Source organism: Brachycentrus maculatus, unplaced genomic scaffold (genome assembly GCF_059751285.1).
Source record: "Brachycentrus maculatus isolate JH-2025_06_01 unplaced genomic scaffold, ASM5975128v1 h1tg000537l, whole genome shotgun sequence".
In the NCBI taxonomy this organism is placed as follows: domain Eukaryota; kingdom Metazoa; phylum Arthropoda; class Insecta; order Trichoptera; family Brachycentridae; genus Brachycentrus; species Brachycentrus maculatus.
The window spans coordinates 599,055-705,000 of NW_028281283.1; the positions used below are offsets into that span (position 1 = coordinate 599,055).

Consider the following 105,946-nt stretch of genomic DNA (forward strand, 5'->3'; position numbering starts at 1 on the left):
TATAAGAATAAAACACCTGTATAATCTCGCTTTCGGATTTATTTATAAAAACACTACCAGTTACCGAAAATTACAGATGTTCTCATTAACAGGCGAAAATACAAACTGTTTGTATTTTCATCCGTTGATGAGAACATCCGCAGTTCTCGAAACTCGCCGTGTTTACATAAATAAACTTAAAGGTGGTGGTTTCAATTTTTTTATATTTTTATGAGCAGAGTAGCCAGTAAATATTTTTGTACTGGGAAAAAATATTTATCTAGCGATCCCACTCACCGATAGAATTTCAAGTACAAATGTGTTTGTGAGCCTTTAAAATTCAACCGTGGACGACGCTATAAAACAACAAGGATGGTGTGAATTTATCGGAAATAGTTATTTCCCGTGTTTTTGGTGTCTTTGTAGATATTTTTTTTTACCGTTTATCGATGGGTTAATCACTTCAATGCGGAAAAAACCACCCTAAAAAAACCGCACATAGGTCAGCTAAATACAGCAGTAAATGAAGACATTGTTAGTGTTGTAGAAGGAGTATTAATGCTAGATGAACAAATAGCTATTCGTCAGATTATTGGTAAGGTAGGCAAGGCGTTGGAATGCAGCGAATTCGTGAAATTCTGCGCTAGCATTGGTGTGAACAAGGTTTTAGATCGACGGGTTTTAACAAGGTTTTAGATCGACCTCAGACGTTGGGTTGGAAAGCTGCATGTTTGATCGTTACTGCAGTTAGACATTGTAAGATCACACATGAGACACAAAACTAAATAAACTTAGCTAAACTAAGTTTTGTGTGATTTGCGTTGAGAATTATAGTCACACCCACCTCATTCACCTGACCTGGTACAAAGTAACTACTAACGTTTTCACGAAACAAACTCAAAAAACATCTCAAAAAACCTCGTCGCGACTTTTTAAAAAAATCTTATTTTATGAAATCAATGAAGTAAAACAGGCTCTAGAAGCTTGGATAAGGGTTACCTTATAATCATTTTATAAAGAAGGCCTTAAAAAGTTTGTTTCGCGCCGGGATAAGTGCATTCAATTGAATGGAAATTCTGTTGAGATAATACTATGAATAGAAGTAAAAAATCATTTTAATGCAGCAAAATAATAAGATGAAATCTATTTTTTTGAAACACTCTTTCTATCTGTTTTAAAATGGTACGTTTTATTGTTTTTACGATGGAAATGTGATATCGCCATAGCAAAGCACGCTCTTTGACGTTATTAACGCCCATGAAAAAAGGGTAATTTTCTCTCCATCAATGGCAATTTGAAAATTTACTTGAAAGTAACGAAGCTGCTGTATAAGATTTGCTTTCGCTCTTTAAACTGAATTACACCTATTTTCATCTAGAATGGTAGCGATTCGTCGTCCGCTGTTTTCTCGGCAATATAATTATCTCCTACTGCCTTCTAAACCAATTACAACTTCAAAAGTGAGCGTCTCTTATATTAACTTCGTAAGAAGCTCTCGCTCTTGTATCGGTGGGTCTAGACGCCATTATCAAACTAACCATATTTTACAAATGTGTCGCAAATTGATGTTTGACTGTCAAATACGCCACATCAAAATGAAAAGCTTAAGTCAACCTTATATTCATTTGTTAACACACCGCTCACTCCTTTCAAGAACGTCATAAATCAAAAATCGTAAATTTTCAGTTGTATGTGTTTTCGAAATGCCCAGAAAATGTACTATATCCCAGCAAAAGAGGCATATTCTTAACTTAATATTTACCAGCTACAGAGCAGAAAGTGTTGTTTTTTGAATTTCGAAGAAAAGGTAGTGTTAATTTTTTTTAAAATATACTATATATTTTTCAAATGGAGAAAAATCTTTCAGGTTTTACACAAAAAAATCTGTTGCACAGTAAAAAGTTCAATAAGTGGCTTGATATTTATTTTTAATACATTGTATTATATTTTTAAACTTTAAAAACGTTTTACTGAAAAATCAAGTTTTTTGATTTATGACGTTCTTGAAAGGAGTGAGCGATATGATTGTAATATATTACATACATACAACTATTTAACTATTTTCAACTAAAGTTTAAAATACCTATCGCCTATAATATCTATAATACTAATAATAATAAAATGTAAAAATATTGAAAATTATTGGTTTTTCTCAGACCATTTTGATCGGAATAGGGACACTCGTGGCTAGAGGTTAGATAAACGTTACCCAAATATTTAACAATAAGTCCAAAAATTAATAAATATTAATTTCAATGAGTTTATTTTAAATTTCAAAGTATTGTGAAATCGGTCGGAAAAATACTCGTTTTATGTATACGATGGTGGTGTTAGTTCATGCTACGCTTCGATTGAATTATTTTATCTTATGGAAGTTATATAAAAAAAACTTATTTTCAAATGACTCCGTGAATATGGTGATCAAATGTTTTTCTGTCTTTGGAGTAAAACAACAGGTACCTTTTTTTTAAATAACAGTATTTTACCCATAGTAAATTAAATTCCATATCTGCCTTACTTACTTATGAACTTCTATTTTTTAGACCATAAACTACCCAAATTTACTATGTTTAAATTAGTACTTAAAAATGTGTTATAAATTACTCTAGAATTAAGAAAACATGGTATTTGTGAAGTACTTAGTAGTAAAACCTATTTAGTAAAATATTCAATAATTATCATTGCAATCTACACACACGTAAACACACACGCACACAAATTTTTCTCTAGTTTTACTCTACACACACGAGTTTTACTCTAGTTTTGATTTGCGTAACCTTAATTTGATCATTATTAGTGTTCATAATCAGGATTAAAGGAGTACAGAATAATTTTCGAAGGTATTGAGTTCGCTAAGACCCTGCCTAAGTTTTGTTTGAGGGTAGTTAGTGGGTCGGTTATCTGCCTGGCCTTATGGATGTCGAGAAGTTTCACTATAATATCTTCACGTCGATCTCCCCGCCAGAGTCGTTAAGTAATCTCGGAGCCTAACTCTAGTTCCCTTAGATGCGAACTACCCTGTGAAATGGTCAATGGGATATCTTCGGTTCGGGCCAACAAAGCCAAACACTGATCACGGTTTAAACTACCTCGTGTTTACACTAATACACGGAGAATTTATTTATCCCCTTAACAACTCATACAGGTCTTAATGGCTCACTCCCCGGGGACCGGGTCGAGCTAAGTACCAGCTAGTACGAGTTGCCACGAGCTAAAACTTTGTCTGGTTGTGTCTCGCCACCAGGGTTTAGTACCGGCGGATCAACCACCTTTTGCTGAAATCCTTCCGTATAAATTCTTGACATACATACATTATAGCACATTAATGGCTCGCACTTCTAGAAATCCTTGGAAGCATCTAAAATGTTTGCCAAAACTTTGGAATGAAGTTGAAGTAAATGTTCTCTAGAGCAAACGAACGTGGATTCAAATGGATTGAATTATGTTTCGTACCTTTGAGGATTTAGAAATAGAAACTTTATTTACAATAATTAATTACTTTAATATTTACCGCGAAGAACTTTGAGAATCAATTTTCTAATTGAATTTCTTGCCTCGGATTCAACAGAAAAAATAGGGTTAACAAAAATTTGTTTTATGTCAAGTAGTTTCAGCTAAGTTCTTGTAGAAGCATTGCTTTAAACACCTCCCAATATTTTTTTTTTGTGCAGATCATGAAAAGTTTTTTTTTTGTTTTTGTATGTTGTCGTGAACAAATAAAATGCGACGAATTACAAAAAAAAGTATTTACAATATAATAGTTTTTTTGGGAAACAAAAAAAAATGTCGACACTTTTATCGATAAAAGTATTACGGAATTTATTTAAGTAAATAGTGCTTTATTTACGGAAAGGGTGTTTATTCTTCGAAAATATTTATTGGAAAACGATATCTTATTTCTGCTTGGTTTCGTTTCGATGTGCTGATATTGCGTTAGAAGATATCAAGTTTAATCGCTCTTGGCACACAACTAAGTATTGTTGAACTTAATAAATGTTTGTTCGTTACATTATCAAAATATATAACTAACTATACTTCATCCCACTTAAAAAAAAAACAAAAAACCGAAAAATATTAAAAATTTGATATTTTGAACGAAAACATTGTAAACGAATTCAAATATGAATAATTTTTAACTGATTTACCAAGATTGATCACGGATTTTCCCATAGTTAATATATATTCTAGGTTTGCGTGATGTATGTCAAATTAATATTGATACTTTTCACACCTTTAAATTGATAAATTAAACCTCAGTAGTATTTTTTTCATAAATTACTTTGTAAAATAAAATAAAAATATATGGATTCTGTATAACTGTTAATTGTATTCACGGAACCCGGCCGCTATATTGACGAAATAGAATGAAAACCCGAAACGTCAACCTTCGTCAAAATTATCCAGAAGGACAGAGCGCGTGAGTTGAGGGTGTGATGCTGTAATCTCCGACCGCTTTCTACGCACCCCTCTTTCAAATCCGGACACTTCCTGTTACTTGAAAACCACTAAAACAGTGCCTCGAAATGATGACCCCCGTCATCCTTAGGGTGAATTCCCAGTGGGCACTTGAGAGCCTATGTTGTTTTATATTTTTGAGAGTTAAATTATATATATATATATATATATATATATATATATATATATATATATATATATATACATATATATATATATATATATATATATATATATATATATATATATATATATATATATATATATATATATATATATATATATAAATAAATATAAATTTTGTAAATAAAACAAAAATGCTTATTTGTATTAACATCCCTTTTTTATATGAATGAATATGGTTCGTCTCTTAATATTTTCTGTAAGAATATCAATGAAAATATTTTTATATTAGAATAACGTAAAAAAAGAGCTGATATTATTTAATGTCTCTTAAATATAATTGAATATACATTTCCACCATCAATTGTATTTGAAATGATTTAGAAAAAAACTGTTATAACAATAAAACGTTTCTTATTAATTGGATTTTAATTAAATTGTTCACTGAATAGTGTAAAATTATCATGTGTGTGTTAAAAAAATTATGATCACCAATTTTTCTCACATTAAATTATCTTTAAATATTGAATCCACATGAGTTTGTGAGTTCTTAACGTGTTCAATAATGAGAAATTTAAATGTACGCTTTTTCCTCTGAACAACTTAGACATCCGATGTGCATGCGGATTTATTATAATACGCTTCATATGAGAACTACGCTTACGCTTCTTATTTGTAAATTTTCCGTGCGTAATTTTTCCTGTTGGTATTTATGACAGATCACAGAAATTATTAAACATAACAGGAACAATTATAACATCAGATTTACGATATTCGAAATATCGGTGTACATTATTATTACGTATCGTGTCCACGAGCAATAATCAGATTCGATTATTGGATTTGCTCCATCAATAGCAAACTGGATTGTCAACGCCTGCAGTGATATTTACCGTATTTATTCCTCGGTGATGCCAAATCTCCCTATAGAAAACGTCACCGAGATGGCAGTCCGATAAGCATTGATAGTTAAAGCATTTCTCATGCCACTTGATGCCAAATTGTTATAACATCCATAAAAACGTTTCTGCTTTAAAATTATTGAATTTTGAGATTCTTTTTTACGTGTAATATATAAAATATTCGTTAAGTTAAAAGGGAAATCTTTTGATCTTCGTGATTTAGTATTTTATTTGATATGCTTGCGTTTTTGTGCGGAGTCGGCGTTTTATAACACCTTTCTTGCACGCCATTTAGATAACAAAACCCATACAAGGAACACCTTTTTAATATTTAAGCCACTTGTGGATTTTTTCACGTGATAAGGAAGATAAGGTTTACATAATGTTTTTTTAACGCATGACTTATATGCAGCGGTTTTACTCAGCAAAGAAAATTGGGCATCCAACAAAATATTTGGAAATAAAGATTTGGCAGATACTTTGTGGTAAAATCTATCATATTTTAATTGAAGTTTCTCTTAGTAAAAACAACTTTTCTTAAAATCTATTGTGACACGTGTTTCGATGCGTTCCGCATCATTTTCAAACACCGTATGTGAAGCGAAGTCTTAAGTTGTGTCCTTGGGACGTTGAAGGTTAAAGAGGGGGTAGGAGCTATTTCTTATTTTCATTTATTAATTTATTTTTTTATTTTTTATCAGTGGGAACGTACACAATAGGGGCTTTAGTCATTGACATATCGTTGATTCTTCGTTTATTATTATTAATATTTTTATCAATTTCTATTGTTCCAAAATGTTGCAGTTTATGAATTTTTGTATTAATATTTTTTTAGGATTTCAACGTAATTGTTGTTATATTTCTGATCATTACCTATTAAATGTTACAATAGATTAAAAGAAATTGCGGTATTTACTAAGTTAAACTGAAGTTAGAAAAATACAATTTCAATTAGGTGATTAGACGAATAACATATACAACACAGTTTTTCATGATTTTCTTTTCGACATTTTTTTCCTCTTTGAATTCTGTCTACTGTACTCTAAAACTTTTTTACACTCACCAGTTTATACTCGTATATCCATAATTTGTAATTCATTTGTTATTTATCGTATTATAAATTTGTGCAACATAATCTTAGTAACTGTGTCAATATTTCATTTTATCTGCTCTAGAGCAACAATGTATATAAAACGCTAATGACCTTGTCGAAGAAAATTATTATATAACATAAGGCTTTATAACGACACTCCAGTCTACAAATACTGGTTCGATCCAGATGTGATAATGAATAGTAAATACACAAACACTTTTTTTTACTGTTTTGTAAAAAAAATGTTGCGCAATAACTTGTTTTAGCTATTATCTTTTGCGCTTTTTGTACACAAAGTATACAATTACTTACAATATGTTTAATTGAATACAATTCTCAATTACAGCATTAGAACACAATGTACAAGTATTTCGTTACATCTCCATGAAGTCAATCTATGCAAAAAAGAAAATGAATGATAAAACAAGGTAATGTGACTAAAGTTTTTTTTATTATCAAAAACTTGCGTAAAAGATTTTACTTGTAATGTAAGGCTAAAATTATGCTAGAACATACATTTTTTTGTTGCTAAAAACGGTTTTAGTGACACGCTTTATTTTGGACAAGCTGTATCCGGCCACGTATTCCTGTGGCTCAATATATTTCTTTTATGTTTTATGTCACGTATTTAAATATCTTTCTTTTTACAATACTTGTTAAGAAAAAAAAAATCCAAAATCTATGAAACAATGTAATCGACAACATTCAAAATGCTTTTGAGAGCAGCTGTCAATAGTATCACTTGAGTTGCTGTTTGGTTCTACAGATAGCGCTGCCATTACGGTAAAAAAATATTTTTTACTTGTCACGGGTAAATTCGCCGCCAGAAATATATTTAAAAAAAACACGGGTATTTGAATGCAACCTTGTGAAAATCTCAAAGAAAACTGTGAATAACTTTAGGAAATTAATGTTTTTTGACAAACGAACACTTAATAACATATTTACTTACTTTAGACTTGAAAAAATAAAAATCTTGTCGCGATCATTGAATTTGTTGAATTGCTTTTTTCCATGTTGTTGATCCTTCCTCTTTCCGGTTTCACTTGATTTGCGCATTTCATTAATACGTTATTTAAATATGTGCAATGCGTGGGGGCGTGCGCTGTGCGTGAGGCGAGCTCGTTGATTGCATTATTATATATGGGACAATGTTTTGAATTCTGCCTCTGCCGATTCTAATTTCATGTAATTGTAGCCTGATGAACGCACGCAAATATTCATTGTCACAATATTGTAACGCACCCGTAACGCCATGATGTTTATCGACATCACTGCGCTGTGTTGATTTGATTCATAACGTTTCCATTGTTCATTGGGAATCCAAATATTCTTTTACATCAATTTAGGTTTCATTTTTAAATTGCACTTTTTAAAAACTGATTTCAACTAAAGTAATGAATATTAAAGCCCAATATACAATAAATCGCAACTTTCCTTTAAACACAGGTTACATTTGACGTAATTTAATTTTTAGCTTGAATTTCCGCTTTTGTATAAAAAAAAGGTTATCTTCGAAATAAATATATGGTTTTGAAAAGAAGAGTTTTTGAGAGATAAAGAATTAAAAAAAAATTTTACAATATGCATTCTAAAAAAAGTCAAAATCCAAAAAACATTTTTTTTTAAAACGTTCGCAGAGATACGTCCGGCTGCTCGCCCAGCCAATCGCATAGAGAATCATCCATATTGCGATTTCCCCCATAAATGTAAATAAGATTTTTACTTCATTCAAATCTTTGTACGTACAAATACTGGATTTGACTTCCAAGGAACCTTTGCTTTTGCATCGGTACTTTCTGGTAAGCATGAAAAATAATGTCCGGTAAGTGTTTCTAATTTTGGGTGGTTACTTTCCTTGATATGGCGTATAAGTATTAGTGTCAAAACGTTGGCAATTTCTTGTCGAATTTCAGCTTTTTTATTCGCAAAAAAGAGTCTGTGGTCGATTGACGTAATCTTTTTCAGATGGCCTTACAAAAAGTCTAATGTTGTCAAATCGGGCTATCTGGGTGAGCATATAATATCGACGAATTCCGACATGACGCGTCCACGAAACATTGTAGTCAAATGGTCGTATGACAATTTAAGCATTCCGGTTTCCAATTTTGGCAAACGTCGCTCCTTAAAAAAGAGCATGCATCTACTTTCGCAAAAACATTATAGAATTTAGAACTATTATTAATATGTTAAATATTTAAAGCGTTTACTTTGTGATTTGTCATTTTTACTTATTTGTTTTTTTACAAAAATCATAGAAATGTTAGTATATAACCACATACTGAGATTTTTGCCTACCGGTTTCGAGACGTATCCGTCACTTCGTTAGGACAATCACTGCACCAGCTTGCAAACAATACTACACGCCACTACCATTGCACTATTCATATACTTATAACAACACAAAATATTGATCACATGCATTTTGGTCGACCCAGCAAACAAACGAATAATCCAACAAATAAATTCCAAAAACTTGTAAAAAAATTGTATTATTTTTTTATGTTCACTTTATTATGGCTCATCCTATATTAATGACACACGATGAGTTTTACCTGTAAACAAAATATATACAAACACATTTGCAATAGTTATTCGCATACGAACGATTATGTATGTACTAAGCATAACGATTACACAATTATGAAACTTGTTTTAAAAAAACTTTTATACTATCTACATGTAAATGTATTCGCATACATATTTTAATATGATGAAATTAATTTAGGGTTATCTTATTTTCTTAAACCCCGCCATGATATAATGCTATTTTTTTTTTCCTCTAGATTTTTTTTCGGGGAAATTTCGGGACCCAAAGTTGGGAAGGCACGAATTTATGTTTAGTATTCATAATTTTACTCTAGACTTTCACGACTTCTTAAGGGAAATTTTCGCTTGCGGAGGGAAAGAATCCACGCTTTTCTGTTTCAGATTTTCATGAAATCGAAAATTTAAGAATTTATTTTATTTTATCATTAACAACTCACGTGAAAATTTAATTAAAAATTTTGATGAATTCGCTGGGAGTCGTCGGGACACCACCGTCAATAACGGTGACATGCTCCGATGTATTAAGAGGATTGGCAGTCTTCATTATATTGATAAAGGTTTCGGTTGACCTAATATACATTTATGCTGAAAATTATCAGCTACCTCAGTTTTTCGAATCACAAAAATGATCACATAGGTATAATTTTCATGTTTTTGTTTGGCTAATATTTTTTAATTTTAATTTTTAATATTTTGATTATATTCTTCTTTGACCCCCATCCTTACCTCAATGGTGATGAACCATTGGATCTGACCAACGATATTGATAAATTGATCTTCAAGTATACGATTCCAAGATAATAAGTCGTGCTGACGACATTAAGATATATAACAATTAATTCAAATATTTCAGTTAATATTTTCAAGGTTTCTAGACCTTTTAAAGCATTTTTTTACATTTTTATGGAAACGTTATCGAAAATACGAAATCATTAATAGTACTTAAAGAATATTTCAATTTTAATATTCAATGTTTGAAAGAGTGTTGCAAAGTGAGATGAATTAAGTAGACAATATACAATCAAATCGTTTAGTCGAAAATAATTTTCACCTCGTGTAACAGATTTCACTTAAAACAATTTTTATGAATTCACCTACAGCGACAGCGGTGTGATATTAGTGCATTCGATACCTCATCCTATTCACGTCTTTGTTCCGGTTGAAATGAACAAATCGGTAAGCAACGTACTCAAACCACGGTCAAAATTGTGAATCGTTTCCATCGCTGATAACATAAACGAACGGCTTCAAAACGATTCTTTTGCTGAAGAGTGTGTTTTTTGTCGTATCGCCAGACTTTACTCGGAAGAAACCGGCAGGCATTCCACGTATGCTTATACTATTTGCGTTGCCAATTTTCTACAGTCGCGCCACCTGCTCTCGACCAATCGCAGGCAGGTATTTCGTGACGTCGTTAGTTACACCGTAGCAAACGTGAACGTACGTCAGCCTTGCCAATGAATGGGTCTGAGGTCTGAGGTATCACTCGAGATGTAGAAGTATCATAATTTTTCCGTTAAAACTATTATTCCGTCGAAAGCGCCATCTGTTGGCGGTCTTTAGTTTCAAATGTATGTTTTATTTTGTAAACATATTTTTTGCAAATGTTAGTTGATTACATTGATTGTGTTTCAGGTATTAGAATTGTTTATAATACACGACCTTGCTTTTTTAATGATAAAGCAAACAGGTCAACATTTTTTTATACATAATTGAACAAGACTCTTTTACCTGTTAAATTTTAAATAAGATGCCATGTATCTTTATTGTGATTCAATATTTTAAGGAGAAAATAAATTTAAATAAATATTCCATCCTTACATTTTTATAAATTTTTTAATACTTTTAGATTTATATTCATGTTAATAAGATAATTCCGTCTGACCTAAATTTACTGTAGAAACTAAAATTGTGTCATCAAAGTATTTTCTCACGCCTCTTGATAATAAATTATTTTCATTTATTGATTTGGCAGTTATTTTGTGTTATTAAAATTTTCTTGGTAAATGCAACATTTTCTTTAAATCTATCATAACACGTGTTTCGATCCATTCAGTATCATGTGCGGTGTGTGATGATGATGAATGGATCGAAACACGTATCACTGTAAATTTAAAGAATAAGTGGTATTTACTACGTAAATTTTAAACTGAAAATTTGTTTTAAAGGAAATAATTTAAAATTTAGAGAAAATTTGTAGGTGATAAGAAATTTTGATTAACCTTATCAAAAGTAAGTACCTACGTAATGTTTCATTAGACATCACACGATGCGTTAAACGATCTCCTGTTATCTTAATGCCGTACTACTTGTGACGGCACTTCAGATGTGCCAGGCGGGATAAAAGTACATTTATGGGAATTTATCGAGCATTTATCCATGGGTTTAAATCCATGAATGTTTCCGATTTATGTGATGGATTGTAGCTTATGAAATGTTTTATATGTAAAGAAATAAATAAAACATTTTATTTTTTATAAATTCAGAACTTCTTCAAACAAAATATTTACCACCCACTACTATTTTATCCCAACACATCAAAATATATGTATTACATTTTGAACAATTTCTATATATTTCCAGTCTATGAACACTTTGAAGTCAATGAACATAGTTCTGCCTAATGGGTAATCGTTCCTTTATCGGTTTCCTATCGTATTTGTATTCGGTATTCGTTTTTTTTCTGTTTTTATTTCTCTCCAGCTAAAATTTTGAATTGTCAAATATATCGGAATCTATTCACTGATTTGCGTAGAGTGATCGAACTTAAAAACCGATTTAGGTAACAACATTTTGTGAAGAAGTAGTTATTTTATTCGGTTTTTTGGAATCGATCGCCCATTACTGAATGAAGTCTTCTTACTTGGTTATGTTTTAGATCGGTTAGCCCATTGTGACAGGATTGGTAATTTGTATTTTAAAAATAAAGATAAACGTCTTAGACTTTTATTAAACACATTTTTCAGAAACACAATATTGTAATTTAATTTGATCACCACTCTTGTTTAAAAATGTAATTATCTTGGTTCGTAAGCATTCATATGAGTCACCTATAAATAATATTATGGAGTTTTACTAACGAAATCTATTATTACAGAGAATGCAAATGTGGCATTTATACAAGCTAGAATATAGCGAGCTTGTTTTTAAAATAATAAGGTGTATCAAATAAACCAACCTTGAATTTTTTAACGTGATCCCACGTTATATTAGTCAACAGGCCGATAGACACACCTTCAGATAAGGCGTACTTATTTTGGTTCAATGGATTAACGACTTCGAATACATGATACGATAATAGGGTATTTTCGCTAACAAGGAACATCGATTTATCACAGGTACTTAACCCTACAATTCTCGAAATCAATCTTGTGATTTTTAGAATATCGTGGTTGAAGTTTGATGGTAAATAAAAAAATATTGAAAAATCTACAATCGCACTCATTTATTTTACTGTACCAAATTATATTACAGATTTGGGCGTCCCAATTTATGTTCATGTTGTTAGTATTAGGAGTCGGCGGAATCACTTGAGAGTTATTTTTTATGGCTAAGGAATTCTATTACTTGCTCATTTTGCCGATAGCTTTTGTAAGGGTTATTATGTCGTACGTCGTTACCATTACTTGCCGACGTGATGTTTCGGCTCACATTTCAGCGCCTGTCATTCTGAAAAATCAAAATGGTGTCAACGTAAATGACTGCAAACAATTTATTTACATATTTATATATCTTTTTACCAAACTTTGAGGTGAAGTAAACAAACCTCCAAAATTCACACGGCTTATGAATAATATAACATTCAATGAAATGAGTTTAAATACAAACTCTGTGTATGTTTAAACCTGTGGATAAAAGCATCTATAGATTCTGAAACTAGTCGTAACAATAAAGTACTCAAGTTGTTTGAAACAAGTGTTTTATTTATAATTGAATTATCTTACTACAATGTGAATTCCGAAACAATGAATCTAATAAAATGATTTTCAATTTTGTGATGTGATTTCTTAATAGATTCCATTCTATCCATTCTTGCATTGCATTTTATATAATAAAACAACATCTCTATAGTTTTTTTCTCCTTATAAAATAAAAGTGGAATAAAATAGATGGTTATTTTCCCCAATTTTCCCCAATTCATTCACAGTGAAGCGCCATTGAGGTATTTTTTTACGAAAATGGCGCTATATAAGTTATCCAATTTTATTATTATTATTATTACTGTTTTGTTGAGTAAAGGAAAGCATCGATTAAAGTAAAATTAGAAATAATAAATGTAAACACTCATACTCATATATATACACACATAATGTATCTAATTTATTGACAACGAGGGCCTCTTCATTAAAATTGACATGTTACAAGTGTACGGAGTAAATATGCAAATAAATTGATCATTGATTTTCTGATGCATTATATTTGTAACTTGAACTAAATCGAATATTGGTACTTCGAACTTGGAAGTACTAAGCCCGCCTTCCGAGAAATAAAAAGGCTGATTGTATTGATAGTCAATTTAAAAGTTGAATTGTTTTCAATTGATATGACCTCCGATGTTTTATTGTTCTCTTCAGAATGGAAACGTCCAGTAATTATTATACTGACATCTTTAAATATATATATATATATATATATATATATATATATATATATATATATATATATATATATATATATATATATATATATATATATATATATATATATATATATATATATATATATATATATATATATATATATATATATATATATATATATATATATATATATATATATATATATATATATATATATATATATATATATATATATATATATATATATATATATATATATATATATATATATATATATATATATATATATATATATATATATATATATATATATATATATATATATATATATATATATATATATATATATATATATATATATATATATATATATATATATATATATGTATATATATATATATATATATATATATATATATATATATATATATATATATATATATATATATATATATATATATATATATATTTTTATATATTTATATATAAATATATATATATATATATATATATATATATATATATATATATATATATATATGTATATATATATATATATATATATATATATATATATATATATATATACATATATATATATACATATATATATATATATATATATATATATATATATATATATATATATATATATATATATATATATATATATATATATATATATATATATATATATATATATATATATATATATATATATATATATATATATATATATATATATATATATATATATATATATATATATATATATATATATATATATATATATATATATATATATATATATATATATATATATATATATATATATATACATATATATAATTAAATAGGTCTTTCTCGACCTATTTAACTATTTCATTCCATATTTCTAATTTACTTAAAATATGAAAGGAGAAAGGAAAAATCTAATTTTATTTTGGATAAATAATAATTTCTTTTATTAAAGACGAAATACATAACAAATATAATATAAATTTTCACGAAAAATGGTAATGGTTGGTTTGTGAAATAAGCATTATTACGACTCGAAATTATGAATGGCGTTGTACAAAGTTTCTTGTAAAATTTTGCTTCAAACGGGTTTCCTTTGGGAGTGACTGGTAATATTTATAACTTATTCAAAAGTTATCTCATTGAAAAAATATCCGCCTTTATCAGTTTATTTTATTTTTGGTTACGTTTTTTATACGCAAATGGGGTAAAAAACCACCGCCTTTATTATATAGTTTAAATGTAAAAAGGCAGGCGCCGTGGCGTAGTCGGGTAGATGCTCGACTGCGAAACTGGGGTTGCGGGTTCGATTCCCGCCAATTGCAAAATGAATAAAAAAAAGTCATTTTCAATTGGTCTGGGTGTTTGTAATGTATTTTTCACATAAACCTTCCCTTTCCTAACTATCTTACCTGCACACAAGCCACTTAAATAGAAGCTTCGCGGATTGTTCCTTTAAAAAAAAACATAATGTATAAGTATATATTGATATAAAATCGCTTAAACAGTGCGGGTGTAAATTGTACAACTCGAATTAAGCTTACACTAAGATGTTCTCTACGTTATCAATAAAAAAATATTTATCTTAAAGCACCAAAAAATCAAGTCAGTATGTTATCACAGAGAAATAAATATCCTGAAATGAATTTTTATATATTGTAAACATTAATGGAGACGGTAGTGAATTAATGGATTTCGGTAAGCAATTTTTATAATGGTACTCGTAACACACTTCTGGATGTAAATCAAATTGTGGATGTAATTTTGGCTGAAATAGTATTATTGGAGGTGAATAAGCGAAACCATTGAACCATTTCAATGCAATCCAGATGAATAATGCTTTCCGTTATTCTGCTATAAATACTAATATTCAATACAGGTAAATAGGTCAAATGGTAATGTTAATAAAGATATTCATACATACAATATAATATACTCCTATAAATCCCGTCGGGAATGGCATATGTAGTAGGGGTAGTTCAGGAAATCATTAGAAATAAATAAAAACAGTAGACCGAAAAATCTTTACACCGAACTTATTCCCAACTCCCAGAACGATTAGGCAATAGGATTACGCCACTTGATTTCTGATAAAATGTTTTTTTGTATCATTTATTTTGTACGTATTTGGAAGTTTTCTGAAATTAACTAATTAACTTACCAGAACGCCACTTCCCCGGTAGGCAGAGAGCATATAACGCCATACTACTCTGTCTTTGCAAACATTATTCGCCTAATATTTATGCCCGCATTCATGCGTCTATATATACCCGCCGATTATTCCAACTCGTGACCTGACCACTTAAAAGTATTTGAAATACTTAAAAGAAGAGTTAAAAATGCTGAAAAAACATTATTTATGGATTTAAGTTGTAATCGCAGGCATTGCTTATTTTCTCTTTTTATACATATATAAAAATACATTTATGTAAAACATAATAATGGTCATAAAAAGAGTGTTTTTATGTTAAAATTTATCATAAAGTTTTTTTTTAATCTTTAGAATATATGAACAGATTATGAGCCAAACGATCGCCATGGATATTCCTCGAAAGACATATACTTATATGAAGATCAAAACATTAATTGATGCTACAGAATGTAACATTATTCGAAGGCATGGCTTACGTGACGTTGTTCATGAAAAAAGGGACCTACAACCTGAGGACGAGGAGAGCTAAACCCAACAGTCTACACAGACGATAAGTTGGGATAGACCCAGGAAAAAAAAAATGATCCTTGAAATATAAGAATATATTATTTGTTTTTATCGAATTTGTGATTGCTTTTTAATTCGATTCGTTTCACTTTTTTACCAGCTGAATTAATGTTAAATTTGTAGTTTTCACGATTAAGATTCCAGAATTCATTCGTACTCGTTTACCTTATAAAATTTTATTCATTTCTGCGCTCCGTGCGCGAATTTAATTCAGCCCATACGGAAATATATTTATAAATGTTTTGCTATTTGCAATGTAAGTATTTATTTGTCGTAACTTTTTATTTAATTTTTTTTTACTTAGTGTTTATACTCAATACCAAAAGTTATTCGAATTGAACTCAGTATGTATGTACATACGAGTATATTGAAAATCTTTAAAAATATACTTTAAAAAAATTAAATACGTTTTATTTCATCATTTTATAATTCACAATTGAATTTAAAATAGCAACCACTGTTCATTAAATAAATGGATGTATGGTTTCTGATATTAATCTTTAGGGCATTTGTGAGGTTGCATTACGAATTTCATTTTATTTAATATGTTGTCCTTTTCTTTGCAAAAGTTGATTGTTTTTATTTAAAACAATATTGTTTTTTGTTTCTAGGACTTTTCCTGGAAACCTCAAAATTAATAAAAAACATAATATTACGAGAGGATTTTCTTTCTTTGTTTTATTTCCCTTTTAAAAGTCTCAAGTTTTTAAATTGCGCTTGTTTGTTAAGAGACATCCCTAAACGCTTAGCTCTAAGAACTCTCATTTTCCGAGGAGACTTAAGACCATGACAGGAAAGTGGAATTTGAAAGGAGATAATCATTTTACTTTTCACAAAATGCTTTTTTTCCAATTTTTTATGGTCATTAATGGGCAATAAGTGAAAAACGTCAAGTAAGAAAAATATTGATGATTTATAAAATGTTGTTATTTTTAAGCCTGTTAACCTTTAGTCACGTAGAAACATCTAAATATTTTAGATGTTTGATGTATATGTAATGTAATCCTAGACTTTACCATACTTTCATGTACTCAACGATTAAGTCAATGCGATGTGGTATCCAATGTAGCATCGAAGAAGGAAATGTAATAATCACAACCAGTAGTTTTAAATTTAAAAACTGTTTATAGATTCATATTTAAATGATCAGCAAAGAAAAAAGGGATGATTTATCAGTTTTACAAAAAATGGACATTACGAAAAAAATATACAGATTTTTTAGAATTATTAAAACAAAATTAAAAATTGCTAAACGTAATTACGTTTATACATAATTTCTCGAAAAACTGGTAAGTATAATTAATTTTAATTTACATTGCTGAAATCAAATACTGATTTTAACAGTGTACCATTAAAAGTGTAAATTGTAAATCAGTGTAAATTGCATTTGATTTTTTATGAAAAACACATAAAAACACCGATATTCAGAAGGACGCCATTTATACGCTGAAATGCAGATTAAGTACTATTACACGAGTATTATGGCTTGAACCGTACCGTATTTCAGTAAAATGTATGCACGCATTTGTTTGCACTCGGCATATAAAGCACAAGGTGCATTTTCCTGATAAACACGCAATTGAAATCCTAATATATGCTATTCACCGTAATCGTGCAGTGTGTTGACAGGGTTGGTGTCTTCCCCAGAGAAGGCTTTTACTCGGCAGTTGATGAAACTTTCCTACATGTGCACTGAAACACGTTTAACGCGGAATTGTTGTGACGCTTTCTCTCACATAGCAGAATAATATGATACTTAGTTTCAAGTACTAATTCACACTCGTAAAAGTTACACACACATAAAAGAATACTTATATTATTTATTGATTCGGCATTAACTTTGTGGACATGATTATTTTATTAAAATTAAACACTTCTGGTACAAAAGATTTGTACCAGCAGATGAAAACATCTGTCGTTTTCGAAACTAGTCGTAAATAAAAATGAAACTCATTAAAGTGGTATATATTTAAGTGTTAAATTTTAATAAAAGAATACATATTTTAATAAAATAATAAGTTTCATACACGCAAATAATACTATTTTTCTAACATCTCAACATAGATGAAGAAGAATATGGAAGTCTAGGCATTTACGGGGCTTACTTAAGTGATCACTTTGCACACGTGTAACATTCACAAATTCTACCCATGATTGACAACCACACTACTCAAACTCTTGGTAGTCCTGTATATATGATTTAATTTCGAAACATTGTACTTGAATCACTAGAATTTTCACTAGATAGGTACATTTATTGGTGAAATGAAGAAACTTTTTTTATTGAGCAGAAATTCTTTTATTTGCATGTAAGGTCCTGGATTATAATCACAAACATATGAGAAACGCCAGAAAATATCTTTTTTATTTTATTATTTTAACTTATAATTTAACCAGATAATTCATTTAAAATATTTTGATTACATCTAAATATTATTCAATATGTTTAATTACTCCTTTAATTAGAGATAATCCTGAATTGTGAACAATTATTTGGACGCATTTAAAATGTTGTTACTATAAACTAATTGTTATTTTCATTTTTTTATTATTATTTTAGCTTATTATTTGACCGGATAATTTATTTGCAACTACTAAGTATCTAAGACAAACTCAAAATGCTGCAAATAATAATACACATACTTATATAGAAGTTTACACTCACAAAAAATACTCGTAAATTAACATAACAACATACACGAAAATAATATTTAATGTTTTCTTTCCGTTTGTTTTCCCAAACTTTTACCTAATAGGCTTAGCCATCTTTGCTTTTACTTTCCACACCCCTCATATATTTGGGCGCTGAGAGTAACGAGGGGCTTAGTAACGAATTACCGTTAATGCTTATCTCTTTGTAGAACCTCCCTTACATTGGAGAAATGGGGGCCGTAAAGGAAATTATATTATGAAAATCGGGAAATGCAATCGAGATAATACATATTTATTTAACGCTTTCAGGCGAACGTATTTTTAGCAGGAATATAAAATAATGGTATTTGCGTAAGGTTTTATTTTTCTATTCTTTTTTGAGTATTTAACTTGGTTTCAAAAGTTTTTGTTTTTATGATTTAAATTCATTTTCTTAACATTTCTACTTACAATCTTAAAATTAAAAATGTAGTTCTCTCCAGTAAAGAGACTGAGATGTTGTGATTGGAGAGGGACTTGTTATTTATATATGTTGGTAAAACAATTTAATTTTTATTTATTTATTTTTCTTTTTTTCTTTTTTTCTTTCTTAGAATAACATATGTATATGGAATTCGTTAGTTTTTTTTTCAGCATTTTACTGTCTTACATTTTTTATGTCTGTAGGAAGGTTGTTGAAGTACTTACTTCCCAAATATTTAAAGTTTAAAGATGTAAAATACATCTTGATTTTTTATGCTTAAACCTTTTTCAAAAACTATTACTGACGATAAATGAAACATTTTTTAATTAAGATAAAGATTTTGGTACAAATTTTATAAAATTTGTACCAAAATCTTTATCTTTAAATTTGAAAATTAAAAAAAAACCTAATTTTAAGGATTTTAGAAAAGAGATTTTAGAAAAGGATTTTAAAATTTTATGGATTTTAGAAATAAAATTAAGTTTAATTTTAAAAAGTTTTTGGTTTGATAAACAATATATAAGAAATTGACAATTATTACGTAAAATGCATTGTTATTATTTCTCTCTTCTACTCCATCTGCTCTTTACCTTGTATTTACCATATAGCGCATAGGGCACTGCATCGTATCGACACAATATGATCTTAATTCGTTAATTGTATGAAGGCAAGGTGATCAGTTCTGCGCTTCTTTTAGCAGTTTTTTTTAAAGCAATAACACTCAAAGTTTCTAATTTTAAAGGCTTGTCTCCAGGTAGGATAGTAAGGATAGGGAAGGTAAATATGAAAAATACATAACAAACACCCAGAAGAAATAAAAATAAATCTTTCTTGAATTTATTACGCACTTGGCAGGAATAGAACTCGTGACGCTAGTTTCGAAGTCGAGCTTCTGTTGATGGAGTGTATGAATGGTAAGATGCCCAAAAGAAAGAGAAAATCTTTCGTATCCCCCTGCGAATCGAATCTGTTACCTCCAGTACGGTAGACAAACGCGCCTACTCCTATATTACGTAGCCGAATATTCTTTATTATTTTATCCTGTTTTCCTGCAATATACTTTTTTTGTGACGTATATATAAACCAACGTTTAAAAATCTGTTGAAAAATATTTTTCGCAGTTCTTTCATTAATTTGGAGAGCGATATCATTCCATTATCACACATTTTAAATTTGGAATGTTATTTGAAATGCTCTTCCACATCCGGCGTACCGGTGGGAAATCCTCTAGCAGGAAATGTAATGCCCGCCCCGCTAATGTCAGTATCCTCGCGCAACCTTTCAGCTTCAAATTGAATGAGTTTCCCTCCCCCCTCCCCTCTCCCCCTGAACCCCTCAAGGATATTCTAATATTGCGAAAAAGGAAGATGTTTTATTTATCTTCCGCCAGTTGTATGTAATCTTGATACGGATTCTACTTAAGGGGCATCGCAGCGTTGTATATATATATATATATATATATATATATATATATATATATATATATATATATATATATATATATATATATATATATATATATATATATATATATATATATGTATATATACATATATATATATATATATATATATATATATATATATATATATATATATATATATATATTTATATATATATATATATATATATATATATATATATATATATATATATATATATATATATATATATATATATATATATATATATATTTATATATATATATATATATATATATATATATATATATATATATATATATATATATATAAATATATAAATATATATATATATATATATATATATATATATATATATATATATATATATATATATATATATATATAAATATATAAATATATATATATATATATATATATATATATATATATATATATATATATATATATATATATATATATATATGTACATAAGTAGTTTGTCAAGTTTGAGAAAAAAAATATTTAAATTTATTTAGATTATAGTTCAAGCTGAATATGCACTTCCCCTCAACATCCGCTTGTAATGGTTTATAACGATCGCGTTGGATCGACGGGGTGTTAATTTAATCATTAATTACTGGCAGAGTGAGCAGTTCTGCGCTCCAGATATGGATGTGGGATATATTTGAAGGAATTCAGACGGTAAACAAGCTCAGGATGAAGGAAATTTCTGCAATGAGAGAAGAAATGGAGAGTGAAAGGTAGGATGGGAAAGGAGTAAGCAGTAATGGTTAAAACATTGAGGCTTCAAATTCGTTTAATTTGAAATATGATATATAGGAATCTTTTGAAATAATAAAGTGTGTAAAATATCGAATTTGATGAAATCTTGCTGAAATATTCATTTACTATGAATTTGGCAAAAACCCAGAGATTAAACCATTATTATCATTATTTAAAAAAAGGTTTAAACCGCAAAACCTCTACTTTTATACTTTTAGAGGCTCGTATACAGGTAGGATTGTAAGCATAGGTAGGATAGTGAAATGTGAAAAAGGCATCACAAACACCCAGACAAATTGATAATAAATCTTTCTTGAATTTATTTTGCATTTGGCGGGAATCGAACCCGCAACGCTGATTTTGCAGTCGAGCCTTTACCCAACCACGCCACGGCGCCTGCCTAAATATTGCAATTGCTGTGTGATGCTTTATGAACACCACCATTAAGTCTATTATCTGAGTCCTCGTTTATGCTAAAAGTTTTATCCTTTTATCTCACACTGCGCGTTTAACACCATTTAAAACAAGCACAGAAAAAAACCTTTATCATTTCTGTTTTCCGAGTATATCCTTCATTATGCAGTCGCTGCGGCAAGCGAATATGATTTTTATGAAATATTCCCCTTTGGTTCGTCGATATAATATTCATGTTTGGGTGCCGAACTTGCGCGGAATCCTCTACCGGGAAGCTGGAATATTCGACAGTGATGAATTTCCAGATCTAGCCGAGCGATTTTCCACAGTGTTGACCTAATTCAATGATTGAGGGGAAGATATAAACGCCCTTCAGGTGCGAATCATGAATTCATCAGGATTCGGGGGAAGTAGGATTGATAACAGAGATTTGATTACTACGATATCATTATTACTTGTCATATGATATATGTTTGACTTGTGTACGAATATTTGGTTGAGTTATGAGTCTGACTTTGTAAGAAGTTGGACTTATACAAAGAAGGAAAAGAAGGAACATTTTTCTTTACTTTAATTTATGTTTATATTTTTAATTTTTAAGTTTTTCTCTTTTTAAAAATAATTTTTAATAATTATTACACGAAACAATTATTTTAAGTGTGCAGGTATTTAACGTAATTTTTCTTTGCTTTTATTCATATTTATATATTTAATTTCTTACAAGATTTTATTCCCTGTTTGACAAATGACAAAAAACACATTTTTGTCATCAATACACTAAACAAATTTTTAACGTTTGCAGATTTTTAATAGCACCCAAGTTATGTAACCCAATACAAAGTATTCTTTTAGCTTGTTAACTATTACTGAATGAATATATTTCCCCCAATTTATGTTCGCGTTTTCCGTGAACTGTAACGTAAGTATCGTGCACTTTACACACATGTTATACAGTAAACTGTATTCTATACAGCATAACGGTGGTTCGTAAAGTGTGTGTCGCAGATTTCCTGAAATATCTAATCATAATTTATGTTTATTATTTGAGGATCCGTCCCATACCAAACAACACATTCAATTAAGAATGTTTTTTTTTGTATACATGGACATCTTATTCTAGCCGATTTCCGCACCTATTGCTCATAAAGCATGCACAGTTGATAAATGTGTTATCCATAATGCAGCTTATAAAAATTCAAAATGATTACTAATTCATGTGATTTACACTTTGTACGTCACATAGATATGCACGAGGTCAAGTTATGATTTCTTTTTAAAAAAATATGAAAATATCAGTCCTACGATATTTTCAATGTTTTAAAAAAAAACACAATGAAATTAAACTTTTTAGTTAATTTAATGTTAAACTACGAAACTCTCATCAAAAGGTGAGAATATAAACTTTGTTCTGTTTTTGCAAAGTTTATACCAAATCAATAAATAGTATTTTTTAACCGTAAGATTAACCCTATTTGCTTTTTAGGCATAAAAATTATTACGGTATGGTTCTACATTTTGAGAAGCGCTGCCGAATTGCATTACCTTCCATATCCGAAATGGATGGATAGTCATTTCATGCCATTACAGCATTGGAGAATATCATTTTGTTGAAGAGTTCCGGTAAAATTGCATAAAGTACCTACACGATATATATTCAGTATAAATACCTATTACACTCTGAGCATATTACAAAACGAGCATACAAGCCTTACAGATTTCTTAAATTTGGCTTCATTTTTATGGAAATGAAACTGGTCTTGGAAAATGTTTTTTCCTGGTTTTAGGGTATTTGTTATGTAAAGAAAGCTCTGTATTCTTTCCTCATCTGTCTGGAGACGACATTTGTTTCCCACGAATCACAAGTATAAAAAAATAATATTTTTCCACACATTACTAAGTACTTTACGATTGGAAACGTCGAGATATTTTTAGATGTTTTTCTCGTCAAATTACAAATGCTTTTTTTTATCAGTCTTTCGGAGAACACCGGAGAAGTCATATGTCTGTTCAAGCCCGATTTTTCAAATAATGTATGTAGAGTATTTAGTTTTTTTTTAAACTCTTAACCTTTGATTAACTTTTTGATTTTCATAACCATATAATTATTATTTCATAACCATAACCATATAATTAGTTTCTTAAGAAAAAAATCAATTACGTAAAATGTTACCTGGATTAAGAGAAAATTAAGTTGCGACTTTACGAATAATGGGCCTTAATGCTATCACAATAAATTTACTTTTATTATGTACATTGCGTGTTTTCTGTTTCTTAGAAGTCATTAAAAATAATAAATCTAATTTACCGAGCCTCCTCTCGGAATTTTTTTTATCATTTTACCAAGACTGGTGTAGTAGGCACATCAAAGGCGTTCAATATTTTTTTTTCAGTGAAAACGTTCATATATTTGTGAAAAAAATGTAGATACGTAATTGGAATTGTTAGAATTTGACATACAGGCAACCTTCTTTGTAAATCTTCTCATTATTTTTGACATACAAACGTACATATTTGTCTTACTTATATGATGTGTACCATAAATAAGACAAATGATTTTCTTAATATATCAACAAAAATACCATAAAAAACAATGCGGTTAAACATAAAAATAACGTTTTATTAATTTTTATATATTTCATAAAATATGCACTACAAGTATCACTAAAAAATAAAAATAAATCAGAAATGTTTTAGCTGATAAGCTAGATAATTTAGAACGTACATACTTACACTGTTAACTTTTAAATACTTTATTATTGTATTAAATTTTTACAAAGGTCGGTTGAGATGGTTTGGACATGTGGAACGGATCGGTGAGGAAAGAACAGTAAAACGAATTTATAAGGCGTTTCTTGTTTTAATAGGGGCAGATGAATACTGCGGAAAACTTGACATGATCAATTATTTCAAATATTTGAATGTGGTCAGGTCGGTACTCTCAAGTCGGGGGGATAATTGGCGAGTATATATGAGGAGATGTATGAATGTGGAAGAGGCGAAGATTGTTTGCAAAGACAGTTCGGTGTGGCGTTCTCTTCTCTCTGCCTACCCTTGATGGGAAGCTGCGTGATGGTTGGTTATTTTTTTTAGTTAAAGCTCTCATTTTTTTGTAACTTTAAGAAAATGTTTTTATTGCAATTTCATTTTCTTCGTGATTATTGGAATATCTAAACCTCCTTTTCTATCACTTTACATACTTCAAAAATACGGGGTTCAATTTGAAACTAGTTTTGAGTTTGTTTTCAGTCACTGGTACTTTTGTTTTTTTCATGCCTGAAATTCTACCACTAAATAAGCTGTTAAAAACATATATTTTACGTATTTTTAAAAAAATGTATTTTTTTTTACTCGACGTATAATTGAAAAACAATGGAGTTTATGATTTTTTAATTTCTTGTTTTAAAAGAAACCATTGTGTCTATTACCTCGTGTCTACCATTATCGACACAGTCAGCCAACATGATACAATTCATTTAAAAATAACATGATTTTTTTTCTTCATATTTTTACTCGTTTTACGTTATAATGTTTTACTTGCCTGCTTTGATATCACCTTGTCTTATATTGCATCAAGCGAGCAAGCTATCGTGTCGACCGGTTGGAATTTATCTATGTGAAGAAAATATCGTTTAATCTCGTTTGAGAGTGTTAAATCTAGATTCCTTTTCCATCCTCTTGTGTCAGGATAGAGACTTTTCCTCTAAAAGTAGTCTGGAAATAATGTCGATAAAATTTATTTTTGCTCAGTCATTTGTTCAAGCTTTATCGAACAAGCATTTCCATAAACTTGCATCAGTTTTAATAAAACATATAATTTCAGTGTGAGTTAAATCAGTTTCAATTTATTTTATATCTACATGTTGATATTTTTATCTTCTGATACAGATTTTATCAACAACAACAATTTTTTTTATAGATTCCGCATTTATTGTGGTAATATTTCTCCATTTTTGACACGTATTTCGATGCATTCAGCATTATTATTCAACACATATACAATAGATTGTAAATACTAATTTTTGTTAATTTTTTAGTACAGCAATATAACGCTTTTATATAGCTTTTCATATAGCGATTTTTCATATTTATTTGTTTAAAGTAATTGATTTTGGTCGTTATTTCGTATGAGAATATTCATTTTAAAAATACAAATAGTATTTCTTTAAAACATTGTCCTTATTGTCCTTCGTTTTCTTTAAACACTACTTTATGCCTACCGATTTCGGTATATTAATGTTTTTTATGAATATGGAGATACACGCAATAATAAACATAAAATTAAATTATTAATAATATCCCCGTATTCACACGTCAAGTATTCGTAAGATTTTCAATTTAGCATCGTCGTGTCAGCAAAGGCTAAGCTTTCCCCATGCCAACTATAACGGTGTGGAGTGTCGGTATCTTGGGAAATCATCAAGTGAATTTTTCCTCAACCAATTACTCTAAATATTCTTGGTATAACATTCCAACTCTGGAAAACTTCCCAACGTCACTGTAACTTGCACAAGTAAAAAAGTAAGAAAAATGCAGTTAAAAGAGTCTGCATCATTTAAAGATCGTATAATGTAATAATGAATGTGTTTACCCGAAAGTCCGTTCTTTAGAATATATAATATAAGTATAATTTTGATTTAAATAAAATGGTGATGTACTTATAATAATGTCCTTAATAATTTTTCTATTATCTAGGAAATTTTCGATATACGTTCTGCTATTATTTCCTCGATATATTCAATTTAATATGATTTTCAAAAAAATAAATTTCTGATCGATGCATGAAGAGAAGTGGGTCCAAATTGCGACATGTTCATACTAAGTTTCATAACGATTATATACAAAATTAAACAAAATTTGTATAATCAATCTTAACCTTATGGATGCCAATTCAGAGTAATCCTAACCGTTAACAATGGTGCATAGGGCATCGTTTTGCATCAATTTTTTTTTATCATGATCGTTAATTATATAAAGGCACGGTGAATGTTCTTTCGTTCTACATAGATCCTTTGTAGGAAAGTGAATAATATTTGTAAGGATACAGATAACTTGAAAAAAGGAGCTAAGTGTAAAATGGTTGAGAAATAGCAGGTTGATGAGGAAGAATAGTAGTAATCGTATCTTATGAAAAGTGAAATTAGATATAATAAAGGAATATTATTTCAACATTAAAAAATATTTATTATTTTTATTTACTAACTTCATTGTAATTGAATCTCATTATCAATTTTCTATTTTTATTTTTTTATTTCTATTCATTCGATGAAATCTAGATGGGTCGTATAATAAAACCATTTTCATCAGAAAATATTTCGACAATAGCTTTTATAGAGTAATGATCCTACCTTTTCTGAGGGTGAAACCATTCCATGCCTTTCGAGTTGTTGGGGAGGAATTTTAAGTAAAATGAAAAAAGTATTTAAAAAAAATCCTCATCTTGTTTCATTCAAGATGAGTGGACCCTGTCGCCTTTTGTTATTTAAATCGTTTTGTAAAGAAATTGCCCAAAATATTTTGTAATAAAAAGTTTCACAGCATTTTTTGACATCGCACGATGCTATCAAATGAGTCGGAAAGTGGAAAAAAACTTTTGTCTGAGCTACGAAAAATAATATCGTGTCCCTTTATTGAATCATGGCCGATATTAAAATTTTCAAATGATATTTGAATCAAGTGGAGTAATTACTTTTTCAATGAGTAACAAAAAAGTTTTTTCGCAAAACATTTTGTGAATACCGATTTTATCAATTTACAGCATTTATATCTACCATTTCATTTGAAATTAACGTTTTTTCTCTTTTAACTATTCCTATTACTTTTCTTTTTTTAATATTCAAATTCCTTGAAGTGGAACATGAGATAGATTTAAGAATATAAATAAAGTCGTAAAAAATGAAAAAAAGGTATCATAATGAAGAATATGAGAAGTTCATGATTGCATTGAAAAATATAAATAATAAACCAGCAAATATAAGTTTATTCCATTTTTGTTTTATTTGACCAGTGATCGGGTTTCTTCATTTTCAAACAAAAATAAATGTGAAAAAAACTATATATTTGTTGCTGTATAATATAATATGCGTCAAGATAATAAAATATGCTAAAATTTATGTTAATACTCGTATATGATATTAAACGTAGACGTGTATAAAACAAATGCTTTCATGGGAAATCCGTTTCATCAGGATTCTTTTATTTTTGTATATTCCGGTAAATATATGAATTCCGGTTTATATGAGTAACGTTTTCTAATCGACTTACACTAACCCTCGAATCCCGATAAACTCGTTTCGGGAAATGTATTATACACACTGTTGAATTTTTTCATGTTTACGCAAATATTCATTTCGGAACTTAAGCACTCGTGCAGAAATCATCTCAGTCTAAAAAAGATCATGACCATAAAAGCTTTGTGCTTTGAATCTTGAAACAATAGCGATCGTCGCTTTCGTTAAACTTAATGATAGAAATGCTGTTTTAAAAATATATAGTATGTTAGCTTATTGAACATGGTTTATAGTGTGCGTTTATTATCAGCAGTAGTTTAACAATTAATTAAGAATAAATTTCATTCCATCAAATTAAATATTTCTGTGCGTTTTATTGAAAGAAAAAAAAACAACACAACTACTCGAACTGACTAGAAAATTTAAGAACGCCAGATACACACTACTTTCTATATTATTTTTCTTTGCATCAATAAACCTGCCAGTTATTTGAATACTCAAAACAACATTGATTTTTACCTGCAGGGATTTCAACTCATAATATTAAAACCTGTGATTTCTGGCACTTACTTATTGAACGTCTGATTCATATACAAAAACGTAGTTTTTTATTTTTTATTTTGTTAATTTTTCTAAAAATATATAAGTACCCGTGAATAATAAAATTTGTCATGTTTTCAACAGTTTAAAACGTTTTTAAGCCTTACAACTCAAGTCATACTTCTCGGATAAAAGCGGCGAATTCGTTTTGCCTGAAAAAAGAGCCGCGGCCATGATTCAGCTGGGACACTATGCCGGATGCTTGTCAAATATAAGAGCAATGTTTTGCAAACAATCGCGCAGATTAAAAAGTAATCCGTCCGTTTTAGTTTCCCGTGATGCATTAAAAAAAGGTTTATGTAGGTCGTCGAAACAAAATGTTAAAATTTGTTTTCGTAAATATACATACGAGTATTTAAATACTGTTTTCCCTCTTTTGTGTATGTGATGTGGCGATTCATTTTCCTGTTCGTTAAGTTGATTTTGTTCATGAAAAATAATAATAGGAATTTCAATAACATTAATTGTACTGGAGTTCTTTAAAAAAAAATTCTGCTGTTTTTCACTATTCATTTTTATTGTTGAACTGAAAGTAGTTGTCCTATTTTTTTCTAACCCTCGTCCTTATCTTACCGTACATAGAGCACTTCATTGTTTATAAGCAGTGTCATCTTGATTGTAAAATACAAAGGAAAGGTTATCATGCCTGCGCTTCAAGTACCAGTCCAGTGAGTAAAAATTATAAATATATATTTACAAATTTATATACATAATGATAAATATGACTCTCCTAGGAATCGAACCCGGGACCTCCAGCACGGTAGCCTAAAGCACCAACTACTACACTATGGAGTCAGACAATTTTTATTAATATTTTTTTTATCATGGGAGTTTAATGTTATACAAGAATATGAAAATTCCCCACTAGATGGACTGACCAAATCAAGGCTGTCACAAGTTCAATGGTGGTTGGAGCGATTTGTATGCAGTATATGGGGAAGGGTGGAGGACAATTATTCATAATATTTTGAAGACAAGAAGAAAAGATCGTCATGACCCTCAGCAATAAGGAGAAAGACTCCCGTGCATAGTGAAAATTGTGTAAAAAAATATTTTAAAGAATATGATAGCTTCAAATATTTAATTTTATTATCCAAGGCAATATTATCTTTAATTTAAACAGAAAAAAGATAACATTTTTTTTGTTTTAAAAATGTACTAAAGTAATTTGGTTTCATTTTCTTTTAGCAAATTATGGAGAAGATACGAAAAAGTAATGCGCATCACGAGCCAAAACAATATCCTCTCGTATATTGGCGTACCCAGTTTTACTTATTTGCTCATTTGTTATTCATGGCCGGGTCACGTTTCGCAAAATAAACACGGACAAACAATACGCGGTCTACGGAGGCTGGAACCTTTTAGGCGAACCTGACCGCGGAATCTAAGCCGGCCCTGCTCACACGCACACGGACCGCATCAAGGAGAGGCGCACTCGGCTGGCCGTTTCGGACTTTGGGTTACATAGTAAACAGTGGCTGTAACTATGTACATACTGCTAAGTTTCTATGTGGGGTATGTCTAACCGAAGCCACTTTGCTGGGGGCATATTACATGAGTGAAATTCCCAACTTTCTTCTGGCGAATTCTTGAAACAAGCTGATCGATTGAATTTAACATAACATTTTTCAAACGTATACTTGTGGAGGACCTTACCAAAAAGTAACATTTCCAATATTGCACAAAAAATCCTCAAAATGCAATTTTTTTCTGTTTATTTATTTTTATTTATTTTTATTTATTTAAACTTCATGTACAGAAAATAAAAAGTACATTGGCGGGCTTATTGCTAAAAAGCAATATCTTCCAACCGACCAAAGACGGACTAGTGATATTGATCAAAACGTTTGATACCATATATAGCCGTTTGCAATCAGTGGGCAGATAGTACTTGAACATTAAAAAAAAACATAAATTACAAATTGACATTTAAAAAGAAACATAAATTAACAAAAGACGATAATAAGGAGGGCAAAGGAAGAAGGGAGATTAGGGAAGGAGGTAGAGGGAGGAGGTTTGATCGACAGTTAGGATTCTAATGACAGATAGTAATGTCTCAGACGTTTTTAAAAGTTAATACATATTATTGTCTGATGTAATAGATTTTATCAAAAAACTAAAAAACAATTAATTAACAATTAGACAAAAAAGTATTCTAGGATTCTAATGATAAATAGGTAGAATTCGGTAGCAAGTTTAAGAAAGAGAGGAGGGGTCAGGGGAGGAGGAGATGGACAGTTAGGGTTCTAAGGTAAGATAATGATGTTTCAGGCGTTTTTTGAAGGTTAAGATAGAAGGTGCATTTTTTACATGTAGAGGTAGTTCATTCCAGAGTCTAGCCGCTTGGACAGTAAAGGAATTACTGAGGAATGCTGTGTTGTGGCAAGGAATGGAGAGTGTTCTCTCTTGGGAAGAGCGAAGCGATAGACCATGATCAGAAAGGTAAACGAAGTTTTCTACAAGATAAATTGGTGCACTGGGGTCGTGAAGAATGTTGTATAATAGGGCAAGAGATTGTGAATTTATGCGTTGTTTAAAATGAAGCCATTTTAATTCAGTGCGACAGGGTGAAACATGGTCATATTTCCTTAAGTTAAAAATAAAGCGAATACTATGATTCTGAAGACGCTCCAGACGATTAATAAGTTCCGTGCTAGCGTTAAGGTAACATATATTAGCATAACACAGAGAAGATAAGAGGATAGGTTTACTGTATTCTATCGAAATCTTAAATAAAGTTGCGATAAAACTTGACCAATTCTGTGTTAAACCAATATGAAATCATTAAATTGCATCAAAACGTAACAATTTTGCAAGCTACAATTCCTGAAAACTTAAAATCGTTTGTAATGGAAATGCAGCGTTTTGTTGAGGACCTCCATACTTGTCATATATTTTGGAAGTCGCCTAGTGGTTATTTGTTGAGCTAGCATTTGTGTAGTGTCCAATATTCGAGTATTAAGACAACATTTTTTAGGTCTGTAATCGAAAAACGGAAAAAACAGTAAAAAATATTATCATTGTATTATAAATGTCCGCCTCCGTGATGTAATGATAAGCATGTTTAGCTCCCGTGTTGGAGGTTCCGGGTTCGAGAATGCCCAGACTTCCATATTGTTCTTCCATATTGTTCACAAATCTGGGTTGTCTCCAATTGTAATTGGAGATAATCCAGATTTGTGAACAAGTATTTAGATATACTCAAAATGTTTTAAAAACTTTAGAGTGAATTCAGCAAAAAGCTTCTGTATAAAAAAAAACAAAAGCGAAAGAGATGAGGACCAAACGTAATAAAATTATAAAAACGTTTCCTATGTTAACAATGCATTAAATTGAATGTGACTTTAAATTCTGTACCTATTAATATAATTTATATACACATAAATATGTTTCAAATCTACCGATAAGGGTTTTTTTTTCATTTAAGAAGGAATTTTATTTTTGAAATGCCCGAGTTTTGGGAAATATTTGATATAAAGTAAAAATATTCGTAATATTTTTAGTTTAGTTAATCATATATTTGATGGCTCAGCGTAAAATGAAAAAGATGACGATAAAAACCGTTTGTACAACTGATAATCATGACCAAGAGTATTTTTATACCACATTATAAAAATACAAATACAAAAAGTATATACTTATAATATAAAATAATAATATAAAATATTAATACAAAAAAATATTCTTATACTGTAATAAAATACCTAAAGACTATAATAATTATAACCTATCCCATACTCAATTCAGGAGTACACTTGCATAACTAAATGAAATCAATAAGGTTCATGCGCGAAAAATAACGTTATTCTTTTTCAAGTGTTTTAAATGTTTTTGTATTTTTTTTTGTGAAATAAGTAAATCTTATTTTAGTCTCTGATGACAGTTTATATAACAATTCTGAAAATTTGATATTGTAACAGCTGCGCCAACAAGGGGATGGCATTGTTTGAACACGTGGTTTTTAGCAACCATTTAAATAACAATTTGAATATTGTTTGCCATTGTACGAAATGCGAATCGCGGTATTCGCAAATTTATATTGGAATTACATTTAAACAGTGTTGCTCATCTTTTTATAAATATTTTCAGGGCGTCAGATGCTTTTTTGGGCGTATGCGTGACCCATTAGGTACACGCTAAGGGAGGCTTTTTGTTTTTTTTTTACCTATTCCTTCCCATACTCTAAGAAACAACTAGACTTTTTCTCTCTCTGATTCAGGAAACAAGATATGAAAAAATGACGCTTTTATGTTCGATGTTCCTCATAATGTTTCATATCACGAACGTCTATCAATCTCTATTGAGATTATAATAGTTTTAATAAAAGGTTATGTATGTGCATTGTTACGTTTTATAGCTTTCTTATTCTTCATATTTCTTTGTTATTCTGACGTCATTGTTCCATTGTAAGGATAGAATTTTTTCTCTGATAAAATCTTCTGCAAAACGACGATCACTAACTAACATATTATATATTGAAATTAAAATCTTGCGTTATTTATAACCATTTTATATTGCACTTCAATATGTTGTATTATAGTATTTTAGTTCAGTTCATGTCTTGAGTCATGAGAGTATAGATATTAAAGATAAAAGTGTTTAGTAGGTTTATAACTGTTTACTTTAAAATTACCATGAATGATATTACATATTATGTTATCACAATCGCATTTTTTTCCAGTATTGATAAATGTATATGTAAAGTTAACTGTGATATGAACTTCAAGGAATTACAATACGCACTTAGTTTGTTAACGACCAAATGCCATCTTTGCTTTTCATGAAAATTAATAATCATAATGTTTTAGTTTATTGCCTTTTGTGAAAAATTTTTTCTTTAAAAACTACGCACAAAATAGGCGTATTATTTACTTTTGTTTTTCGAATTCATAGTAAATATTCACATTTTTTCTCCTTTTACTAATAAAAGGTTAACCTTTTCTTAAAATAATGCATTATGAGAAGCCTGCATCTTCTTTTCTGCAGATTAATTCTCTACAACCTTTTGCATACTGTTATATGTAGACGTATATACAAATATTACAGGGATGGAAGGGTAGTTTATGAAGTGCACTCCGCTATGAAAATATAATGTAAAGTGGCTTTTACGTGCCTCCTGTTTGAATTTATATACGTAGGTACATTCGCTTGCTGGGCAAAACTTAAAACAAAAGCTACCTGCATCTGATTTTTCTTTAATGAAACTTTATTACATATTTGAAAAGGTTAATTTTGATCACTCCTGTTGTGCATTTGTATTTGCGTACATGATATGTTAGTGAGTTGGATGTGTTGGACGATAGGAAAGTCGGCTTAATTGTAATGGGACAATAATAATCTAGTGAAGTCGGGCGCTGGGTTTGAAGTCTTAAATAAAATTAATCTTACTAACCAAGCTTATTATTGTCAATGTTTGAGGATATTTAGTAAAGCAGTGAAGGTCATACATTGCACTGGCAATGATAAGGATATGAAATCAGAAAATAATTAAATTATTAAAATGATTTCGCGAGCGATTCGATATGTTAGTATATAAACTAAGAAGGGTTCGTTAAGCTTACTTCTCTTTTCTTTTTGTTTCTGTTTTCTAGAGTGGGTTTGAGAAAAACCAAAGGTCTTTAAATCAGATCAGGGTATGTGAGTAAGCTTTCAATGTGCAGTAGTGAGCCAACAAAACGGTCCCACGAGAGTGAGTTTTTACGATACTAATATCACTTTTTAAAATATCAAATCGTATCAATACAATAATCACATATTTGTACCCAATGTTACTACGGAATTAAAATGAAAAATCACATCAAAAAATTACATAAAATTTCATAGGTTACTGACCATAAGTCTCACTGTTGCAGCCATAACCCAAGACATATAGATAACAGATTAATCGATTAAGCATACTTACATCAATTAAACAATCATTGCCAAGTGGGCTTTAAAGTATCAAGACTTAACATAATGTATTATTTTAAAAATGATTTTTTGAATAAATATAAACAATACCCGTAAAAGCAACTCACAAAGCCATAGGGCACATATTTTGATAATTCATGCTTGTTGATAATTCATGTATAGATTTTGTTTTGGTTGGAAAATTTAAAAGAATTATTCATGACAATACTAAACCATGCAATGTTGAAGTTTATACGTTTTATAAGTTTAAAAAAAAACAGTATTTAGTAAACTAGTTCTCGACCACCCTAAGTAAAAATTACAATTCCCCGTAAAGCTGTCTCTCAAATGAGAAAAGTAATTTTAAAAATGTTTCCCCTTTTCTTCAAATTAGTTTTAAACCTTTTTTTGTTAAATGCACAAACTCATATTAAGACCAAAAGTGGCATGGGAAAAAATTCTGAACATAAAATGGGATCTGAAAATTTCCTTTCGTCGGTGCATAAAGCCTCACTTTCTCGACTGTTGCAAGAACTTTCATTAAATATCCATTAAGGGGTGCACTCCTTAGACGGATAAAATAATAGAGTCGGGGGGGGGGGGTTTCGACACTCCTTTGTGATGGTATAAAATTAAAAATTCGTTACTCTCCGTATTTTTTATTGTTAAGAATGAAAACAACTTCAAAGATATCTCAAAATACTTTTAAGGGTTTTTCGAAGTCAGAATCGCTTCTCATGTTGATTCAAAGTCAGTTTATCAAAGATTGCTGTCGAGTGCTCTCATTCTCAAAATATTTTCGAATATTTTTATGAGGCTAAATGCAAAAAAAATTGCTCGCAAGTTTTAGTACCCAATTTGCAAACGCGACCCTATTCTGAATGTAGGACACGCCATTGCTTTCGTATATATGTATATAAAACATCCTTCATACGTCACAGAGAAATGTTTTCATTTTCACAGATTTCCATATTTTATTTGAGAAGACTCGGCAAAGCTCTATTAAATTATTCATAGTGTTTCGATTTTTACTTTTTCATATTACTTTTTAACAAGGCGAGATGGTTTCGTTTGGTTTTATTATTTTTCATTCACTACACGATGATGATATGTGATGTTTTATTCGCTTTTATTCTCTTTGCTTTTGCTGGTTTTATAAATATTACATACATTCTAGTAACATTTCACCAATGAAATAAGGCTTTCGGTTATATTTTTTGTTGATCCTGGCAAAGAATTTTATAAAAATAATAAAAAATTCGTGTAATTTAGATAGGGCTTTTTCATAGAGATCGCTTTGTTGTCTAGTTATAAAGTACTTGTAGTGTTAGGGTAAATAGATAATTCCAGCTTATTTTTTTTTTAAAGTTCATTTCATTAAAAAATTACGTAATGGCTTATCAAATGATTTGGCATTCAGTTTGTGTTAATAAATGTCACTTTTTCATTTCGAAAAAATGTGACATATGTTTTAATACATTTATTACCATACATGATCAATTATTGTTTGTTATGTGGCCACGTTCCCTCGGATAAATAATAAGAAAGTGGTCCTACCCCCTCTTAATCCCTCAACGTCCCAAGCACAACTTGTGTACCTAGACTAAACTTCGCTTAAGGTGTTTCATAATGATGCTGAATGCATTGAAACACGTGTCAAGATAGATTGTAAGGAAAAGTCATACAATATTTACCAAGTAAAATTTTTATTCAGCTTAAAAACTTCATGAATAAAATGGAATATTGAAAATATATGTATTTTTAAATGTGGTTGGTAATAGAAGCAGAGAAGGACTTAAAAAGTTCTTAACTTTCTTTTGTTTCTAATTTATAATTCCTTCAAATCGATTAGCAATTTTTTATTCGTGTACCTACCTTCTAATTGCTGTAATATTTTATCTGATTAGTATTTAGTCTTTTTAAACATACATTTTCAGATGTGTTAGTGTACATAACGGCGGTAGGTAACACAATGTTTATCTTCCCGGAGATAGACAGCGAAGTTGTGATATAACACGCCCTTCGGCTTCGGGGGGAGACACTCATAAATAAAAGATGACCGGAATTCTATTGTTTTTCGTTCGCTGCCATTAATCCGCCATTTTGCTTTGTGGGGAAGCTGTCACCGGTACGTTTTTTTAAACAAATGTGCCGGACCTTTGCGTCTATAGCCCAGTTCACTTTTATCGGGAGATTTGTAACTCATTTTTCATCTCGGATATTTTGAAATTACTCGGGAATTGTTCTAATGTTTACCCCTCTAGAATTCGGGCGTTTCGGTAATTCTGGATCGTGAAATTGTGCTCCCGGTCACGTTTAGATATTTAAAGTAAGATTTATTGCGCAGGATTTTGAGCGTTGTCACTGTTATCCGTTGTCATAGTGATTTATATGAGCTATTTGTGTTTTGATAGGCACCGATCACCACCTCGATCTGCAATCATAATTATTATTAATGTTTAAAAATAAGCTGTAATAATGGACTTTATCGATTAAAGTGGTGATATTTCAGTGTGTTTCACTCGGTAAATACCGCTAATAGTGATATTTGTCAAGTAAATTTCAAATTAAAAATGAGTAGATATTACCACAAAGCGACTGCTTACTCAATTTATGAAGAATTTTTGTATATTTTATTATATGTACATATATCTTTGTTCGTTTTCATAATTTAGTAGTTAGCGCATTTGGTTACTGTGCTAGAGGTCCCGGATTCGAATCCCAGGGTGTTTAAAATATATTCATGTGATTTTTTACTCTAATACCAATTTAATCACTCTAAAGGACAAATCTAGCATATGACAAAGAAAGGAATAATAGTAAATACTTAGAATAGTAGTAAATAATTGGAAAAGAAAAATGCAGATTAGCTAGAATAGTCTAGATTGTAATCGCTTACTCAAATTAGCTCGTAAAAATATATATTTTTCAATGATTACCTAAATAGTTGTTCTAGTAAATAATATCCTTCCATTAATTGATTCGGCAGTCACTTTGTGAAAATATTTATCCATTTTAAATTTAAGTTATACACAATTTTAGTTTGATATAGTGGTTAAATATAATAAAAAGTTTAATTAATAATATTTAATTTTAAAATACATAACTGTGAATTTCGTTATAAACGGCATCTTAAATTTCATCCAATCTTGGCGCCTATTTTCATTCTTGATCACGCTTAATTAATTTCAAGTGGTTACTTCCTATCCGACAGAACTGCGAGCAATTTATCAAACTTTTCGTTTAGGGGAAATCAAATACATACCCTACTCTGGAGTGAAACTCTATACTTTCTTCTAATTGTATTGTTTGCGAAAGCCTATTGTTTCTCTCACTTGAAGCCTGTTTATTTCCCTTATATTATAATGTTTGATCTTAGCTTACATTATATCACACAATAAAACACACATTCGTGGATATTATAACAATTCGTTGACTCGCATTATATTTTTGTTTATCTTTGGCATAGAGTTCTAAGGAGGAAACGTAATTTATATCATTTGACAAAGCAAATCGCATATATACCATACATACTAAATTCAAATTCACATTTCCTTGATCTCGATTTAACGTACGAGATTATTTATTTATAAGGTTTAAAAAACAGATTATGAAAGATTGGTAAAAAAAGTAATTTATAAATAAAATCAAAAATAAAATCAGAAACAAAAACAAAGTATATTTAATTTTTGTACTGACATTCTTGGTGGAAATGTAATTTATGCAATAAAACAATTAGTTTATTTTTACATTTTTCTTTGATTCGACCAGTCACCAAAATTTATTGTTACGGTACCAGTCTGATGATGTTGGTAACGATGAAACCTGGTCACATGCAAAATAAAATCAATGTGGAAATAGCTACACAATTGTTTATTTTATTATCCACCAATAAATTTCAGTACGGTGTAACTATCGAAATTGATTGATTTGTTTCTACACAATTTTGTACTCTGAGTAAGACCTTTGAAAGCGTATTTGAATCGTTGTTAGGGGTAAAAAAAAATTGCTCTGGTAAACCTTGAAAATATTAGTTTATTTTTTGGCAGTAACCCAGTAAAAATACTGACGAATTTGTTTTATTGTTTCAGGTGAGTCCGCCCTTACTTGGAGATTCCGTTCAGACAGGGGTAAGTTAATTAATGCAAATCCAACATGTTCCTCGTTGGGTTTTCGGATAAAGAGGGTTCAACCACAAAGGTTGATCTGGAACAATTTTCGCTGAAAAAAGGTTTAATATTATTACGGATAATATTATGCTTTAATTATTCTAATTATTCTCCCAAGTGTGTATACGAGATTAAATCAGATTGTAAAACATATTTAATTTTTGTCGTGTAAGCCTAATTTTCAATTTTATTACACGCTACTTATACTTAAATAAGTTTTTTGGTTAGTTAAAAAAAAAACAATGCCAGATAAATAAACCTAAGTTTTCTCATCTTGTCTGAATATTCTTAAATCTTTATTGAATACGTCATCATTTCATTAAATTCCTTTTTACTGGCAGTTAAGATGCTGATGACATTTTTCTAGATCATACCATGTTTTGTTAGCACTGCAGATGGATGTTTCGTCCAAGATTACAGGAAACACCATTTTAAAGATTTTATTCGATGTAAAAATATATATCATATCATAGAGCTCAGCAAAATATTATCAATATTCAAAAATCTATCGAGTAATACACACTTAAAAAAAAGTAATGAATAATTGTTCCAAAAATGTTGTCAGTAGCAAATAAACGGTTCATATTATCCATAACAATAATGAATGGAAATCAGGTACTACATTTTTTCCGGAAGCCAGATGGAGTTTAAAAAACGTTTTAAAATTCTACTCTATTTCTATCTAAAAGTATATCCTTTTATCTGCAACGTTTCGCAATAACGTAGATGTAAAGTCAACAAAAACAATTTCTTTCGGTGTGCTTTTCTTCCCCCGGTTAATGAAACTCTAGTATTAATATTTTCCTCGCGCTCCTTGGCTGACCGCTAATTTTAAATGACGAGACTCCGTATTGCTCGCCTCGGGCCTTGCGAATCGTGCTTGCACTATTAATATCCCCTCCACGAGAGACTACGAGGCACCGCCTGTCCCGGGCCCTTTAAAGTGACGGTGTTCTGTTGTCCCTTTTGCGTCGGGCCGGGGTTGGTCGTGTGAAGACTTAAGATTATTCGGTGCCGTGTGCCCGGAGCCGTATTTGCTCAAAGCGCATTAATATGGGAGATGCTCGGCTTTTAACATCATCGAAAGTGGGGCAATTTGGACGAGGTTAACAATGCAATTTATTTAAGAATATCTGTAAGATTATATCGGATTTTGTCCGTTGTTTAACGAAACATGTTTTTTTTTCAAACAAACATTTTTCTCGGGTTAAGGGATACGTATGTATTAGAATAGTATTGTTTCGGGTTGTGGTCCCGTGGTTACTATCGCGGACTCTTAAGTCAGAGTTTCTCGGTTCGAACTCACTCTACCACAATTTGATACCTGTCTCTAATAATGAGCCGCGTAGGCTAACAGAAATAGTATGATATCGAAATAATTGTGAAAATAATAAAAACACAAATTTTTCTCTTTTTTTTTAAATAAAAAGAATTCAAGTTACACAAGCTCAGTTTCCTTCCTCATACATTTTAACTGTTATTTAACTACGAAGAGGGGTCTTTTTTTTCTTCATAATTTTCCGATCAAATCTTTTATTTACTCTTGTCCTTCGTGTTTTCATCTTATTTAATATTTATCTACATTAAAAATAATTTCGACTTATCTGTCCTTTTCATTATTTTAAAGATGGTGTTTTATGATAGAAGGCTTTGGATATTTACTAATGACAATATGAGTAGCTTAAAATCACTCGTAAACGAGTGGCGGCTTTCAATATAACATGAATAGTTAATCAAGAAGATCTTTTGTTTTTATTCTTGCATGCGTTTATTTCACATAAAATAATACAGTAACGCAAATCTAGTTAAATGCGGAATAAAACATAAGTATAGTACGAACACCTTCAAGACAAACGTGCGTCTATTGCCTCTAACCTTTTGTTTTGTAAGTTAAATTATCGCATCGACACGTGCCCCCTTCTTATACTGGTTATATACACAATCCGAATAGTTGGAACAACAACAGTGCTCATTTAAAGTTTAGATTTCCCGGAGGCTAGTTGTGATATTTGTTCGATTTCTTCGATGATAACATTGGCCGAGAAATTGTCACGTACGGAGTGGACCGCGTGTTGGCCCCTGGAAAGTGACCCTTAAGTAGTCACGTTACAATCATTTCTTAAGGAACCATCAGAATGGATAGCTGGGATGGGTAGAAAGGAAATCTTTACGGAGAAACAAACCGAACGGGACGAAATGGGCGTCATTATAAGAGAAATATGGTGCCTTGGCCATCTACTGAATGACCATTATGGGCGGCTACGCGGTGGAACTTGGTACGGGCATTCTCGCTGATTACCTGGTTGGTAGCCTAGCTTGTGCGTTATATGTAACCGTGTCTAAATACTTTTATTTTTAATTTTTATCATATAAATCATCTGTAGAAGATGCTGTGTGCAAGTAACATATAATAAATGGGGAGTTAGTAATAGTTGATAAGAGATAAACTAGATAAAAGGAAGTCTTTATTTATTTAACGACTTGGACAACGAATGTTCTAAAAAAGTCAAACAGCACATCTAGTATTAGCTGCCCATAAGTAATAATAGTGAGGTATATAATACTAAAGGTGATATTGCTAAGAGAAAAAAATATGTTCCCAACTACCTAACATGCAACCAATTAGCTTCCAACGTGTAATTAACTAAAAAAAGAGCTACGCTCGAATATGTTTGGCTCGCCTGAAAAAAAAACTAATCCAATTCCGAGTCCAACTATGCTCGCGGTTTCCAATACACGTCCAAACATGTCAGTTTATTGCTAGCGTGTCAGTTGATTTCGCGACTTATGAGTCTGGATGAAGTTTCATTCGTTCTGTTTTGATTAATTTCTTTGGCTTTTTCCACAATATAAATGGCGCGTAATTATATGATCACTTATATGTTTGCTAATGTACTTAATCCTCATCTTGAGTTAATACTAAAATGCCCTATTCCAACTTCTGCAATATTTAATATATCAATTTAAATAGTTCATATTTACCTATTACGTAAGTAATTTCTGAATTTATAAACTATGTTTTAATTAAAATACTTAATTTGTAAATTCCAAAACTTATTTTTTACCACTTGAGTATTATATTTATTTTTAACGACTAGTTTGGAAAGCTACAGTTGCTTTCATTGACAGGTGAATAGTAATACCTCCCAATATAATACTAATACCACAGAGGGAGTGCCGAAGCAATAAATAAATTAAAATACTTATTTACCGAGATGAATTTGTTATTTTACAACGTATTGGTTTTAATAATAAGCTTTTTCCAGTTTAATTTGCCTAACCTAAGCTCTAGGTGGTGCGACCGTTTGAATGTAATTTATCAGTTAATTTTATCTTACGGTAAGGCCGATTTCTCCGGACCCCATAGAAAATAACTGCTTATGTAACGAGTTTTCTCCATGCTCAATGGCTAATCCCTGGTGGCCATTGCGGCCAGGAGGGTTGGGATCGTCTTCAGCCCAACAACTTATCCTAAGGGTCGTCGGGCACTTCGCCGAAATGGCTAAACTCGGCGCGTCACATTAAAAACATCCAAATTCAACTGCGCTACCTGTTTTTCCTTAAATGAAAAATTTATCTACACGTTTGAAGATTGCTGTTCGCTATTTGCTTCCCAATTTATGCAGCGAATAGACGTAGGTACTTATTGTATTTTGGGTTAAGGGATACTCTCGGTGAGACAACAAGCCAGGTTAATATTATTTCATTTTGTATTAGCAACCGGGGATGAGCTTTGCATAAAAAAGATAATAATAATTATAAATATCGAAAATATTGCAAGGTGTTGTATATAACCATGCCATTGAGCACCATTGCAATGATAAATAATAACAATATCGAAAATATTGCAAGGTGTTAAATATAACCATTCCATTGAGCACTGTTGCAATGATAAATAATAACAATATCGAAAATATTGCAAGGCGTTATATATAACCATTCCATTGAGCACTGTTGCAATGATAAATAATAACAATATCGAAAATATTGCAAGGCGTTGTATATAACCATGTCATTGAGCACCGTTGCAATGATATGTCTTCAAAGCGTTGGGTAAAATGGATTTTTCAGGAGCATGGAATAGCCATTCGTTGTCTTTGTTATTATTCGTATCTAGGCGCAAAATATGGCGACTGGATTGAAAATGAAAGAGCACTTCCCCATCCCATTGCGTTATACTGTAACGGAATCCATTTATCGTGATTCCTCCCTCGCCCCCTTATTGTGGTGTCCGACCTTTTTGTGATTATTACATTTCACGCCGCCATTTCCTCTCGTTCTGTATCCTATTTGAAGATTGATTTCGGCCGATGGACACCTGACCGTGCCAGGAAATGCGGATGTCCTGTCATTCAGATATTTTAGGAATCATTTGTCATCTGCTTTTTCAGCGGTTTTTGAAAACGTGTATTATCGGGTCAAGCGAGCGATATTAAAAGTAGACCCCTTCTTCAATTAGAGCGTTTACTTTCAAACGTGATTATGATATTAACAATATCTCTCTCTATTTTATATTATTTTTTACAACCCTTTGTACCTTAGTATCTTATTGATAACCGTATGTACCCGTCAGATCATGGTCTGTTGGGTAATATATCCAAAATTAAACAAGGTTTATTGGATTGAATTCTACATTTATTTACTTTCGAAAAACGCCTAAAACGTTTATACCTATACTTAGAACCCTAACTGTTCATCATATCATTTTTCCATGGAAACCTCTTTCTCTCCCTCTTCAACTCTCTACCTGATCCTACTTACTGTACATTTCTTATTTTCATCAATTTACAGCTCAATTTATAAACCATTTTGTAATTATTTGTTTATTCGTACTGCGATTTACGATTTTCTTTCTTTGATACATGACTAAGCATTAACTGACCTCTAATTTCAAACGGCTGTATAAGGTTCTACTTTGACCAGAACCTATCACTAGTCTATTTATGGTCGGTTGGAAGATATTGTTTCTAAGCAATATGATAAGAAGAACAAGAATATTAAATAAATAAGTATTAAATATTATAAAAACTTAATAGTTTTTTTTTTCTATATTTATTTTATTTGGCCGTTTTACCAACGTCATTAGACTAGTGTCGGTTACGACGAAACCCGGTCACTGGTCAAATATAACAAAAGTGAAAAACACTATATACTTATTTGTTATTTTATTGTATAAAATGCAATTCCTCCAAGAAATTTCAGCACTAAAATTAAATCAAATAAAAATTATGAAATATTTTTAATTTAACATAATTCCTTATTATCCACGCTATCTTGCTCGCCAAAAGAAGCCTTTCACTCAAATTTTCTGCTTATATTATCCCGGCAGCGAGATGCAAAATTATTTTCCTCTTCAAACTGCATAGAAATCGGTGGAATGTAGTAAGTACTGGGAAATGTGAGTGAATCCGAAAAGTGCAACCGCTATTCGGCTGCTCGGAGTTGGCTATATTTCTCTCTACGCTTGCATTATACTACTACATACTCCGTACCACACTCGGGTAGGGGATCTTCTATTCCTACGTATTTCCTTTGTGTATAGGGACACGTCTCCTGTAAAGCTTGCGATTTTAGCCCATCCATCGCTATTCCCGCCAGGTGAGCTGAGATTCTTTCCCACTTCATATAAGCGGAATCCACTTAGTCAGGGATGGGCTATTGCCTGCTTTTATTATTTTATTTTTATTTCTATGAAAAATGTAGAGATAAAAGCATTACATCGATACATATAACGAGATTTAAACTTGATTTTTATAACTCTACTTTGAATAGTAATATAAGGAAATAATAAAAGGCTGAGATAAGCACTATCGATCAAATTGAGAAAGGTGTGTTGAGATGGTTGGGTCATATGGATCTTGTGAGCGAGGAAATAACGGTTGGAACAAATATATGAGGCGAATGTATTGAAAATAGAAACAGAAAAGACCGAACTATTTTGCATGATCAAGTATTTCAAATACTAACTTAATTGTGGTCGGGTGAAGAGTCGGAATAATCTACGGGTATGTATGAGGAGATGCATAAATGTGGATAAGGCGAAGATTGCTTACAAAAAGACATTGTTGTTGCGCTATTTTCTCTCTGCTTACCCGTGTGGGGAAGCGGCTTGACTGTCGGTTAGTTTGCTTTATTTATTTTATATTATCCTGGACTGGTATCTGAGCTCAGGGCTAATTTCTTTAGAGTCATGTATTTAATGATCAAGATAACACTGCCTCTAGATGATGCATTGTTCTATGCACCGTTACGTGTGAATGATGATTAATAGAAAATAAAACTTTCCAGTAGTATGTTTCAGACTGCTTTTTGTAAAATTTGAAGGATAGATAAACATATTTTATGTTTGCTGGAATGGAATAAATTCAGAATAAAACATATTATTTATTTGGGTAATATATCCAACGAGCGGATTTAATATTTTCGTTGTAACACGGCTGTAAACTTAGTTATCGCCAAATGTGAGATAACAATTTTTAGTATCTTATCGTTCTCCCTTTTACGAGGTTTTAATAAAATCGGGCAAACCTTGCGCTTTTTATGGTTAAGGGCTGTTCGCATTTTACGAGCTTAATAAAATAAAAGCCGGGAGTTAAAAATGCAATTGTTGAATTGTTAACTTTTAATGCTCTTTCTTTTCACTACCTGTAATAATAATATTTATCTCGCAATATTTATCATAACTCGAATTGAATATCAAAAAACGTATTCTGCGTAAATATAAACAGGTACACCACAAAAGGTGGATCTTAATGGTGGATACGATGAGCATTTTTTTCTTAAACTTTTTTCATCACCAAACATTTTACAAAGTTTAACTTCTATTAAAAAAGAAATAAGAAAGTTCCATAATGGTTGAAAAATATAATAATAGTTGAAAAACATAGTAACTTTTCTCTTGACTCTTACCAGCATTATCAGACTTACGTGGCCTTTGGTTCATATTAACATTTGTGAATATTTTAAACTAAAATAAATACATATCTTAAGCTGTAAATCTTGGAACAACCAACGGAAGAACTTATGATTCTATAAACCGAAGTTCGAATTACACCACACAAGTATGTACAGTATATTAAATAAACTCACTCCCCGCCCAAACCTATTAAGCAATATTAAGGATTCAATTATGTGTATGTATTTTGCCCTAAAGTTAAACGATTCCTGACTAAGTTCAGCGGTAAATCATTCCATGATCAACTTCTCCGAATCCATGTTTATTTACACATCGTCCCGTTCTCGGCGAATAACCGTACGCCCCAATATCCCAACTTAAAGGATAAAAATACTCAAGTTATATTAGATTTATTCGAATTAATTTAATGTCATATTTACGGTCATTCATGATATGGGAAATAAAAAGGCATCTACTTAACTTATAACTTATAACTCTTGAACTTATGGCGTTTATGGCACCTATATCTGATTCATATCATAAATATAAATTTACTCATAGGTAATGGCGCACTGTACCTGCTTGAGCTAGAGGGCTCATGGAGTACGGGTTATGAATTGCAGAATGTAAATGCATCCTTTACCCAATCCAAAATGAGTTTGTAAGGAGTTGGTCTAAATCGGCATTGAATATATCTAACTTGAATTAATACACTAAAATTCTCGGATTTTTTTATATCACAAATTTCTAAGTGTAGTACTTTTTTGTTCGTTTACAAATAAAATATTCGTTTTGATACACGCGACTTTTTTAGATGTATCAACATTTCACCTAACATGTTTAAAAACCCTTTTTTTAGTTTGAAAGCGGTAAATCCATTTATTGGAGTAGTTTTAGCTGTCAGTTATGTTTATCCCCCGAAGCAAAAAATCATCAAACGACACCCCGGTTTGTATTTTATTTTTCTAAATAACTTTATTCTCATTTTAAGTGAAAAACTTAAGTTTTGCTAGTAAAATCCCGTGTTTTAAATAAATATTTAAAATATAAACTATATTCGTTGACATATTTGTTTATAGTGCGTTCGATGGCTATGCATCCCTAACGGACCCGAGCAAGATGTGCCAGATGCGACGAATTTAACTCATACGGCTATATTTAGTCAAAGGAAAATTATTCTTCGATTTGTTACTCTTGTTAGATTTTTATTTCTCTATGTGAATTTAAGTATATATGTTTGTTTATTAAATATTTTCATTTGTAGAAATCAAAGTTCGCGTTTTTCACTAAATAAATCTAAGAGAAATATGTGACGAAAAAGCCAGTACTCGTTAACGTCAACTTATGGCCTCAACCCGTTGACACAAAAAAAACTTTCGCAAAACCTTTTTATATTTCACATCCTAAGCAATATTTACCTGCAACAATATTTCATGATTTGTATCAGAAATTCTTTTTGAATAATTGCTTCCACTGGAAAATTTACTGACCGTATTGAGCTTCATAAAATGGGAAAAATCCTTTTGAAAGTGTGCTGAGTAAGTACCTGTCTCTTTATCGATACGGTATTTATTTTCCGAGCGGGCAATAAATATTCCAACGGGGTCGCAATATTCAAAATTCAAACGACCAACCCTTTTAAAATACAAATTTGTTATCTTTGTGCACTCCAATTTCTCTCGTTTTCACTAAAAGCGAATAAAATATCTCTTTGAACTGCTACCGGTTAAAATTAATAATTCGAACGAAACGAGTAAAATTGCCAAGGAATGTTTCGCATAATTAAGTAAATTAGAACGTGTTGTAATACAATTAGTGAGGGTATCATCAAAACAAAACCAAGGGTTGCGTAATGAGCCCAAAGTAGTGTAAGACCCTTTAAGATACCTTATTTATAAACCCCAAAAGGATTTTCTATGTACAAAAATGTCGTACTAAAATTCTCCAGGGAAAAAAAACTTCACAAATTTTAACATCGAGGAAAAAGTTATTCCTCAATTATTCGCAAATATTTTCATTCCGAGCAGGTCAATGGGAAAAATTGGACGAGTGGAATCACAAAGTAGTTTGTGGCTCGTCTGGAGTGAAAAAACATCAAATATATTTCCCAAACCCTTCCACACGCTGGACACGCCGGATCTCTTTTTTTACATCAAATTTCATTCGGGCGTAAAAGTAAATGGATATTGTCTGACCATTCTGTCAAAATTTTCCATCAGACGAAAGCAAGGAGGTTCTTCAATAGAAATGCTCTGTATGTTTCGAGATCATCGCAATATGGGTAGGGTCGATCTGTAAAAATATAAAAATAGAATAGCGCATGATATATTATATTTTCCATAAGGTATACGTATATGTAGCCTTCGGAGTTTGAATATAATATCCTTGTTTCCGTCGTGTGAGGGTGCCATTTTCATCTTATTTATTCCACCCGCTGCGTTCCACCGAGGTTTGGAGCCAGGGACCTCTATTGTCATGAAGATGTGATGAAGGAATGGGCGTGTTTGTGTTTATCCTCCGAGTTTGATGTCTGCCTCGAGACGTGCTTTTCGTTTATTGATTCTCGTTGTCATGCAAATTCTGCCGACCGAATTCGACCAACAAACCAAACGAGATGAACCGTTTTAATGTTTGTCGGATAGCTGGTAACTTCGCGTCGGTCGGCCCCCGCTCGACATAGATACTAAAATTATTCTTTTGATCTCAAAAATTTTACCCCTGTACAATTTTGAACTTACTCTTGATTAAAAAGGATGTTATTTTCAATTTGACTGTAGATGGTCTCAATTTTTTTTCTCTGTAATATAAATATAATGTCGGTACCCTTCCTCCTTCGGTTTTGTTTTTTCAAACGAAATTAAATTTTAACTATTTTTAATACCAGTATTTTTACTGTCACCTTTGAACTTTCAGATATTCGCCGTTCTATCGCGCTTGATTAAAAAAGTTGGCGACTCATGGCATTTGGTTTTTATTATACATAATCTTCCTTCTGTTAATTTAATCGTAAGGACGTTTGACTCATCAATGTATTAAATATTTTGAAAAGTTCACAAATAGATTCAGTTTTGCCTGATTCAGATTTAATTTATTGATTCACAAGAAACTTTGATAATGAATCAGCATTAGTTAAATATCACTCAATACATAGTAAATAGATGGATGGCCACAAAATTATCTCTCTCATTTTATAAAACGTGGACTTAATGATATAATTCAAAAATAAGAATTAAACACTTGCATAAGACTACTTTTGTAATTATAAATATAAACTTGACTAATTTTGAGAACTACTGATGTTCTCATAAACAGGTATAAATACAAACTATTTCTTTTTTAGTTGAATAATTTTTATTGTTAAAATATTTTCACCTATTGAAGAGAACATCTGCAGTTCTCGAAACAAGTAGTGTTTACATTAATTAACTCAAGTGGGTCTTATAAATGTGATATATTTTTACATTTTAAAAATTAAATATATTGTTTTATTATTCCTAAAAAATATAAAGAAAAGTAATTTATTTTGATTGATGAATAATGAAAACATAACACAAATACAAACCTTCTAAAAACGTCTGTTGTATATTATTTATTACTTTTAAAATCACACAATGGTGAAATGTATTAAAATGAAGTACTAGGCTGTTTTCAGCGCGGAATTTATCACAGTTGCCTGTTCAAAGTCTAGTTTTTAGTTTTTATTACGAAACGATTACTTTATCTTTTAACTGCTTCACACAGTTCGTTATTGAGATTGGAGATTGATTTGTTTTAATTCTGGGTGTTGGAGGGGGGGGGGGGTTGGCCTGACAGTGCTGACGGACTCCTTTCGATGCTAGGATCCTTAAGAAAGGAGGGTATCTTAACTCTCCTGCTGCTGTCACCCTGGACATTCAAATATGACGGTGGATTGTTCGTTTTCTTCGGTTTTATATTATGTTACTTATATGTTCCGCTGATAGTGATACGGACTTTGGATTATTATTATTTATTCTCATATTTGCTTCCAAATACTTTGCATGATTAATTAAATAATTATGATTAGATTTCAATAAAACTTTTTATTGTACATATATGTGGGTCTGCACGGAAGTGAAGAGGTTCTAAACTGGACCCTGGAATGTAGCGAAAGATTTCAGAACTCCTATGTCCTTCTCTTTCTCACTTCCCTTCTATTTTCTCATTTTATTTCCCCTCTTTTATGGTTTGTGATAAAGTCACCGTGCCGCAAGATATGTTCTGTAATTTTCCTTTTTCTTTTTTCTATTGTTTCTGATAAGGTTCTCTTCACTCTTCTAAAATCCTCTTCGTTTGTCACTTGTTCTTTCAAACAAACTCTTTCGTCCTTTTCCAACACTCCTCAAACGCTTCTAATCTTTTTCGATCTTTTAAAGTCATCGTCATGTGTTCACTACCATAGAGAGTTGTACTTCAGACTGATTAGCCATCAACAATTGAAATAACTATTCAGTGACAAAATGTACTTTATTAGTGAGATGAAAAGAAGCCTTTTTATTGAGCAGAAACTCTTTTATTAGTATGTTAGATTCGAATCCTGGATTATATATAATCACATACATGAAAAACGCCAGAAAAAATCATAGAATTTTTATTATTTTTAGCTTATAATTTGACCAGATAATTTATTTACAATATTTTCAGTGTGTTCAAATACTTGTTCACAAATCTGGATTATCTCCAATTAATTATAGGAGTTATTTTTGATATTTTTTGACATCTTATCAAAGATGAAGAAGAATATGGAAGTCTGGGCATTTACGGGGCTGACGACCATCATAGGCTGGTTTAAGTGAACACTTTACACACGTGTAACATTTACCAATTCCACCCATTATTCATTATTCATGTATATACCCAGACATCCATATTCTTCTTCATCTTTGAAGAGATGTCAAAAAATATTATGAAAAATAACTCCGATAATTGGAGATCCAGATTTTTAAACAAGTATTTGGACACACTCAAAATGTTGTAAATAAATTAACTGGTCAAATTATAAGCTAAAAATCATTAAAATTAAAATGATATTTTCTGGCTTTTCTCATGGATGTGATTATAATCCAGGATTTGGACCTCACATAGCAATAAAAGAGTTTCTGCTGAGTAAAAAAACCTTATTTTCATCTCACCAATAGATGTATCTAGTGAAGTTCTAGTCATTCAAGAACAACGGTTCGAAATTGTTTCATATACAAATAAAATGTACTTTGCTTTGTTAACATGTTTTTTTTTCTAAATGTGACCAAACATTTAAACTCGAGTACCTCTTTGGTATAATGTCGATATATTCAGACCAACGTGTTTCTCAACAATGGTCGTCTGTAGATGCTTTGTTCTAAAAGTTACACTTCGTCAATCGAACAATGGTTATTTAGCAATTATTGTAGTATTCAACAAGGTTATTTTAGACACATCCACAGAATGATGATGAAAAATGGGATAATTTTTTGTGCGTTAAATATGTATATTTGAAAATGTACATCACAACAAATAATATTATTGTGATATGTTATTTCGTGTTTTTAGAAAAACGTGTTTTATAAAGAATCGCGTCACAATTGTACAAATATAAATCATCCTTGAATGTGTAAAATATTTACATATTTGTACCACTTGTTAAAATAAAATGAAAGGTTTACAGATCGATTGTACTCGTAAATTAATCTGGTTTTATTTTTTTGTCTTATCTATTTATTTAAGAGAACAGAAGAGAATTCTATCTTCATATTTGATGTTGAATAAAAACATGGTATAAAAATATGGTGTATTGAATAAAAATATGGTAAAAATATGGTGAATAAAAATAAGGAACTCCTACCAACCATCAAGCAGAGAAAGCTGATGTACTTCGGACACGTCATGAGAAATGAAAAATATCGTTTTCTCCACCTAATCATACAAGGAAAGATTGAGGGGCAAAGAACTCAAGGACGCCGAAGGACATCATGGCTGAAAAACCTACGTCAATGGTTTGGCAGAAGCACCAAATATCTGTTCCGAGCTGCAGCATCTAAAGTGAAGGTAGCCATGATGATCGCCGATCTTCGTTAGAAGTGGCACAGAAAGAAGAAAAATATGGTGACATTTTAAAATCACGTTTAAAAAGTACTAGATGTCTTCGATATTATTAAAATTTTCAAATATTAATTTTCAAAGTAAATCGTGTTTAAGGTGAACCGAGAACTACGTTTTTTGAAAAGATTGGGTTACACACCGTTCCTATCTTTCTGTTCCATTCTGTTGAAATATCATAAAGAAAAAGTGTATCGAATCTCTTTGCTCCTTTTGTTAAGTGCTATTATCTGAGCTCTGCTTGCCATTGTAGTTCGTGGTCCTCCCCTACACCCCTCATTCACCCCTTTCCATAATTTTGAAATTCTGTTTTGTCTCTCTTTCCACTCTAGATTTTCTATTTCCTTTGAAGATCTCATTTACCTACCTTGGTTGGTGTTTTCAAAGAGATGGTGGTTTCACATAAAACATAAATATCTTCAATGAACCTTACCGTTAGAGTTATTCCTAAAAGACCTTTAATTTATTGGAATGATAAACGTGTTTTTCATTTATTTTTTAACAATAATATCCCTCTTATGTAATAAATCCACCAGGATTACACGAAAACTCGAATTCTTACATTCAAAAGAGAATGATTTTGTTTTCTTACGTCTGATAAAATTAATAAAGTTGATTATTCGTTCCTAAGTATGACAATGATTGAGCTGAACAATATAATGACTAAGGAAATGTTATCCAGATAAATACTAAGTAATATGTTCAATATTATATTTAAAAAAAAAACCTTTTTAATCGCAGAGATGTTTATTTTTTTAATTTACTGTATTAAATTTCCGTTTGATATATTTTTCTCTAAAAACGGTAGAATCTTTTTTATAATATAATATTTCAATTACAATGTGACGACGCAAGTGCAAAACAGTAAAAATAATTTAAAATATAAACGATTAGAAAAAAAAAGATAGATAAATAATATTCAGCCATCCACAGATTGTTAATAATTGATATGTAGTTAGTTGTCATATTTATTGTTATTTTTTCACACTCGTTAAATCTCCTTAATTTCAGTTTGGACCAAAATTGTATTACTGTGATGGCATTTATTGTATTATAATAACTTTTCTATATTTATACTTATCGTAGCATTCCTCGTAATTTTTATTCTTACAATTTTTTGTATAAACAGTAGTTAAATAAAATTCCAAAATAATTTACCATCACACAAGGATGTATTCAATGCTACTAGGAACAATATTATCTTATCTTGTTTCCTAGTAATCTTTCAATTTCACTGAATTTATTTATGTGCCTTTGAAAAATTGCCGAGTTTCACGTTAGACCCTCCTCTTTCCATACAAATCTTTTCCGCTCCCTCGACCACATGTTCAACTATAAGCCAATTGCTAACAAATGTGCACCCGTCAAAGGAAATCGACATTGAATTAAATTTTTCGTGCGATTAGGCAGCTTGCAAGCGTATTTGACAATATACATTGTACACTCATGTCCTCGATAACGTGGCTTCACCAATCGTTTATGGTTTCCTGAACAGTGCCTCTTACTCATCGCAATCGGTCTAATATCAGCGTTTTCAAACTGTTCGTTTGAATATTTTATACCTCTCGAACATGTTTTATCTGTTTTCTACAAATCGTATTAAATATAATATATTAATTACAAATCACCTGAAAAGAAGTGATTTAAATCTTTTTACAGTACTGTGGTTATAGCATCTTGAGAAATATATTTATGTTGTTATTTTTTATTTTATTTTCATAATACATTGCATTTTATGTCGAGGCTTTTTATCTTCTTGAAAATCTCTGTTTTACTCATACTAGAGGATATGGAACGTGTTGAACCCACCTTTCTGTACCACCAATTTATAAAACTGAAGCTAATGTATCTTTTCCATTTCACCCATTTGCTAAGTTCTCGTTCATTTTTAATGACAATTTATTGGAACTAACCTATAACAGTATTAATTTTATTTTTTGGTTTGTTATTGTCTTTGTAGAATAACTTAATGAATCAGATATAACAAAAAAAACACTTATAAAGACTTTATTTGAGTTTCTCAATGTAAACAAGATTAGTTTAAGAGAAAGTATAGATGTTCTCGTCAGTATAAGAACATACAAACTGTTTTTGTTTTTACCTATTGATAAGAACATCTGTCGTTTTCGGAACTAGTCGTAAATATATTAATAATTTCAAAAGTGATCTTAAACAAGTGTTATATTTTTTAATTTAAAAATTGATTATCTTCATCACGTCCTTTTTAAAAAGGTCAGTTCATATTGTTATTGTCATAATTGGATTTTACGTTTATCTGTCAAAATAGATGGCTCGCATATATCGTGAAAAAAACATTATAACCCCCGAATATTGATAATATTACTCGTATGATTACGAATTTATTTCCAATGTTTTTTTAAATTCATGATAATATTTGATGAAAAAATATCAACGTATTCTCTTAATACATCGGACATTGATTTTCATCAAAATTTAAAAAAAATGTCTTAATATATTTCGTTGTAATTGAAATCAATCAATAATAATTGTTTTAAAAAATCGCCTGTATCAATATAAAAATTGAGTTGAAGGACCAATTGTATTAATGCCAAGGAAATTCTTATTCAATGAATGTTATTTTAGTAGCGTCAATTTCATTTTGTTATGGACCTTTTTCGATTACTATCGATTTCTACTTTATACAGTCACCCCTGCAGAGTTCACGCTTGGAAAGTCCTCAAAAGACGACTTTTCGACCGGGGATATTGACTGCGACCGACGGCCATCCACCGTCTCCGGTGGTGCGTGAACAATCAACAATAAACCAAGTATCATTATACTGACCCCAGAACCTTTGTTCAATACCATTAGAACATAAACCCTCCATAAATCTTTCAATATTTATATTCCACTTGAAATTTCGTAGAATCATTGGGAATTCTCTCATTTTTTGCGGTATTTAATTCTTAAAGAAATGTTTTCTTTTCCACAAACTGCTGGAAAATCCATTAACTTAAAAAAATATTACTTTTAAACAATCAATTTTGTACAATAAATGACTGTTGGTCTTAATTTTTTAAACGTAGATTTTTATATAACTTACCTAGATATATTTTTTTATTGTTATGCGTTTTTATTATTTTATTTTTGGCGTTTAATAATTTGTTCTTTGTTATTTTTTGATATTTCATATTAACGTTAAATATATTTAAAGTTGGTTCAACTTTTTCAAATTTATTTCTCCAAACATTTTATAATATTGATAAAATCTAACCCATTAAAACCATTCAAAATCGTGTTAGAAACGTTTGATTATCATAGATTTATATTATCCACTGACACTTCGTGATGGAATTGCATTTTTAATTTATTATTAGATTAAAACCAATATTTTTAGCTTTTCCACTTTTTTATTTGACCAGCGACCGGGTTTCGTCGTTACCGACATCATCAGACTGGTCTGATGATGTCGGTAACGACGAAACCCGGTCGCTGGTCAAATAAAAAAGTGGAAAAGCTAAAAATATTGGTTTTAATCTAATAATAAAAAAAAAAAAATAATAAAAAAAAAAAATAAAAAAGTTTGATTATCAGCAATCGATGTTACATTCTTGATTATATTATTTTTTGTGCTTATATTATTAATATAAATTGGTATAGAAGCCGTTCTATGAACGTTATAAAATAAATTGATTTGAAGTAATGTAGTACTGCGAAGGTACACACCGCCTAAGAAACCTTATCGCAAGACAATCTCATACGTGCTTAGAATTTACTTTGGAAAATTAATTTTGTAAAATAAGTAATTTAACGGTCTACTGCGGGACTTGTGCTTTTCAATAGAAATTTCTATATAATTAACTTTGATCATGTGTGTATTAAACGTTGGTTTTTGATGAGATTCGTAGTAAGAAAAATAAATTGTAAATAATCATGTTAACCCTATAGTTTCTTACAAGCACTGATTGACATATCAAGTTTCTCGTCATTTCTTTATAAAATGTTTATATAAGTATATATTAAACGTTTTGGGTTGTGAGAAGTTTTTTTAAGGCTTTGGTTATTTCAATAAGTTTTCTTAAATCAGCCAAATTCAACTGATATCGGTTAAGTTTAATACAAATACAATTAATTTGTTTGGTATATTTGAAAATCGGGCGCAAATGTACTATTTTTTTTAAAACGCAATATAGAGGTTCGAAAATGAAAATAGTTTCCACACCATTGATTTAGGGTGGATTGTACAGTTTCCTTCATCTGCTAAGAATGCACACCGTCACCGCCGATGCAACTCTCTCATTCTGGTCGAGATTCATTTGTGTGACAAATCTTGTTTGCTGACTGAAAGTTACAGAGGCTTTCGTGGACTTGGTAATTAAATCTGATTAATAACAATTTCTGTTCTTGTTGGAAACGTTGCAAAGAGAAATTATTATGATAAATCACTGTCTGAAAGCTCATTGTTGTTTAGTTTCTAAGGAGTATATGAACATCGCAATGATATATTTATAAATGGCGCTAAAATTTTTAACACGCATTTTTATTTTTCTCGATTGCATTCTAACTGTAAGAATCTAATAAAATTAATTATTTTTTTGTAGACTCCACTGGAAACGTGAATAATGAGTTTAAATATTACCTTAAAAAAATGTAGTTTTGTTATTAATCAGATCAGCAGGCAATCTTCACATGAAATAAATCTTAAGAAATAGTAGTTTAAAATAATTATCTTTGACTATTACAATATATAATATATGTACATACTAAATATTAATGAACGTTTGTGCTGTTAGATAATATTAAATCAACCTATTCAAAGAAATTATGTTAGGCTAGTCATTGCTTAGATAATGTGAGTATGATGTCCTTTTTGCATAAAACCAACCTACCTAATAAAAGCTCTTCAATGGTTTCGTGACTATTGGGGCAGTTTTAACATATAATCAGTGAATTTAACCATAAAAGACAAATTTACACAATATCCATTTGATTTACCTACAGGACGCTGCGCTAATTGCACCCTAGAGGATACTTGTTATAGTTGTGTATGTGCGCTGCATTTCGGTTTACTAGGAACGTGATTGTGAACATTCGGTTTCACAATCTAACCACTATGCGACGTTAACTAATCCGACTAATACATTGAATAGGAATAGGCATTGTCTCGAATATCGACTCATCCCCACAAATTGGGTCCACCTGCTATGAGATGCATATGATCAATTCGCTGAATATGATTCGATTCAATCGAATTTCAAAGGATACAGAAATGTATTTATTCATTGCGTTCTTATGCAATCGCTACAAATTGGAAATTATTATTATATAAGTGTTATATATATATATATATATATATATATATATATATATATATATATATATATATATATATATATATATATATATATATATATATATATATATATATATGCCTTTTCCAGAGTAATTGAATCGCCTTCACCAATAGCTGTGAGGAGTTAGAAGCTCAGACTTGCTGTTGTTTACAAAATTAATTCAGTTGAGTGCTTTTACATAATGCGGAGAATGCTTTCCCCATAAGAACTCCAACGATCGTACGGTTATCCTACATTGGCAAACTCGTGTGCACTTTTGTTGAAATGTGTTTCAAATCGCTAAGCTTCCACAATACAGATAGAGCTTTCTTCATTTGACGGCCTCATGTTCAATAGAAAGCTTTTGGTTAATTAACTTAAAGGGTGGGCGAATGCAGTGTTTACTGTACTGGAGTGGTGCAGTTTTGTCACGTTTCTCCTTGCTGCCTCTTTGTGTCATACAGCTCGCGTACTGGGGCATAAACGAAATACTGTTTGCAACTAACGGTGCTAGCGATGTAACGAGAAAAGTATTATTTTACTCGACTTATTTCGCTCACACAATTTTATCCACAGTTAAAAATTGATTGGTGTAGTCTGAAGTACTCATTGTCAATGGAAGCCATTTCCACTTACCGATTGACTAGATATTTTCCCTTTATAAAGTGGGGAAATAAAATTTATTACAGAGCCATTCTCAGATTTATCTTCGAGATTCCAATTTGGCAGAGATATTTGGTGATTTTATTGCGAAATTTTATGATCAGCTTTAAGATTGTATATGGCGATGTATGAAGTGTAAGAGTATCGAAATTCGAGCGTTGGAATTTGAAACTTCCCAGTTAAAATGATATAGAAATTATGTTCACTCTCAATTATCAAAAGCATTTTTAATCAGATTAAATAAATAGCTTTGAATTATAATTATTTATGAAATTGATGTTGAAGAATATGGTGATAAAAATCTGGGCATATTTTTTTTATAAATATCTCCTAATTTTGGTAATAATATGAAAAATAACTCCTTAAATTTGAGAAAATCCAGATTTGTGAACAAGTTTTTGGACATACTCAAAATGTTGGTAATAGAAATTATCTTCACTCTCAATTATCTGAAGCTTTCTGAATCGGATTAAATAAATAACTTTGAATAGTAATTATTTATCAAATTATTAAGCAATAAAATTAGCCGACCGTGTATTGAGCAATCACTTGGCAAATTCGATGGCGTTTGGGAGATCTCTATCACCGCACAAAGAAAAGTCGTGATTCAACTCTGATTTATGACTGTTGTATTGAAGGGGAATGACTGTGGGTGCCTTCACAGAGCGGCTTAGCAATAATTCTTTATTGTTGACTGCTGATACAATTTAGAAGTGTCCGCTCGTAAAGTGTGCCCTGTTTCGTATAACAAATGAGTTTGATGTGATGCGGTGCTGTGTATCCGTGTTCATAAATAAGGGTGCTTCTCCCCCTTCCAGCGGGTGGTGTGTTGTTAATGTTTTTATTTTTCCCATGTCACCGTAGGTTACTAACTAACCCGGCGGCACGTATTTGTTGGAGAAAAATTTCATCGTCTCGCTAAATAAGCACATTTTTATACATCTACATATAGAATTTTTTATGTTTAATATATTCGCGATCATTAGAAAACAATGACAATATTTATTTTAACTGAAAAAAAATACCTGTAACAATTGTTATTGAAGCTTCGTCATGCGTTCATTATAAGAGCTTAAAATTCGAGTACGTTCAGACAATTATATGTCAGCCTCCGTAGTGTAATGGTCAGCACGCTCGGCTACCGTTCTGGAGGTCCCGGGTTCGATTCCCAAGGGGGGTAAAATAAATATATCTGAGTTTTTCACTGTAATATTTATTCAATATTACCCTGGACTGGTACCTGAAGCGGAGGGTTGATCACCTTTCCTTCATGTGTAAACGATCAAGATAACACTGCGTTTATATGACGCAGTGCCCTATGCACCATTGGGAGCGGATAAGGGATTTATTATTATATGTACCGGTTCATTGCTAGATTTAATTTCGTAATAAATATAAATATTGATTACTTAAAGTGGTCAGATCAGGAGTCGGAATAATTGGCGAATATGTATGAGAAGATGCATGAATATGGAAGAGGCGAAGACAGTTTGCAAATATATATTGGTCTGGCATTCTATTCTCTCCGACTACCCTGCGGAGAAGCGGCGTGATTGTAAGTTAGTTAAATACAGATATTTTTTTTAATTTCTGCACCTAAAGTGATATTTCTCTATTTTTTAAGCAATATTTCTTGAATGAAGACTTTTGAATTAAAACAAAAACTTGAAACACAAAAGTCAATTAATTTAAACCCTTGATATATTGAGGTTCCTTTGGTGGTCGTATCATATTTATGTCGAATTCTTAAAAGTTTCATTTTGTGTAGTCAACATTTTGTGTTATATTTTAAATGATGTATTTATATTGAAGATGTCGCTTTTGTGACACGTCTGCCGCATAACACTGGACACTTTTCCTGTATAAAGCCTCTGCACTGTCGTCTTTTCCTTCACGATATACTTCGTGTGTTTGGAGTGTGACAGCCCAGCAGTTAGTGTCACATTCAGAACTTTATGGTCCTTCTGACAAAGTGTTTATGTGCAACCGCTCTCTTTATTGTGCCCGACTTATGCCTACAATAAAATGATTTATCCTTTGTTTTATGTACTCCTGTTCTACATTTTTGTTTTTAGTGCCCCCCTCCACATTAAATTAAGTTGCGTTATCTTTTTTATGGTTATACTTGTTTTTACGAGGAACCCTTTAATTATTTTTACAAATAAAATTATATCTACGACAGTGTACTACTATACGTGAACGATACATTGAGTGCCAAAAGACTATGCCAGTACCTTCACTGTTCGCCATCTTGTTTCGTGTATTGGGATTCGACACGTATATATTTATTTGAGAACAAAATTTCATAGTGACATATTTTTTTCCTTCAATTTTACCTTGTTTTTATCAAATACTTTTTTAATTTAAAAAATATTACATTTCATTAATACACACATGGAAAAATGGGAATTGAAGTAACAAAAAGTAGCCCGAGCCTTGGATTATGTTTTATTTTTTGCGAAATTTGAAAGTAACTTAATATCTTGTAATAAACTCCAATAAAATAAATGTAAAAACAATATTTTTTAAATTAAAAAACACAGTTTAAGCAATTTAAAGTAGGGCAAGAGAACACAAACTTATTACAAAAACTGATTCAGGGCCCTCATGAAATAGTCCCGATACTGTAGCGCGAGTGGATTGTTTGCTAGCACACATACTACACTGAGCTGTAAAAGCTTAGAGTGGTACGCTTCAGGGAGAGGTTAATGAAAAGCTCCAACATCATCAGGAAACTGGTTGTAGAGCACAGATGGGGGCTGGACATATGGCAGCACTGAAGTTCAGTTTTGCGATTTCCAGCGAGCTGATCATAAATCATCTCTCAGCATAATTAATTTATTTACTACTTATTACAGTATTTATACATACAACATTTTGAGTGTGTCCAAATACTTGTTCACAAAATCTGGATTATCTCCAATTACAGGAGTTATTTCCATATTATTTTTTAACATCTCATCAAAGATGAAGAAAAATATGGAAGTCTGGGCATTTACGGGGCTGACGACCGTCATAGGCTGGTTTAAGTGATCACTTTACACACGTGTAACATTCACCAATTCTACCCATTATTGACAACCACACTACTCAAATTCTTGGAAGTTCTATATATATGAACCAATTTAGAAACCTTGTTCTTGAATCACTACAACTTCACTAGAGACATCTTTTGGTGAGATGTAAAGAATTCGAATAGTGTGGTTGTCGATAATGGGTAGAATTGGCGAATGTTACACGTGTGTAAAGTGATCACTTAAACCAGCCTTTGACGGTCGTCAGCCCCGTAAATGCCCAGACTTCCATAGTCTTCTTCATCTTTGATGAGATGTTAAAAAATAGTTTTTATGCATCGCTAAGTAAAGTTGAAATAAAATAACTATTATTTTAATGTATAAATATAAACGTTCCCTTATAATATAGAACGGAGAAAAACGTATTTACATACGCATATAATTCGTTGGGTGTCGTAAAGAACAAACTTTATTTCGCGTAGATATATATGTGCTGTAGTCCTTACCCTTCACGTTTATGATTTTCACTTTCATGACAATTTTAAAAGTTTATCCCGTACATAATTTAAATTGTGGTTAAAATTGGTACCGGAGAGAGCGCTACGATCATTAAAAGGAAGCATATTATCCGCGAACAAAGCCTTCACGGGGTACCACGTGCTAAAAGTTCCAGCATTAGTCATCCCTGTTAATATCGCATAGCTTACAGACTGTTCACATTATGCCAGTGTGTTTTCCAGGATGAAATAAGCTTACACCGACGTTTGCGTGATCGTAGTCGCATTCCCGCGCGCGGGCTTTTGTCAATTTATTTTTCCTCGTTTTGCGACGCACCCCGAAGTTTCCTGCAGCCCGGTATTTACGTGAATAATTCCACATTATTTAATTTACTTTTGTTAGGGATTGTAACGTACATTTGTCTTGTGCAAAAAAATACGGTTATTTTTTCCTGCTGTGTCGAATGGCGAAGCGGTAATTTCTTGCTCATTTTTAAACTTTTTGTATGTAAAAATTGGTAGTCATTTCATCGTCTTTAAAATGTGAAAATATGATCAATTTTTTTTTATCTATCATTATAGTCTTATATCATAAGCCATATCTGTATAATCGCCCTTCGAAAATGGCGCTACATTAATTATCCAAAATTATTATTATTGTATTGGTTTGATGATGTAGATAACGACAAATCCTTTTCGCTGGTCAAATACACTAAAATTTCTAAAAATCTGTTATTTAGTTGTTATTTTATAATATATAACGTATCCCTTCTGTCAATTGCATGCATATATAATATATATTTAATCATATAATTGAGTAGAACATATCAGTGATACGTGTTAAAAAATTGCAAAAAAAACTATGCTTGAATTTATAAGTGCGTATAGTTATATCAAAAAAGGTATCGCTAGGAATGTTAAAATTGTATTTGAAATATTTTCATGTCACAATTTGAGGGAAAATTTATCATTTTGAGTGACGTTAAGTCAGATTTTCGTAAGAATTCTTATATCTTTTTGGTTCTATTTGGCAGAAAAGTAAATCCCCAACTCAGATCAATATCCTGTTATCTCGTATCTGGCTGTAATTTTACTCTTGTGTACATTTTGACATTTCTTTTGTTTTATCAGATGTCTGTGACATTTTGATGAGGGTTCTGCATCCCTTATTAACATTAAATAAACAGAGCGAGAATGATTACATCCATTTCAATTCATCTGCTGTTCAGGTAGATATTCTTACTTTTTGTTCATTTATACATACCTGCATATATGTAAAAAGTGTATATATATATATGTATATAAATATATATGTAAATATGTATACATATTTATAAATATATATATATATATATATATATATATATATATATATATATATATATATATATATATATATATATATATTCATATATATATATATATATATGTCACTGTAAAGAATTATACTCGCATATGTTTATAACGTATTTATAGATGAAATCTTTATAAAATAATTATTCTTCAAGTATAGTGTCCGTCAAATATACGGAAGCGACCATCTCTTGAAATTCGTTTTTATCCTATTTCAAATATCAATAAAAATCACTTATTTAGGTTTCCGTAAGTACAATAAAAGACATATGTGTAGTCACAAGAACATCCATTTTGATCCAATATAAGTTTTCTTTGTTTTGGTACCAAGATTTTTTAACTAAAAATATATCGTTTTTACCATTTCACGAATTAAGTTCTCACCTAAAAGTGAGCTCATTATGCATTTCAAACGATATGTTTACTTCATTGTATAAAAATAATTTTGATCTGACTATTTTCAATGTGAATATTCGGTAGAAACAAATGTGAGTAATTTGTTTCTTAAAAGGCTTTGATATTTTAAAACGATTTTAATAATTTCATAGTTGAAAAAAAAAAGAAAAATTAGCAACGAAAAGTGAAATTAAAAGCTTTTGAGATACAAAGTCCTTATATATTTTTTTCAATAAAGTAATTTTAGCATTTGAACGATTGCTTATTACCCAAAAAATTATTTTATAAGTTAACATGTAAAATCGCGACATTGAACAAAATTTTTACTTTTGCGCATGTTTTTTTCCCACTTTTTGATGTTAATCGGTTTATGCTCTTCCATTTACATTTTATATATTTATAAAAGCTTACGTTTTTCCTAGAACCGCTTTTCCTTCCATTTGAGGATTATTAATTATTCAGCTGTTTTTTTTGCCTTTTTCGCCTGACTTAAATATTTCCCTCGAAAGCACTTTCAGTTTTAAAGTAAGTACGTCTTTTTAATCACACTATTATTTTACGGCCGTTATTTATTTGTTTGGATGCCAAATGAGTATACGTTAATGAGTCAAATTTCTTGCTTACTTTCAGTCGAGTTTAAATAATTTCTTAAGTTAATTAGATAAATTTCAAGAGTTATTAAGTTCTCTTTGCGAAATGATTGCTGATTAATCATTATATTATGAAGGGATTACTCATTTACTTTTAGTTTAATTTCACGGTGAAAGAGACCGCAAATTTTATTCTTAGTTTTGGTGACTGAAATTTTGTGAATTAAAGTAAGTTATTCATGCGACCATTAATCGTTGTCCCTCGTACAGAGGTTCTTATTTATTTGGGAAATTGTGTACTCGACGTACTCACATATTGGCCGGACATGAGTTTTCGGTCGGTCAAAGCGAATTTGAATATATCGTGGGAAGTTTGCCGCACCCCATCTTTCTTTCGGAGCAAGAAACACCCGGAGCAATAAGGGAATGGGACCGTTCTCGAGTGTAAATCACCATTTCCATACATAAATTTTCATTTACGTTGATGTCCGTTCGTTGGTAACGAGATCAAAAGCGTATACGCATACCAGCAAGATTTATGACACCGGAATACAAAGGAGCCCTCCGAGTTATCCGGTTTATATTCTTTGCCCTGAATAATAGGCAACACCTTTTTACTCTTCTTCATGCTGATTTTTATGCTCAGCTTTCATAGTCACAAGGAATGCTTGTGAAGGATTAGGATTACCAGCAGCGCTGAATTTTAAGATATTGCACTTTACTCCGTCGTCGCTTTCTCATAAATTTATCTCTTGATTTTATTCTTTGCATTTTATGTAACAAGATAGAAATGCACTTAAAGTCGTACAAACGTGATTGGATTTGAAGGTAATAAAAGTGGGTTTCCTTTTTCGATTGTGTTCGAACGATGCTCAAGAAATACTTCTCCGTTATTTTTGATTGGAAATTTCTCCTTATATAACATTTGTACGACACGAATACATTATTCATGTCCTTGTATGTAAGTTTATACTTATTATTGATTTGAAAATACATACTCAAATATGCCGCATTTTAATTTAGAGTTATGTTTTCTTATACATCCGTTTTCAATAGGAATAAATCATTTATACTTAGAATTGGTTTACATTAAAACCCATTTTTGTCGATCGCGTTGGGTTTTAAGTGCTAAAATCTTGTGATACTCTTCGCTATCGCTAGTTTTATCTCATTAATTTAGCATCAAGAATAAAAAAATGCTCATCAGCATAACTAAATTAGTTATTTCAGCAATGAGTGTGTATTAGTATCGTTTACGAATATCATCATAAATCAACCCTTTTTTTCTCCTCGGTTGTATTATTTGATCTCGCGTAACCTTTTTATTCCCTTATTCTCGCTACCCTAGTTTGTTGCTATTTTCTCCTTCCCGTCTAACATCCAGGATGGATTTATCGCCATGTTTCTTATGCATTCTTTATGCGGGTTGCTTACTTCGCGTAAGTCGTCAAATCTTAAAAAAAAAACATGAATTATGCAGTAGGGTCGAACTACGCAACCTTTTTATTTTTCAATTCCTCGCGAGAACATTATACATATTAATACATTTTTCGCGCTGAATCTCATAAAACATTATTTCCTTTTTTATTTAGTGGTTTTTTCAAATTTCTATGTAGCTGTTATATTTCTTACTTTTACTGTAGGTTATTTGAAGTAATTTCAATGAAAATATTTCAATACTAAATATAAAATTATGTTGAGTCGAATATTTAAATGAAAAGATAAGAAAATTCTCCATTATATATATATATATATATATATATATATATATATATATATATATATATATATATATATATATATATATATATATATATATATATATATATATATATATATATATATATATATATATATATATATATATATATATATATATATATATATATATATATATATATATATATATATATATATATATATATATATATATATATATATATATATATATATATATATATATATATACATACACACACATAAATACATATGTATAAACAATCACAACGCCACACAACTCTGTATTTGCAAACATTAGACGAGTATATATGTAGTATACATAATGAGAGAGAGAGAGAGAGATGACGAGCCTTTTTACACCAAAACTCGAAATGGCTTTGGTAGTTGAAAATGTTTTTTGGTCAAATAAACAAGTCTTATCTTATATTTTATTTTGACTTCTACTTTAATGGTCCCAAATGGTCCATAAAAAGTAAGTATTTCAAATATATATCCTCGCTTTAACTGTTGTTACTATAGCGCTAATTCCAGTTCGTGAGCCTTGATTTAAATACCAAACGTACTTTCAAAATAGATGTTTTGTGTAATTGTAACCAGGGGGTCGATTTCGAAGCATATATTTATGTAGATTAAATAATTTTTGCTTCAATCCTACTTGGTATACACCAAATACCCACTTTATTTTTTACTAGCCGTACCCTGCCACTAGTGGTTGTATATCAGTTTGCTTGGATGGAAATTAAAGAACACATTTTTTTAAATATTTGATTTCATAATGCTTGTGGGTATACAATATTTTAGAAGCTTATAAGAAACACGATGTCCGCCATGAAAAATATTTAGTGTTGCAATTTAAATTCAACAAATGGCACTGTTATTGCATAATTTTACATGAAAAACACGCTAGTTTTTTAATGCAACGCTGTCAAAATTTGAAAGCAATCGGCGAATAAATTGAGGAGATTTTATTAGTAAAAAAATAATGATTACATTATCTTTCCGTAAAATTAAATTGTTTTTGGTTTAAGAATGTTAAAGTCGTTAAAAAAGTTCAAAATATCAATACCATGCCAACATACATTGATAATTATATGTAGTATTTAGAATTAAGCCGAGCACGAGCCTTTTGATTTTTATCCTGGATGACGTATCTTAAAAAAATATATAACACACACACACACACACACACACACACACACACACACACACACACACACACACACACACACACACACACACACACACACACACACACACACACACACACACACACACACACACACACACACACACACACACACACACACACACACACACACACACACACACACACACACACACACACACACACACACACACACACACACACACACACACACACACACACACACACACACACACACACACACACACACACACACACACACACACACACACACACACACACACACACACACACACACACACACACACACACACACACACACACACACACACACACACACACACACACACACACACACACACACACACACACACACACACACACACACACACACACACACACACACACACACACACACACACACACACACACACACACACACACACACACACACACACACACACACACACACACACACACACACACACACACACACACACACACACACACACACACACACACACACACACACACACACACACACACACACACACACACACACACACACACACACACACACACACACACACACACACACACACACACACACACACACACACACACACACACACACACACACACACACACACACACACACACACACACACACACACACACACACACACACACACACACACACACACACACACACACACACACACACACACACACACACACACACACACACACACACACACACACACACACACACACACACACACACACACACACACACACACACACACACACACACACACACACACACACACACACACACACACACACACACACACACACACACACACACACACACACACACACACACACACACACACACACACACACACACACACACACACACACACACACACACACACACACACACACACACACACACACACACACACACACACACACACACACACACACACACACACACACACACACACACACACACACACACACACACACACACACACACACACACACACACACACACACACACACACACACACACACACACACACACACACACACACACACACACACACACACACACACACACACACACACACACACACACACACACACACACACACACACACACACACACACACACACACACACACACACACACACACACACACACACACACACACACACACACACACACACACACACACACACACACACACACACACACACACACACACACACACACACACACACACACACACACACACACACACACACACACACACACACACACACACACACACACACACACACACACACACACACACACACACACACACACACACACACACACACACACACACACACACACACACACACACACACACACACACACACACACACACACACACACACACACACACACACACACACACACACACACACACACACACACACACACACACACACACACACACACACACACACACACACACACACACACACACACACACACACACACACACACACACACACACACACACACACACACACACACACACACACACACACACACACACACACACACACACACACACACACACACACACACACACACACACACACACACACACACACACACACACACACACACACACACACACACACACACACACACACACACACACACACACACACACACACACACACACACACACACACACACACACACACACACACACACACACACACACACACACACACACACACACACACACACACACACACACACACACACACACACACACACACACACACACACACACACACACACACACACACACACACACACACACACACACACACACACACACACACACACACACACACACACACACACACACACACACACACACACACACACACACACACACACACACACACACACACACACACACACACACACACACACACACACACACACACACACACACACACACACACACACACACACACACACACACACACACACACACACACACACACACACACACACACACACACACACACACACACACACACACACACACACACACACACACACACACACACACACACACACACACACACACACACACACACACACACACACACACACACACACACACACACACACACACACACACACACACACACACACACACACACACACACACACACACACACACACACACACACACGTTATGTTAAGTAAAAAATATTATTGCTCTTACAGTTTTTTCTACGTGTTTTCAATATTTAAGACAAACCTTGGCACAATGAACTGGCTATAAGAGGTATCTTATCGGGTTTTATGATAGCATTTTATTGTTTTTGGTTTATTTCGATAGAACGGAGGCGTTAAGGGCGGAATAATAGAAATTATCTTCATAAACGAGCCACATTCCTCAAAATACGTTACATAAAAGCTAGCCTGCGGGGCTCTGTATTATTTCAAACTGACAATAACGAGAGTTTTTGTTTAGAACGACAGTTATAATGAGTTTTTGCTGAAAGAATCCGACCGACTTTAAAAAAAAATAATTATCATTTTTCATTTCCAGGACTTAAAAGACATCTTAGAGTTTTTAAAAACAACATGGCAGCGATTCTAATTGAAAACGGTTATCAAATTTTATCGTTTATAAAGTGCTTTCTCAGTTTTTTTCCGTCTCAACTATGAAAATATAAGTAGGGCAACAAACTCATTATGCTCAAACCCCCTCTGGATGCTTCTACTGACACTTCATCATTTTGTTTTCGTTATAATGTTCAACTTATAAAAAGACATTGGATACATTTTCATGTTTTAAATTAAATGAAAATATGAATGCCCTAGAGAAATGTGTACTTAATCATAAACGACAATTTCTTTAAATCCTGATTTATGATAGCAAGAACCGTTAAGATGATCAATGTTTACAGCGAAACAATTTTATATGAAAAAAAAACAAAGTACTCAAAATGTAAAATTTATCCACAAAGTAATTTTGTTTGCTTTCATATTTGGTTATTTATTTTATGTCAAGCCATCAAATGACATTCCAGGAGATATTTCGAGATTTTCCATGAAAGAAAATGGAGTTGATTGACATCGTAAATATGTTTAAGAAGAAAAGAAAATGGCAGACAAAATGTGCGAATTCTGAAATGAGCTGTCCTTTAAATGAATTCATCGTTGTTTATATTATTTCTTACACGGTATTTTACTCTAGAATTTCATGAATTTCAATTTTATTATTGATGGAGTTTACACAATAGTTATGAAGGATATCTTGTCAAAAGAATATTTTAATATAATAGACTCTCTACATATTAAAATATTATTTTGACAAGATATCCAAAATATAAACAAAATATATGAGGCAAATGTGTTGGACCGAGGAACTACTTTGCATGATCGAGTATTTCAAATACTTGCATGTGGTCAGGTTAGGTGTCGCAATAATCGGCGGGAATGTATATAGGAGATGCATGAATGTGGAAAGAGGAATAATGTTTACAAAGATAGAGTGGTGTGGCGCTGTATTCTATCTGTTAGTTAGTTATTTTTTCACGATGGTCAAATACGTGAAAAAGATTATTGTCACGTGCTTCAGGAAAAAATATACCATATGGTTATTTATTTTGTATTATTTTATAAGATTTCAGAATTTTGTTCAAGTGGAAAAGAGTAGCAAATTTGTAGTCTGTGTATATTTTTTCCATAGCTTCAGATTAACCAGATAATCAATTATCCCAGAGATTTATTAATCATCCATTCCAGTATATCATAAGTCTGTCATACATTTTTTTCAGAAGATATGTTTTTAAAATATGCGTTGCTTTCAAAAAGGTTATTGCTCACGTGCGCACTGTGTTTGTCATTTTCCGATCTCGAATTTATGCTACGATTCCATATTTTTCTAAATGGTATTGAGAGTTTAATATAATTTACCCTAAAAGTGATATATTATCTTCCCAACCCTTGAGATGGCTCACCGCAAATCGCTTCGGTACGATGAAATGTGTATTTCTCCTGACAACTTTATTAGGAACGGTCAGCAGGCTGTGGCCAAGTAGGGGGAGGGTAGTGCCATCACATTTTAGCGAATATTTGCTTTAGGGGTCGGTGTTGGGAAGATAGAGGTCTGTTGAGGGTTGTCTCGTATCGCTGTCACCCCAGGAAAACACGTGAAGTTCAGTTTGCTCCCCATAATCTTCACAAGACGCCAATTAATAATTCAGCAGCCACCCCTCGGCGCTACTTGGACGAGACGGTAAATGAGTTTGTTTTGCAAAACTGAGTGTTGCGTTTGCATAATCAGGTATATTTGCTGCCGTCATCTTTTCAAATATTTAGAAAGATGCAGGCGACACAGACTCGGTTTTATGTTGACGACTTTCGTTAGTCGTGCTGAATAAGCTTTAATATTCAAGGTAGATAGAACGAAAGCTTCGGCAGTTTCCGTATTAAATCTAATCCAACATTTTACAAGGTAGCAAGATAATTGAGAATACCTAACTCTTCATTTCCTTTCATAACGCATGCTTTGAAAATAATACAGCTTTGTTTTAATATGCTGGATATATTTTTTTCTGATATTACTTTGTGGAACATTTTATAGTTTTATAAATTTTCTTCAAATAAAATGTTCAATTCGAAGTATTTCTATGAAATAAACTTTCCCAAGAGGTGTGTTATTTCACCTCCGTCGTATGGTTTTATGACCATCAAGTTTGTGAAAACTTTTATACGTTTCGTAATAATGTTGTGCAAACAATTTAAGTAAGTCTTTCGTATATGTGTATGGTAACAAGTATTTAATTTAACTTTGAATTGGAATTCCAGTATAGTTGGAATAACTGGAAGCAGTAGCATTCTTTATTAGACTTGTATAAAATTTTATAAAATGGTATACAAAAAATATTTTAGTTAAACTCATTTAAACTGGTTGTAAAAAATGTTTCTATTGTACACTAAAAATGTTGCCTAGCATTGCTTCTAATCTACTTTTCTTATCTACTATCACCCTTCTATTTGCTTTCCTAAATAGCATTAGTATCCTTCACTCTGAACCCTTTCCTTGCGTAATTTATATTCCATGAAGTACATATTTACTATCCGTTTTTGTGATTATGGAAACTTTTTTTCAAACAACAGTTTTTTTCAAATAATCTTTTGCACCAAGTATAAAATTTGAAAAAATACACAACTTGAAAGATATACGTAAAAGTAACTTAGTAGTATATGTTTACTTAAATTATGTTGATTCACTTATTTTTGTTGAAAATAGTAAACATTATTGTCTATAATTTACACGAAAAAGTTATTTTATTTCTAATAATGCACATATAGTATCTGTAAAGCAAATAATTATGGTGTGCAAATTATCAAAAAACATTTTCACTATTGTATTATTCTTTTTAAAACGCAAACAGATCACCTTGCTTCAATATAATTTATTATTCAAGTTAGATCCGATGCGGTGCCCTTCGCATGATTTGGGTGCGGATAGGGGTAAAAAAAGATCAAAAGTATTGGAAAAAATGGTTTTAATGTTTCTATGGCTTGAATGAGCCTTTGTATAAGGTAACACGTCACCAGACTGTGTATAGGAAACCTTCATTTCCGACAGCACCGGGATGTTGGCGTCGCGTCCACCAGCGCCGACTTCTCGGCGCCAGAGAAACATCCCCCAATCAATATTCAAACTGAACTTCTTAACAATATTTAGCTAACCAATAACCTACAAATTAATTAATATCATCATTATAACTACGAGTGAACGATATTATTTTTATTTGTGACATCGTTTACTTTTATTTTATAAAAATTGAAAATATTTTTAGCTTTAAATGTAACGTGTATATATTTTCCCATGTTTTTTGTGGTTGACCCAACTCAAAATATACTCATAGACTTGGAAAATATAACAATATTTTTTAATGCACATTATTTTTATAAATATTAAAATCAACAATTAAATACGCAAAGTAGATTAACGCTGTAGCGTATTTGAGTATACTGGCGTTGAGGTTTTGATTTAAAAAAATGCAATATCGTATTGGTAATTTTTTGTTATTTCTAGATTATTTAATCTATCAAATTAACGACCAATTAAAATTAACGTTGATTTGAAGTGTTTTAACAATGATTGAAACTATTTTTAGTACAGGAAGATACATGTATGCTTATGAATTATTTCAAAGAAATAAAATAACTACCCAATCCTTGATTAAATCCATAGCCTTCGCATTGGCAATCAGTCAAGCAGAAAGATATAACTGCCGTAAATTAAACGTATATGTGATGTCCCAGTGACACCATCTAACGTTGACCATGCGAAATAAATATAAGGCTTTAAAACTTACTCATCGGTATTCGCTTAAAGAAGAAATATGTGTTGATGTTAATCTAATCGAGTCGTTAAGAGTATTGCATTAACGATCATTAAAAATTTGTATTTTCGTCAAAACAAGTTCACGCCTATGCGGTATAAACCCTTAACTTCGTAACCACGTACCGCCCAGAACATAAAACTGCACTTATCTCCGGATCTTTAAAATAGTTTCACCTCGACTTCCGGCTGTCTGAGTTAAAGCTGAAATAAATACTGAAACAGAAATGGCGGAGGGACCAATACTTTAACACCGGGGTAGTTTATAGGGGCGTAAAGTAAAAACAGATAAACTCCACGAATCAATCCGCTTCCAGCAAAATGAAGGCTTAGCGCAAGAAAGCCTCGATATTTTTTAAGCTCTTATGTATTTCGACTAAATTTTGTTTAGCCCTTTTTACAAATTAGTGGAGTAGTAAGGACTGTAGAATGTTTGCTGTATAAACAAAAATATTTGCTATCGAGAAAATCCTAGACTCGATTTCAAATCTTCGTTTAATATCCTCGTAGACAACCTCATTTATTGCTGCAACTCTATTTGAGGATTATTGTCGTACTCAACCAACAAAATCAGTCGTGAGGAAGAAGTTTAAACAAATAAATACTAACCGTAAACTGTTTGTTTATGTCTGTCCGTTTGTTCGGATGTTTCAATTTCTTGTACATATTGGAACAGTTAAATAATGTCTAAATTCATTTCTAAAAACTGTTTTTTTCAATGTTGGGCATTTAATTTTCCCAGTTTTTGAAGAAATTGAAATATTGAAAAATAATTCTTTATTAAAAAGTGATTTCTTTCCTGTTAATTTTTTTACACTTTGGATAGAATTACTTTTCTCTACTCGAAATGTTAACATTTAATATAACCATAAAAAAGTCCTAAAGATTATTATATTTCTATTCTTGGACTCTAACTGTCTATCATATCATAATTTCCTTGAATCATCTGTCTTTTCACTTTTAATTTTTACTTAATACTATGATATTTCTCCTATGCTTTCATGAATTTATAGTTTAAGCAATATATAATATTTAATTTATCATCACTCATCTGCAACTCTTAATATTTTTTGATAATTTCTTCTGATGAAGCTGTTTTAGCACTATCTTAGCACTAATTTCAAATTACATTTATTGTTATTTATTTTCAATACAAAATTATGTCTTAACCACTCACCAGTCAGATGATATCAATTTAAATGATCCCGGTTGTTTGTAGAACAAATGGATGAAAAAAACTGTAGTAACTATTTAATTACCTGAAAATAGTATCAAATTTAAAGATATTTGCATCATATGAATACATGTTTCTTTTTAAAAAATATAAGTATTTTTGCTACCTGAAAAATATTTGGAAAGTATATATAAATAATGAAATCGGGATATTTAAAACATTTAATTTAATATAATATTGTGGATATATAAATTCAGTATTCGTTCATATTGCAATTTGAGCAGCCTCTTGGAATACATTTTGTACGAATGTCGAGGTTTCACTTCTAGTATGTCAAGTGTATTCTAGTGTCGTAGTAATCGAAAATAGTTCGTATATCACTTTGTTGAGTTTTATTAACTCCATCTTAGGTTGAGTTACTCTAACATTTGTGTCTAGTTGTGTACCCAACATCGTTATCTGCGAGATATACTCTCTGGAATAGAACATAAATCAAGATAAGAGAGACATCTCTTTACTTTCATTAAAAGTTTTGGGTCTTATTGGCCGTTTGATTTTATTGAGGTTAACTCGGGCTACGGTGTTTGATATGTCTTATTTCACTCTATTCTCTTCTAAAGTTCTATGATACGCGTTTTTATTTCCATTCCTTAATTTGTTTTAAAGTAGCTTCAGTCGTAAAATTTCATCAAACATAAAAATAGAGAGTTTTTGAACTTAATTCGAAGTATTATATTTCATTAAATAAATAAAAAATTATGGGTTGTAAAGTAAACAATTAATGTTTTTACTTATCGTTATCAAAGTATGTTTTTGTATAAATTTAAAAACCTTTAAAAAAAAATGCTCATTCATAGTGAGAAAACTGTTCATCCATCCTATGTCAACGTAAATCCATATCGCTGAATTAAAACGCCATCCATGAAGTCACGCAACAAGCTCCTATAGACGCAAATAATCTATGAAATCGTTCACTTCCTCTCCACGCTATTCGCGCTTCTTTTCACATTCACAAAGCCCTTTGGAATATCGACCCTCCCATTCAATTCCGATAGAAATCCCCTCATATTGACGGAGAGAAAGAGACGCCTGAGCTTTATGATTTTTCCGATTGCCACCCCCACGTTTTGGAGATCGCGTTAGTTGACGCACCATACCGTAAAAATAATTGCCCGGAAACGGATGTTAAACTAAACGGAAACAAATGTATGACGTGAGAGGAATTCGCCAGAAGTAGAGTGATACGCATATATTTGCGCACCAATTTCCATACAAACTGCAAATTATATTGTTCCCTCAGGGATAAATCCGACGATGATTTGCATGTTCTATAGCTGGAAAATATGTCAATGGACATGTTTTGTCTCCATTGTGTTTATTCTGAAATATATTCATCATTCGTCAGGCGAGCATTGTCGGAGAATAAAAATTTATGTTGATTTTTGATCCAACGCAATAGGCCTTGAATCTTGATGAATTGGACAATCATCTCTCTTTACTCCCTAACAATAATAAATTTATACGAAATGTATTTTAAAATTACTTTTTATACTGGGTCCTTAAATACAAATTTCTCTTTGTCCGCTAGCTCCGTGTAAAATGTTTGTTTACTAAAATGAATATTAGCTCTAATAAATAAATACATATTTTATATTGACTGTGAGTCTCGTCATGATTCTTATTAAACGATTTTGATTATTCGTCACGCTCTTCTCCTTAAATATGAAAAATCTCGGTTATCTTTCAGCCCTTTCTCAAGTGCCTACTTAAAATTGTTTAGAATAAATTTTTAGATGATATCAATTTAATTATTGCGTGTGAATTGAAATTTGTCAAGTATTTCATTGGTCAAGTAAAATATACGTAAAATATACAATACAACTATTTCTTGTATTTTTTTTTACGTATAATACAACTTTTACTAGTATTTTTATAAAGAAATTATGAGAATTGGTACCTAAACACATCATGTTTAGGTACCAATTCTCATAATTTCTTTATAAAAATACTGGTAATAGTTGTATGGTTCAAAGAAGTCTTTTGCCCATTAAATAATCTTACATCACCAATAAATACGAAATATAAATTATGTGAACTGTATTATATTCAAACCGAATGACTAAACATATTTGTTTCGATTGTAATTTAAAGCTTTTTGTGAACCCCTTTTTGGCTAAAACCTTAATTATGTTTATCCATAAGCTGCGCGAGGTGAGCTTACGGTCTGAATTCTGATGTGATTTTCTTTTGGATTACTTACATAAACAGTTCAAGAGTAGAGCGAAATAACCGCCACTAAATTAATTACTAGTTATTAAATCAAATTTTAATAAAATTATATACTAAATTTAAAATAAAATCAAGATTTCAATTGATGTATCAATAAACTTCTTCTTTGTTTATATATCCAAAAAATATTAATACGAATACTAAGGGACCAAATCTAGAGATTGTAAATAAATTAAGACACATGCAAATTAAAAAAAATTCTTTAGGTTCTTATCTAACATTATTATTTTTAATAAGGTAAACAATAATACTTTTTTTTCATTCAAAACATTTTTATTTCATTAATTAATCTTTTCTGTGCCCTTGTTTTAAGGCTTCTCACGGAGCTCGTTTCGTTATAACCTCTTTGGCGTTCACCCATAAGCTGCCATAGGCGAGCATACTGCCTTGTCAGTAAATTTCCTTGAAATTATGTATTCTCTAAAGAATGCTCCATGTATATGGATTCCTTTGTCTCCCCTATAAACTGCCATGACACTAGGGACGGGAGAGATGGTAATACAGTATCCCTAGTATCGATTTGTAGGGATTCGATCTCCGATACCAACTTTTATAAGCCAGCCCGAGTAAATGTACAGGAGCAAAGTTTATGTTATTGTTATGTCTTTTCCTATGGTGGAGTTTTGTTTCCTTTTGCCCTTTCACTGTCGTGGGAAATGTTCAACGAAAAACAACAACGTCTCTATCTCACCCCTGCTGTGTTATTTATGAAATAAATATTAAACCATTTTATCTGCAATAGTATCAAGTAAAACTAGGTCAATTTGTTGTGCTTACAATGTAGTAATTGATTTTTTTTATATTAAAATTGCAATTTCTCGTTACATCAGCAACACAGAGGGGCATGATTTAGTATTTTAAAACAGGCGATGTGATTTGGCAAAAATGTTTCTTTTTCAATCTCTTCAGAATTTTTTAATCGTTTCACATCGTAGGTTCAACCATGCCACCCTCCGCGACCCTATAATGTCAGCGCTTTTAAGATTGTAAGTGAAACGTAAAATATGAAGATCAAACTGATTTTTTCATTATAAACAAACATTTTTATATCAAACGCACTACTTTTTATCAAAGGGCAATCGTCACGAGCCCTAACGGTAATTTTTTGCGCTTATTTTACGTATTTCCACATTCGACTTAATCGACATGTTATTTGCAGTCCTGAGTTATTATACTTATTACAACTAAAAGAAAAGTAGTGGACGTTAGTATAATATAGTAGATCTTTCAAACACTTTCGAAGAATTAAAACAGTAGCTTATTGACTGTGTTGGAAGGAATACTCGTTAATAAGGAAATCTAGAGATCGCACGTATTATCTGTCTACTACCATAGGAGATTAATAAAAAAGAGAAAGTGAGGGAGAGAGAAAAAAACACCCTCTCCAATATATGGACTCTGATATGGGATTATCAAAAATATACCAGTCATAAATATTATAAAGGATGGCGCAAAATTAATTACCCTACCGGAAGATGTTATAATTTTTGCAAATGGCGTCGCACGTAAATCATATTTGACATTTGTGAACTGGACAGCTGCAGTAGAAAAACAGATTCAGGTGGCTCAAAATTAAACATCCAGAATTGTTTATGAATATATTTTTTGCTAAATAAAAAAAAATAAGTCACGGCAATTTTTATTTGGAACTTTATATATTTTTCTGTCAGTTGGAAAATATGATATCCGTCAAGTGGCTACCGCCAGTGTTGATACACATTTGTGCCCGTTTTAACAATTTGTTTGTTTAGTTCACAAATTTCAAACATGATTGACGTACGATGCCATTTGCAAAAATTATAACTTCTTCCGATAAGGTGAATTATTTTGTGCCACCCTGTACAGCTTACCCACAGTGTGCCAAATTTTTACTTGATTTATTATACAATAAACAAACATACGTTCATTAAATGATTTCAATATTTGTATCGTCAGTAATAAGCGCTAATGTGTATTTCAGACTTTTTTCATCTGGAATCAACTTTTTATGGTGCAATAAAATTACCCCTGTTGCAAAAATCTCTAAGGCGTAATTCTATTCAAACCAAAACACGTATTTATGCGTAGAAGTTTTGTAACACATTCACCCTGAATGTGTTAAGCAAGTTTTCACCTTTTACTCCTTAAACTTCTTTTTCGCTTTGAAATTAATCTGAAAATGGCGGGAAAAGGTCCAAACTCTTTATTTAGTAAGTTAGTTTATTTCTACATTTCGACATCTCGACATAGATGAAAAAGAATAAATAAGTCTGGGTATTTTCAGGGTATATGACCTCTCAAAGTCTGGTTAAGTGATCACTTTACGCATGTGTAACAACCACACTACTCATTTTTTTGGAACTCATACATATATCATAAATCTCATGACGCCTTGTGTTTGAGTTCACGGGAACCATCTTTGGTTGGTTTCAGAAAACTTATTTCATTAAACTTTTTTTTTAGATTTCAAAAATAATTATACGAATGCCCTCGTTATTGGTTGTGCCTAGTAAAATTTTCATATTTCATATAGAAAAAAGTAAAACGTGAATATGAATAAATCGATTGAAAAAGCGGTTTAGTAAACAAATTATTTCATAGACGCCTGATAACTGATTTTATGAACCGATTTTTCCACTGGAAGTTTTTCACAAAAAAAATAACTGAAAATATCAGTTTTTTTTTCGTGTAAAGTGTTAACAAACATAACATAATTTAAAAGTTGTGCAGTTCAAAAAAAAATAAAATGGAAGCAATAAAAAAACGTGAAAAAACATTTATACAGGTTTAAAAAAAACATCAACAATTTCCAATAAATTCTAGTAAAACTATCAAGTGGCAATTGGTGAGCTCAGTTTTAATGTTTAACTTTTGTAACGCAAAAAAGTTAAAACGCGCGAATAGTGCTCGGGTTGGCATCATATGACACACGCGTCGTCAGTGAACACTACTCGTTCAAAATCTTTATATGGTTAATTACAATGTAAAACTTTAAAATAAATATTAAGTTTAATTAATACTCTTTTTCTGCGACGGATTTGAAACCTTCATCTCGTAAAATATATTTTTCCCTTGATACTTCGCTTGCTTTATATGATGACGTGATATAAATCAAGCTTGATTTTAATATGAATACCTCGAGCAACCCTGGTTTTATTAGACCCTATCCACATGTCGCATTCCTCCTTCAGGCAGCACCCCCTTGCCTTGTCAAGACAAATGACAGCCATCTTATTAGAAGTATCAAATATGCTAACTTTTGATGCTGAACGAGCTGCATGCATTGTGACAAAATTGGAAAACTTGTCATTTTCAACATTATATTTTCTCATGCATATTTCGCCTTTGTACAGAAATGTTTTTATTTTATATACTAGAATTTTATATACAAGAGGTGTCGAGAGCCAGCTTTACTTGAGTGGAACAAAATGCTTCGATAAATTTGACTTAAATTTTTATGCATATAATTTTTTTTATCAATTTATATTTAAAGCACTAACTTTCTGATTTTCCATTTTATAATTAAAATGTAACTTTATTTTAAAATCACTTTTTTTATATTACTTAATATTTTATTATAACTTAATTATAATGTCTACCGGTTTCGAAGCTTATCGCTTCTTTATCAAGACTGATTGTATTCATTTAAAAAAAAGTATTGCGGATAAAACATTATATTTTTCTTATTGAAATAAAAACTTATTCATGTAAAATGAAAAACAATTTTTATAGTGTACAGCATTTTATGTTAACAAAAAAATATAAAGCTTTTTTGACCAATGACTGGTGACCGGATTTCGTCATTACCGATCAGTATGATGATGTATGTTACGACGAAACCCAGTCATTGATCAAATAAAAAAAAAATCGAATAAACTGTATGGTTTTGTTTTAATTAAATAGTTTATTGCTAGGTCTTTTCCAAATACATTTTTTTGTTTGTTTGTTTTTTTAAACCATCTTTTATAAATGCAAACCTCAGTTAGAGGTTGTTTGTTTCAAGAACTAGTCATAAATTTCACACCAAACTTGACAATGATGTAATTTTTAATTATATTTTTTTTTTGTCAACGTTCCATAAAGTTTTTTTTTTAATCAAACACTTGGAATAAACCACTTTATGAGTTTTATTTTTATTATACACGACTAGTTTCGAAAACTTACAGATGTTTTCATCTACAGGTGAAAATTAAAACTCTATAGAGTTCTCAGAAATCGATATTATCAAAACTGGATTGATGTTTTAATGTTTGTTTATGGTACTCGATATCTGGTTTAAATATCAGCGTTAATACGAGAAATTTATTTTATATTTTTTCAATTTTCAATATTTATGTTGGCTGCATATAAAAAAATATAAGCTTAATGAGAATATTCTTGTAGTGATAATATTAGTGAAGGATTTTCCCATTTATCTCTCCAATCCTTTAGACGGTTTTAATTAAAAGAATTTCTCGCTCTACAAGCACGAACAAGTGCTGGATAAACTACAGAATCAGTTAAGAGGTCAAGTATCGACACTTAACTCTTATTTCAACGCTACTTGTACACGAAATATACCATAATTGCATCTGCCACTCTTCTCTACTTATAACTCCGTTACATCTTTGACAATTTTCGTAAATCTCATTTCAATTCATCTTTTTTTAGTCTTGTTTTACTTCAAATTCAGGCAAAACGTCAAGATTTTAAATAGAGAAATACTCTTTGACTTAAAATTCCAAGAAAATTGAATTTAAAAGACACAAAAAAAACTTTTGTGAAAAAAAAAGGGAATTTAGTTTTTCAGAAACTTAATAGTCATTTTAAACTCGACGATAAAATCAAATTAATCTTTTTCTAGGCCTTTATCATAATGACAGCAAACTGTTTACTTTTTATAACCGGTAGGTGTATTTTTTTATAAAATAATAAAATACGGGTAAGAGTTCTTTCTTCAATAGCCCTGAAGAATATTATCACGTATCTAAATAATCATTATTTGTTTATTGTAACTGCAGACAGGAGTGTTTGATAATGACCTAAGAAGACGAAACGCGTCACGTATAAAAAATATACATAAATAAATGTAGAATTCAATCCAACAAAAACCGTGTTTTATTTTGGATATATTACCCAACAATCATTATTTGCTACAAAATCGCTGGTCATTCGACACTTTTAACCTTTCCCATGTTTCGTCAAACAGTGATCATCGGTGACCAGATTGTGTGTGCTAAGTAACTTGTATAAAACTTGGATGAAACTTGTGGTGACGTAAGGGTACGGAGCATTAGGCTGTGTTACCGCTTCAAAGGGCAAACTGCGCGCATTAACCCCTCGCACGCATGTTATGGCTCGTTTATCAAACGTTACTTTCCCACAATTCGTTATATTTTTCCATTTCAACAAAATTATTTACATTCTATAGCGGTGATTTGTCTTGGTTATGAATCAAGTCGCGATTCTAAAATAGTTGTATTACTTTAAAACTTTGAACGGAGACTTAAACCTGGATTCCTCTTTTACGTTCAAATATCAGGTTCCCGGTAGGTCTTAACTGACCCGCAATACCTTTTTCAAAGATTATAAAAAGATTTGACTGTAATTTGCTAGACCACAGCTACTACGGAATAAGACTTAGACATATGCTAGTTTTATATATCTATTAAAACCATCTTAAGTCAACCTTTAAGTACAGAACATTTAAAAAGTTGTCACTTGTTTTTTTACCACACGAGTTTATTTATGACATCTTGTTTCGGAAGCTAAGCTTCCATCTTCAGGTCTAAATGTAAACCCAAGATGGAGGATGGAAGCTTAGCTTTCGAAACTAGTTGTCATAAATAAACTCAAGTGGTAAAAAAACAAGTGTTTTCTCTAATAATTTCTATATGTCTTACCACAAAGTAAATGCCGAAAAAATAAATAAAATAAATAGTTCTCGATGATATTTCTAATCGAAAGCTGTAGGAAATTATTTTAGGCGTTTTCACATTATATGATTGCGTATTAATTAAGCTGAATAGAGATAAAACTGTATACAAATTCATTCGTGTGTACGTATGATAATTTACGTTTTTAATAACACAACAAAACCAGGCATTATTGGAAACCTCAGACATGTGGTGCACAAACCGCCCTCGTCCTTTGAAATAAAGTCTATGTTCAAAAAGAGGCGTCACCGGGAATACTCTTCTCTGTGCGTACCCACGGAGAATAATGGGTGGACGTGCTAGAAAACTTTGTCAGAGATTTATGTTCGGATCCGATGGAAAGGATGGGGCTCTTATCTCAGCCCTAACCTAACCCCAACTGACTGCCCAAGCTAAAAGTTAAGACAACATCTTCCCCCTTTCTTTGCCGGTTTTTCGGATGAAGGTGCTCGCCTTGTTTTTGCTATAACCCCTTTTGCGTGATTATTATTTACACTGCGAACTTTAAAGGAATCCTGGTTTTATAATGAAATTATACTCTGAAATGTTGCTTCACTTAACTTTTACTTTTATCCGCTAATTTTCTCAAGAACAATTTGAATATATTAAAAAATATTGCCGAAGTTACCTTAACGTCAGTGTTGTCAAAAGTGTTCAGTTGCCATCCCTAATTTAAGTTTTAATCAGTTTAGGGTGTCGCTTTGGTTTGTTTACTTAATACTGTTTCGAAATTTGGACTTATTTTATCATTGAATTTATATTGAGAATGGCTTCCTCAGATGTATTGATTTTTGTGTGCGTGAATGAATAGCTTTAAACGAGTCTGTTCCAAGCTATATTTATCACACGCGGAAGCGTGAATTATATTATTCTCACTATGTAATTACATATTATGTAGAATATACCACAATGGGAACGAATTAATACAGCCGTGGGAGGTTTCACACTTCATTAGACTTGAAATTGAAGTGTCTTGTTAACCCTTTCATCATTTCTATATAGAAATTGTTCGACTGATATAAGCCACGGCGCTACAGAAGAAACATTTCCATGTCATCCATTTCAATTCACCGCCGGAATCAACATGCCATTTATCATACTTACACGCAACGACTTTGACTGGATATTACGAAAATGGAAATTATTTAACTAAATTCCCGTAAACGAACTAGAAGGCGAATAAACAGAATTTAATTAACTGCTTCTACGGAAGGTAATGAATCATGTTTTAAGATACAAATATTTGGCTTAAGTTTCTGAGGTCGCTTTAGGCAATAGACTTTTGAAGGAAAATTTCTACTGTGAAAGTTAACTACTTAGCTTAGCATTTCAGGAAGCTCTAACAAAGTATTAATAAGTTTCACTTGAATTTGCAGGTATAAACTAATTTGCACTAACTTCAATTTGCACGCGTTTCTATAAAGATGTTTTTTTAATATTTTTTTAATACGCGTGATTTTTCTAAATGATGAGGGAGTATTTACGGCTTGAATTGGGTGTTACAGTTTCTTTATCAGATTTTTACATATATATTCCTATAAGCCGAAGCAAAAGGTTTTGGCCCAGTTACTAAGGTTCTTATTTCTGTATCCATTTCACGGTTATATTTCACGTTTAATGTTGCTATAAAAGTGTCATCTATAAGAAACAAAAACAACACACAAAATTGCAAAATAAATTAATAATATCGCTACTAAAATTTTAAATATAACTACATATAATATCACGCTTTGGAATATAATCCGTTATTTATATTAGAGTATTCAAATAAAATTAATTTGCACTTTTATAACAAATGAAAAAAAAATAGAATAAAAATACAATGATTCTATTAAAATTTGGATCTTGTAAAGAAAAATTTATATAAAAAAATATTAAAATGACCATTACAAACAAACCCATTTATAATCATATTTTTTCTGTTAAATTATCACCGTTCTGGACCTATACGCTTAAAACTTTATAAACGCAACGTTTTACGATGAAAAAAAACTTCAACTTCTGGACTACTTCTTCTTCGTTCTATTTTATATTAATTGTTCGTTGAAAAAGCATAAATTCCATACCAAAATTATTTTTATTTGCCTTTTTTCCATTCCCGATCATTTTTCTTTTAAGTATCGTATTTCACTCTCATGTCAAACTACTTTTGTACTTTTGTTTTTAAATGACGGCACACTTCCAGATCTAAGTCGCATATAAAGTTTTAATAAATGTTTTTAGATATTAAAAAAGTTAATTGGTTTAGAAGAATATATTCAATTATGCGATATTTTATAACTAAACATTTAAAAAACATTAAAATTGTATGAATAAAAAATTATTACAAAAAAAAATCATTCCTTAATTTATAAAATTACTGTAAAATTTTGATGAAAGTTATCAAAGGACTGAATCATCCTGTAGATTTGATAAATTCTGTCATAAAGTAAACGAGAGTTGGTTCGTAAATTAAATTAAAATGAAGATGGCTTCGGTAATTTTTTTATGCTAATTTCTCAACTGTCGGAGGTTTAGGTGACATTTTTTTAACGTTCGGCTTTTGAGTACCAGCTAATTCTGATAATAAATTATATATGTATCAGAAATGTTAGAAAATGGATCGGAATAGCCAGCATTGAAAGCCTGTTTTGCATAATGGAATGAGGGATGGGGATCCCTGGTATAATCAGAATGAGGGATGTACACGTCACGTAAGTTACCCGTTATAACACCTTCATTATCCGAACGCCTGTAAAAATTTAGGAAGGTTAATCACTTTTGATATTGTTAAAAGTTTACAAAAAAAATTCAAAGCCTCGTGACACAAAGCTTTGTACGTAACGTCAGTACGGGCTCGGGGTGAAAGGTTTCTCGATGATGAGTTATACCTCCCCCGCCCTCCTCGCACGGAGCTATCTGCGGCTCCCGGCGCTAATGACTTTTGGCCCAACGCCAAAATATAATTGTGCACCGTATTCGGCTCAGCTTTATCCCCGACCCTCGACGAAACATTCGCTCCAAAGTTCGCCAATCTTTCGTGTAATAGTTTCCTTTGAGAAATATCTATTCAGTTATCGGACGCGGTAATATAGTATTTTTGGCTCGATATTTTCATACGTTACTAAAGACAATCATTATTTCACCAAGGGCTATAATATTTTTTTTTAATATTATTTTTTGACATCTCAACAAAGATGAAGAAGAATACGGAAGTCTGGGCATTTACGGGGCTGACGACCGTCATAGGCTGGTTTAAGTGATCACTTTACACACGTGTTACATTCACCAATTCTATCCATTATTGACAACCACACTACTAAAATTCTTGGAAGTTCTATATGTATGAACTAATTTAGAAACATTGTAATTGAATCACTAGAACTTCACTAGAGACGTCTGTTGGTGAGATGAAAAACTCAGATTTTAAGAACAACATTGGACACACTCAAAATCTTGTAATTTTTTTTTTACATTTCAAATATTTTCATTATTTGTTTTTAAATATTTTTAAATAAATAACAGTAAAAAAGATATAAGCATTATCGATAGAATAAAGAAAGTCTTGAGATAGTTTGGGTATATGAATCGAATGTGTGAAGAAAAAATAGTAAAACAAATTTATGAGACGAATGTAGTTGATAAAAGAAGCAGAAAAAGCAGAGAGACCCAGAAAAACTTGGCATGATTAAGTATTTCAAAAACTTAAAAGTGGTTAGGTCAGAAGCTGTAATAATCGTCAGGTATTATGTATGAGGAGATGTACGAATGTAGAAGGGGCGAAGATTGTTTACAAAGACAGATTGGTGTGACATTAGATTCTCTCTGCCTACCCGTGCGGAGAGTGTCGTGAAAGTTTGTTATTTAATTAAATTTTGAAAAATTATACTTAATTATGGCCCCAATATATCCAAACATTCGTCGTGATTGATGTACTCAATAATGCTTTATGATCGTTTCATTAAATGTTATTTGTCTTCAAAACATTTTTTAAATTTGGGCGATTCCTTGTAAAAATAAATTTACTCTGGATAATGTCGCATTTATGTTGTCGAGTTAAATAATGTAGTAAAACTGTGTTTTATTTTTAACGATTTCTAGTTTTGTCATTGATAACGTGCAAAGAGGTAATGTTTTAAAACAGCTTCTGTACTCATATTTGATTGCCTCCAAAATGCTTCTCTCCGGCATTATATTACAGTCTAGACTGGAAAATATAAAACTTTTCACAAAGCCCCCTTGTAATCTCGTGTTATTATATTATCCTATACATCCCGTTGAGTATGGTGCCCCGAGGAGATAAGCCTACTGGGGATGACTGTTCCCGCAGTTAGTACGAGCTGTAAACTGACTCTCTAAACACCAAACACCCCTGCAGTAATCATAACATGAAATAACTTTGTCCTGAAACCGCTAATGCCTTCCTGTGATATTTCTATGTGTCACATTAAGCACGTTCTGTTATTATTTCGTAAATCCTATTAAATAAGGTACGTTACAAACTTCATCTCCCATTCTCAACTTTCACAATAATTATCATCATTATAAATGAAAATGTAAATGTTCGTTTGCATTGTAAGAGAACGTTGCATTTGAATGCGCGCGTATTTTTACATATCTTGACCGCAATGGCAGCGCCATCTGTTGCACGTGACAGCAATACATGCAATAGCGGCCAGTATGCTTCTGATAAATGCCATGTCTAAGGATTTTCAATGTTTACGATTGCATTGTTGTTTCATAGACTTTTGATATTATATTTGCTTCACAAGCAATGCGAAAGTAATCATATTGGAAACGTGTGGTTTCTATTTCCTTTTGTTTTATTTAATTACACTGAGTCATAGCAACGCTTGGCCGGTTACAACTTGTAAGATATAAAAATACAAATATTTAATTTATCTTCATATATCTGCTCCACATGTGCAGCATATGGAGTCCATAAACTGCCTTCCGGTTTTTCTACATAAAAAACATGCCATAAAATTCCGTTATTGAATATGAAAAAGTGTCATTTTTCAATTAAGTGACCAATTCATTAAAAAAAAAAAACTACTAGCTACCTTTTTTAAGTAAGAATGTTCGAGAAATTCTCTTTTTTGCGAGAATAACTACCTGAATTAATCATGTTAATTGCTCGATTCCATTAGCCAAACGTAGATATTCCCATAAGTTAATTTTTTTCAATGTACTTATTTGGTATAAATTGGTAAAGTTTATTAAGTTATCTTACGAAAAAATGATAACTTGATATACTTATGTCTGAATTTATTCATAGCTATACAGGTATATCATGTACGAGTATAATAGTTACGTGTATGGCGCCATACTTTTTGTAACTGAATACTCTGTAGATCGAAATCGCAATCAGTAAGGATAAGCTTCCTTTGGGGCTTTCCTACCATTATTCCATTCATATCGGATATTCTACTTTCTATATAAGAAAATTCATCTTCCTTCTATTAATACCAATTGATCTAGGTCTAGCATTGAAAAATGTATGATTGGTTTGGAATGTTGCACTTTTTGTCGGTAATAATTCATTAAAATAAAATTATCTTTGAATCGAAATGAATATTGAAGTTTTAGGAATATTTCCTATATTATCTTAGCGTTTCGTTTGATCAAACAAATATTTATTTTTAGAAAAATGTCTCAACATAGATAAAGAAGAATATGGAAGTCGGGATATTTACAGGTCTTACGACCTAAGGTCAAAAGCCTAGGTTAATATCTAGACTTTGTATGTTAAGATGTCAAAAATGTAAAAATAACTCCAGTGGGGAGAGCTCAGATTTGTGATTTGTGAAGTATTTGGACTCACTCAAAATATTTTAAATAAAATCAATCAGATCGCTATCTTCTCACATGTTATTTACATTATTATTTGTTTCTTTATTTTTGTTTATATTATTAATATTAAAATATACTGACATATATAAACAAAATATGGCTGCCTGAGTATTGCAACCACCACTCACTCAAGCTGGAATAAAAGTTATTATTATTACTGTTTATTTTGAAATTAAATAAATTTGAAGTTATTTAAAATGTACACTCAAACATTCAACCAAAATTTACTGTGTAAAATATCAATATTCCAGGTATTTATGTTAGATCTTTTCTGAGTAAACAAAAAATTAAATACTAAGTAATCAATCAAGATAATAAGAAAACTCGTCAATTGCGAAGATTGATTACTCTTTCAATAAGCAGTTTTTATATTTGAAGTCCATGAATATAACCCGAACCTTAAACTTCAAAGTAAATCGATGAAAAGAAGACCATGAAAGGTTTTTACCAATATTATTTCTTATCTTTTTTTTCAGTCTCTTGAAGTACATTAATATTAAAGAGAAAAAAAATCATATTTTTAAAAATCTTTATGAATTAAATAAATTAAAAATCGAGTAATTCAGTGCTAACTAACCTTTAGTAATGGGTTCGATTCCCAGGGGAGATTAAATAAAAATCAGTGATTTTTCAGTCAAATATTTATTTAATATTATCTGGACTGTTACTCGAAGTACAGGATTGATCACCTTGTCTTCATGTAAGAAACGATTAGGATAACCCTGCCTCAATACGATGCAGTATTCTATCCACCATTGGGTGCGGATAAGGGTAAGAAGAAAAGAAAGAATCGTGTATGAGCGTTAAATATTTTTTCTATCGAAGTTCCCCATTAAGGTTAAAATTATTTTTCAAAAAAACTTTTCATTTATTACTATTTACTTTGTTACAATTTTATAAGTACTATTTAGCTTTTATTAATTTAATAACCATTACTACAAAATCTGCAAGTTTACGGAGTTAAGTATACTTGTAAGTAAGTAACTTATAGGTAACCTTGAAAAAGGTTACGGAAAATTATGTTTATTTTAACTTTTTTTTGGTAGCTTTGAGAATAGAAAGGCGCCGTGACATTGTTAGGTTAACCAGTGTTACGGGTTCGATTCCTGCCAATTACAAAATGAGTTAGAAATATTTATTATTAAGTAGTCAAGGTGTTTGTTTTGTGTCTATCCCCATCCTTACTATCCTACATACTTGCAAAGGAGCCTCTCAAATTTAGGATTTTCCTTAAATTTTCAATCAAACAATATTTGAATTAAAAAATATATATATTTACAACAATCTAAGATAAAGAGAGTATTTACTTTATCCGTATATATTTCATTTCATTTTCACATCGATCTCTATTTGATTTCATTATTTCATTGTTTTTTTATTTTATTTTTCCATTCCCGAGACGTTCATGAATTTTTCAGTTCAAGACAAATCTTATCCGGCCTCATTGTAATTTACTCAAAAATATTTCGAAATTCCGTATGAATACTTATTTTCGTTTTTTTTTCTTGTTCTGCCGAAGAATTGAGCCATTATTCAAAAAGATGTTAATTTATTTTCCCTTGTTTTCAGGTAAGAAAATCTGCTTTGAATTACAATGAATTCGAGGATTCGAGATTCGGAAAGGGTGGGGCTACACCACATCCGCAGTTCGTGAAGATGGATTCGATTCGAATACTTCGAGGGTTTCGAGTGAGTTGAGTACTTCATACATTTAAAAATGAAACTGAGTTAGAATTTACCGAGTAAATTTTCACGATGATATTTAACCCCTTCAAACCTGAATTTATTTATTGGACATAATATCGAAATACTTTCAGCATATTTGTCCTGCAGTTGCCTCGGAACCACGTTTATACAATTTTTTTCACTTATCATTTCAAAATTACCAAGATATATGGTAATTTTACGCATTATTCTGTATTTATTGGCCGAATACAATAAGAGTGCTCATATAAACAGATATTTACATTAAATTTTCTATTTTACTGAAAATCATGCCAAATAATAAGTATCTTTCGCATTTTATAATTTTTTCTCCAATTCTCAATTATGACCTTAAGAGTTATGGTTTCGAATGGGCACTAAAAATTTTAAGTAATATTTCGAAAAGCCCTTATTTAATTGCAATTGAATTTCATGAAAATAGTTTATAGTATATGAAAAAAATTTCGTTGCTATCAAATATTTGTTACTGTATATTAAAACGTGAATAATTGGATCGAATCGACTTCAATTTTTTCATTTTTAATAACAGCATGTTTGTATTTGTAAAAATGTTATTACCAGTTTTAAAAGCCGCGCGTTGGATTATCGTAAAAAACTTGAAAAAAGAATTTATTTGTTAAGAAAAGACAGTCATAAATACGCGATCTACGTGTGGAGTTCTTAACTATAGGAGAACATTAAATCATGCTAGTTTATCTGGCATACTGTAGCTGGTGACGTCTAGCGATGAATCTTTCTCGTTAAATAAGTGGCTTGTTCTTTATGGGCCATTCGTGTTTATCTCTTGAAGTTATCCAGGGAATTCGCCTCATTAATCATTGAGCGAAAGAAAGGACACAAGAGAGCGGATGTCGCACGAAAAAAAAAGAGAGACACTTCCGCTAAAACTGCAACGCTTACCGGATGTTGTGGGGGCAACACCATAAACCGGTTGCATAATTTCCACCTGCCACAGACTGAGCTCTTATTTTTATTCAATGCACTTATAACTTGACTTTTTACAATTCTCATTAGTTCTGATGAAAATGAGGTATTCGCTTAAAGTTCCTACTAATAAAAAAAATTAAAAAAGGAAAAAAATTAAAATTAAACTACTCCTACCCCTTCTTTATCTTTCAACGCCCCAAGGAAAAAAACTTTAAAATGTAGACTAAGTTCATTTACGGTGTTTGAAATGATGCAGAATGCATAAAAGTACGCTTCACAACTGATTTTAAGACAAATTGTTTATTTTATAAAATCCTTTTGTTTGTTAGTTCGATATTCCACGCCCTTAAGTAATTATGAAGGTAGGCATGCTTAAAGCCTTTGCTGTAAACATTGTGAATGGTTAAAATTTAATAAAACATAAGATCTTTATAAACCCGCAATGTTTCATGGAGTACATGAGAGTTAATGAAACATTATCTCTAATCTTTGTGTTTATCCTTGAGACTGTGGATTTTCCGAGAAGGGTTGCGGATCTCTCCCGGATTATATATATAACGTTCAGCTTATTAGAAAATGTCCCGAGACGTATAAATCTCGAGTGCTAGTACACCAAAACTAAAATGTCACATGAATATAAATGTTTGAAATTTGTTAAGATTTATTTTCTTTACTTCTACATACCATATTTGTATTTTTATTTTGTTCTACTCGATTCACCGTTCAGTCTTATTCGTCTATTTTATTGGATAAAGTTATCTTTATAAGTTATTTATCCACTGCTTTTATGGTATTCTCAGGGAGGGTTAAATAAATACTTACGATTGCTTTTTAAACTCGAAATATTTATTTAATATTTCCCTGGACTGGTGCCTGAAGTGGAGGGCTGATAACCTTTCCTTAATGTGTCAACGATCAAGATAACACTGCGTTTATATGATGCAGTGCCCTATGCACCATTGGGTATGGATGAGGGTTTGAAGAATGAAGAAGACTATAAGGCTATTTAAATAAAAACATAAATGTTAGTTTTCTCAAATTCTCAAACTGGCATTCGAATGAGGGCGACAAGTAAAAACGTGCATTAAAATAAAACAGATTTTTCAGCGCTTTCTTTTGAACGTAACACCAACACACGCAATACTTAACATTGCTCGTGGCGGACAGCGTGCATCATGACACTCCCATCACTTAGCATTTTCAACGTTTTCGATTGTACTGTTTTTGTGGAGAATTTTAATATTCTTTACATTACAAGAATTGCGTACTTGAACATAGAAATGTGTGATTTCTACTTTCTTTATTTTCTATTTAACCAGACTGAGTCGCAAAAACGCGTGGCCTGGTATAGCTTAAATATAGAATTTCATAAATATTATTTCAGTATTGATTCAAATTACATAAGCGCTTATTGGTCTGAATCCAAGTTATATTTTCACGCATAAATTTTGACGGTTTTCATGTAAACCTCAAATAATAATTAATGATCAGCCAATATCGCATTGCGGTTTATAAATCATTTTAAAGTTAAACAGTTTACTTAAATAATTGTATTGGTATAGAATTTTCAATCAAATCCACTTGTGTCCAATGCATACATTTTATAAAGATGAATTTATGCTGCAAATATTTAAACGGTACACTGATTGAATGAATGGAATATTCTGGAAAACGATTTTTGTTTTATTCTGAATTTTTTTATTTTGTGTTTATAGATTTGGCGTTTCATTTGCAGAACTCCATTTCAATTTATGTATTAAATGTTAAATCGAACACTTACTTTTTGAGTTAACTAAGTTGTTTTTTATTGTTTAAAAAAAAACATGAAAATCAATTTTATGACGGTTGTTTTTTTTAACAATAAAATACAACTTAGTAGACTCAAAAAAAATAGTGTGTGACTTTTAAAACATGAATTTTTATTCTGTATCCATTCATAAAGTTTACAAAAATATCTTACGAGTAAAAAAATAAATCGTTGAGAAATAACATATGGTAACTTTTATATATGTCCTAGTTTTAGTTTTGTGAATAACAATTTTTTTTTAAACCACAGAATTCTAAGAAATCGTGGACGAATTAAGTATGTAGGTACTGTTTTTGAGAACATCTTATGTCATTTGTTTTAAACCAAGATGTGTTAACGTTTAAATATTGAGTCAATCAGATCTTAACACATATTGCTTACTCCTTTCAAGAACGTCAAAAATCAAAATCACTTGATTTTTCAGGAGATCGTTTTTAAAGTTCAAAAATATTATAAAATGTATTGAAAATAAATATCAAGTCACTTATTGAACTTTTCACTGTGCAACAGATATTTTTTCGTTAAACCTGAAGGTTTTTTCTCCATTTGAAAAATAATTAGTATATTTGAAAGAATAATTATACGATACCTTTTCTTCAAAATGCAAAAACAACACTTTCTACCCTGTAGCGGGTAAATATTCAGTTAAAAATATGCCGTTTTTGCTGGGATATAGTACATTTTGTGGGCATTTCGAAAACATGCACAACTGAAAATGGTCGATTTTTGATTTATGACGTTCTTGTAAGGAGTGAGCGATATTACACTTGTTACTTGAGAGGGTATGGTAAGCTCGGGGGCTCGTCGCACGACCGGTCTTCTTTCACTCGTGGATTTCTTTCAGCTTTCAGCTATCCGAACACAGGAAACAGTCGCAGTCGCCCAAAACTTCAGGCAGTCGTTAGGACGGATTTCAGTAAAGCGTTTTTGTGGAAGCAACGTGCTTGGCCAACTTTAAATCGATTGCACGTTCTCGCGTATGTGAAATACTTTGCTTTGTCGTGTTACATTTTGAATAATGGTCCCGGCAGATGTCGCCGGTAGCTTTACACAAATACATACGTACAACTTGCTTTATCTCTTTTATAACATGTTTAATATTTTATCTTATGTTATATGTATATGATATCAAAACTTTGCAAATCGACCCTCCTACGCTTACTATCGTTAGCCATGAATCAACTTTTTTTTTATGTGTTCAGTGTGTATTTTATTACGCTTCGTTCACACTTTCAAATAACTTTTACATGAAAAAAATCAACTTCCCATTTTTTTAATGCAGCACTTGGACCACTCGTTTAAACTGTACGGGACAAAACATGGATGAAATAAAAATATTTTTTATTCCCGCTTGATTAAGCACTGGGTGCAATTTCAAAGTCAGATATATTTTGTACACAGAAATATGGTATTTTTGATAAAAACAAACGAATGAAATAGCAATACTGTAAAAAACACGAAGCTAATTAATCAGTAATATTAGTGAGATGATGTTGATATTCTTTTTCTCTAAAATTGTCTACTCGTATTACGTTAGCAAAATAGATGTGGTCGAACTTATCAATAAAACTAAACAAATTATTTTATTTCAATGAGTTTTTTATAATTTCTTATATCTTGCGATCGTGAGATAAACATTATTCCTTTAAAATATTAATTTGAGACAGCTTTACAAGCGAGTAATAATTATTTGTGCGCTTATGATGTCAGAAATATATATTTACCCCGTACAAAAAGTATTTTGTATATTTGACAAACTTGGACACTCAACGTGAAAATCCTTCAGATTCATTGAAAAACTTAATTATATCGTAGTCAATATTTACACTTTGTATACGGACTGTAACAAATTTTGTTTAAGAAAAAATATGAGTTTGCTCTTTGAAGACATTTAAAGCATTTTATTTAACAGGTTTTTTTTATTTTAATGTCGAGAACTTTAAATGTCAAGTCCAAGATTCGATTATCTATAGATTATAATAGAATTATTTGATAGAAAAGTGCGATTTTCACAACTTGAACATATCACTAAAATCAATATTTGTATACACTAATTTTAAAAGGAAATATCTCATTTAAAATGTAAATGGTTTTTTTTTTTGTATCGTTTGAAACAATTTAAAATGTAGTTTGTTCGTTTTGCTTTATTGAGAATATTCAATTTGCGATGTCATAAAAATCTATTAAATTGTCTTTTTTCGACAGCAAAAAAATGTCGGAATAAATGATATTCATCGTGTATTTTTCAGAAGCGTTTTTGATGCTGCAAAATTTTAAATTCCCTCTTTCGTGACACTTTCATTTTGTGCTAGTTTTTCGTATCAAACATATTTTTCCAGCTTCGTTAGGTCGGAAAACATAGAAAAACCGTCACGACCGAAGCGCAGTGTCAGGTGTGTTGGTAACAAGTTGGTGCTCTCAGTACCGAAAGCCCTGCTTTCCATCAAGCCACGTTACGAGTGCATGTCAGCGGTAACTGTCTATTTACAAAGCTGATGTCGGGAGCATGCATATAAACTTTCGACTAAGTTTTATGTTACGTTTTCAAGCTTTGGACGTACAAACAAGGGTGTCAATAAATTATGTATGTAAATATATGTATATATTTATATATATATATTTATATATATATATATATATATATATATATATATATATATATATATATATATATATATATATATATATATATATATATATCTGTCCGCCTCCGTAGTGTAATGGTCAGCATGCTCGGCTACCGTTCTGGAGGTCCCGGGTTCGATTCCCAGGGGGGTTTAATAAATATAAGTGATTTTTTCACTCTAATATTTATTTAATATTACACTGGACTGGTACCTGAAGTGGAGGGCTGATCACCTTTCCTTCATGTGTAAACGATCGAGATAACACTGCGTTTATATGAAGCAGTGCCCTATGCACCATTGGGGTGCGGTAAGGGTTTTATAATTTATATATATATATATATATATATATATATATATATATATATATATATATATATATATATATATATATATATATATATATATATATATATATATATATATATATATATATATATATATATATATATATATATATATATATATATATATATATATATATATATATATATATATATATATATATATATATATATATATATATATATATATATATATATATATATATATATATATATATATATATATATATATATATATATATATATATATATATATATATATATATATATATATATATATATAAAAATATGTATACCATATATGTATATAAATATGTATAATATTAGAAGAAAGGTAAGAGGCTTACGGATTGAGGGGAAAAGTTTTGGACGACGTTGGTGGTTCTGTATTATCTGTAAAAAAAGTGTTATATAAAAAACAATTTTTTTAAACTAGAATACTTAAATATGCAATATATTTAAGTTAAGCTACTCGCTAAATGTAGTAACATATTAGCTTATCGTGATGGAAACTTTATTCACTGTTTTCAAGAATAGATATGTATTGAACAGTTATGTATGAAAGTTCATATATTGCTTACGATTCCAATTGTGTTGGCTCACTATGCAAATAATATAGTAACATTTTTGTTCAGGTACTTTTTAAGTTAAACTCTGGTTTTAAATCAATTTGATTGTATTACGTCATCTTCTTTAATACAATATTGTCTGAGCCATGATGACAATATACGGATAATGGGTGTTTTCCCACCAACAATTAGATTGCTTCATTCCATTTGACGCATCCCTTAGCAGAATTTTCTTTGAACGCGATAGGAATTCAAATTCTGTGGAAGTTTAATTACACATTTTATTGGCGCCTCTCCCTAACATCCAGCTCTAGAGGAATAAGGGGTGGGGTGGAATATCAATTGATTGCCAAAACGACTCGAATAAATTAACAGTTGTGTCCCAATATTTAAATTAATTTCCCATTGCGATTTAATATATTTTCCGGTTTTGATGAGTATGACAATCACCGAAATTACAATTTATATTTCTTTTAAATTTTGCGCTTTGAATTGAGTTATTTCAACTTCTTGGACAAAATGTATGTACATTGGGGATATTTTTCTATTTAACAGTATACTTAACGAATAAACAATTAATACATGTATCCAATATGTATAATTATGAAATGATACTTTGAGTATGTCCACTCAAAATATTAGTTGAATTAAAATTGGTTGAATATTTATTTTATTTTATTTATTTTATTTTATTTTATTTTTATTTTATTTTATTTTTATTTTATTTTATTCTTTTAAAAATTAAACAGAACATTATTATTAATACATTTACAATAATTAATAACAAATAAAACAGGAAATTGTAATATACTAATTACAAAATTTCACATATGTTAAATGAGTTAAAAGTAAACAGCAAGAATGAAATGTCGCAAAAGCTTAATATTTCCAGGATTGTCTCCTTGTATGCGAAAAATCGTACATACATTTCATGAGAGATTCTACTGAGATTTTTTGTGATAAAAAATAACCAAAGATGTCGCCGATGAAGTAGCATGCAGTAGAGCTTTTTAATTGAAGCATATACATGTATATATATATATATATATATATATATATATATATATATATATATATATATATATATATATATATATATATATATTTATATATATATATATATATATATATATATATATATATATATATATATATATATATATATATATATATATATATATATATATATATATATATATATATATATATATATATATATATATATATATATATATATATATAACTTCCGAAATCGGGTAGTGTGGTGGTCAATTATGATTTGAATGATGAATGTTACATTTAAATTGCAATCAGTTAAAATGATCACTAAAACCAGCCAAAGACAAACGTAAATGTCCAGACTTTCAAAATCCTACCTCAAATAGACTTCTTCATCTTTGTTGAGATATCGATACATGTAAAAATCTTAATAAAATCTTATTAAACATAAAATATTAATAAGTGTAAAATTGTACAGTTGTTCCATAATAATTAAGTTTTGATCGGTTTCACCGATCCGTAGGAGATTTCATTCTTTCTAAAACACGTAATGTCTCAATGGCGATACGGCCCCAAAAAGAAAACATCGCACTTTGGAGGGTTGAGCCATTTGATGATCGATCAAAGGAAGTCTGTCAATCAGCGGAGCCGTAACAAACGCAATAAATCTCTCGCTTTACATCTGAATAAAGGTGAAGAAAACGAAGCTTACTGACTTTATTCCTTTCCTATTTTACAACAAAGCTTTTCGGATAAATTTGAATACATAAAATTACGAAACCCATCATCGGTTCAGTAACCTTTTTTAGTCTCTCTCGAGGATTCTCGATTTTCAATTTCTGAAAATCTCCTTTGAAGCCCTCGATACCATCCCCGACGCTGGTTTTTAAGGGTCTGATTTATTTAAATTGTCGCTCCCTCTGTCGATTATGCTTGAAATATTATACATACTTAAATATATTAATTTCCCTTCAAATACTCTCTTGGAATCATAATTACCATGTTTTTGGATTATATTTCAATTCATTTAAAATTGTCGTTCTGCTCGTTGGTTACACAGACATTAAATATAATTTATACCTTTTCATGTACATACCTTATTATACAAAATACATATTGGCTTATATATTTATATATATATATATATATATATATATATATATATATATATATATATATATATATATATATATATATATATATAAATATATATATATATATATATATATATACATATATATATATATATATATATATATATATATATATATATATATATATATATATATATATGTATATATATAAATATATATATATATATATATATACATATATATATATATATATATATATATATATATATATATATATATATATATATATATATATATACATATATAAATATATACATATATATATATATATATATATATATATATATATATATATATATATATATATATATATATATATATATATATATATATATATATATATATATATATATATATATATATATATATATATATATATATAATACTGACAATCCGTAGGTAGTTCTCATTGGTTCAGGAGTAGTAGTAACTGTGTATTCTGTGTTTTAATTCTCATTCTCATACGATATCAATAAACTTTGCCGGTTATTTATAACTCCTGTTTTTGTTGTTTGATAATATGCCGAAAAAATAATTGTTTGATGTAGGGTAGACTGGGTACGGTTGAAACAATTTTGCTTATATTGTCCATAGAATTGTTCTTAACAAGTCAATCGATGATGAAGATGCATTAAATACAAGAGTGTGTTTCTGTCTACTAATGGGAAGTATTATTTCAGTACCCGGTGTGTTATTTTTAGTGGCAGATCAAATTTAAAAAATATATCCGATTTGTTTCAACCGTCCCCATACCAGGGGCAGTTGAAACAGTGATTGGGGTCAGTTGAAACACACGCAAATAAACCAATATTTAATATTGTAAGACGTTTTATTCATTATTTATGTTTGTTTTATAAATAATTATGACACCGCATGACAATATTAATCAGTCTACAGATATGTAATGAACAAAAACAACTAAAAACAATGGCATTTAAAAAAAAACAAATCGAACGAAAATAATCTGTGTATAAACTAAAAGGAAACACTTCTTTCATTTTTATTAGTCATAAATCAAACGAAAATCTAGCTTTGGGATCATTCCGAGTCGCAATTGTGGCAAACATTGCTAAGACCACCTTTTGTGCAGTCTTCTTGAGTCCACAGTTTACAAGTGGTGCACTGTATCCACTTTTCACCGGATTTGCTCTCTGAATACAGTGACAGACAAACAAGACAATAGCACTCGTCCTCTTCTAATGATGATTCCTGTTGCGTATTATGATTATTTTTCCTTTAACGATCCTTCTACTTTTTCCTCCATCCAATCTTTTCTTGACTTACTTAGTTTTCATCCGTTTCAACCTTATTTCATGTTCCTTTCTTATCTCTTCTTTCTCTGTTTTTTTTAGTAGCAAGTATTTTGCAAGCTCCTGCTCCTGCTCTTTATTAAAAACTTCGTTATGGGGTTCAAATCCCATTTTCTTCTTCACCAGATGCATCTCGCTTTCGTATATATATAATGAGCGAACAGTGGTTTAATCCATGCTTCTCCGCCGCTTTTCGCAGTGAATCTCCTGCTTTAACCTCCTCATAAGCGTATGTATACCTCGACAAGTCGACCTCCCCTCTCGAAGTCTTTCTTGCGCGTACTCTCGGCATCAAGAAAACAGGAAAACTGAAAAAATATGTTGTTTCAACCGTACCCACAAAAAATGTTTCAACCGTCCCCAACCCCTCCTTTAGGTGAAAAACAGAAAATAGTAATATTAACAATAATGGCACATTAAAACTAATCACTATATCGTGTTCTACAAGCTTCATTTCAAACATGAAATTATACTCAATAATATCGTTTCAATAGAAACCGTAATAAAAGGAAAATTCTCGAAACAAAAAAACTTACTTTTGGTTATCAAAATACAATAAGACCTCCTAAAAGCAACTGCACCGTGCGGCGAGCGATGCAACACTGATATTCGTGTTTGAACTTGTTGTCCGCTTTGTTCGTCCCTTGGACCCTTCACCCTACCGCATACGGTTTGCAAGATATTTGCTCTGTTTCAACCGTCCTTTGTTTCAACCGTACCCAGTCTACCCTATGTATGACAATAATTTGTATTTAAAAAGTTTCAAATTTAATATTCGAAGCTTTTTCTGTGTATACTTAAATATTCATTTAATATTCTTGTTTTTCACAATTGTGATTGAAATCAATTTAAAATAAATTAGTTTTGTTTTCAGCAATTGAATATAAAATAAAGCTGGATTTTATGTTGATATTCAGGTTCAATTACACAAAATTAAATTGTTCAATGTTATAAAGCTGTAGATTGGGATTGAATTGGATATTGAAACTTCAAAGCACACCACACTCATTCCGATACGGCTTCTTTCTTTTTGTTTAATATGAAACAAACCTTTTGACGTGGCTATAAAAGTTCTATAATGATTTTATTAAATACCGAATATACGCTGCTGAAAATATGGTAGCTCGAATGAAAATATCTTTTCGAAAACCAAATACCGAATCATTTAGAATTTAATAACACGAAGTCACGTCAAAACGGATTTAATTTAAAAAGTATATTTCAACGACACGAAAATATGATTTATGAGTTATACATTTTTTGGAATAATTTTCTTTCACAGTATGAACGAGTATATTTTTTGCCTTTGTCAACTTACGAGCGCTTTACTGTGATAAAATTGCTTTTCAATCTCCGCAACACGGGATCATTAATCTTACTTAAGCCGTGTAAAGCCCTTCAGTCGAGTATGGTAATAATTCTTTTTTAAGATGGAATAAATAAACACACAGCAGATCATCTCCCGAGATCGCGCCCTTATCTCAGCTAGGCTGACGGCACACCCGAACAGACGAATCTCCATCGCGAACACGGATAAGAACGAAGACTCGATACATTGTTTTTTATTGGCAATAAAAGGGGATCCAGGAATAAAGGGTACTGGAGCAGGTGTGCAGATATTGGAACCGTAAACTTCCATATTTGCTCATTTCAAATTTCTCGATAAATTCTCCCGCCGGAATGGGATACCATAAAAAGTGAATGTTAATATCTCTTTGTTCGCTTTTTTATGGATTGCTTTTATGTGATCCAACTCATTGCAACGTGTTGAGAACGTCCTCTGAATTTTCCGAGTCTTTCGTTTCATCGTTCGGATTAAATGGATATTTTTTTCCGCTTCCATGCCAGTAAAACATCATTTCGCTTAGATTTATTATATTGTTATTAAATTTATTTGTTCTTAATGGTTTTTGTGAATATAACATGCCTTTTAACATGAAAAAACTAAAATATTTTTTATTTCTACCTAGTAATTTTATGAATATCAAAAGGTTTGTAATTTTTTTTTAAAACTTAATATTGAATGAAAATAGCTGTTATTAAATTAAAGATATCTATTTTAATAAAAGTGTAAATGTTCATCTATTAAAATCTTGAATCTCCTTAAGTGATTCACTGATTACTGTAAAATTTTGACACAACAATGCATTTAAATACGCACGTATTTTTATGTGTGAAAGGTATTTTTATCTGGGATAGGTAACAAATGGTCTTGTTTTGTTGAGTATAAATTGAGTAATTTATACGTAAAATTATTTTTTACCTGTTTTTGCGAGATAACTCCGGTCGAGAAAAGTGTTGAATTGCTGCCAATAATGCGTCCTCTAGAGAAATCTTCCAGTCTCTTATCACAAAAATCCATTTACATTTCTGAAAAATTCAATTCTTTTCATCCTTCGAATAAAGCGGGAACTCTTTTCCCGTATCGAGAAGACTTGACGAGGATTTTGTGAATTTTTATTGAAACACATAACGTCGAGATCTAAATATGTCTCTCAATCAGGAGCTCGAATAAAAAATACATTTTCAGGTGTATGTATATTAATGGCAGCTTTTTGAAGTGTTATATTTTCTTATGCAATATTATTGAAATGGCAAATGTGAAAATAATATATTACAATCTCAACTTTAAAAAATCGTCCATGTATTTTCTTACGGAACAAAATAAAGATACTATTTTTCGTATCTTGAAACCGTACATACAGTGCTTCGTGCTTTATAAAAATACTTAGAGAATAAGGTCTATAATACAAACAAACTAAATAGGAACAAGATGTTGTTTTTATTTGAAATTGCCTTTCGTTTGAACCAAAAATAGCTTAAAAACCGTTTTCCTTAGGAAAAAGTAGTTTTTACGAAAAATAAATATTAAAATCAGTTAGAAATAGAGAACAAAAGATGTCTATGGTTTTAACAAAAGAAACGTTTCCTCGTTTTTTCCCACCCGAAAAAAACATAATCTCTAAAATTACGTTTCCTTATTTAACCTCACAGAAAACTATAAGAGGGGATAATTTTGCGATTAGTAATTACTTGAGTTATCTCTGAAATATCAATCTATAATATTTATATATCGAACAATCTTTTTTTTCTTTTTATCGTGTCAAACTTTTTTTTTAATATGACCGTAGAATTTTTCAGAAACAGTTTATAATACTAATTTTTAGATTTGAATCGTTATAATGCATAGAAGTATTTAAAAAAATGTTTAAAACATGTTTGTTTTAGGCATTTCTGATTTGTGCACTAAGCCAGATAAACGAGTATATTTTATATAACCATATATATGTGTATATTTTAAAACATTTCTGTGTTGTGGAGATACATGGAGCGATATATGTACATACTTAAAACTTTGTGAAATCCATTAATAATTTATTAGCTATACATTAATTTAACAAATAAATTTAATATTCAGCGAGTTTAAAGGAAAACAGAGGGTCGAAAGAAATAATGTAGGTATATTTTACCATGTTTTTTACAATCATTGAAATATTTTTGTATTTACTTTCACATTAATGCTAATTTTATACGTAAATAATTCAAGACAGTTAGAATTTCCCTTCAAAGTAAAACAACCGAAAGCTTGATATTCAATTCATCCACATATTGTACCAATCTTTAATAGAAATATTTATTTAAGCGACTTTGTCATTTTATATTATATAGATAATTTTCTTACGTTACAATTATCTTTGACTTAATTTTGAAGATTTCAATAGCGTTACCCGTTTTTTATTCCTCCAGTACAATCGATAATATACTTTTTCATTTGAAATATGAGCACATTCCGCTTTATGTTGATTCATTATATCGCCCTTGTAAAATAATTAATAAGTATTGCCGTTTAAACATCGTTTTATTTGACTTTTACTTAAGAAATACCACTTTTAACCAAGTAAAAGTAAAATAAAAAGGTCGATTAAAAATTTATGAAATATAAACTTTTATCATTATCTCATCATATCTTTCACATGACCAATTTGATAAAATTATGGATGAAATATATAATATGAAAAATCTTGTTATACCCAAATAAAAAAATAAACTGAAATTCAATTATAGTATGAGTGAAGTTATTGATATCGTCTGCGGTAAGAATTTTGTGCATGTGTGTTTTTTTTATGTCTTACTTGTATGTTTGTCGCAGGATCTTTACAAAATTCATGTAAGAAGGGGGACGTTAAGCGAATAAAATTGATGTAACACATTTTTATATATGTTTGGTGAAGGGTGAAGGAATTTGGTCACTTTATATTACCGCTAGCGCTGATCTCTTTGGGTTTTCGGGGTTTTTATTGCGTCTTGCTACCTTCTGTAATCTGATAAACATCGTGAATATATTGGATGAAAAAACTCGTATACACTTTAAACGGTCACTTTGAAAACCCACGTTCGAATTTTCATGTATTCCATTTGAATTACTTTTTAAAGGTATCTAACAACGTAAATAAAGTAATGGATGTTCCTCGTATTTCTCTCCCTTCCACAGATATCCTGAAAGCTCGAGAAAAGCTTTTAAATGAAACAAGAACCTTCCTGGTGTCAGTATTTTGTATAAAACATCTGTTTTTAATCTTAACATTATGAAGACATGTCTATCTTCCCGAGTACACTCGGGCGGAGAGCTTTCGGAAGGGTTTTTCTCTTCGTTGGGTTTCATCAATCATTAAGCTCGTAAACAAATACCGCTACAGCAGCGTAACCCTCTGCGCTGTCTATTGCTACGCTATAATTCAGACGCTGATCGAGCCGAGCTTTGAAAAGAAGATCCTCGACTATATTATGAACACAAAATACTGGGTCAATTTTATTTTCAAAAATTCATCTCAGAATAAAGAATAAATAAATATATATATTTATATATATATATATATATATAATATATATATATATATATATATATATATATATATATATATATATATATAAAAATATATATATAAATATATATATATATATATATATATATATATATATATATATATATATATATATATATATATATATATATATATATATATATATATATATATATATATATATATATATATATATATATATATATATATATATATATATATATATATATATATATATATATATATATATATATATATATATATATATATATATATATATATATATATATATATATATATATATATATATATATTTATATATATATGCATATAAACCTCATATAGCGTTAGTGATAAGTTTGTGAATTATTACAAGTTCACAAACTATTACAAGTTGTTTATTACGTCGTTATTAAACTCACTTATTCTTATTCACTCCGACTTTATCCGACATTAATCCATATTTTTCTGTATAAAATATGAAAGGAAATAACCTATCTTTGGGTCATTAATAAACACGATAAATGTAATTTCTCACGTGGTTATAGATACTTGGAGATCAGAAATAAATGTACGTATTTGAAAATTATTTTTTCTCGACTTGATTCTCGCGAGTAAACATGTTTTTTTCAAATTCTGCCAAATATTATGCTGATTTCACATCTCCTCGGGCAAATATTTTTATATGCTTTCCTTGAATTTTCATTCAGTCGACTTGGCCGATGGAAGACGTATAATGCTTCCTTAGACTGTCGGTAAACTTCATGTTGATTCCACGTTGGAATGTGAAAGTAATAAATTATTTCAGGATATTCTTCTCTTGACTGTAACCTGGATATGAAGTCTTGGCATGGAATATTTTACTCTTTATTATTGGATTATTCAAACATTTTACCTTTTTCTTTCGGGAAAACTAAATTATATCATGTTTTTTTTAAATATCCTTAATGAATAACCTCTAGACCGGAACGTAAACTGAATTTTTCATTAATTTTATGTAAATATCCACGAATATATTACAAACGTATTTTTCCGTTGGTATTTTGATTATCAGAGAATTAACACGAAAAAGTTATTTGGATTATTATTGTCAACACAATATTTTCTTCCTTTTTATATTTAAATAAGTGATATTCTGATAAAATGAATGCCGTACGTGTTTTTTTATTTAAAAAAACTACGGGTAAAATTTGATTTTCAATAGTATGAAAATTTTATTTTATTTTTATTATTTATTGATT

The 105,946-nt window shown here is 30.8% G+C and overlaps 1 long non-coding RNA gene across 1 annotated transcript; it reads left to right on the forward strand.

Annotated features, from left to right (window-relative positions):
* Positions 1-36,764: 36,764 nt before the first annotated feature.
* On the forward strand, positions 36,765-90,078 carry LOC148301599 (uncharacterized). The gene is made up of 3 exons (XR_015838777.1): positions 36,765-37,396; positions 38,963-39,001; positions 89,954-90,078. It is a non-coding gene; the product is annotated as an uncharacterized LOC148301599 (long non-coding RNA).
* The last annotated feature ends 15,868 nt before the right edge of the window (positions 90,079-105,946 follow it).